Source organism: Marmota flaviventris, chromosome 11 (assembly GCF_047511675.1).
Source record: "Marmota flaviventris isolate mMarFla1 chromosome 11, mMarFla1.hap1, whole genome shotgun sequence".
NCBI lineage: Eukaryota > Metazoa > Chordata > Mammalia > Rodentia > Sciuridae > Marmota > Marmota flaviventris.
In genome coordinates this window covers 117,649,278-117,757,320 of record NC_092508.1, presented here as the reverse complement: position 1 = coordinate 117,757,320, position 108,043 = coordinate 117,649,278, and the positions used below count along the sequence as shown (strand labels likewise).

Sequence of the window (108,043 nt, the reverse complement as noted above, 5' to 3'; positions counted from 1 at the left end):
AAAATGTTTTTAATTTTTTATTAGTTCTAATTAGTTATACATTCTTTTCAATTCATTGCACACATATGGAGCAGAATTTTTCTCTGGTGTTACATGAAGTAGAGTGACACTATTTGTGCAATCATACATGTACCTAGGGTAATGATGTCTGTTTCATTCCACTGTCTTTTCTACTTCCTTACCCCTCCCTGCTTTGCCCCATCCAAAGTTCCTCTACTCATATCACACACACATTCCCATTATTGATTAACATCCACTTATCAGAGAAAACATTCATCCCTTGGTTTTTTCAGGATTGGCTTATTTCACTTAGCAAGATGTTCTCCAGCTCCATCCATTTACCTGTAAATGCTGTAATTTTATTCTCCTAAAGTTGCTTTATTTAAATTGGCATCTATTAGAGTTTTAAAAGATAAACTGCAATTTTAAAATATGGCCATTTTTCTTCAAGGTAGGATGTAATTAATATCATCTAATATAAATCTCGACACACTTGTACTGGGTGCTCCTCTTCTGAGAGTGTATTTATCACTTTACTGATCTAATTCTTCTAATTTTAATTTTCACTGCTTTAAAGTAGATCCTCACCATGTTGGGATAGGGATTAGGAGATTATTAGTAGTTAAATTGCTAAAGGTTAAATGTTTCCATATGTAGTCATGATAAAATGTATTTTTGCTTTCTGACTCTAGAAGTATTCACAGAATCTGAAGAATTACTTATTCTCTAGTGGGTCTTTTCTGATTCAACACAGAAAAGGAGATAGAAAACTGTTAAGATTAAGTGATAGCTATCTTTATCAAAGGTTGTCCCTTAAATGCCTTTGAAGGGAGTTTACTACTATTATTAAGTTAAGAATTTGTTCTTCTATCATCATTGGTCTGGAAAAAATCCTCTTTATGACATTATTTGCAATGTAAATTCAGATGAAAAACGCTATTTGTTGAGAAAATTATCTGTACTTCTAGTGTGATGGCCAGGAAAATGGCTTCATTTTTTTTATATTATTTCTGGAAATGCATTTTTTTCATATATATGCTAGGGGGGAAATTTTACATGTTCAGGAATTTAAAAAGGATACCTCATTGGTCATTAAAAACTACTTCTTCAAAAATGCATAATATTTGACTTTTCTAGATGGATTCCCCTGTGCTTCAAAGACCATACTATAGTTTATGGGGTCTTTTTATTATTAGAAAACTGAAGTTTGAAGGAGTTCAGGACAAAGGTAAGGAGTAGGTACACAGTCGTGCAAATGTGGGTAGAAACTGATGTTAGTTGCCTCTCCAATTACATTTTAATAACAATTATGATAAAATCATAGATGTATTGCCGCAGTCTGGCTGCAGCAAAATAGCCGGGGGGTGATGAACAACTTGTGTAGATTGATACAGCAGGAATGGGATCCGTTTATTGTAGGACAACAGAGGTATTTATACATTCCACACAGCTTATCTAATTAACATAAACTAGATACAGCAGTCAACCAATAAGGAATCTCCACACTTAATGGCTTGCTGGCGTTACTTCACAAACCACTCCCTCTGGCATTTTGCCAGGCGCCATCCAGACTTGTTTACAGACTCTAACATTTGCCAGGCACCATCCTGACTTGTTTACAGACTCTAACAATGTATCCCTACCTGTGTAATAGAAAGTAGATATTTGTACCTTTGTAAGAATTTTTCAATGGAGTTAGTTTGACTTAACACTACTTTATAAGGAACAGTATTTTATAGGGAATGTAATTAATTATATATCGTCTACTTCTCTAATAGCTTTAAAAAGGGATCTCTAAATGTGAATCAGATATTGACACTTCCTTCCCCTAGCTTCTCTTTTGTTTTCCAGCTATTTCTGTAATGACACTTGACATTTTCTCAGGTGTCTCCCATAATGCAAAAGACAATAAAGAAGCTGGACCTGGTGGTACATGTCAGTAATCCCAGCTGCCAGGAAGGCTGAAGCAGGAAGAACACAAATACAAGGCCATGGGACAACTTAATGAGACCCTGTCTCAAAAAAATTAAAAAGTAAAAAGGACTGGGGATGTAGTTCAGTGGTAGAAAATCCCTGGGTACAATCCCCAGTACTCAAAAACCAAACCAAAACAAACACCACACAATTAAGAATGGCTGGGAGCCAGGTCTATTGGTGCAAGCCTATAGTTCCATCTATTGGGAGCCTGAGATAGAGGATTGCTTGAGCCCAGGAGTTAAAGACCAACTTTGACAACGGGAGACCCTGTCACCAAAAAAAAAAAAAAAAAAAAATTAACTAAGAGTGGCTGAAGCCAACTTTTTCTATGAATTTTTCATTTCCTCCAAACCTGTTACCATTTGAACCCTTGTAAAATCAAATCTCTCAATTTGACTCCAGCTATTTTGAAATTTGTCTTGGATCAGAAAGTAAATTTGAGCCTATATTGCCATCTTTCCTAAGTCATAGCAGTGATATCTCCCTGAGAGGTCTCAGAATCTCTTCAAATATGGTCCTCCTGAGAAAACAAGGTGATTTTCAGTAAGATTCATTGACTCAAGTTGGTTTCTCCTTTTCTCTTTTGAAGCAACAATTGAGATATTTGTGGTAGGGAAGACTTAACATTGCAATTTTAATTTTGCTTCATATTGAAAAATTTTGACACAACTACTTACCTAAACGATTTGTTTTACTAAATACAAATAAAACTTTCTGCCTAATGCAGTAACCCTGCTAATTGACTAGAACAGAAGAGCAATGCCATTGTTACTTTTTGAAAAATGGAATAATAATTTTTTCAGTGACATTTGGAAGAAATACAGGATAGTTGCATAAATTTCTAAAAACCCTCTTTTTACAACAATACTGCTTGTGCATTCAATACAACACTTTTTTGGGTTTGGGGGGATTTTTTTTTTTTTTTTTGTTTAACTTAGAATGTGAATGATCTTTGTCTTACTTTTTGTCTCGGATTTCTTCCTTGAAAATAAACTGGCAATGCTTGATTTCTTTTGTGCTTGGTCTGGTACACCTGTGTCCATCTTTTTCATGTTAAACTTTGATGGCTCTCTTTGTTATGGATGTCTCATTTAAATGGCTTAGGTTGGCTTTTGCTTGGTGACATGGGGTGGTTTTCTTGATGAGTGGGTTAATTCCATCTTATATTTACTATCATGTTAGATGAGTTGATCTCAGATCTATCTTGATTTTTTTCTCTGGATAGTTTTTTAAAAAGTCTCCTCCAACCCAAAACAAAGAATGTGAAAGAAGGGATGAGGCAAAAAATTGAAACTCCCTTAAGATTAATTGCATATTTGGTTATTAGATTTGTATTTGGTGTGTGTGTGTGTGTGTGTGTGTGTGGTGTTTTCCCTTTGGTTCTTAATCCATATCCCTTGGAAAAGCACAAATAGAATCATTAAGTTCCAATAAATTTTCTTGTATTAATTTCTACATTATGTAAATACTTTGACCATTTAATTTTTTATTTGCATAATGTTCTTATATAATGACAAATTATTCTTGATATTTCATAAACTTTAGAGATTCAACTGGAATAAGTCTTCTGATGTGATTGTTAACTATATAAATGTAGAAACTGAGGTATAAGAGTAATATTTTACCAAAGAAAACCCTGTTTTTCCAGTGAGTTAATTCAGTCATCCCAGGAAGGAGAATTATAATTCAAAGAAATAACACTATTGTAAGAATTCATTATATTTTCATATGGTTTTGATTCATACTTAATCAAAAGTCTGATTTCTAGATTACTCTATCAAACCAGTGAATAGGCATCTATAATACACACTCATATTAGATATTTAAAGCACCAGGACTTTAAACACATATTGATTTAATAATATCTGAGGCTTTTTAAAGAAGTAAAGTAGTAGCTCCTTGATTTGTATTTCTAGAGCTTTAACTGCCTTAGCCTTTTTTGTTTTTAATGGTGAGTACAAAATTCCAAAGCATCATGAACATTTAGGGTCAGTTAACAAGTTTATAAACTGAAATTAAGGTCTTTGAGTAAGATTTGTTAATACAAAAGTAGGCTACTTTTGGAAATCCTTGAGTAAGGAAAAGTCTGTTATGGTCTCTGGATAAAGTGCTTACTGTAAAGTTTTTATTCACATTTAAATGCAAATAAAAATTCTATAAAAGTTATTTTCAGAAAAGTATCAGTTAAATTTACCTTTCACTATAATTCAACTTCAGGTTTGGTTTTAATATACTACCATTAGTTTGAACATTGCCTATGATAGGGTCATACAGTAGGTACTCAATAAATATATCACAGAGCAAAGTAATTTAAAGAATCTCCCAATTCACATTATCATAGTATATAAAATAGCTCAAAAATAATTGGGAATTCCTGTAGAATTATCAGTGTGAGTCTGGGACAGTACCAATATGAACAGCTATTAAATAGTTGTTTCTAAGGTGGAGATCAAGTTTAAAAATATGGACAGATATGCATTTCTTGCGAATTATCAAAATTAATGGTGATAATTTGGAATGTAAATATAACAACTTTCAATGAATTTACTCACTAAAAAATGCTGAGGAAAATATTTAGTAGTTCATAATATTTACTATATTTAGCAGTCTAAATAAAATAAAGTAACATTCAGTCTCTTAAGATATTTTGAAATATTTGCATCACAAATCAAAACCAAGACAGATTACATAGTTCTTAAGAGAAAGGTATGCCTATGTGAGAAGGGGAAATAGTTAAAATTCAAGACAGTTTGTTTCATCCTGTGAGTGTAATAGTTTCAAAAGGCAGTGATGATTTACCTGACTATCACTTTTATACTTAGCCTCAAGCTAGTTACTACTCTCAGCTTCATTGAGTTTTTTTTTCCAATTTTTTTTTAAAATATCTTTTTTAATTGTAGGTGGACACAATGCCTTTATTTTATTTTATTTATTTTTATGTGGTGCTGAGGATTGAACCCAGTGCTGAGCTTCATTGAAGATTCAGGAGAAGCCAAGTGTAGTGTCATTTAAGAATATGCACGCAATCCCCCATCCTCTTAGCCAAAAAAAAAGTATTGATTACACATAGAAAAGATTATTTTCTTTTCTATTTAATGCAGTGAATATGTAGTCAACATTATCATTGAACTAAACATCTGAAACTTGATACAATGAAACAAAATTAGTCATGTTAATGGTTACGATTCACTAAATACATCTGAGGTTGTAGAATATCAGGCTTATAGACATCTGAGAAGACATTGTCAGCACAGACATAAATCTCACACAAGGTATAATCAAGTTATTTTAAACAAATTATCAGACTCTCGGTAGTAACATCAACTTCATGAATTAATGTTTTAGCAACAAACAGTGATGGTATGCAGAGGTAAAGCATGTCATTTTAAACATGATGCACTAAATAGAGCATAATGAGGTCAAAGCCTTTCTGTAGAAAGATAATTTAATTGACGTTCTTTCAAGCATAGTGTATAAACAGATCAAAATAGTTCTATTATAAGAAATAGTATTCAACAACATATCTCTAAATAAAAATACTTTTAAAAATCAGCTTTGATGAGATTGTTTATTATTTAAAGAATCTTCCTTTAGCGTGAAATATATATTTTCTGCTTTTCTACATCTTCCAACATAATCCCCACCAGTCTATTATTCCCTATCCCAGTCTATTATTAAGAAAGTAGTGCAAAACATTGTCTGCAGCAGTTTCAACTGAGCTAAAGTTGCCTACCAAGTTAGAGAAGTAAGATTCTCGCTGCCCAAATGGTTTCTTTCTCTAGAGGTATGTTCCCTCGATATACCAGGGAGATAGGTATAAAAGCCACTGTAAGAGTCTTGGGAATGCAGTTTTTAAGTATAGATTCTATGGTAAGTAGTGAAACATTTTTAAAGGCAACCCCCCAAGCAGTTTATTTTACAAAACAGGTTCTCATGCATTCATATTATCAAGAATTATTTTTTCATAAATGAATGTAATGAAACACTGGCATATCACTTAGCACACTGCATTCTCCTCTACATTTAAATTCACACTAACAAAATCATAGTATGCATTAAAGCATTTCAGGAATTTAATGAAAAATCAAATATTTTTTTTCTGTGAGAACACTTGAGTATTAAATGTTTTTAGATGCACAAATACATAATTTGATACCAAAAGCAATATGGATTTCTTTTGCTCAGTATTTTTGACAATTGAATTGGGTTGCTAATTTACTAACTTTGGTAGATATAAAAATTCAGATAGGCAATCATTTATAAACCTGGCAGTATTTATGTTATATAGTCCTGGAGAGATTTTAAGTTCTTAGATGGAATGATAGAAGGTTTATAACTTTTCTTTACAGAATCTCAGATTCTCTTGAGGGGTTGAATGTGCCTGCACTCATTAGTTTAAAATCAGCCTAGTCATACCTAAGTAATTTGCACAGGAGTGAATGTCAGGATCTAAAGACAGGATTTACATTAGATTGAAGTGTGTCCTTTTCAATTCAGACTTTGGGATTTGCCCTTTCTTGAAATGTATAAAACATAGAAAAATGTAATGGATTACCTTTCAGATAAAAAATAGTCACATTTAAGAAAAACTTTAAATCTACATAAAATTTAAATGTTAATTTGATTTTAATCAGAGTTAAGCATTTTATCTAATATTCTGGTTCTTCTACTTGTAATTAGAGAAGTGTGTGTCTTCCAGTGTTATCACCCTTACATTTGTTCTTTCGGTATATTATATTATTATCCATAGCTAATAAGACTTTCACACAGTAGTAGTTAAACTGTTATCAAGTTGAGTCTGTACAATGGAAGTATATTTCCAAAGACATATGCCTTTGTACAATATTTACAAATTCTATCATGATAAAAAGGCAAAATAAATAAAAAGCAGAAAGAAAGGAAATGCTGCAGAGGCTGAAGGCTTTTTCTTTTATCTTCCCAAACAGATGCTGGTCTCCTCAGTGCTGGGAGCTGGCTAGCCAAGATTGTTTTTCTTCCTTTTATATGGGCTATGAGAAGGATCTGGTTTCAGTTCTTGGTATTGCACCTGTTTAAACAGAGTTCAGACAGTTGCTGCTCAGGTGCTCACAGTTGCGAAGCTAGCACGCCCGCCAGCCCGCCCCTCTTCCCGGCCTCTCCACGCGGAAAGCAGCTGCTGGGGCGCGGCATCGCCCCCGGGCCTGAGAAGACCGCTGCCTGCCTGCAGCGTGCGGGCCCGCCCAGGCCGTTAGAGTCTCGTCGCCAGTTCGCGGGGCCCTGGGCCGCCTCGAAGCCATGAGCTACGGCCGCCCGCCTCCCGATGTGGAGGGCATGACCTCCCTCAAGGTGGACAACCTGACCTACCGCACCTCGCCCGACACGCTGAGGCGCGTCTTCGAGAAGTACGGGCGCGTGGGCGACGTGTACATCCCGCGAGACCGCTACACCAAGGAGTACTGCGGCTTCGCCTTCGTGCGCTTCCACGACAAGCGCGACGCCGAGGACGCCATGGACCCCATGGACGGCGCCGTGCTGGACGGGCGCGAGCTGCGGGTGCAGATGGCGCGCTACGGCCGCCCGCCCGACTCGCACCACAGCCGCCGCGGCCCGCCGCCCCGCAGGTACGGGGGCGGCGGCTACGGCTGGCGGAGCCGCAGCCCTCGCCGCCGCCGCCGATCGCGCTCCCGGAGTCGCAGCCGGTCCCGCTCCCGCAGCCGCTCGCGCTACAGCCGCTCCAAGTCGCGCTCCCGCACGCGCTCCCGCAGCCGCTCCACCTCCAAGTCCCGCTCGGCGCGCAGGTCCAAGTCCAAGTCGTCGTCGGTGTCCCGGTCCCGCTCGCGCTCGCGCTCCCGGTCCCGCTCCCGAAGCCCGCCGCCAGTGTCCAAGAGGGAGTCCAAGTCCCGTTCGCGGTCCAAGAGCCCGCCCAAGTCTCCGGAGGAGGAGGGCGCCGTGTCCTCGTGAGCACATGATGTATCCGAAAGCAGCATAACAGAGGACTTGGGGGAAAAAAGGACTACATACTCAGTCCATCGGTCCATCCAAGAGTCCTTGGAACAAGCAACTGGCTGTTGAAAAGGTTATTTTGTAACATTTGTCTAACTTTTTACTTGTTTTAATCTTTGCCTCAGGTGGCAAACTTCATTTTATGTGCCATTTTGTTGCTGGTATTCAAATTTCTTGTAATTTAGTGAGGTGAAGGACTTCAGATTTCATTATTGGATTGACCAAATTACCAAAAGTGTTATACAGATTTAATGCAATTCCAATCAAAATCGCAATGACTTTCCTTATAAAAATAGAAAAGGCAGTCATGAAATTCATCTGAAAAAAATAAGAGACCCAGAATAGCTAAAGTAATCATTAAGAAGGACAGTGAAGCAGGTGGCATCACTATACCAGACTTTAAACTATACTACAGAGTAATAGTAACAAAAACGGCATCATATTGGCACCAAAATAGACTTGTAGTCCAAGGGTACAGAATAGAGGACACAGAGCCAAATGCACATAAATACAGTTTTCTCATATCATACAAATGTGCCAAAAACATATATTGGAGAAAGGATAGCCTCTTCAATAAATGGTGCTGGGAAAACTGGAAATCCATATGCAACAAAATGAAATTAAGCCCCTATCTCTTGCCATGAAGAAAACTCAAAGTAGATCAAGAACTTAGGAATTAAACCAGAGACCCTGCACCTAATAGAACAAAAAGTAGGCCAAAATCTTCATCATGTGGATTTGGCCCCAATTTCCTTAATAAGACTTCTATAGCACAAGAAATAAAATCAAGAATCAATAAATGGGATGGATTTAAACTAAAAAGCTTCTTCTCAGCAAAAGAAATAATCAGTGAGGTGAATAGAAAGCCTACAGAATGGGAGCAAAGTTTTACCATACATACATCAGATAGAGCACGAATCTCTAGGATATATGAAGAACACAAAAATCTTAACACCAAAAAACCCAAATAACCTAATCAATAAATGGGCCAATGAACTGAACAGACACTTCTCAGAAGAGGATATACTATCAGTCAACAAATATATAAAAAAAAATGTTCAATATCTCTAGTAATTAGAGAAATTCAAATCAAAACTACTCTAAGCTCTCATCTCACTCCAGCCAGAATAACAGCTATTATAAATACAAACAACAATAAGTTCTGGCAAGGATATGGGGAGAAAGACACACTCATACATTCCTAGTGGGACTACAAATTGGTACAACCAATATGGAAAACAGTATGGAGATTCCTTGGAAAACTTGGAATGGAACCACCATTTTACCCAACTATCCTATTCCTCGGTTTATACTCAAAGGACTTAAAAACAGCCACATCAATGTTTATAGCAGCACAATTCACAATAGCTAAATTGTGGAACCAACCTAGGTGCCCTTCAGTAGATGAATGGATAAAGAAACTGTGATATATATATATATATATATATATATATATATATATATATATATATATATATATATATATATATTTTTTTTTTTTTTGCAGGTAAATGGATGGAATTGGAGAATACCATGTTAAGTAAAGTAAGCCAATCCCCCCCCCCAAAAAAATATACCAAATGTTTTCTCTGATATGTGGATGCTGATCCATAATGGGAATGAGGCGGGGAGAGCATGGGCAGAATGGAGAAACTTTAGATAGAGCAAAGGGGTAGGAGGGTGAGGGGGCATGGGGGTAGAAAGGACAGTGGAATGAGATGGACATCATTACCCCAAGTATATGTATGAAGATATGAATGGTGTGACTCTGTGTACAATCAGAGACATAAAAAATTATTCTCTATATGTGTAATACGAATTGAATTGCATTCTGCTGTTATATATAACAAACTAGAATAAATAAATTTTTTAAAGTTTTTTTAAGAGAGAGAGAGAATATTGTTTAATATTTATTTTTCAGTTTTCGGTGGACACAACATCTTTATTTTATTTTATGTGGTACTGAGGATCGAACCCAGCGCCCCACGCATGCCAGGCAAGCGCGTTACCGCTTGAGCTACATCCCCAGCCCTTTTAAAAGTTTTTAAAAAAGGAATGTGAACTTCTAGTTTTTAAATATTCCTCACTTTTGAATTATCTTCTGAATTTAGAATTATAGTTCCATAGTTATGATTCTTTAGTAACAAACATGTCTCACAAACTTCTAAGACTGTTGGTGCTTTTAAAATTATATTGTGTTAAACTAGATATAGTGGGGCACCCCTGAAATACCTGTGGCTTGGGAGCCTGAAGCAGGAGTATCTCAAGTTTAAGACCAACCTCAGCAACTTAAGACCAGCCTCAGCTAAGCAACTCACAAAGACTCTATTTCAAAATGAAAAATTAAAAAAAGGCTGGGGATGTGGCTCAGTGATTAAGTGCCCCTGAGTTCAATCCCTGGTACCAAGGAATAATCAATAAATAAAAATAAAACTATATTGAGTTATTTGCAGGTATTCTCATTCCCCTCCCCATTTGATTCAATATAGGATAATACCTTTGTATTGGTTTTTCTAAAGTTGCAAAAAAATTTATTTTATAGAGAATATTTGGGGCTGGGGTAATGGCTCAGCTGTAGAGTACTTGCCTAGCATGCATAAAGCACTGGGTTCGATCCCCAGCACCATATAAAAATAAACAAATAAAATAAAGATATTGTGTCCATTTACAACTAAATTTTTTTTTAAAAAAGAATATTTTCTACTTTTTCTTGTGATTTGTTCTTTGATTCATAGATTACCTAGAAGTATGCATATAAATATTTTTAAATACTTGCTTTTTTCCTTATTAAGGTAACTGATTTTTTTGGGGGGTGGGGTAGGACCAGGGATTGAATTTAGGGGTGCTCAACCACTGAGCCACCTCCCCAGCCATATTTTACATTTTAAATTTAGAGACAGGGTCTCACTGAGTTGCATAGCACCTCATTTTTGCTGAGGTTGGCTCTGAACTCACGATCCTCCTGCCTCAGCCTCCTGAGCCACTGGGATTATAGGTGTGCACCACCTAGTTCAGAAAGGTAACTGATTTTTAAGTAAAATTTGTTGTGGTTTGAGAACACATGTGTAATTATCTCAATACTTTTAAATGTATTATAAGATGGTTTTATTCTCCCACATATTATCTATAATAATGAACATTTCATGTGCATTTGAAAATAATATTTATTGAGTATATTTGGATACAGTATTCTAAAAGTATCACTTACTTGAAGGTGATTAATGTGTTGTTTAGATTTATGTCTAGTTTGATCAACCAGAAACAGATGCTAAAAAACTGAAATATCTCTTTCTCCTCTTTGGATCAATTAGTTTTTGCATCACATATTTTTAACTTTACTAATATGTGCACATATATTTATAATTATTAGGCTTTATTGAGAAGATGATGCTTTATAATTATATAATTCATATCTTATAATACTCTGTATTGAAATTTATTTGATCCTAAAATAAATACTACAGCCTATTTATGCTATGTTTACATTGTCAATATTTTCCACTAGTTCATTTTAAATGTATTTATGTCTTTATATATATTTGAAGTGTGCCTCTTGAACATACCATAAAGTTATCTCTTGCTTTATTATTCTTTCTGGCACCCTCTGCCTTTCAGTTGGGATCTTTAGTGTTTTACCATTTATTTTAACTATTGTTATATTTGGATTAAGTTAGCACTTTTACTGGCTTTCTGTTTGTTTCCTATATTTCTATTCCTCTATTCCCCGTTGGCTGCCTTCTTTTGCAATATATATTTGTTTTTAAAAAGTGAATTCCATTTTAAATTTTCAGTTGGCTCTTATTGTATCTTTTTATATGACATTTTAACAGCTGTTCTAGAAGTAACAATATATATTCTTTAACCAGAATCCACAGTCTACTTATAGTTAATACTGTATCACTTCACACATTATGAACAAATATTGCAACTATAGTTCATTTACCACAGGCTATCTCTCCTTACTCTACACCTGACATATGTACTGTATCTATAAAACTTGCAGATGCCAATGTTATACTTTGTTTTAATTAGTAATGTATACTTTATTTAAAGGCATTAAAAGGAAAAAGTTGTCTTTTTTTTTTTGCTCACAAATTTCTTATAGGACACATCTGTTGACAATCATTTTTCCCCATTTCTTTACTTAAAAATTTCTTTAGTAAGCATTTTAATATACTAAGTATATTTAGGTCCCCAAATATATCTGTGTCATAATCCCTAGAAACTGTGAATATGCTGTCACATGGTAAAGGGGAATTAATTTTCAGATAGAATTAAATTTGCTATTCAAGTGACCTTCAAATGGGAAAATTGTCCTAGGCATTCATATGGGAATATGGGCACAATTTAATCATAAGACTCATGAATGTAGAACACTGGGGCAGAACAACAGGTCACAGTCATGTTACATGATAAGAGGATCCTATCTACCATTGCTAGCTTTGAAGATGAACATAGGGCCATGAACCAAAGAATGTAGGCAGACTGAAAAAGACAAGAAAATGGATTCTCCTCTGGAGCCTCTAGGAGGAACACAACCCTCCCACTTTGTTTTCCTTTAAGGTTAGGTGCATGGAGTCTGTTCTGACAAAGATCTTTCAGGAGGCCATCAGAGACTGGGGCAGAGTTCACACACAGATATATAGTTCCCTCTTACTCCTGCCTGACTCTCGTTTGTCCCTTGTGGCCATATAGTTATTTAATGCTCTGTTAGTTTATTTTTAGACCAGAAAGATAGGCCTTTCCTCAGAAAATTGACTACTTCTGTTTTCTGAAAGCAAAAAGCCCCCCAAATGGGAAACTCATCTTGTTCTTAACCTTTTCTCACATTTCAACTCCTTTCTCAAATCTGCCAAATTTGGTTCTACCACCAGAGGGTTTTGGCAGATGAATTTGTATTCCATCAGAGTTTGTGGCTGTGGGAGAGTTTTTCTCTTAGATGATCACTCTGCCACATAGGAAGCTTTCATTTATAGAATTACAACTGGTTCCCTTTCATATCTGCCTGTTCTTCTCTTGCGTCTTGCTCTTTCCTTAGAAATTTGGTTTCTTACTTCATCATTTTGAACAAATGTGTATTTCAGATTATGCTTTTAATGAAGATTACTAATGAGTGGTATCCCCCGTTTCTTATATCTGCAAATATTCTTTCATATTTGATAGTTTTGCCTGCATTATAATTTTGATTATATATTTTATATCCCAATTTTTTTCTTTCTACCTTTTCTATCAATTACCAAGGATGGTATTTTGAAATCTCCATGATAACTACAGATTTGACTTTCAGTTCTGTTGCACATATTTTGAGCTCTGTTATTAGTTATATATCTACTTTATGAATTGACCTCTTTATTGTTGTGAAATATCTTTCTGAGTCCCCAGTAAAATTCCTTGTTCTAAATTTACTTTGTCTGATATTATTATAGTTACTTCTTCTTTTTTTGACTAGTATTTGCATGATATATATTTTCACATTTTAATTTTAGCTTTTATTTACATTTCAGGTGGTTTTCTTATAGTCAGGATATAGATGGGTCTTGAGTGTTTTTATTCAACATAATTTCTTATTTTTAATCTAATTATCTTAAGTTATGTTTAATAAAACAACTGACACAATTTGGTTTGAGTCTGCTTTTGTTCTCTGTTTCATCTGCTTTTTTTTCCTTTTGGGTCAAGTTTGGGTTAGTTAGGGATGATTTTTCTTTTTAAATTCCATTTTACCTCCTATACTTCTTATATATACCTCCTATACTTCTTTAATTGTTTTTCTTTGCTGCTGTTGGTGACACTGTAGGATTTACAATATTCCTATTTTGCAATGCATACCTTTAATTCTAGTGTTTACAATATAATATCATACCATTTCACAAGTAGTATAACAAATTATAACAGCAAATCCCCTTTTTTATCTCAATGTCTCTTGTGTTATTACTATACAGTTGAGTTCTATATATGGTGTAGCCCCCAAATAGATTGCTATTCTTATTGCTTTAAACAGTGATATTGTAAGGAACTTTAAAGTGAAAAATATCCTCCTGTCTCTCTCAATTCTGATAACATCAACTGCATTCCATTTGTAGCTAAAATTTCAATTGTGTATTATTATTTTGCCTAAGGCCTTTGTCAGGTCTCCTGGCAATATTTTCTTTCAGCTTTGTTTTTTTTTTTAAATGATGATGTCTAAGTTGGCTTCAATTTTGAACTTTTTTGTTGCTGGTTAAAGTGTTCTTAGTTGATTTCTTTGGGGGGAGTTGCTTGTAGGAGTTACTTATAGAAGTATAGGAGGTATATATAGGTCTTCATTTTTGTCTGACAGGCACAGATTCTGATAAGTAGCTTATGTCACCCTTTTACATGTTTTATGTGTTCTTTTGTACATTTTAAAAAGCTTTTTAAAAGATTTTCAATCTTCAACTGTTTTTCAACAATGTGATTGATGTGCTTTTATTGATGTGATCAATTATTTTATTTTTAGATTGGCATTTGTGGAACTCTTTGTGCCAGTAGGTTTAAAAATTCCATCAATTAGGAACAATTGGGGCAATAATTTTAACAAATACTTTTTCTATCTCCCTTTATTCTTGGACTCCAACACACTTGTGTTAAGAGTACTGTTTTGCAAATAACTGATGCTTCATTTATTTAAGTTACATTTTCTCTCTGTATTTCAGCTCAGGTATATTCAGTTGGTGTGTCTCATATGTACAGTTTCTGATTTTTCTTTCCTTTTAGATAAGCTTTTCATTTCTCTAAGTCCTTTTGAAGACTCCACTATATCATCTGTTTTTTTCTCACCTTGATTATTATTTTCTTTACCATCCTCAGTTTGGGGAACCTGTCTGTAATAGTTGTTTGAATGCATCATTATCTGCTTAAGCTTACTTCTGGGACTTCCAGTTTTGATTGATTTTTCTCCTGAACGGCTAATATTTTCCTGCTTATTTTTGTGAAAAGTGATTTTTTTTTTCTGAAAACCTATCTTAGACTTCAGGATTTTGATTGCTAGGGACTGTTTTAGTATTTAAATATTGTTGATTTTTCTTTCACACATGTAGTTAAGAATTGGAATCAATTAGAGGCTTTTTAGGCTTACTTTTAACTTTGTAGAACAAGTTCAGAGCAATATTTAAAGTAGGGCTACTTAAGCCCAGCAACAAGGTGATATCCTTTGGAGATTCTATTGGATGTTTCAATACTTACAAAGTTTTTTCAACTCTAGTTTGTGGAACTTCTTTTCTTGCCTTGCTTTCAGGGAGTGATAGTGAATTTTTTTTCCACAGTTTTTGAGTTTCCTCTTCTTTATGCAGAGATGGGTGCTTAGTGAAAGGTGTGAGCAATCTCCTCTGCAGATCTCCAAAGATGCCCATTCACCATTAACCTACCTCTCCCCGTAACTTCCTCTTTCCTGGCATAATACCTTGCAATTTCTGGATGCCATGACCTTCCAGAACTCTGATCTTTGTCTGTTCAACTCAGCAAGAATGTAAAGCTATGCTTAGATTTTTCCTTTCCTGGACTGTGGCTTAGATATTGCCTTCAGATGTTGAGCAGGTATGATTTTAGGGCTCACATTGTTATTTTCCTTTTCTTAGAGATCCCAGTCCTTCACTGCCTTTTGTTTAGTTTCTGGGATCCATTATTTCTTAAAATGTGTCCAATTTTCTATTTCTTTAATACAGAAAAAAATACTGTATTATTCCATCTCCTCAGCTGTATTACTTGTCTTATTTTTTATTTCTTTCTTTGTAATTTCCTTTTGTTTGTTAGTCATTTCCTAGATCTTTGAGTAGGAAATTTCATTCTCTTCAAATGTGCTACATGTATCTAGTGGATAGAGGTCAGGAAAGCTGCAAATCCTCCTAGATTACACAGGGCCATTCTCCATAACAGAGAATTTTGCAGCCCCAAATATTGATAATGCTAAGTTTGAGAAAATAACATTAGTACTGATTTTGAAATATTAATCACATTCCATCAGTTATTTTTTGTTCTTCTCCAGAGGCTCTGATTATAATGTACACTGTTTCTTCTGTGCCTGTTTTCTGCTTTGACCATTTCCTGACACATTTAACTAATTCTTTATTTCATTTTCATCCTGTTGGATCCTTTCTTATCTTTCTTCAACTTCTGTTAAGTTTTTTTTTTTAGAGAGAGAGAGAGAATTTTAATATTTATTTTTTAGTTTTCAGTGGACACAACATCTTTGTGAGTGTACTACTGCTTGAGCCACATCCCCAGCCACATGTTAAGTTTTTAATCTAATCGCTTTTCTCTTGTATCATGTAATAATTATTTTCTAAGATGACTTTTTTTCCTTATATTTTTTACCTGACCATTTTATTTTTATTCAATTTTGAGTTTCTCTGTGAAGGCAGACATTTATAGCCTCAAATGTTTATTTGAAAATATGTGATTCAATTTGTAGTATTGTATTATATTCAATGACTAACAATATTAATACTTTTACCCTTGACCCCCAAAATGTGAAGAATCTTTTACACTGAATGTCACTGATCTTTCCCTAAACACATACCAAATTCTCATATTTTAATTCTAGATATGCATGTAATTAAACCCTATAAGGCTTTACTCTTCTTTGAGTAAAGCCTTATAGGGTTTAATTTTTTTTACATTACATTCCTCCCTATGTGTCTGACCAACTGTATCTTTTTTCTGTTGATGGATGAATAGCTCAACATTTTCTTTAGTTTTTGCCTACTTTTGAGTAAACTCTGATTTTATTTATCTAAAGTGTCTCCTTTATAAAAATAATTTGTAAAAGTGTCTTGTTTAATCTTCATTTTTGAAATATATTTCAGTGGGAATAGAATTCCAAATGACAGAATATTAGAGTTCTTTTGGTATGTTACTCCTATATTTTTTTCTAAAAATATTGCTTTATAAAAGTAATAGTATTCTGGAATCCACAATATGAATTATTCTTATTCAAATAAATATCAGTGTTGTATCAACAAAATCATTGCTGTATTTTAATGATTCAAAATAATCACAACTTTCTTACCAGCTTATTTGGAGAGGGGGGTTACCTAATGTATTGAGTCACATGCAGAAATTATTGAAATGCTATGTTTGAAGTATACATGGTAAAATATAAAGTCTGTTTGATTTTGATCCTAATAAAAAATAATCACCCTTTATTAATACAATATTATAATGACTGAATGCTATCCCTGACACAAAGGAAAACATTTATTGCTATTTAGTGATAGTGATTATGACATTGTACCTACTTTATTTTTTTAAATAAATGTTTCTAAAAAAACTATTTGTTAGCCATAAATAGACAAATCATATAAAAAACCTTCATCATAAAAATTAAGATAGTTCACACTTCATTTATAGGAAAACCAGGGTAATTTTTTATACATTGATAATCAATCAATACCAATAGAGAGAGCCTTAATGGCTATTTCATAAAAACAATTTAATACTAAAAGTATTGATGAAATGTTGCTTAATCAGCAAAGGGCAAATATACTCAAACACCAGTAATTATGTATGTTTTCTAAGTTTAAACAAATGCCTAATGACTGTAGCTGTGATATTACCAATATGACATGCAAGGTATCATTTTGCACTATAGTAGCCCATGTATTTTGCTTATGTCCTAAGAGATATTTTACACACTACCCCTTTATTTTGAAATGTAATTTAAGTATAGTCATTTCCAAATTCCCTCGAAATATTTGTGATTTTTTTTCTGAATTTTTCCTGATTAGGTAGATAAATGTTGCAAACATATTAAGCTTTATGTTTTTAAGCAGTATATTTGAAACTAATTTAGTAATTGCTGGCAAAAAAATACCAGCGAAGATACAATCAATGCAAAATATCACTGTTGAGATTATTTTACTCTATAATCTATCCAATTTGTTCTTCTTTATCATGGAGGCAATTACTTCAGAAATTGTGCTTAATTCTTTTCTAGTGGTAGCAGAAATTTATGCATTGTGGGTCATATTCTTTTTTATTATCATGTTGGTATATTATATGATTTACATTATGGTATAATTTTCATTGGGATATGAATTTTTCTAATATACTATCTCTTCAACTTGGAGTCCTATAAGCTTCCATATTTTATGCATCTTCAGTTTTTTTGGAGTGTTTTGGATTCTAGGTCCACAGAATAACAATCTATATAATTTTCTGAAATTATATTCTTTTTTCTAGTATCTATTATCTTGCTTCTATTATTATCCTCTATTTGTTCTTAGAATCTGATGCAATGGAATTCTTTCTTCCAATTGAGATGTTTTTAAGTACTTCTGACAGGACTAATGACATTGAAGCAGAACTATATTTATGCCCTAATAAAATGCTAGTAAAACCTAGTGTAAGATTCTTCAATACCAATAGTATAATGTAAGCCTCAATTTCCTAAATTTCTTCATATTCAACCGAACAAAAGATACTACTGATGTCCAGATTTCAATTAAAGCAATTACTTAAAAAATATGCAAAAAGGCAAACTTTCTGAAATTTTCTATTTCTTTCCATTCTCATGTTCTCCATGACTTGTGTCTGTTTTGAAACTTTTTCTGCCAATACCATTGGTGTTGGTTCTGCCACTGTCACAAATGTTATCATCACTGTTACCTTTGGCTTACTTGTGTGGAACCACACTCTGACCTCAATATACAGCAGAGAATGTGAAAGGGTGCTTCTGAGAGCCCCAGAAATAAATATAGATATAACAACTGTACCTTCACATGCCTCTTTTCCCTATTCTATCTCACTTTTTTTGAGCTTCCCAATAAGCACATCTATTTTTCTCATTCTATTGTTTATGTTTCTGACTTTTACTTCTCTATTTTCTACATTTTTGTATATTGTATTATGACATTGTATATTTTCTTCTGACTTATCTATCAGTTCTCTACTTTTCCTACTATGTTTCATTTATTATTGTACCCATCAACTAAGTTCTTCATTTATTGTGTTTTTCAGTTCTGGGACTATTCTCCCTACCTCCCACTTTGCTAATTTCAGATTTGATAATTTACAGTTTCTTTGTGAAAATTGTGAGCTCAACTTTTTCTCCATGAGTATCATGTGATATTTACATTTTTTTGTAATCAATGTGTTATCCTTTCTGTTTTCTCTAATTTCCATTGATTCTCACTTGTGATGAACTTATCCTTATTTGTTTAGATACTATTAATTGCATGTCAAACATGATATTTTAAAAGTCATTCATAGAAATACTTTGAGATTTATTAAAATATTATCTTCTTCCAAAGAAGAATTTTATTTGCCTCTGCCTAGTTCCTGGGAATAATAAAAATCTGGGATCACCTTCATTTTAGTTCAAGACTTAAGTTTTCTCATTTACCTTGACTTAGCCATGGTACAGTATTCAAGGGATTTATACTATTGATCTTTCCTTATTCTACACCACAGAATTACAAGTAATCAGCCAAAAGTAATGGGTGATCTATATAGATTAGCTTCAACTTATGATCCTATGATATTAACAAAAATTTGAATCAAAATTTCAGTTACTTATTTGGGAACAATATATTCCTGCAAGGCCAAAGTGACCCTAAGTGCCAGGCTTAAATTTTAGAATTTTATGCTCTTGTTGGGAAATTGAAATTTCCCTCCAACAATAACAATTTTATCTCTACCTTACAACCTCTTACTTAAAAAAATTAAGTATTAATCTAATTGTTTTTGTCACTGGAGATTTTGACCCATGTTACTAAATTTCCACTACTGGAATAAAATATCTAGATTCATTTGTCATTAATAAAAACAAATTTACATAAATATTCTAGTAAAGATTCCCATTAGAAGCACTAGTTTAGAATTCTAATCCTAAAATAACTAGACAGGGCTTGGAACTTTGCCATGAATTTGTAGCTTAAATGGAAAAAAAAGGGCACCAATATCTTCACTTTTTTATATTCACTTTTATTTCTCTCATAGAAATTACCTATAGAAGTAATGAATCCTTTGATGAGTTTAAAGATGGAATAAGTGAAACTAACAAATACAAAATTTAATTTTCTTTCCAATCACATTCTGTATTTTTTATGAATTCATAACATCCCCAAACAGGCTGAATTACCCTAATTTCTGATTTCATGATTTTTTTAATAAAAGAAAATTGCACAGGATGAGGAAAAACATAAAGACTTTCCATGGTATCTTGAGTAGAGGAAACATTTATGGCATATACTTTAAATGTCTTTGTTTTCCATTCTCTCACAATACTACCTTATTTAGAAGCATGAATCGAGTCAGGGTTGGTGTTCAAATGATATACTGTGAGAGGGTACAGTCTATCAGATAGTGCTTGTTAGCCTTTTAATAGTCATCACTCACTGCTACTTGGGTTATGTACACTCTCCAGTAGAGGGAGTTTGGGTTGGGAACAACCAGCATCTACTCCCTCATCCCTTCCCTATAATATTGTAGGTATGTCAGAATATAAGCAAAAAAAAAAAAAAAAATGCAAGAACTGAGCAGGTCTAAACAGTGTCAGGCATATAAGAAGTATTTTATAAATAGTAGTCATTTTCTGAGAAATAAAATACCAAGTACACATAATAAAATATACTAATAAGAAATATTGTATTACCCCACATAGTAAAACAATCTTACTGTACATGTTGCATCCTCATGAAATGTGTAGGTGTGATTTGTTGAGCATCCTTCATGAAGAGGTTGTAAAGGAGTAACTTTTAGTGGGCTTGTCCAACCTGAAAACCAAAATTCCTGTACTTTGGTTAAAAGCATAATGAAGAAATTTCTTTTCTAATAACACTACTTCCTATTAGAGACCTAAGTTTTATGGTGATAATTGATTTGTAATGGATTATATAATATCTTTTCTGGATCTCTCAGGAGTGAAGGCAGAATAATTCTGGAACTTGTAAGTTAGTATAATTATAATATTGGAGACTTATTTAGTATTTTTGATTTATTATTGGAAGAGATCTGTTGGGTACCACAAATCTGTACATGTGTATATGTAGACATTCTGGGGATGATTATAACATAAAATGAGTGTGATTACTAAGCACCTAATTTAGCTAATGCTAGATTATCAAAGTCCCAAGAGACTACCAATATAAAATATTTCATCAAAATATAAAATCAGTCTTCAAAAAGTACTTATTGTACCCAAAGTGGAAGGTCATGGATGTATAAAGATGAAAAAAAAAGTTTCTGACTTTGAGGTACCCAAGAGCAAATGAAATATTCAGACATGGTAGTAGAGACTTTCTTGAAGATGACACCTGGTCTTATCTTGAAAATTAAGTAGGACCTAATTTGAAAAATGCATATTATATATTATATAGGCAGGCAAATAACATTTGCAATGATAGGTCTATCCTGTGACAGTATCACAGCATTAAGGAATTACAAAATGCTAGTTATAGGTAGATCATGAAGTGGTATACAGGGAATGGTGGAAGGTAATCAATAGAAATAAGACAGAAATCAGCAGAGGAAAGTTTTGAACTTAACCTGTAGATGAAGTGCCCTTGGAGGTTGTTACAGAGATTGATAACTCTGGGAAATTACTCTGGTTTGCATAGGAGACTATTCTAGGAAAAAATAATGATAGTATTTCTGGTATTTCCATAGCAATTATTTCTCCAACCCCATGGGATAAAAGAGGCTTCTGACTTTGTCCTCTACTTTAGAGCTTTGCTGCATAAATTTGGGAGCTAGGTGGACAGTACAAAGATGGGAAAGAATGGGAGAGAGAAATAGCAAGAGATGGCTGTGACAGCACAGATGCTCAGTGTCCAGTTGTGGATCCCTACTCTGGTGGAGCTCAATAACAGACTAATTGATTGTGGGTCCAAATAATGGATGTTCTTTCTTGCCTACGTGCCAGAGTAGTCTACATGAGTTAACGAAGGAAAATGAAATTCACCTTATAATTGGCATACAGCAAGCAAAATAAATACACATCTCTCAGCTTCCCTTCAGAGGGAAAGAATTGATAAAATTTCTGACCAGGATGATAAGTATAGGTTTTCTTTTTTTAAAGGCCAGTTATTAAGGAACCAAAGAGGTGCCTGCCTTGTCTAATACACAAACAGCTACAAAGAGAGCTAAGGAAAATGAAGAATCAGGCAAGATCCTATAGGTTAGTAACTCTTTTGAGCTTCATTTTCCTCACCTCTAATGACTACCATCAAACATGAAAACTACAATTAAAGAATATAATGGAATGGGCAAAATTTCTAGTTCTTTGGGTATCTCCAGAAAAGTCAAGTGTTGAATCAACTCTTTCTATAATATATGACTCTGGATCATATATCACTTTAATAATAATTATGACCTGGTCAATATTTGACTAGGATATCAAGATAGAATATGCACAGGACATTGGCAAGGAAAATATGGGGAACAAGTGTATGATGATGAATGGTTTGTGGATTTGGAAGGGCCAATAAGAGATTAGAATGTCATAAGGGCCTAATATATCATTTCTGGCTTTGAAGGTACATAAGGAGGATGTGGGTGACCTCCAGAGGCTAAGAGAGTACCCTGGCTGACACTGAACAAGGAAGAAGACCCTTCAGATGCAAGGAACTGTAGGCTAAAACAATCTGAATGATATTGAAAGCAGATTTTAGGTAAGAGTCAAGATAACACCTTGAATGGTTAGATCCTAAACAGAAGACTCAATTGAGGTTACACAAATTTCTGTTCCACAATATTTTCATATAATTAATGGGTATTGTTTTAAGAAGCTAATTTGTTTGCAACAATATGTTAGAGGAAACTAATACAGATGCAGTGGTGAGTGGCCAAGGCAAAGGGAAAAAGGTAGTGATGAATCACATAATCATTTTGATTTTGAGAACCATATGCATAATTCTATCTATAACATATATAGGCAAATGAAACACTCTGCCAAAAGATGCAGGATAGCTCTTTGTCATTCATCTTATTTGGAGTCATTTGAGCAACTGCTTTGAAAAATGCGGAAAGTAGGAAAATAAAACAAAAAATGTAATTTTTGTACAGAGGTGGAGAAGGAAACAGAATGAGGAATTATAGCTACCACTTCAGGATAATCATATTTAGGTCAAAGTCCTTTTCTGATTCTGTCCTTTCTTCCATAGTGATTTAGCATCGACTGCTGAAAAATGAACCACCCAAAACCTACTAGCTTAAAGAAATCATTTATTATCTTCTAGTATAGTGTCATACAAGAGACCCCTTAACTTGTTTTACTCTGGGAAAAAGGAAGTTGGTTCCCATTTCCAGCACTCAAATCTTTTCCAAGGGTGCTCCCCAGAAAACTGACTTCTTTTGCATCAATCTGGGAGTCCTAAAAGAATTGGCACTATGAGAGACCCAGGAGAGTAAAAAAATGGCAGTTTGGGCTAATAAATCCTAGATTCTTTGCTTAATTAGTACAAAGTGAGCAGTGAAAAATCCCCGAGAAGAGAGTCAATTTATCCAGGTGTCCAGTGTTCCACCTTCTTTAGGGTTGTCCAAAGAAATACCATCTATCTTATCATTCTGGAGCTATGTGGTGCTGGCATAGTCTAGACACTTGAAGAATACAGAGACAATGAACTAGGCTGGTAGCTTATCATAGATCTACATCTAGAAGTTGTACCATAGATCCAGAGTCATAAATTATAGAAAGAGTTGATTCAACACTTGACTTCTCTGGAGATACCTAAAGAACCAGAATATCTCTGAAGCTCTAATAGGTTTGGTAAAGTCCAGCTGCCTGTGGGAGAATAAGATGGAATTCTGAGTATTAGAAACCATAGCTCACCCCGTTTGGCATAGAGCAAGCATCATAAATTATTATCTTTCAGTTTCCCTTGAAAGGGAAACAACTGGTAGAAACTCTGATCAGGATGATGAGTGGAGGTCTTTGTTAACAAAGCCAGTTCTCAAAGACTAGAAGAGGTGCCTGCTTTGTCTTAGCTACAAAGAGACTCAAGGAACATGAAGAATCAGGCAAAGATCCTCCACACAAAGTAAGAAGTTAAATCTTCAGAGAATAATACTAACAAAGTGGAGTTATGTGTTTATCTGACAAAAGTTCAAAATAACTATCATAAAGTTTCTCAGCACACCAAAACAGACTGGTAGACCAATAGTGCAGAATAGAGGACACAGAGACTAACCCACAAAATTACAATTATATTAGACAAAGGTGGCAAAAACATACATTGGAGAAAAGAGAGCATCTTCAACAAATGATGCTGGGAAAACTGGAAATCCATATGCAATAAAATGAAATTAAACCCCTATCTCTCACCATGCACAAAACTCAACTAAAAGTGGATCAAGGACCTAGGAATTAAACCAGAGACTGTGCATCTTACAGAAGAAAAAGTAGGCCCTAAACTTCATCGTGTCGGATTAGGCCCCAACTTCCTTAGTAAGACACCTATACTGCAAGAATTAAAATCAAGAATCAAGAAATGGGATGGATTCAAATTAAAAATTTTCTTCTCAGCCAAAAAAAAATCTATGAGGTGAATAGACAGCCTACATTTTGGGAGCAAATTTTTACCCCTCAACATCAAATACAGCACTAATCTCTAGGGTATATAAAAACTCAAAAATATACACACCAAAAAACCAAGTAACTCAATCAATAAATGGGCCAAGGACCTGAACAGACACTTCTCAGAAAAGGATATACAATCAATCAACAAATATATGAAAAAATGTTCATCATCTCTAGCAATTAGAGAAATGCAAATCAAAACTACTATAAGATTTCATCTCACTCCTGCCAGAATGGTAGCTATTAGGAATACAAACAACAATAAATGTTGATGAGGATGTGGAGGAAAAGGTACACTCATACATTGCTGGTGGGACTGAAAATTGGTGCGGCCAATATGGAAAGCAGTATGGAGATTCATTTGAAAACTGGGAATGGAACCACCATTTGATCCAGCTATCTCTCTTCTCTATATCCAAAGGACTTAAAAACAGGATACTATAGGGACACAGCCGCATCAATGTTTATAAGCAGCACAATTCACAATACCTAAACTGTGGAACCAACCTAGATGCCCTTCAGCAGATGAATGGATAAAAAATGTGACATATATACATGATAGAATATTACTTAGCAATAAAAGAGAATAAAATCATGGCATTTGCAGGTAAATGGATGGAGTTGGAGAAGATAATGCTAAGTGAAGTAAGTCAATCCCCCCCAAAACACAAATGCTGAATGTTTTCTCTGATATAAGAAGACTGATTCATAGTGGGTTAGGGAGAGGGAGCATGGGAAGAATAGATGAACTCTAGACAGGGCAGAGGGGTGGGAGGGGAAGGGAGGAGGCAGGGAATTAGAAATGATTGTGGAATGTGATGGACATCATTATCCAAAGTACATGTATTAAGATACAAATTGGTGTGAATATACTTTTTATAGGAGAGATATGAAGAGTTGTGCTCTATATGTGTAATATGAATTATAATACATTCTGCTGTCATTCACACACACACACACACACACACACACACACACAAATAAATAAAGTGCTCAGCAGGATCAAGAGAATCAGAACTAAAAGAAAAATATACAGCATTACAGTACTAGTAGGATATATCAATATACCACTTACAATAATTGATGTAACCTCCAAACAGAAGATCAATAAAGAAGCAGAGGATTTAAGTAACACATAGAACAAATGTGCCTAAGAGACATATAAAAAACATTCCACACAACAGCAGCAGAAAATACACCCTTACTAAAGAAATAAAAATCATTTTCCAGGATATTTCATGTTAGTTCACAAAATCAGTGTTAACACATTTAAGACTTAAATGATGCCAAAATCCTTTACTGACCACAATGGAAATAAACTAGGAATCAATAATAAATAAAATGGGAAAATTCAGAAACATTTGGAAATTATACAATACACTATTAAAAAAGAGTCTTCTTTGGATCAAAGAGGAAATCAGAAAGAAAATCAGGAAATAGATGAAGCCAAATGAAAATGAAAACACAACACATCCAAATTTATGAAATGCAGCTAAATCAGAAGGGGGAAGTTCATAGTAATAAATACCTACATTAATACAGAAGGAAAATCTTTTAAAAGAAACTGAAATTTATACCTCAAAAGGAGTGAGATAAAGAGGAGCAAAATGATCCCATAGAAAAAGAAAATAACAAAAATTAGAGCATGTATTAAAAAATGAAAATGGAAACAACAGAGAAAATCAATGAAACCAAAATTTTGTTCTTTGAAAAAAAAAATCATCAAAGTTGATAAACATTTAGCAAGATTGACAAAGTAAAAATGAAAAGAATCCAAAAACTAAACCCAGAAATGAAGGAGTCATTACAATTGGTTTTACAGAAACAAAAATGATTGTAAAAGAGTTCTGTGAATAATTGTGCACTAACAAACTGGGTTACCTAGATGAAATGGATGAAGGGCCTAGAGACACCCACGACTTACCCAAACTGAATCATGAAGAAACAGAAACTATGAACTATATAAAAGACAGAATCAGTACTAAACAAAAAATAAATAAAAGGAATAGATGGCTTCATTGGTGAATCCTACCACCAATCTATTTAAAGAATTAGCACAAATCTTCCTTGTAACCTTTCAAAGAAATTGAAAAGGAATACATTTTAAATTCATTATGTAAGACCAACATTATATTAATATCAAAATCAGACAAAGACACTACAGGTAAAGACAATTCCAAATATCTTTGATAAATGTTGATGCAAAAATCCTTCATGGAATACTATCAAACAATAGTTAACATCACATTAAAAGGATTATGCACCATTAGTCCATAAATTCAAGGAACTGGAATTGTGCATTTTTAGTGGTTAAAAAAAATAATGCAGCCCAACAGAAAATGGTATGGTAGTTTCTAATAAGTTAAAAATAGAATGCCATATGATTCAGCATTTCTATTTCTGGGTTTTAAAGAGGACTGCCTCCCCCCAACTAAAACCAGGTGTCAAAAAGAAATTTGCAAAATCATAATCATAGCAGTATCATTTATTATAACCAAAAGGTAAAGCATCCCATTTGTACATTGATGGGTGAATTGGTAAATAAAATGTAGTACATACATAAAATAGAATATTATGCAGCTTTGAGAAGGAAGGAATTTTTGACACATGCTACATCATGGATGAAACTTGAGGACATTATACTAAACTAAATAAGTCAGTCACAAAAGATAAATACTGAATGATTTTACTTACACAATGAAACTAAAGTAGTCAAATCAACAATGCCAGAAAATATAATGGTGGCTGCCAGTGTTCATGGGTAGAGGGAATTACACAGTCATTCCTGAATGGATATAGAGTTTCAGTTTTGCAAGATGAAGCATGTTCTTGAGATCGATGGTAGTGACGTTTGCACATTGTGAATATACTTAATACCAATGAACTATATACTTCAAAATGGTAAGATGGTTGTTATGGAGCAATTTTTTGTGTCCCTTCAAATTCACATGTTGAAGTTGTAACCCCCAGGGTGATATTATTTGGAGTTGGAGCCTTTGGGAAGTAATTAGATTAAGATGAGGTAAAGAGGGTCAGACTACCACAATATAATTGGTTTCCTTTTAAGGATTAAAAAACTAGATCTTTCTCTCTGATATCTGAGGACACAGGATAAAGGCAGCCTCTGTAAACCAGGTAGAGGACCTTCACCAAGAACTGAATCTATTTATTCCTTTAACTTTGATATCCCAGTCTCCTGAATTTTGAGAAATAAATGTCTGTTGATTTATCCACCCAATCTTTGGTATTTTGTTATAATATCTTGAGCTAAGATAATGGCTTAAAAAAGAAAAAAGGCACATTTAAAGGTACAAATATTGCTATCAGGAGGCAAATGGTAGGAAAATCAAGGAGGTGATAATAGATCACCTCTATTTTCTCTGTGGTAGGAAAGACTGAGCTATCTGCTACAATGATAGGAAACATCTAAAACAGCCTTTGAATACAATTAGAATAAGTTTAGAACAGTTGATTAGAGTGAATAAGAGTCAAACTAGAACAGAAAGGAAGTACTGAACCCAGTTAAAGGTTTAGACAGGGTTGGCATAGGACAAGAAGTCAGAAATAAAAGTTTTTATGATCTTATTTTGGTATTTGTGAAAGTTAACTGAAAAGCATACTGGTATGTGATGTGATTAATTGTGAGATATTGCTTATCAGAAATTTAAATGTACCATTTAAAATTAATAATTATTTCTAGGATCTACAAAGTCATTTAAACTCTAAAACAAATATTGTAATCAGTCCCCAAGTATTATTCTTTGAAACTGTTTATGGTTAATAATAATAATATTTACTATGGACTAAGTCCTTTACCAGGTTCTAGGAATTTTACTAGGAATTTTAATTGTCCTAATTCATTTAATTCTTACACTTTTATAAGTACTATTATCCTCAATTTTTGTAAGAAGTGAATAAAAATTATACTATCTGACCTTATGTTTCCTTTCTTACTTCAGATATTTTACATGAATTATATCAAATACTTCTTATACTATGAAGTATTATTATGTGAATTTTAATAAGGATATATGGGTATAAAGAGAATTGCAGGTGTAATGAGTAGATAGCCATGATCCTAGAGCCTATTCTCTGAATTCCTATGGTACTGATTCAAACAGTAAAACACACAGACCAGATGAGCCAAAGACTTTTTAACAACACTTCAGTAATTTGGTAGCTTACCAAACTACTTCTTCAATTTAAACTTCTTGGAGTAATGTTTTAAGAGTCCACTCTGAGAAGAACTTACACAAATTGACAATATTGCCTTTAAAATTATACTAAACTGGAGTTTTCAGCTTACAAGGTAAATGCCATTCTTGAATTAAATGAGAAGAATGACTTTAGTTACCTTAGAATAAATATAGTATTATGCATTGAAATGTTTGCAAAGGTTGAGTTCAAGCTCCTTTCTTGATAGACTAGAAAAGAATCTGTAGTTCATAATCGGTGAGAATGTATTAGGTCGGTGAGATGAACTTGAACTATGGGTATTTCCCTCATTGACAATACGTAAACATTTTTAGCACCTAAGACAGTATTTGTCATTTGTAGATATAAGTACATTTGATTCTCAGTAATACAATATTTCCATAGATGGTATTTCCAATGGAATATAGAATGATTCTTAAGATAGGTTGTTGCAATTTTTATACTTTTTATAGAAAAATTCTATAACTCAGAAATTTCTGTGAGTCTAAATGCTAAAACCACAATGAGTATAAATTAAAATCAAAACTCTCATGCTTAAATCTCTTAAAATTCTCCTTCTGGCCTAACAGTCTCTGGATGGTAGGGCTGAGGATTTATCTTGTGGGGATTTTCATTTTGATTACTTTTTCCTTTATTCCTATCCTCTCCTGGTTTCTTGTATGGCCTTTCTCCAGGAAGAAAGGGCAAAAACTACGAATCCCTACCATACTAACACATGGTAGCTTCCAGTCTGGTTGGTGCTGAAACAAAGCCATGGCAAGGTATTGCCATCTTTGACATTGGAGCAATTAAAGCACTTCCTGCTATGTCATTTGGCCTTTTCCTTTTCACATACTCAAAGCTTTTTTTCCCTCCCTGTCTATCAGACATATTTTAATACAGGAAAAAGTCCCTGAGGGTTTCCTTTGGAGCTAATTCTCGCCAAACTTCTGGGCCCAGGCCTGTGGTTATATAGTGGAGCTCTTACAGAGAAACCACGTGGCACATATCAGTAAGAGGTCATGAATCCTGGTTCTGGTCCCGTAAAGCTATTTATGCAGGGGATGCTTTTCTTCATCTCTGTTCTTACTGTACCCCCAAATTAACTTTCACATTTGTTCCCACTTAATTTGAGCTCCTGTGACCTGTTTAACAACCATCAGTAAATTATTGTTTTCAAGTGAGAGACTTATATAACGAGGCTTGCTACACAATTACCAATGTAGTACATAAATTCCTTTGTGGTAAAATAATATCTATATTTCTAAAATAAATGATCGTTATACCTTTTTTCCTGACTTAAACTTAATAAATATTTTTTTTCTTTTTAAATTAAATTTTATTTTGCAAATAGATTTATATTTATCATTCTATAATTAAAAAAAATACATAATTTGGGCTGGATCTGTAGCTCAACAGTAGAGTGCCCACCTCACATGTGTGAGGCACTGGGTTCGATCCTCAGTACCACATAAAAATAAATAAAGATATTGTGTCCAACTACAATTAAAAAAAAAAAAAAAAAAAATATATATATATATATATATATATATATATATATATATATATATATATATATATATAAAACTTAAAACTTAAAAATGCCCTATTCAGGTATCATTTTGTCAATTTGACTGCTAAAATCCTATATCTTATATCCATGTTTTTCTTTCTCACTGGAGTATTTAAGAGTTACAAAGTCCATATTACTTTATTTACCTCCAAGTTTTGCTCTGATGGAAATGTCTGGTACTTGCCTGGAATTCCACCTCCTACTCTGTTGCAGTTCTTCGAACAGAATTGTTTGCCTTTTTATTGTTGTTGGAAATTCAGGGTCTGGTCTAGGAATTCGATGTTGAGGTTTCACATCACTGAAATCTGCCAGGTTTGGTATAGTTCTGCCAATGCCAGGCTTTAAATCAGCATCACCACCAGGACTCACAAATCCTGAACAGGGATCAACTAAGGGCACATCATCTCGAAGTGGAAATAATGGATAATCTGGCCCATAGGTGGAGGATAAGGATAGTGTACATGATAGTTTGGCAGGACAGAAGGGGGGTAAAGATGAAATTTAAGAAAGGCAGGATTACATTTCTTTTCAAATCTGCCATAGTCATGTCTGTCTTCAAATACTTTCACAAAGGGCATATTCATCTGGGAAGCACAACCATACAGAATCTTGAAATGAATATTTTGCAAGGTCTCTCACAAGGTCTTTGCACAGCCCAAAGTCTGATTAGGAAGTGACTTCTAATACAAAAAATAAGGAACCAGAGGAGAACGTAACAGAGTCCGTCCGGTTCGCCTTCCGGTCCACCGCCCGCCAATTTCCGGCGGCGGGTGAGCGCGCGTCGCGTAACGACCTTCTGCGTGGAGTGTAGGCAGGCGGCGGCGGCGTATGGATGGAGACCTCGGCCTCTGGCCGGGCGTGGCGGACCTGGCGGCGGGCCCGGGCCTCTGGCTTCCCGCTCTCCCGAGCAGCCATCCTCCTCTTCTCCGCCTTTCTTGTGCGGGCGCCCCCGTCAGGTGAGGGTCGGCGGCGCTCGGTGGTCTAGCTCTGCTGGGTAACCGTGACTCCACCCTTGATTACGTTTTTCCTGTGTCACGTGCACCTGGTTTATATAAACACTGTACTTAATTAATACCTGACCAAAAAAGTGTATTTTATGTAGAGGTCGTACAAAGTCCCTGTATTTGCAAAGAGGAGCGAATGACTGGGAAATCTTTAATCTTTTGAAGATAGAAGAGCACTCAAACACCTGGAGTTAAAAGTTTGAAATTTAAACTGAATTAATAAACTCCTAAATTAAACCCATGGTTCATTTACTGGCTTTATATTTCTTTGTGAGTTCCGTAATATATTGTCCTGAGCCAATGTATTCCATAGTATGTGTGCTGTGATTTTAAAATATCCGTGATACAGGAGCTCCCTCTATTGGCTGGAGATATAAAATGCAGAATATGCTGAGATTTTTTTTAAGTTTTGACATCTGAAGAGCTGACATGCTTTTCCATATTCTTACAAAATACATTTATGATATTTCAAAATAACATGATAGAAACAAGTGCTGAAAAAAGTTAAGAGTGTAATCGAACTGTTATTTAACTGGAAATATTTGGCTACTTTATTTTTGTTTATATATTCTAGACTTTCTTAAAAATAAAATCCAAGAATTGATGAATGAAAAGCACAAAAGAGGCTTTCTAAAATGCTAACACTTGTTCAAATAAAGGAGAATGAAAAAATAAGGTCTCCAAGAAAAATGTAGAAGGAATGTGGAAGTAAGCATGGGATAGATGAGGTGGAGAAAAGAGTGAGTGAGTGAGTGGAGATTTACAAGATATGCTAAACTCCAGTCATCTGGAATCCAAAAATTGATATATGAGAATATCCAGTGTCCTTTATTTGCAGGATTAAGATACTTTTGAAAGTGGTTCATGGTTTTGTACCTAATATGAAAGGAAGTGTTTTCATTTAAATATCTTCCTTGTCTTTTTTTTTTTTTTTTTTTGACCCACTAATCAGACCAGACCAATGAGGGTATAAGAAGCAGAATAAGGAGTCAATATATTTATATGTGAACCATGAATACTAAAGGCCATGTATTTATATGGCATTTTATAATTTATACAAATTACATTTAGTCCTACAGTAACTCTGTAAGCTGGAATTATTGTCCCAGTTCCAGATGAGAAAAGTTAGGCTCCTAAACTTTAAAGTGGCTTTCTTAAAACCAGTATGTGGTGGGATTTAAACTCAGATCTTCTGGCTTTTAATACCATTTTCTTTTATTTGTGCTTTACTTCTTTGTTGTTAGAGAGTACTTGGGTATAGTGCTTTGTAATACTGTATTTTTATATTGATTTTCTCACTTGTTCTGTTCTCACCATTATCCCTTTCAAACGTGTTCATTCAAAAATGAGGGATATCAATATATTTCACAATTATTTAATAGTTGCCATGTACATGGTATAATGCTTTGTTTTATTTTTTGATAAGTTTATATAAACACTGATACTTCCATCAATTGAATGTATAATAAATAAAATTATATTTGTCCATAAACAACTATAATAAAATGTGGAATGAATGACATAACAGAGGTGGTAGTGATATCCTGACAAATACGAACAAACAGGAGTTTTGAAAGAGGTGGTATTTGTGATTTGGGTCTTGAGGGATAGGAGATTTGGAATTTAGAAACTAAAACATAGTGTTCTAAGTGAATGTGAAAAAAGCCAGAAATGAGATGTAATAGAGAGAAGGCAGTAGGTAGATTAAACTCATTAGGGCACATGAAGGTGAGTAGAGTTGGAAAAGAGATATGAGATACAAGAGGAACTAGATTTATGAGCTTCACCTTTGTGTAAGATCAAGTGTACTTTAAAGTTTTGGAGTTTCCAGTGAGGAAATTTGTTAACCCTTTGCTTTCTTTTTGCCTTTCATAGTTGAATATTTGGTTCGATTTCTAAGAATTTTTGCTTGACCCAAGAGTCAGTGAAAATAGTGGGATCATCAAATTTTCCAGGTATTCATATATAGACTCACAATAATTTTAAAAAGTTAACATTTGTTTACATTTTTTCTTTTTAGTTATACAGGACATTAAGAATTTATTTTTGACATATCATACATACATGGAATATAACTTGCCATTTTTGTGATTTAAATTTTATTAGTGTTTTCCAAATGGCTAATGTTTCCTAGTTCTCCTGTCTTCTAAAGTTCATGTCCTTCTACAGAAATGGATTAAAGTTATTTCCATATAGTTAGATTCTTCAAAGCTTAATTTTTATGCTATAATGACATAATTATGCAAAGGATAATTCTAAAATTTAGCTCAAGTTGCCAATATTGTTTTTGCTTATTGTATAATACTAGGTATAATATTAAATATGGACAATTGAAACATGCTAAAACATTTTAAACGAGATTTTGGATTTACAAAATCTTATGAAAGTCACATGAGACACAGAAGCCACAACTTTGTTTTTGCATTTTTATCAGGGTATAAATTCATTTTCCATAAAATTAGTGTGTTGGCAATGTTAGATAACATCCCCACTATCTTACATCGCATTTTCATCACTCTCAATAAAAACATCATACCCATTAGGTCATCACTTTCCAGCCCCTGGAAACAACAAATTGGCTTCCTGTTTGTGTAGATTTGCCGATTCTAGACATTAGTGGAATTATAATTGTAATTGTAGTAGCCTTTTGTGTCTGGGTTCATTCACTTAGTTTAAGGTCTTTGAGGCTTATCATGTTATACAATATGTAAGTACTTCCTTCCTTTTTGCAGTTGAATAATATTTTATTTCGCGTAAATGTTTGTTTTCCTTTCTCTTAGGCATTTTCCTAGGGGATTTGCTAGAAAACAGATGATCCTATTTTTAACATTTTGAAAAACTGCCAAACTAATTTTCAAAGAGCCTGAACTAGCTTACTTTCACACTAGTAATGTTAGAGGGTTCAAACTTTCCAACATTCTCATCAATACTTGATACTATCCATCTTTTTTTGTTTACAGCTATCCTAATGTGTGTAAAGTGGAATCTTGTGATTTTGATTTGTATTTCTCTAATAGCTAATGATTTTATGTTTATGGCCATGTGAATACCATTTTGCAAAAATGGCTATTTAGATCTTTTTCCTGTTTTTAAAATATTTTTGGTTGTTGTTGAGTTATAGTGTTCTTTATATATTCTGAGTGTTGGACACATACCATACAAATGATTTACAAATATTTTCTCCAATTACATGGATTGTATTTTAACTTTATTAATGTATCTTTTGAAATTCACATTTTAAAGTTTGATAAAGTCTAATTTCTATTTTTTTCTGGTACTTCTGGTGTCATATTTAAGAAATTATCACCTAACCAGTTGTGATCATTAATGGAGCAATAATTTCCTTATATGTTTCTTCATATGAGTTTCATTGTTTTAGCTCTTTTATTTAGGTCTTTGATCCATTTTGAATTAATTTTTATGATGCAAGAGAGAGATCAAATTCCTTCTTTAGCATGTGATTGTTACCTAATTGTTCTAGTACCATTTGTTGAAGATACTATTTTCTCTGTATTTAATTGTCTTGGTACCCTTCTTAAAAAATGGTTAGCCATAGTTTATGAGTTCTATTTATGAGTGCCATTGATGTATATTAATTTTTGTTCTGAATGTTTTGTAGTTTTCAGTGTACAAGTCTTACATTTCTTTTGCTAGCCTTATTTCTAAATATTTTATTATTTTGATGCTGTTATAAATGGAAGAATTTTATTTAGTTCATGGATTGTTCACTACTAGAAATACAATTGATATTTTCATATATATATATATATATATATATATATATATATATATATATATATATATTTCCTCAGGTCAATACCTTGTTGTCTTGGCTATTGTTGCTTTATAATAAATTTTTGAGCTATGAAGAGTAAATCTTTTATAATTTTTTTATTTTATAGAATGTTATGGTTATTCTTGCATTTCCATATCAACTCTTGATTTAGTGTGTCAGTTTCTACAAGAAGTCCCTTGGTCTTAAAGTAGGAATTGCATTGACTCTGCAGATCTATTTTTGTCATCTTAACAATTTTAAGTATTTTCAATCCAGGAATATGGACTATATGTCTATTTAAGTTTTCTTTAATTTCACTTTATGATGTTTTGTAGTGTTCAGTGTGCAAGTTTTAACTTTTCTTTTGTTCAGTTTTTTTTACTAAATATTTTACTACTTTTGATGCTGTTGTAAATAGAAGGATTTTATTTAGTTTGTGGATTATTCATTGACAAATTGTAGAAATACAGATGATATTTTGGTCATATCCTGCCATCTTGCTTTATTCATTATTTAGCTCTATTTTTAGGGTGGTTCATTAAATTTTTTTTGACATCTGCAAATAGAGATAATTCTATTTCCTTCCTTTCCAATCTGAATTCCTTTTATATTTTCATGCCAGCTTCTTAGGTAGAACCTCAGTATTGATGATAACAGATATCTTTGTCTTGCTCCTGATCTTAGGGAAGGAAAAGTTTTCAGTAAGTTGGATGGTAGGTATGAGTTTTTTTTTTTTTTTTTAAATAGATGTCCTTAATTAGGTTGACTAAGTTCACTCTGTTCAGTTTTACTCTGTGTGTGTGTGTGTGCGTGCACGCGAGCGTATGTGTATGTGTGTAAGGGAGGGAGAGAGGGTGTTAGATTTTGTCAAATTTTTCACATCTTTGGAAATGATCATTTGTTTTTTAATCCTTGCTTCTGTTAACATGTTGCATCATATTGACAAATTTTAGTATTCTGAATCAGCATTGAATTCCTGGAATAAATCTTAGTTGACTCTGATATATAGTCCATTTTTTATTAATACTGCCAGATTTGGTTGCCAGTATTTTGATGATTTTTATACCTCTAGATTCATAAGGAAATTTGATCTGTAGTTTTCTTGTGATATCTTCATTTGATTTTGGTTTTAGAATAATATTGGATTTGTAGAACAAGTTGGAATGTTTTCCCTCCTCTTCTATTTTTTGGAAAAAGTTTATGAAGGATTATTGTTAATTGTGCTTTAGTCTTTTGGTAGAATTTACCAGTGAATCCATCTGGTACTAGATTTTTCTTTGTGGAAGTTTTTTGAATACTAATTTAATCACTGTGGTTGCTTTAGGTCTGTTCAGATTTTATGTTTCATTGTCTTCAAATGAGAAATAAGCTAGTAATTGAAGACCACTGGTATGTTGTTAGTTCCTTTCTTTGTTGCTACCAGTATTATATTTTTGTTTATGAACTTAATTATGTACCTGTGTATAAATTTCTTTGGGTTTATTTTAATTAGAGTTCATTGACCTTCTTGGATTTGTAGATTCATACTATTCATCCTTTTGGGGACGTGTTTATCATTATTTCTTTAAATATCTTTTGTGTCTCTCCCCGCTCTTCATGGAACACTCATTATTATGCATGTACTCATGATTTGATGATTTCTCTCATATCTCTAAGTCTTTATTCATTTATCTTTATTTCTTTTTTTCTTCAGACTGGATAACCCCAAATTGTTTATCTTAAAATTCACTGATTCTTCTGCCTGATCAAGCTGTTGATTCCTTTTAGATAATTTTTTTATTTCAATTATTATATTTTTAAAAATATTTATTTTTTTAGTTGTAGCTGGACAATATACCTTTATTTTATTTATTTTTATGTGGTGCTGAGGATCGAACCCAGGGCCTCACACTTGTTAGGCGAGTGCTCTACTGCTGAGCCACAACCCCGGCCCTCAATTATATTTTTTTTTTAAAGAGAGAGAGAGAGAGAGAGAGAGAGAGAGAGAGAACTTTTTTTAATATTTATTTTTTAGTTTTCAGTGGACACAACATCTTTTTTTTTTTATTTTTATGTGGTGCTGAGGATCAAACCCAGCGCCCCGCGCATGCCAGGCAAGCACGCTACCGCTTGAGCCACATCCCAGCCCCAATTATTATATTTTAATTGTTCTTGTATAATTTATCTCTTTGTTGATATTCTCTGTTTAGGGAGATGATCATCTCATACTGTTTTTATTTCTTTAGACATTGTTTTCTTGTACTATATTTAAAATAGCTAATTTTATATGTATTTATGCAGTAAGCCCAATATTCGATCTTAATTTTAGGGTAAGTTTCAATTGGCTGCTCTTTTTCTATGTATGTAATTGAACTTTTTCTCTTTTTTGCATGTTTATGTTTTTAGTTGAAAACTGGAAATATTAATAATATAGCAAAACAACCCTCTAAGATTCTTCTTTCCTCCCAGATTATGATGTTGTTTGCCTATCTTTTTTGTTTGTTTAGTGACTTTTTTGAACTAATTGTGTAAATTATTTATTCTTTACATGCATAATCACTGAACTTTCTGAACAGTTGTCTTTGGCTAATGATTATATAGAACTCTAATTAAACAGCTTAGTCTTTGCTGAGGTCTATGTGTACATACTGTGGATTGTATCTTTAATTTTTAGTATCTTTTATTTTTAGCTATGTATTTGACAGTTCTACCTTAGCATTGACTTTATGCTATGTAGAATCTCAATTTCAGTTAGAGGTGAGAACATGAGGCTTCTTGGTATTTACTGAGATGGCACACGTCCTGGACATACATACAGCCTGGAATATACAGGCTTCTATTTTGTTAGGAATGTGTCAGTTTTCTTACTTCCTGTGGAAATGTTACTCACCAGATTTTTATCTTAAGCTTTTGGTTAACTTACTAGTTTCCTCACCTATCCTCTACTGTATCAGGCAGTCACAAAATCAAGGGAAGATAGCCTTGTGAGTAGGGTCTTTCAAGAGATTGCTAGACAGGTCTAATAATGACAGTTCTCTGGGAAGGAAGTTTTGGAGTTATTTTGATCTTGTTTGCCCCTTCCAGTGGTTGTGAGGCTGATGGTTCTCACTATAATTTAAGACTTTACTTTCATGGATACTACAGAGATTGTGAGGACAGCAAAAGAGCAAGTTAAAATGCTTTAAGAGCACCATTTTTTTCACAAGTATGTTGTTTCGTTAGAGCTTTGATAACAAAATACTACAGACTGAATAGCTTATACAGCAGAAATAATCTCACAGTTTTGGAGGATAGAAGTCCAAAATCAGTTGCTGTAAGGGTTGATTCCTCTGAGTGCTCTGAAAGAAAGATCTGTTCCTTCTTCCTATGTCTCTTCACATTGCCTTTCATCAATACTTATGTGTTCAAATCTTTCCTTTTTTAAGGGCATCATTCATACTAGATTTGGACCCAGCCTAAAGATTTAATTTTGATTTCCTTTGTAGAATTCTATCTACAAATAAATTCACTTTCTCAGGGAGTGGGGATTAAGACTTCAACATATGAATATGGGGGTGATGAGAGGAGAACAGTTCATCCCACAACACTGAAATTCAGTTGTCTTGTGTAAATTTTTCTTACCTTGCTTAAAGTCTTTGATGAATTTCAGAGTTCTGAAAATTCTTATTATTATTTATGAAAAAAATTTGGAACTCCTTACTCTGCCACGTTTGTTGATTTTACTAGCTATAACTTTTAAATCTAGATCATAAATAGTTATTTATATCTGATTTCCTTATTATTTCATGTTATTGAATAATATTAAATTTGTTCTTTAAATGAATTAACATTACAATTCAGCAGATAGTGTGTTTATCAGAAGTAGAGTATTTTTAATTTCTTTTAGACTGACATTTTGCTAGATGTGTATGACTGCCTGCTGTTTTATGCCTGGAGTTTCTTCTGTTGTGCAAGGTTTCAGCATCTATCTCTATTGGCCATTTTTTCTGTTCTGTGGTCCTTTTTTTAACTTGTTCTCATTTTACTTGCTCTATTAATGTCAGTTAGTTTTCTGTTTTTATTCACTCATGTATCCATTTGGTCAGTGAACATTTGTTTACATTTTCACTTAATTTCATTTCTTGGTGCATATGATAACACATACACACACATATGTGTATGTGTGTGTGTGTGTGTATATATATATATTTTACTTGTATAAAAAGTTTCTGGGCCTATTGTATCCAGGAGTAGTTGATAAGTATCATATGACCTTACCATTCTCCATCTCACTAAGATATAGGTCTTCAAAGTGTCTGTACCAGTTCACATCTCCTCCAGAAGGGTTCAAGGGATATTTCCCACATACTCACCAGCATAAAATATTATCCAATTTTTCCATTGTTTGCTAAGCAAAAAAAGTTAAGCTGCCTCTGTTCATTTTTTTTCTGCCTGTTTTCAAAGGAGTTATTTCATATCATTTATATTCCATTATGAATCCATCATTGATTTTCTTTGTTGGAATATCTTCTTCCCAAGTTCAAATCTGTTAAGTTTGTTCATGTTGTATAGGATTGAACAGAAATTGTTAATATTTAATCATCTGAGTTTAGTATTTTTGTGTTTGTACCTTTGCCATGAAAATAGTTTCTCACTATAGAACTCAATAACACGATTAATAACTTAGACTTAATTGACATATATAGAATATATCAACCAACATCAAGCAGATACACTTTTTTTCTCAGCCGCACATGGATCCTTCTCAAAAATAGACCATATAGTATGCCACAGGGCAACTCTTAGCAAATACAAAGGAGTAGAGATACTACCATGCATTTTATCCGATCATAATGGAATGAAATTGGAAATCAATTATAAAATAAGGAAGAAAAATTCCTACATCACATGGAGAATGAACAATATGCTACTGAATGAACAATGGGTTACAGAAGACATCAAGGAGAAATTAAAAAATTCTTAAGAGGTAAATGAAAACATAGACACAACATATAGAAATCTCTGGGACACTATGAAAACAGTACTAAGAGGAAAATTTATTGCATGGAGTTCATTCCTTAAAAGAAGAAAAAGCCAACAAATAAATGACCTCACACTAAATCTCAAAGCCCTAGAAAAAAGAAGAACACATCAGCAGCAAATGCAGTAGAAGGCAAGAAATAAACCGATGTGATTCTGCAACTTGTATTTGGGGTAAAAAATGGGAGTTCATAACCCACTTGAATCAAATGTATGGAAGATGATATGTCATGAGCTTTGTAATGTTATGAACAACCAATAAAAAAAATAAAAAAATAAATAATTAAAATCAGAGCTGAAATCAATTAAATTGAAACAAAATAAACAATTGAAAAAATTGACAAAACTGAAAGTTGGTTCTTTGAAAAAATAAATAAGATTGACAGACCCTTAGCCATGCTAACAAAGAGAAGAAGAGAGAGAACCCAAATTACTAGCATACAGAAAGAAAAAGGCAATATCACAACAGACACTACAGAAATACAGAAGATAGAAATTATTTTGAAACCTTATACTTGAATAAAATAGAAGATAGTGAAGACATCGAGAAATTCCTTAAGTCATATGATCTGCCCAGATTGAGTCAGGAAGATATACACAACTTAAACAGACCAATATCAAGTGAGAAAATAGAAGAAGCCATCAAAAGATTACCAACCAAGAAAAGCCCAGGACCGGACAGATATACAGCCAAGTTTTACAAGACCTTTAAAGAAGAACTAATACCAATTCTCTTCAGTCTATTTCAGGAAACAGAAAAAGAGGGAGTACTTTCAAATTCATTCTACGAGGCCAATATCACCCTGATTCCAAAACCAGACAAAGACACCTCAAAGAAAGAAAACTTCAGACCAATATCTCTAATGAATATAGATGCAAAAATCCTCAATAAAATTCTGGCAAATCGGATCAAAAACATAAAAAAAGATCGTGCACCATGATCAAGTGGGATTCATCCCCGAGATGCAAGGTTGGTTCAACATACGGAAATCAATAAATGTAATACATCACATCAATAGAATAAAGATAAGAACCATATGATCATCTTGATAGAAACAGAAAAAGCATTTGACAAAATACAGCACCCCTTTATGTTCAAAGCACTAGAAAAACTAGGGATAACAGGAACTTACCTCAACATGTAAAAGCTATCTACGCTAATCCTCAGGTCAACACCCTTCTAAACAGAGAAAAACTGAATGCATTCCCTCTAAAATCTGGAACAAGACAGGGATGCCCTCCCTCACCACTTCTATTCAACATAGTTGAAACACTGGCCAGAGAAATTAGACAGATGAAAGAAATTAAAGGGATACACATTAAAAAAAAAGAACTCAAATTGGCATTATTTGCTGATGATATGATTCTGTACCTAGAAGACCCAAAAAACTCTACCAAGAAACTTCTAGAACTAGTAAATGAATTTAGCAAAGTGGTAGGATATAAAATCAACATCCATAAATCAAAGGCATTCCTGTATATTAGTGACAAATCCTCTGAAAAGGAAATGAGGAAAACTACCGCATTCACAATATCCTCAAAAAAAATAAAACCTTGGGAATCAACAAAAGAGGTGAAAGATCTATACAATGAAAACTATATAACCCTAAAGAGAGAAATAGAAGAAGACCTTAGAAGATGGAAAGATCTGCCTTGCTCATGGATAGGCAGAATTAATATTATTAAAATGACCATATTACCAAAAGCACTATACAGGTTCAATGCAATTCTGATCAAAATCCCAATGGCATTCCTCATAGAAATAGAAAAAGCAATTATGCAATTCATCTGGAAAAATAAGAGACCCAGAATAGCTAAAGCAATTCTAAGCAGGAAGAGTGAAACAGGTGGTATCAGTATACCAGACCTTAAACTATACTACAGTGCAATAGTAACAAAAACAGCATGGTACTGGCGCCAAAACAGGCTGGCAGACCAATGGTACAGAATAGAGGACACATAGACTAACCCTTATATTAGACAAAGGTGCCAAAAGTATGCAATGGAGAAAGGATAGCATCTTCAACAAATGGTGCTGGGAAAACTGGAAATCCATATGCAACAAAATGAAATTGAATCCCTATCTCTCACCATGCACAAAAGTTAACTCAAAATGGATCAAAGATCTAGGAATTAAACCAGAGACTCTGCATCTAATAGAAGAAAAAGTAGGCCCTATACTCCATCACGTGGGACTAGGCCCCAACTTCCTTAATAAGATGCCTATAGCATAAGAATTAAAACCAAGAATCAACAAATGGGATGGATTCAAACTAAAAAGTTTTTTTTTCTCAGCAAAAGAAATAATATTTGAGGTGAATAGGTACCCTACATCCTGGGAACAAATTTTTATCCCTCAAACATCAGATTGAGCTCTAATCTCTAGGGTATGTAAAGGGCTCAACAAGATAAGCACCAAAAAAACAAATAATCCAATCAATAAATGGGCCAAGGACCTGAACAGACACTTTCAGAAGAGGATATACAATCAATCAACAAATATATGAAAAAATGCTCATCATCTCTAGCAATCAGAGAAATGCAAATTAAAACTACTCTAAGATACCATCTCACTCTAGTAAGAATGGCAGCCACTATGAAGACAAACAACAAAAAGTGCTGGCGAGGATGCAGGGGAAAAGGTACACTTATAAACTGCTGGTGGGACTGAAAATTGGTGCAGCCAATTTGGAAAGCAGTATGGAGATTCCTTGGAAAGCTGGGAATGGAACCACCATTTGACCCAGCTATTCCTCTTCTTGGACTATACCCAGAGGACCTAAAACAGCATACTACAGGGACACAGCCACATCAATGTTTATAGCAGCACAATTCACAATAGCTAAACAGTGGAGCCAACCTAGATGTCCTTCAATGGATGAATGGATAAAAAATTGTGGCATTTATACACAATGGAATATAACTCAGCACTAAAAAACAATAAGATCATGGCATTTGCAGGGAAATAGATGGCATTAGAGCAGATTATGCTAAGTGAAGTTAGCCAATCCCAAAAAAAACAAATGCCTAATGTCTTTTCTAATATAAAGGGGGTGACTCAAAATGGGGGTAGGGAGGCAGATCATGGGAGGAAGATTACCTCTAGATAGGGAAGAGGGGTGGGAGGGAAAGGGAGGGAGAAGGGGAATTGCATGGATGGTGGAAGGAGACCCTCATCATTATACAAAATACTGTATGAAGATGTGAATTTGGTGTCAACATATCTTATATACACAGATATGGTAAATTGTGGTATAAAGGTGTATTAAGAATTATAATGCAAATAATAATAATAATAATAATAATAATAATAATAATAATAATAATAAAGCTCATGTAAAAAATAAATAAATAAAAATTTTAAAAAATAAAATAAATTAAAGTATGTGTTTATCTACAACTAAAAAAAGAAAGATTGTATTCTACAGTCTTTATAGAATACAATTCTAAAATTGTATTCTATAATTCATTGTCTTAGTAACAAACTTCTGCAATTTACATGATAATAATTCTCAATGGTTATTGGCAGAATAGGTAGGGGTAAGTGCAGGCTCATTACCAATGATGCCTTAAAAGGAAAAGCACAGATGATGATCCAATGCCAAAGAAAGATCTTTGGGGCATACAATATGCTGTTATTTTCATAGTTGAAATATGGATTGTAATTTGGTCATTGAGTAAATCTGACATCTTATTAAAGCATTGCACAATTAAATATTTTAATTTGCTAAAAAAAGAAAATAGTTTCTCTATAATGCAAAGTATTATAATACCTTTATAGGTATTATTTTAACAATCTACTTAAATAATAATTTGTGTTCAGGTTTTTAGTCAATCCAGAGTTTATTTGTATTTGGTATGAGGTATAAATCTAAATTCAACTTTATAAATATGTGTGTGTGTCTGAATTTTTGCCATCATTTATTAACCTGTAGTATTTCCAGTGATGAGATACTTCTATCAGATATCAGTTTTTTATACTTCTTTTTTCCCTTAGAAACACTACTGTTTGTTCTTAAACCATACTATGATTTTATTTAGTGTAACTTCATAATATTTCTTAATAATTTTTATTGTTGGTGTCTCCTCTTCCCTTTTATAGAAGTTTTAGACATTCATAAAGCTTTAATTTTCCAAATACTGTGTTTGTGTGTGTTTTTGTGTGCACACTTGTGCATGTATGGTGTGGATTGAACCCAGATTCTTGAACATGCTCAGGCAGTGCTCTATCACTAAGTTACAACCTCATCTCCAAAATACATCTTAGAGTCAGTATTCAAGAATTGAATTTCTGGAAACTGATTATACAAATAAATAAATATATGTATGTTTATATACATATCCATAACTTGGCAATTAAAAATTATGTGTATTCTCCCATGATTTCTTTGTGAGTAACTTTGTCTTTTTTTAGAGTCTAAAAATCTTCCTTGCAAAGGTCTTATCTGACTACAGAATAATTTCAGTGTATCATTCTCTGTTATCTCCCTTCTTGTAACATGGTTTAATGTATTATTGTTGATTTTCAGCAATATTATTTATTTTTGTATGTTGACATTGCATTGGGAACTTCTTTTGGATTCACCTGTTGTTGTTGTGATTGAAATGTGTACAGGAGTTTTAGTGGAAATTAGTGCCATTACAATAATGGCATGGATACTATCAAAGAGCCAAAGTAAAATTGTGCATATTTGTGTTGATTTTTGAAATATGAGACATTAGGTACTTTCATGAATAAAATCACAAAGGAGTGATAATCAGTACTGCTTTGGCCTGGTTAAGGAATTGAATGTGAAAGGAGGTGTGGTGAGATACATTGAAAAAGATTGGCAAAAATTCATATATATATATATATATATATATATATATATATATATATATGAATCGGAACTTAGATTTATGTTTCATACCAAATACAAATAAATTCTGGGTTGAAAAAATAGGTATTGGAGAAGATAGAAGCCAGTATATGATGTTGAGGAGGGAAAATTTATGGGGTAAGTGCTTATTCAAGAAGTTAGAAAAGAGGAAAAAAAGTTTCAGCTGAGAAATATAGGACAGAAAAAGAAGAACAGAAATTCATGAGACTACAATAAAGTAGTACATTTTAGTGGAATCAAAAACTTTTTTTGGAAATTTTAATAGATACATTTTTGGTAAATTTTTTATGAGAAAATAAAGTACAAAAAAGTGTTGCAAATGAAGATAGTGAAATTAAAAAAAATCATTACAATCTGAAAAAAATTATCGTAATAACTTTAATAACTAGTTTAAATATAAATTTCTAAACTAGCTTCCCGTAAATTACTTAGTAGACTTATAACCAAGTAAATTCAGCCTTGTTAATGCAAAAAAATTTTTCCTATTCTCTTTTTAAAAAAAAATGTACCAGGAAAATAAATTACATATTCCTTCAGAAAAAATTTACAGATAGGAGTCTTCCCAGTTCATTTCATGTGGCCATTATAATCTTAGATCTGATATTCATCTTAATTATAATAAATATTGAAAATGAATATGAAATATATCATAATAAATGCTTAAAATGATAAAAGAACCAAGAGTAGTATAAAGAAATTACACACATTTCCATTTTTGAACATAGTTGCAAGGAGCCTAAGAAAATGTTTGTAAATGATATCTAACAATAATTAAGTAAAATAGCATGACCAATTTCATTTATTTCAGGAAAGTAAACTTTTAATATCAAGGATTCATTTAAATTCGTTCAAGAAGGAACAAGCTATATGATGACCTCAAACATATAGAAAAAGTTTAAAATTCAATACCAATTTATGATAAAAACAAATCACTTAGAATTTTTCAGAACCTGTAAAGGGATATACATATGTGAAAGTACTTTCAAGAAACATCATTTTTTAATTTTTATTTTTTATTTATATATGACAGCAGAATGCATTACAATTTTTATTACATATATAGTGCACAATTTTTCATATCTCTGGTTGTATACATAGTATATTCACACCAATTCGTGTCTTCATATCTGTACTTTGGATAATAATGATCATCACATTCTACCATCATTAATTACCCTATGCCCTCTCCCTTCCCTTCCAACCCTTCTCCCCTATGTAGAGTTCATCTATTCCTCCCATGCTCCCTCTCCCTAAAGAAACATCATGTTTTATGGCAAAACTTTAAAGGCAGTCTCTTTAAAGTTAAGAACAATTTTCATTTTCAGAAACAATTTTAATTTTATTTATTTATTTATTTTAAATTTTATTTAGAGACAGAGTCTTGCTGAGTTGCTTAAAGCCTCGCTAAATGGCTGAAGATGGCTTTGAACTCACAATCCTCCTGCCTCAGCTTCCAGAGCTGCTGGTATTAATAAGCATGCACTACAGTGCCTGGCTAACAATTTTTATTTTAATGAATCACAAAAATCTTTGCATATGGTGAATCAGTGAAGAGTTAGCATTTTCTAAAAGCTTACTTATGAGTGAATGCAAAACAATTGAATCTCTACAGTATTCCTTTTTTATCTTCTGAAGAGTATTATTTTTACTCATCATAATTCTTTAAATTTTAAAGCAGGATGGGACATAGTGCTTAATATTTAAACTTAAAGCATGTTTTTGTTTACTTTTATGGGTTAGAGATAGTGTCTGTGGATTATTTTATCCAGTAGTTTGTGTTATATCATTGTAAATAATGTATTATTCCTCCAATTTAAACTATTTATAACTTCTGCTCGTTTAATGTCTTTATAATACACATCAAGTCTAGATAAAGAATCATATTAATTTTGTGTAATTTAAGTTATACTCTGAGGGATATAGTCAGTATGTGTGAGCTCTGAATAAAAAGTACCAGTGCATTATGTTCACGTTGAGGACATAAGCTTGCGTGATCAAACACAAACATATTCACTAACACACAGATGCTCACACATATACACAAGATACATTGTGTTGTTTTAATGTTAGTTATATAGTTGCAGTGAAATTTAGCTCATATCATCAAGTAATAGAAAAAAATAATCCAAAGAAATATTGCAAGAGATTGTTACCCAGTCTATAAAAATATAAGGCGCATACAGAAAGAAAGAACATAAAATGTTATTGGAACATTTTAATATTTTATTTTCAGTGAAAGTATATGTCATGCTCCATCAAAAGAGTCCACATGTGCTATGTGTAACCCAACGACTGTGAAATTCCGAACTGATAGATCCATCATTCCAATGGCATGGGCCGAAAGGAAAAATTGTTTCAGGTAGGATTTTATTTCAACTATCATAATTAAAAAGATGAATCTGAAATGTACTCAGAGCTAAAAAAAAACAATACTCATATCTCACCTATTTATCTATTTCTTCAATTATTTTTCTTGTAATTTCTTTCTGGATAGGTCTACCATTAGATGGTGTTACTATATTTTACTTTTCTTTATTCCACATAGACATACCAGAAGATTGAGGTATTTGGAGAGTTCTCTAAGCATCTATGTTCCAAAAAACATTGTTTCTTCATATACAAATTAATTTATATATCTGACTTCCTTACCATTTTATCTGTTCACCTTCATATTTTAGTTTAAATGCATATTTTAATTTTATTCTAAATTTCTAATTTGATAAAAGCTTATATATATATATATATATATATATATATATATATATATATAAATTACTTTATATATATATATAAATTATATATATTATAAATTATATATATATTATATATATAAATTATATATATTATATATATATAAATTATAAATTTATATATATAAATTATAAATTATATATATTATATATATATAAATTATAAATTATATATATATTATATATATATATATATAAATTACTTTAGATTTTTTTTAAAAAGAGAGAGAATTTTTAAATATTTATTTATTTAGTTAGTTTTTTCGGTGGACACAACATCTTTATTTTATTTTTATGTGGTGCTAAGGATCGAACTCAGCACGCTGTGCATGCCGGGTGAGCGTACTACCGCTTGAGCCACATCCCCAGCCCTAGATGGTTTTATTTATTATTTTGCTGGTAGTATGGACTAATGAATTTCATACTAAAGATGTGTTTGATGAAGTACCTAATCATTTTTACATATCCTCAGAGGAAAGGTGTTTTTTTTAAATTAGTTTCCTTTTCTTTCCTTTAAAAAACCATTTATAGATTAGAGATAATACCTGTGGATTAAAATCTGCAAGATTATATTACTTATCATAGATGAAGGAAAGTATAATTATTCACAGTCTTCCTAAAGAGGCTTTTGTAGGAAATATTTATTTTGTAACATGTTTTAATTTATATTTTTATTTAATTGAGGGATGTTCATTTTCATAATACTAATGTTCATCCTAAATAGTTCAAACTTTAAAGAATTAATCTCTTTAGGGGAGGTGTTTTTGGTTCTTTGAAAGTGAGTCATCTACTATCCTGTAGTCAGTGACTATGTGGTAGATGCCATTGTGCTGGGTTTTGTGGGAGATAAAAATATCAGAGATAACTTCTGCCTCATTACAGTAACATACAAGGAACAGTTGTACCATGTATTCACGGAATTGGAACAAGTCAGTAAAAGAAATTCTAAGAGTTTTGGTAGCGGTAACTTATTTAAATCAGTGAAATGGTTCAAGTGTAAAACCACTTGATACTGAAAATATAATCACATTTTGTTTTTGTTGTTCCCTAATAGCAGCATATAATATGAAATTATAATTTAAATACATTCTATATTTGGTATTGGAACTGTTAAGTTGAAAAGTAGAAGCATTTAAATGTGAATTTTTCTGTTGTGTTTGTTGGTTCTTTGATTTGGAAATTGAAATTTGAAGCATTTTCTTCTCTAAGTTGGCCAGGTTTTGTTTGCAGTTTATACCACAAAGTATAGTATGTAATTCAATTTATCCTTTAGGAGTAAGCAGTATTTTATTTTACTTTGTGGTTATTTCCAGGTAAGGATAAAATCACATCAATACAGTGTTTTTTATGTATATAAAAACTATTGTCATTGAATTCTTATATTCTAACTTGGTGATTGTGACATCTTATAGTTCATCGTCTACCAGGTTTTAAAGTTTATTAATCATACGGTCACTTTTATTTCAGAAAGAACGGCTAAAGCTTTAATTTTCTTACAGTTTGTAAAGGAGAAAAGCACCTTTGGACTGTAGCTTAAAGTATACTGCACTTTAGTTATTTACTCAATATTCTAAAGATAGTTAGACTAAAATTGAACCAAAGAAATTATATGATTATGTAATTAGTTGTATATTCCTTTGGGAAAAATATTCAATTGTTTAGATATGTTGTGAAATGTGGGGGACGATTCTTAGATTTGGTCAATCTGTCTCTTATTCATGTATTCATTTACAAAATAATGCATATCTTGTGAAAAGTTCTGTACTTCTCACTCTAACCCTGATAGTCCTCTGATGAGTTATCTCTTTTTGATGTGTCAACAGAGTTTGTAGATACAGTCTCAATGAGGAATAAATACGATTATCACCAGTGTATGCATTTTGGTAGTTTGCAAATTTCAAGGAATTTGTCCAGCTTGTTGGATTTTTCAGCTTGTCAATTTTATGTGTACAAAATTGTAGTAAAAAAGTAGTTGTAATATATTCCTATCTTTTAAATATATTCAGGTTCTATGGCAGTGTGGCCCTATTCCTTCATGATTGATTGTTGATTCTGTCCTCTTTGTTTTTGTTCTTTCTGGCTACATGTTCAAAAATGTATCATCTTTTTGAAGGATTGGCTTTGTGTTTCATTGACTTTCTCTTATTTTTCTGTTTTCAAACTATTGATTTGTTTTACCCATATTATTTCGTTTGTGTCTAATTTGCATGTCTTTTTCTTTTGCTGGTGGTAGAATTCTGGATTGGCAGTTTTTTTTTTCTTTCAACATTCTAAAGATGACACTTATTTTTACTAGCATAATTTCTAATGAGAAATCTGCTGTGTTTCTTTGTCTTTCTGTGATTGATGTATCATATTTTTTTCTAATACCATTGGCTTTTCATTTTTGGCAATTTGATTCTATTTTTTTTCTTTGTGGTATTGGTGATTAAACCTAATCATCACTGAGCTACATCCCAGCTCTTTTTATTATTTTATTTTTATTATTATTATTTTCTTTTTGGATGTTTTTCAAACTTTAAGCCTTTATTTAGTAATTCAATGTCAAAATACAAACAACAACAACAACAAAAAAAAAAAACAACGACAACAACAAAAAACACAGAATTCTTTATTTTGGCCGTTTCTAAATTGTCATCTCTTACACTATTGCTTCTGCCATTATTTTTCTCTTCTCCTTCTGAGATTTCACTCATGCCTTTTTTTTAAAAAAATAATTTATTTGTTTTTAGTTATACATGACAGTAGAATGCATTTATGCACTTTGATATATCATATTGTTTTATTTTGAGACAGTGTCTTGTTATGTGGCTTATGGCATTACTGAGTTGTTGTGTGTGGCTGGCCTCAAACTTGAAATCCTCCTTTCTCAGTTTCCTGAGTTACTGGTATTATAGACATGCACCACCATGCCCAGTGATTTGATTCTTTTGTGTATATTTTTGTTTGGTTGTTATATTTTTCTGCATGTGTTTTCTGAGATTTTTGGATCTGTAGTTTGACATCATTAGTTTTTGAAAATTCTCAACTGTTGTGTCTTCAAATACCTTTGGCCCCATTCTGTGCCACCACATCTTCTATAATTCCCTGATATTCTATCACACTTACACAACCCTTTCTAATATAGTACTGTAGATTTCATATTTTCTTTTTTTCTTCTCCTTGTGTTTCAATAAACACTTTGAATAAGTGTATAGTTTTAGTATTTCAATTAATCATTTCTGTACTTTGAATTTCTCTTCTAAAATTACTTAACTGATATTATATATTGTCTCTGTTTTCCAGTATATCTTTTGTCACATTAATTATTTTAAATTAATCATCAATAATTTTTATACCTATGCCATGAATAAGTCTTGTCCTTAGCATTGCTTGTTATCTTGTGAATGTGCCAATTTTTTTGCCTTTTCATATGACAATTTTTATTGAAGTTGGACATTTTGACTAGGAAAGTAGATATTTTTCTGCTTTGAGATAATCATCCTTTAATGTTAGGGATGTGTTAATTTAGTAAAAAGTTTTCAGACTTTGATATTTATTGTTGCCATGACTGTATTCATTTCATTGAAATCTTCAAATACCCTTAAAATTTTTAAGGTATAGTTGGATTCATTAGAATTTTTTTCCAGTGTGTAATCTTTCCTTGGATTTCTTATTTTGGACAGTTGCCCAGAAAGTCCTTCTTGCAGCCCTGCCAGCATTATTCCACTGCTTTCTTTTTTTTAAAAAAAATTAAATGTTTATTAGTGATTGATAATTCAGAAAGAGGGACATTCTCTGAATTGATTCAGTTTTAATCTTTGACAAACATAAGATCTCAATTTCTTGAGAATTTAGCCTTCATGATTGCTCTGGGTCCTCCTCCAGCTGTAATTCTGACCTAGCACTTCTTCCTGACTTTTTGCCAAAGCTGAAACATTTTTTCCTACTTCCTGTTTCTTGAGCTGCAACAAGCTTCTCTAGCACTGTAGGTAACAGTTTTGTTTCTCTCTGTATTTAAAAAGCTTTATTCCATTAGGAGGTGTGGGGAAAAGTGTGTGTGGGTAGAGTTTTGGCAAAACCTACATTCTTCTAGCCAGCTCCTGTGGAAAGCTTGTTTCCTTTGATCTTTCTGTTTGCATGGGAGGAGTTTGTGAATAAAAAACTTATAACATTGCACAATTTTCTAGTGTGTGATCCCTTGAGGGTTCATTTTCTTACATTGGTCTTCACTTGGCTTTTAACAACTTATCAAAAAATTTTGGATGAATCTTCTTACCATGTTAGTCAAATTTCTGTGGCTATGACAAAATGCCTGACACAGACACTTAAAAGGAGGAAGGACTTATTTTGACTCACAGTGTTGGAGGTTTCAATTCATAATCAGTTGGCCTGTTTGTAGGCCTTAGGTGAGGTAGGGCATCATGGCCAGGACATGTGGTGAAACAAAGCTGTACATCTCATGGCAGCTATGAAGCTGAGTGTCACTTTAATAACCAAAGTTAGCCCTTTCACCCCAAAATCCATTAAGCTGTGAATCAAAAATGAATTAATTCACTGAGGTCAAAGTTATAATGATCTAGTCATCTTCCCAAGACCCCATTTCTGAACCCTGCTGCATTGGGGACCAACTCCTCAATGCATGAGCTTTGTGGGGTCATTTTGGATCTAAACCATAACCACAATTTATGTAGCAGCTGAAAAAAAATGCTCAGATCTTTGTTCTGCTTTTAAGCTCTATCTATTCTCAGATATGCCCTACCACCTCAATTTCTTTATAAATCAAGAAAAACTGTTAATTGGCAGCTTTTCCTTGGTCTTTCCTTATTGTAACGATGGGTTTGTACTATTACATTCATTTTCCTTTTCTGAGCTGAAATCAGAAGTATAAACCTATTTCAAAAATAATTAGCTATAATTAAGTTAGCTTAAATTTTGTTAATTTTAGAGCTTTAAGACATGGACTTCTAGAGATCTAGTTCAACTCTGAATTTTTATATATGCTAGAAAGGAAGAATTACTAACTAATGAAACATTAATATTGAATATCTGTTGCTGCATATGTTCTCAAAACTGTCTTATCAATGTCAAGTACATAGCACTTGGGTTCATGAATTTCCATTTAGACTTAGTCACTTAAGGGTCTATGAAATGATCACTAACAAGCAATATTATAGAATGAGTCCTTCTATAGAATATGACATTCTCTGGATATCTTTTGAAAGAGTAATTTTTAATTTTTTTAATAGTCAGATGGCATTTTATTAGTTTTAATGCTACTTAGTTTTCTGTAACTCATAATATTTAACATTTGTAGTAGATATTTAAATAGATATTTTGATACATTTGTTGATACTTTTTGTGTGGCAAACTTTCATTTCAAATTATTGCCAAGAAATATATGACCTCATTGATGATTTCTTTAAAATTTACAGGCACTTTCTGTTGTATTAATGTGAGGTGATTGGTCTGTTGAAATAGATATCAAACACCTGCAAGCTCTGTAATCTATTTTAGGAGAGTTAACATGTTAACATTAATATGTAATTTTTTATTAAAAGATATTCATGAAAAAATGCATTACAATAGAAATGTATTCTAAATTTATATCACGTTTTTCAGCTTCATCCAGAATATAGAAATGGGAGTTCTCAAGGCATATTGCTCTATGTAAATTGCTTGAGGGTGGGTATATCCATCATTTCTCCTTCAATATCTGAAGCAAGGCTTAGCATGTACTAAAAACTCAATCAGTATTTATAAAATTAATTAATAATGAAAATTGCAGCATTAAGAATACTCATCTTTGTCTTAATTTGAAGAATTTTTAACTTAAAATTTACAAGTATTTAATCATTTACTTAAAATAGGAAAAGGTAGACATCCGTTTCCTGAGATAATTCTAATGAATGGAATATTAAATTATTAGGTAAATTTTAATACCTAGAATGTTTCTGATACAAAAGTGTAGTTATAAACTTTCAGAATAAAATATTACTTGAATGATAATGTATAGACTTTGCAGATACCTTCATATTTATTATAATTGTTACATAGAACAATTCTATGTAGACTGTCAAATATCATGATTCTTCATTGTACAAATGAAAGAGTTGTACTTCAGAAAGATTAAGTAGTTAACAAGATTAAGTAGTTAACAATATTAACAAGTAGACTTCAAACCCAGGGCTTAATACCTCAAAGTCACATTTATTTATTTTCCATTTTACAATAATAGCTTTTTTCTTATGTGATACTTCATAAGGTATGTTGAAACAAAATTGGAGTTTATGTCCTATTCTGACTCCCAATACTGCACCTCTGTTGTTCTGTGACCTTGGGCAAGTCAGATGATCTAATATTCTATATGTTTTATTTTTCATCCCTCAAGGTTATAACCCAATTTTTGCTTTACACTCTGTGTAGTGACAGAAATATTTATTAATGATAATATTTTGTTAGCTTTTCTTCTATTGTTTTATCAATTTCATACACAGTTTGTAAGCTTATTGAAGTCAGAAATAATTCATCATTTAAAATATGTAGTATTTTATATAGTATATATAAATATATACTATATAAAATAACATTATGTATTTATTCTGTATATAATATATATAATCCATGTTTATGTATATACATTTAATGTATTTGTGTATCTATATATACTATATTTATGATAGTGCTCTGCTCAATGTAAGGGGTGAATTATGAACTTATTATGTTCATTACATTGTTAGTGTCTTAATCACACAGTTGATGAACTTTGATTAGTGAAAATCTGAAACTAAGAAGGTCAGCCTGGCACCCACTGTACCTGAAACAATGTTTAGCTCTGCTCCCAACTCCTTTTAATGACTGTGTAGATAAATTTTGGTGGTTTGACTCTGCTTAATAACTGTTTTGTATTTTTCCTGTCTTATGTAATTTAAGCAACTGTATCTTATTGCTTTATTAGAAAACAGCACTGCACAAGTAACATCCACAGGAAGCCTTATATTTCAGAACTTCGAGGAGGCTATGAGTGGAGTTTACACATGTTTTCTTGAGTATAAACCTACTGTGGAAGAAATTGTTAAAAATCTTCAACTAAAATATCTTGTATATGGTAAGAAATGAATTTAATTGTATATCATTTATTTATTTTTTCTTTTTGGTACTGAGAGTTGAACCTAGAGTCAGTCTACCATTAAGGTACATTCCAGGCCTTTTATTTATTTATTTTTAATTTTGAGATAAGGTTTCACTAAGTGACTCAGGGCCTCACTGAGTTGCTGAGGCTTACCTGGAATTTGTGATCCTCTTGCCTCAGCCTCCTGAGCTGGTGGATTATAGGCATGCACCACCAACCTGGATTAATATTCCTTAATGTTTTAAAATACTTAAATATTTTAACAGTATTGTTTTAAAGGGAAATTGCTATTTTGGTCTTTTTTAATTAAAATGAATCTGCCATGCTTATTTTACTTTGTGTAGTTTAATGTGGTTGGGGCACAGAATAGTTAATGGGGCTTAGTTGTTTTTTTTTTTTTTTTAAGAGAATGTCATGATGTATATACATTTAAGTTTTTTAATGAAAGTAGGGGCTGTATAAATCATGTTTTCTGATGGTGATTTGATTTATTGTGTACCACTCTTAAATTCTAAGTATCATGATTACTAGTACACTGCCATTTCCTAAATCAGTATTAGGTAGCACATTGTATATTCCTTTCCTAAAAGTTTGATTGTTAATGCACAGAATTAAGAAAGAAGGAATGCATTTGATTTTAGCTTAGAAAGACTCAGTTTGGATGTCTGCTTTATAGAACTATAAGATAATAACTGTGCTATTTAAGCAATTAAATTTGTGGTTATGTGTTATAGTAGTGTTATGTTTTGGATATAAAGTATTCCCCAAAAGCTTATATGTGCAACAATACAAGATGGTTTAGAGGAGAAATGATTGGGCTACGAGAGCCTTAATCTAATCAGTGGATTAATCTCCTGATGGGGATTAACTGATTGGTAAATGAAGGAGGGTAGTGTGTGGCTGGAGGAGGTGGGCAGTGGGGGTGTAGCTTTTGGGTATATATTTTGTACCTGGATAGTGGAGTCTTTTTCCTCTCTCCTTCCTGATCATCATGTGAGCTGCTTCTCTCTGCCACACTCTTCCACTATGATATTGTGCCTCACCTTGAGCCCTGAGAAATGGAGCCAGCTTCTGCCTTTCATGGAGATAATCCTCCAACTGGGAGCTAGGGTCAGAGAGAGCCCTGTGTTCTCCTCTATACCAGTTAGCATGGAATCATCATCTCTTCTGCTGTGCTGAGGGGCAGAAAGGGAATTGTTCTTGGCCCAAATACTTGCTTCATATGATTACTGTTCTGACTTTACATTTTCTTGAATAAATGTTTCTTCACTTTTTCTATGCATATCTTAATACTATAGTATGATGTTCTCTTAAGAAAAACTCCTATGTAATTATAAGAGATACACATCACTTTTTTCATGTAGAACCATTTTTAGTGTAACAACAACAGATATCTTGGTCATCATTGTTAATAGTGATAACAGTTAACTTTTTAAGAATTTTAGAAACCATGTCCCTACCATCATGAGCTTGACAGCTTCCTCATATGTGAAGACAGCTGAGTTTTACTTCTTTTGACTTCGTTTAATGGAATTGGTCAGTATTTGGAAGCTTTGTATATAGTGAACCAATAGTGTTTGAATTGCTTGAACATAATGTTACAAAACCCTGCATGGGCAGAAAATACTCATTCAAAGTACTAGAAATTAATGGATGGATACTTCATTAATATGGTTTCAGATTATACCATCCAACAAATTTTTAAGAAATCCCCCACTTGGTGAGTGTGTGTGATGTCAAAAAAAGAACCTTCATGGTTACCTGAAAAGATTGCTTTCTTTCCAATTATATACCTGTATAAGAAAATATTTTTATGTTCATATATCAACTTGAATGCAGAAATAAATTTAAGAATATAGTGGAATTATATGAAACCAGGCCTTTAAAAATGGCAAAACATAAAACAATACTATTTTCTCTCTGTTTTTGAAAAGATATTGTCCTAAAATGTTTTTATGTTATCTAGTGGATTTATTTTCACTTTTAATGAGTATATATTTTTAAAGTTTCTATTTTAATTTCTAGTACTGTATATATTGGTACATAAAACCCAAATGAAATTTTTTATGTGATCCTCAGTAATTTTTAAAAATGTGAAGAGAACATAAGACAAAAAGTTTTGAAGATACCTGCTATAGATTTTAATCATTGTCATCTATTTTAGATACTGTTTCTTCTAATTATAATATATAATTTATGTATTGATTTTTATGTCATTTTTATCATTTTCATTTCTTCTAGACTTGTTTCTTTTTTTCTAAACTTTCTGATTTTAATTGGAGGATTTTAGTTTACAAGCTGTTGGGGGAGTCTTTGCACATTAGTTGATTCCTTACAATGATGTAAGGGACACAGCATATAGTTGTGTCATAGGTGAGGTGAAAGATAAACAATAGGATCATCAAGGGTAAAGAGGCATAGGAAATCTTTGTAAAAGATCCCTACACTCTCCTTCACTGAGGGGTTGCATGGAGCCTTCTCCTTTCTTCAGTAGTGAAAGTCTAGTAACATGTGCCATGTTTCTGCCCAGAGATGCAGTAGAATCTCAGTAGCCAGTGTTAATTAGGAACTAATCAGGTGCCTAGGCATTCTGTGCCTACCAACTATAAAAAAATCAAGCCTCTGAGAAGACAGATAGGTGTGTTCAGAGCCTCAACTGGGAAACAGTTTTATGATGGTGGTGGGGGGGATCCATCTGTGTAGGGAAATATTTACTAGCCAAAAGCCAACCCTACAAACAGCCTCTACTTTCTTGTTAACTCATATACATGAAATAATCCTGTATTATTGTGTGTGTCTATGTAGACTTCCACTAGGCATTCAGAAGAAAGTACTTTTGAGATAGTTAGAATGTTTTGACAGTATGTTGTTTTATATTCAGACTTCTGCCTGAGGCAATAGCTTGATATGTTGCAAATTTCTGGAAAGCAAAAGTTGCTCTTAAAATCCACAGGTAGAGAGGCACTTGCTTTGTCTCCATGCGTTATCATGAGACTTGCTCTAGTTTACAGCTCTGACTTCATGTGTTCAATTATTTCATGTGACATTTGTATGCATTATATGTAGTTGATATTATAAATCATGATGTATGTTTATGTATATACATGATAAATGTGTGCATTATTTATTTTATGCTATAGTTGAATCAGTGTGTGTGACAGATTTATAAGATTTGTATCTAGGCATTTTCTTTGTTTTCAGTGTTCTTGTTTACTCTTTGGTGAACCTCTTTCTCCTGGTAACATCTTTATTTTTAGTTTATAGGATATTTTTCCTGTTTGTTCCTTTATTACTTCACTGTTTTGTCTCTCCTTCTGGAACTCATTTTGTTTGACATTAGTTATCTTGGATCTCTCTTCCTTATTTTATGTTGCTCTTGTAATTTTGTTTCTTTATTACTATATGCTGTTTGAGACCATTGTGTGGTTCTCATTCCTGGTCATAGATGAAACCAGTGGATATTTCTTTAGCAATTAGAAGCTGTCTAGTGTTTATATAAAAAACAGAAGTAACTAAGAAAGTAGATAGAATCCTAGTTTCAATAGTGTAACTTAAACGAGTAGGTAGGAGCTTGGTGCACATGCCTGTAATCCCAGAGGCTCAGGCTGAGGCAGGAGTATCTTGAGTTCAAAACCAGCCTCAGTAATTTAGCAAGTCCCTGAGCAACTCAGTGAGACCCTTTGTCTAAATAAAATATAAAAAAAAAAAAAACCCTGGGGATGTGCCTCAGTGGTTAAGTGTCCCTGATTTCAATCCCTGGTAACAATAACAACAACAAAAGTCAGATAGTGGAAAAATGGCAGCATTCACTTCATTGTAAGTGGAGAATTCTTCTTCAGCAGTGTAAGCCAGGAGCAGGCAGGGACACCCTCTGGTTGACTGAAGAACATTGGAGCTCTCTATATTTGAGGTGAACTTTCTGATCTTTGGTATTGTTATGGATTACTTGTCATTTTTATATTTCTTGTATCTCTTCAGTGAGACTTGAGGATGGGCTTGAAAAAAAAGTGTTGGCAATTGTATAACTGTAAGATGAAGAAATGTTAAGTCTGAGCATCACGTTATAGTGGTTCAGAGCACAAACTCTGGGGCAAGACTCCCTAGGTTATATTCTTAATGTTTTTATTGGTTCTTGTTAGATATACATGACAGTAGAATGTATTTTGACTTTTTATATGTACATTGAGTATTCTTGTGGTTGTACATGATGTAGAGTTTCAATAATGAACATAGAAATGTTATGTCAAGTTCATTCTACTGTATTTCCTATTCTCATCCTTCCTCCTTTTCCTTCATTCCCATTTGTCTACTCCAATGAATTTCTATCCTCATCCCCCATTGTGAGTTAGTATCTGTATATTAGAACATTTAGCCTTTGTTTTTTTTTGAATTATCTTATTTCCCTGACCATGATATTCTTAAGCTCCATCTATTTGCCGGCAAATGTCATAATTTCATTCTTCCTTAAGGATGAGTTATATTCTTTTGTGTTTATATACCACATTTCTTTATCCATTCATTTGTTGAAGGGCACTTAGGTTGGTTTCACAGTGTAGCTATTGTGAGTTGGACTGCTATAAACACTGATGTGGTTGTGTCCTTTGGATATAAAATGAGGAGTAGAATAGCTAGGTCAAATTGTGGTTCCATTCCATGTTTTCTGAGGAATCTCCATACTGCTTTCCAGAGTGGTTAAACCAATATTCAGTCCCATCAGAATGTCTGAGTGTACCTTTCCACCCATATCCTTGCTGACGTTTATTGTTACTTGTATTCTTGATAATTGCCATTCTTATTGGAGTAAGATGTAATCAGTGTAGTTTTAATTTGCATTTCTCTAATTGCTAGATATGTTGAACATTTTTCATATATTTGTTGACCATTTGTGTTTCTTATTCTGTGAAGTGGTTGTTTAGATCATTTGTCTATTTATTGATTGTTTTATTTGGGTTTTTTTTTTGTATAAGGTTTTTTGAATTGTTTATATATTCTGAAGATTTATGCTCTGTCTGAGGTGCATAACTATTGAAACTATTCTCATCTTTCCTCCTTTCCCTTCATTCAAAGGGAAAGATTTTGGCAAAGATTTTCTCCCATTCTGTAGGCTCTCTCTTCATGTTCTTGATTTTTTTCTTTGCAGTAAAGAAGCTTTTTAGTTTGAATCCATTCCATTTATTGATTCCTGATTTTACTTCCCGCATTGTAGGAGTCTTATTGAGGAAGTTGGTTCCTAAGCCAACATGAGAGAGTTGGTCCTACTTTTTCTTCTAGTAGGCACAGGGTCTCTGGTCTAATGCCTAGGTCCCTGGTCCAATTTGAGTTGAATTTTGTGCAGGGTGAGAGGGGTTCAATTTAATTTTGCTACCTATGGATTTCCAGCTTTACCACCACCATTTATTGAAAAGTTTTTTTTTCTTCCAATGTATCTTTATGGCACTTTTGTCTTATATGAGATAAAATTGTATTTATGTGGGGTTTTCTCTGTTTTCTTTCTTGTACCATTGACCTTCATGTTTGTTTTCATGCTAATACCATGCTTTTTTGTAATTACAGTGCTGTAGTATAATTTAAGGTCTGGTATTGTGATGCCTCCTGCTTCACTTTCTTTTTTTTTTTTTTTTTTTTTTTTGCTGTGGATTACTTTGGCTATTTGGGCCTCTTATTTTTCCAAATGAATTTCATGACTGCTTTTTCTATTTTTGTGAAGAACATCATTGAAATTTTAATAGGAATTGCATTAAATCTGTATAGAACTTTTGATAGTATGACCATTTTGACAATATTAATTCTGCATATTTATAAACATGGGAGATCTTTCCATCTTCAAACATCATCTTCAGTTTCTTCCTTTAGTGCTCTTTAGTATTTGTTGTGGAAGTCTTTCAACTCTTTTGTTAGATTGATTCCAAAATATTTCATTGTTTTTGAGGCTATTGTGTATGGGATAGTTTTCCTAATTTCTCTTTCAGTTGGTTCATCATTGTTGTGAAGGAACATAATTGATTTAATGATGTTAAGTTTATATCCTACTGATTTGCTGGGAGTTTTCTCATGGAATGTTTTTGGTCTTCTGAGTATATGTTATTGGCAACTAGGGATAATTTGAGTTCTTCTTTGTGTATTTGTATCACTTTCTTTCTTTTGTCTAATTGCTTTGGCTAGAGTTTCAAGTAATATATTGAGTAAAAGTGGTGAAAGAGGGCATCTTTGTATTATTCTGGATTTTAGAGAGAATGATTTGCATTTTTCTCTTTTTACAATGATCTTGCCCTTTGTTATAATATATATATATATATATATATATATATATATATATATATATATATCTTTTACAATGTTGAGATATGTTCCTACTATTCCTAATTTTTCTAGTGAATGGATACTGTATTTTGTCAAATATTTTTTTTACTATCTATTGAGATAATCATGTTATTATTGTTTTTAAGACTGTTAATACATTTATTAATATTTGTATGTTGAATCAACCTTGCATCCCTGGAATGAACCCCACTTGAGCATGGTTCACTATCTTTTAAATATGTTTTTGTATGTAATTTCAAAGTATTTTATTAAGAAGTTTTTCATCTATGTTCATCAGGGATATTGGTCTGAAGTTTTCTTTCACTGATGTGCCTTTGTCTGTTTTAGATATCAGGGTGATAATAGCTTCATAGAATGAGTTTGGAAGGGTTCCCGCCTTTTCTATGTCATGGAATAATTTGAGGAAGGTTGGTGTTAATTCTTCTGTGAAGGGCTTGTTGAACTCGGCTGAGACTCTGTATGATCCTGGGCTTTTCTTTGTTGCTAGGCTTTTGATGATGTCCTAAATTTCATTGTTGAAATGTTATCTGTTCAAATTTTCTATGTTCTCCTGATTCAATTTACATACATCATATGTTTCTAGAAATAAATTGATGTCTCAAGGTTTTTCATTTTATTAGAGTATAAATTATCAAACTATTGTCTGATTTTCATCTTCATTTTGGTAGTTTTCATGTTTATATTTCCTTTTTCATCAAGAATTTTAGTCATTTGTTATATCCCTCTTACTCTTGGTTAACATGGGTAAGTGTTTATCAATATTATTTATTTTTTCAAAGAACTAACTTTTTGTTTCTTTGGTACTTTTTAATTGTCATTTGCTGTTGTAGTTGGTTCAGTTTCATTGATTTCAGCTGATTTTATTTATTATCTGTCTTCTATTAATTTTGTTGTGGATTTGTTCTTTGTTCTAGGCCTTTGAGATGTAAAGTTAAATTATTTATCTGGATACTTTCTATTCTTTTAATGAACAAGTTAAATGCAGTGAACATTCCTCTTAGAATTGCCTTAATAGTGTCAATAGATTTTCATATTTTGCTGCTATTCTCATTTCCCTCTAAGTGTTTTGTTAATTTCATTCCTGTTTTCTCTGCTCTCCATTGATCAATGAATAGTGTATTAGTCTTCAGATTTTAGAGTTGTTTCCATTTTGTATATTATTGTTGTTTTCTAATTTCATTCCATTATGATATGATAGAATACAAGGTATTTCTTTATTTTTTTGTATTTTGTAAAAGTTGCATTTTGGTCTAAGATATGGTTTTATTATATATATATATATATATATATATATATATATATATATATATATATATTGCCAGTAAGAGTATCTTTAGTCATTCTATATATTCTCTCTCTCTCTATATATATTATATATCATAATGATAATATATAAGATATATTATAAGATACATATTTTATGTAATATCTATATATGTTATGTGTACATTATTAATTATATTTTTATTTCTATAGCTCCTTTCTTTAGGTTTTGTGTAGTGATGAGAGAGGTGTGTTAAACTTATCAAGTATTCTTGTATCTGGTTTATTTGATTCTTGAACTTGAAAGGATTTGTTTGATGAATGTAGATGTTTCATCATTTGGGGCATAAATATTTACAATTGTTATATCTTGTTGATTTAAAATTCATTTAAGCAGTATGGAATATCCTTCTTTGTCCCTTCTGATTAACTTTGGCTTGAAATCTTCTTTTTCTGATATGAGGATAGAAACCTTTGCTTGTTCTTGAGATCCATGTGAATGATATGCCTTTTTCCCCATCCTTTTACCTTCAGTCTGTGGGTGTCTTTGCCTATGAGGTGAGTCTCTTGGAGACAGAATATTGTTGGGTCTTGCTTTTAAATCCAATATGCCAATCTATGTCATTTGATTGATGAGTTTAGGCCATTTACATTCAGTGGTATTATTGAGAAATAATTTTTATTCCCTGTCATTTTTATTTATTTCTGGCTTTTAATTTGAGTTATTGTCTCCTTTGGCTATGCTTTCAGTATAATTCCCTTCTCTGCTGGTTTTCACTTTTACTTTTCATTTCTTTTTGAAATATTTTATTGAGTATGTTTTTTAGTGCACATTTTCTAGTTGTGAATTCTTAACTTTTACTTATCATGGAAGTTTTTTTATTTCATCATCAGTTCTGAAGCTTAATTTTGTTAGTATAGTAGTCTGGCTGGCATCCATTTTCTTTCAGAGCTTGGTATATATTATTCCAAGACATTCTAGTTTTGGGGTCTGAGTTGAGAAATCAGCTGAGATCCAGATTGGTTTCCCTCTAAATGTGACCTGTCGTTTTTCTCTAGCAACTTTTAAAGTTCTATTCTTATTCTTTATGTTAGGCATTTTCATAGTAATGTGCCTTTGTGTGGGTCTGTTGGAATTTTGTATATTTGGAGTCCTGTAAGCCTCCTGTATTTGATTTCCATTTCATTCTTAAGGTTATGGATTTTCTGATATTTCATTGAAAAGATTGAACATTGCTTTGGTTTGTATTTCAGCCTTCATTTAGCTTGATAAATCTAGAATTTAGTCTTTTCATATAATCCCTTATTTCTTGGATATTCTTTTCATGGTTTCTTAACATCTTTTCTCCATGGCCAACTTTACTTTCAAGATTTTATATTTTGTCTTTATTGCCTAAAACTCTGTCTTCCAAGTGGTCTGGTCTGCTGGTGATAATTTTCATTGAATTTTTTATTTGGTTTATTGACTCCTTCATTTTGAGGATTTCTGTTTGATTTTCCCCCCAAATCTGTATCTCTTTATTTTAGTGATCTTTCACTTTCTGTATTTTCTCTCTGATTTCATTCCTTACATTGTCCTTACCTCACATGTCAGTTTTTAACTCTGAACATTCTAAACTCCTTCTCTGACATATTTTCCACTGTGTTGTCTATGGATTCTGTTACTGAGGTATTTTGGTTTGTTTGGGGTGATTTTTTACTTTGCTTTTTCATGCTGTGTCAACCCATATAAAAGTATGGATCTGAGGCAGTACAGTTTTGATCCTGTGGACTTACAGTGTCCCTGAAGACTACACAGTTTAGGAGCCAATGAATAATAATAATAACCAATTTAAACAATATACAGCATTAAACCAAATAGTTACTGCTATGACCTATACATTGTTGATTGGCACAGTAAACAGAAATGATGTGATCATTTATTGCCCACAGTAAAAACAGAAAGTTTGCAAAAAGGTTTACAATTTCAAATGGTGAACAGGAAGAGAATAGAAGCAATGTAGGATATGTAGATTATGAGTAGGAAGAGAGAAAATTGAAGTTAAAACTTAAAGGGGACTGAAAGAGAGAACAGTAGAGATTGACTGTTAACAGAAGAGAGAAAGAGAAGGGAAACAGATAAGTGTGAGAGAAAAGTATGTAAAATAAAATAAATAAATATAAAAATAGAAGAATACATAACAAAACTGAAGTATACTATTCAGAATCCTTGTCCTCAAAATACTGACCCATGAAAAATAACTTCTTCCCAAAATATTAGAAATGATAAAAAAGAAACAAATATGTATATATTACCATGAATCATTCAGTTCACAAATAAAGAGATAAAAGGAAAAAGGGGGGGAGATGAAAACTTACAGAATTGTTTCATTGGAATTCAGAAAATTCTCAGTTTCCCTTTTCAGCAGTGTTAGGTGGGGTGGGCTGGAGTGTGATGACTCCTTCACCCTCAAGGTGGGGTTGCTGGAATGTGAGAGAGAAGATCCGATTGGTAGAGCTCCTGGAGGTGGGGTTTAAGCTTGGTCAGTTTCCAGGTTCTTCCTTGAATGTCAATTGGTCCAAAGATTTTTAAATCAGCTCAACTCCAGTTCCCAGCAGTTACTTGTTCACACTGGGAGACTCCACCCCAGAAATCTCTCTTGGGTTCCACTTGTGCAGTGTAGGAGTCAGTCCTTAGTTCCCTCTGTCATGCTTGGATTCCAAAATTACTGGTCTCTCAGGTTTAATCTCTAAACTCAATCACTCCCACCCCCATCCTTTTGAATTCCTTGATAGGTGAAGCTCTCCCAGCTGGCCTTTTAAACCACCAGCATCAAGTTGGATGGGTTTCTATGACCTGTATTCTCCTGTGTAAATTTTTTCCACGTTTGATTTTCTCCTCGTCACTTAGCCACTCTCTATGTCATGTGGTATTGGTTTGCCAGTCCTGTAGTTAGGGATTAGCTACCCATGCTGTCAGCTTCTGTACTGCACCTGCAGAATGGCTCCATCCTGTTTTCTGTAGGCAACTTGGAGAGATGTGGCTTCTTTTCTTCACTAGGATATTGTGCAGAGTGCTTTTTTGAGTTAGTGTGTAGTGTCTTTGAACTTTGATATCTCTATACCCAGACACACCAGTGGTCTCCTAAAAATGTGGGTTCCTTTACTTAATTCTCTTATCTTTCCACTTTGCTTGTCTGGGAAGCACTCTGAGTGCACCACCAGTGGCAGCAATGGTGCTGGGGATTACTTGCTTTCTTTTATTTTTTTTAATACTGGGGATTGAACTCAAGGGCACTCAACTACTGAGCCATAACCCCAATCCTATTTTGAATTTTATTTTGAGACAGGGTCTTGCTGATTTGCTAATAAGTCCTTGCTGTTGCTGAGGCTGACTTTGAACTCAGGATCCTCCTGATTTAGCCTCCCCAACTGCTGGGATTATAGGCCTGTGTCACTGCACCTGGCATTTCCTTATTTTATTATAGCCAACCTCCTGAGTTCCCTTTCTGTTTTGAATGTTCAATATTAGTTCCTGGTAAAGTCTATTTTTAAAATTTTTTTACCTACCTTTCTAAGAATCTGCTGAGTTGCTTTCTTGGTTTCATGCCACTGAACAGCCAGGAAAAAAAAAAAAAAAACCTCTCCTGTTCCACCATCTTGAAAATCTTTGCTTTTCTTTCTTTTGATAGCATAGACATTAGTCATGTGACATAATCTCTGTGTACCTCATTTTCTTCATGAAGAGTATTATAACAATGTCAATTTTAAATGATGTTAAGAGATTTAAATGGGTCACTATTTTTAAATTTCCTGTAATGGTATTTGACATTTAATAACTGCTAGGTAAGCATTTGTTAAGTAAAAATGAATGTAGCTACATATATGAATTTACACCAAATTATGATTAGTTGCAGTATGTATTTGAATTATTTAAATAATCAAGATTGTATCTTTCTCTGTTTAATTTTCTACAGCATACTGTGAACCTCATTATTATTATCAGTTCACAGCTCGGTACCATGCAGCTCCCTGCAATAGTATCTATAATATTTCCTTTGAGAAGAAACTTCTTCAGATTTTAAGCAAATTGGTTCTTGACCTTTCATGTGAAATTTCCTTACTTAAATCTGAATGCCATCGTGTTAAAATGCAAAGAGCTGGTTTACAAAATGAATTGTTCTTTACATTTTCAGGTAAGTGTAAAAACTTTCTTAAAAAAATAAATCACATAACCAATTTTGAATACTTTATGAATTACCAGCAATATTTTTGGAATATAAATTGTATAAATTAAGTATATTTTCTATTCTGTGTTTTGATTTTAGGGCTAATAACTCCCAAATAAAGTCCCAATTTAGGTACTCAATGAGAAGTTTGCTCTTTCAAATAACTTAAACCCTCCTTTGATAATTTACTATAGGATGGAATTTAGCATAGGATATATTGTGATATTTAGTTACAATGGTTTAATATGTGAAAACATCTAATTAGGAGGTTGGTTAACATTGTAGACCAGACAACCATTTAGCTTCCTGTACTTTTCTTGATCTAAAGGGAAGCCTAAAGACAAAGAATCAACTTGAGTTGCAAGGATTTTAGATTTATAAATGGTCTGTTTAAGAATGCTCTTTCAGGGATCCTACAGAATGGGAGCAACTTTTTACCACATGTGCATAACATCGAGTGCTAATCTCTAGGAAAGATAAAGAACTCAAAAATCTTACTTCAAAAAAAACAAATAACCCAATCAATAAATGGACCAAAGAACTGAACAGAGACTTCTCAGAAGCTGATGGAAAGTTAATCAACAAATGTATGAAAAAATGTTCATCATCTCTAGTAATTATAGAAATGCAAATCAAAACTACTCTAAAATTTCATCTCCCTCCAGTCATGGCAGCTATTAAAAATACTATGTGTTGGCGATAAGTGTTGGCAAGTATGTGGGGAAAAGGGCACTCTCATATGTTGCTGGTGGGACTACAAATTGGTGCAGCCATATGGAAAGAAGTATGGAAAACTGGGAATGGAACTACAATTTGACCCAGCTATCCCACTCCTGGTTTATATCCAAAGGACTTAAAAACAGGATACTACAGGGACACAGCCACACCAATTTTATAGCAGCACAGTTCACAACAGATAAATTGTGGAATCAACCTAATTGCCCTTCAGTAGATGAATGGATAAAGAAAACGTGGTATATATATACAATGGATTATTACTCAGCGTTAAGAGAATAAAATCATGGCATTTGCAGGTAAATGGATAGAGTTGGAGAATATAATGCTAAGTGAAGTAAGCCAATCTCTAAAAACCAAATGCCAAATGATTTCTCTTACACAAGAATGCTTATTCATAAAGGGGATGCTGGGGGAGCATGGAAGCAATAGACAAACTTTAGATAGGGAAAAGGGGAGGAAGGGGAAGGGAAAGGGTATGAAGGTAAGAAAGACCGTGGTATGAGATGGACGTCATTACCCTAACTACATCTATGAAGACACAAATGGTGTAACTCTACTTTGTGTACTACCAGAGACATGAAAAATTGTGCTCTATATGTGTAATATGAATTGAATAGCATTCTTCTGTCATATATAACAAATTAGAATAAATAAAATTTAAAAAAATAGAAAAAAAGGAATGCTGTCTCGGGAGTAGCCATCTGTGTGTGTGTGTGTGTGTGTGTGTGTGTGTTTTAATTTTGTGTCTTTTAAAAAAAATTTGATGTTTTTCTATAGTGGGGATTGAACCTACATGTATATTACCACTGAACTACATTATTTTTTTTTTATTTTGAGACTTGTTCTTATTAAGTTGTTTCGGGTAGGCCTTGAAATTATGATCCTCCTGCTTTAGCCTCTATGTTACAGGCATGCATCACAGCATTCCACTGAGCTCATTCATGTGTTTTATAGCATGCTTCCCCTCCCATTTCATCTCAAAAGCTATTGCTTGCTATATTCCTTTCTTCTTCCATATTTTCCTTTGATTTCTCTGTAATCAGTGTTTGATGATACTTACCTATTTCCCTAACTTTTTCTTCTCTTTCTTTTCTCTCCCATTCATATTTTGATCATTTAGTATTGAATTTTGAAAGACAATTGTATGACATTTAGATTTAAAGGCAAAGGACATAAGCATTTCAACCTAATTTCCAGTCTTGATCTTCCTTGCCAAGTTTTTCTCAAAAAAAAAAACCAAAAAAACAAAAACCCTGAAATTTGTCTCCAATCCCTAAAACAAATTACCAGAGGCAGACTGTTTGTTTAGTTTTTTAGTTTTTCAAAAATCCAAAGACTTTGTAACTTTTGTAACTTCTCAGTGTTTCTATGACAGCTTGATGTTGATTGCAATTACATAGTTTACTATCTGCTACTCTATTTTTGCCACACACAAAAAAAAGCCATTGGAATTTTGCTAGGGATTCTATTAAAATCTGTATATGGTTTTGGGTATTATTGCCAGCTTAACAGTATTGTATGTTAGTTTACAAACATAGAATATCTATCCATTAATTTAAGAACTTTGCTTCATTTCAGAGTGTTTTATAGTTATCAGTATAGAAAACTTAGTGACAAATTTAGTTCTTATTGATATAATTATACAAAATAATGGATTCATTGTGGCATATTTTATATGTACATAACATAATTTGGTCAGTTTCATTTCTCAGTACCTTTCCTTTCTATCCTCTCCTCCCTCTCTCCAATCTTCAACCTCTGGTGTACTGTCTTCCTTCTCTTTTCAGGACCATCCTCTTTGTGCATTTTCCTTCTAACTCCCACATATAAGAGAAAAATATATGGCCCTTGATATTTCTTAGTCTGTTTTATTTCATTTAACATGATGTTCTATGCTTCCATCCATTTACTTGCAAGTCCTATAATTTTGCTCTTTATGCCTTCATAAAATTCCATTGTGTATATATATCACATTTTGCCTATCCATTAGTTGATGGACACCAGCTGGTTCCATAACTTGGTCATTGTAAATTGTGCTACTATACCATGCATACACATGTATAACCACAGTATGATGCCTTTAGTTCTTCTGGAAAACACTGAGATCATATGTTGGTTCTATTCCTACTCTTTTGAGAAACTCCATACTTAACTTTTTTAATGGTTTCACTAATTCACAACCCTACCAACAGTGTATAAGTGTTCCCCCCATCTTCACCAGCATTTATTATTATTATTTGTATTCTTGATGATTGCTGTTTTAATTGAGTAAGATGTAAGTTCAGTGTTGTTTTGATTTGTACTTTCTTGATTGCTAACACTTTTTTCACATATTTTTGGTCATTTCTATTTTTTCTTTTGAGAAATGTCTGTTTAGATCCTTTGCCCATTTATTAAATTGGTTGGTTTTTTTTTTTTCAGTGCTAAGTTTTTTTCTGTATATTTTAGATATTAATCCTGTGTCTTAAGAGTAACTGACAAAGATTTTCTTATATTATATTTGCTCTCTCTTTATAGTCTTGATTCTTTTGCTCTATAGAAGTTTTTCAATCTAATATCATTCCACTTATTAATTGTTGGTGTTACTTTCTGAACTTTAGGGTCATATTGGGGAAGTTACTGCCTGCTCCTACATGTTAGACCCTGTGTTTTCTTCTAGAAGATGCAAAATTTCTCTTCATTACTAGGTCTTTCATTTTCTTTAAGTTAGCGATTATGAAGGGTGCGAAATTGGGCCCTAGGTTCACTAAGTTTGAGTTTTACATATGGATATCCAGTTTTCTTCAGTGCCATTTGTTTAAAAGGCTGTCCTTTCTCCATTGAATGCTTTTGGCACATGTGTTAAGAATCAGATGACTGTATGTATGTGGGTTTGTTCCTTTGTCTTCTGTACTATTCCATTGATCTTCATGTCTATTTCACTACCACTGCTATACTATGTGGACTTATCTCTGTTTTGTATTCTGCTCTGCTGGTCTGCATGTTTGATTTTGTGTGGTATTGTGCTGTTTTAGTTACTATGGCTCTGTAGTATAATTTTCAATCAGGTATTGTAATGCCTCTAACATTACTCTTTTTAATTAGAATCGCTTTGACTATTCCGGATTTTTTTACCTTTCATAAAATTGTAGGAATATGTTGTGAAGAATGTCATTGACATTTTGATGGGGATCATGTTTTTATTGTTAAGATTGTTCACCTCCTTGGTTAGATTTAGTCTTATTTTTTTATTCTATTGTGAATCAATTTGGTTCATTCATTATTCAGCAGATTCCTTATTGACATATAGAAAAGCTATTATTTTTTGATTTTTGTTTTCTGCTATTTTGCTGAATTTATTTATCAACTTTGAAAGTCTTGTGGTGGGGTTTTTGAATCTTTTAAGTGTAGGATTATATCATTTAGAAACACTGATAATTTGACTTCTTCTTGTAAAACTTGTATCCTTTTATTTCCTTCTCTTGACTAACTGCTCTGGCTAAAATTTCAAGTACTATATTTTGTAGGAGAGGTCAGAATGGAGATTTTAGTCTTGCTCCTAATTTTAGAGAAGATGATTTCAATTTTTCCCTATTCAATATGATGCTGGCTTTGGGATTTTCATATATAGCATTGATGAGGTTCATTGATGAGTTTATTCTGTCCCTAGTTTCTTCAGTGTTTTTATCATAAATGGGTATTGAATTTTGTAAAAGGCTTTTTTTCTGCATCTTTTGAGGTAGTCATATGATTTTCCCTTAATTCTGCATTTGTGATGAATAATATTTTTTGGTTTGCATATGTCCAGTCAACCTTGTATCCTTGGGGTAAAAGCAACTTGATCCTAATGTAAAATCTTCTTAATGCATTTGAATACAAATTGCTAATGTTTTTAAGGATTTTTGTATCTATGTTTATCAGGCACATTGGTCTGTAGTTTTCTTTTCTTGATGTCTTCTTATCTGGTTTTGGTATCAGGATAAGATTGGCTTCATAAAATGAATACAGGTGTTTACAGGTGTTCTTTCCACCTTCAACTTCATGGAATAATTTGACGATCATTGATTATAGTTCTTCTTTAAAGGTCTGGTAAAATGCATCTGGGGAAAGATTTGGTCCTGGGATTTTCATTGTTGGAGAGGTTTACTTTGTTGCTGTTGTTTTGTATTTTTTTAAATTATAGCCTCAGTCTCATTGCTTATTATCAATTTGTTTAGATATTATCTTCTTTTTTTGTTTCAATTTTGTTTGGGTCATACATGTCTAGAAATCTGTCTATTTCTTCTAGATTTTCCAATTTATTGGAATATAAGTTTTTAAAATAGTCACTAATTAATCTCTTGATTTCAGAAATGTCTTTGGCAATATCTTCTTCTTTATCTCTATTTTTATTAATTTGAGTCTTTACTTTGGTTAATTTGTTAAAGGTTTATCAATATTGTTTATCCTTCAAAAGAACCAACTCCTCTTTCATTGATCTTTTGTATTGTTTTTTTATTGTATATTTAATAATTTCATTTGTGATCTTCCCTTCTACTATTTTGGAATTGTTTTATTCTTATTTTTCTAGGACCTTGAGATACATACTAGGTTGTTTATGTGGGATTTTTATGATGTATGCACATAAGCATGCATAGCTATAAACTTTCCTCTTTGAAACCACTTCATAGTGTCCCAGAGATTCTGGTGTGTTGTATTTGCTATTCTCCTTTATTTCTAGGAATTTTCAAATTTATCCCCTGATTTCATCTCTGATCTGTTCATCATTCAAAAGTGTATTGTTCACTGTGTGGTGGCACAGGCTTGAAATCCCAGCTGTTTGGGAGGCTTAAGACAGGAGGATCACGAGTTCAAAGCTAGCCTAAGCAATGGTGAGCAACTCAGTGAGACCCTGTCTCTAAATAAAATACAAAATGGGGCTAGGGATATGGCTCAGTGGTCAAGTGCCCCTGAATTCAATCCCCGGTAACAAAAAAAAAAAAAAAAAAAAAGGTGTATTGTTCAATCTCCATGTATTTATGTAATTTCTATTGTTTGTTTTTCTTGCTAATGATTTCTAATTTCATTTTCTTGTCATCTGTTAAGTGCAAGAAGTTAAATTTATTTTTTAAAAATCTTGTAAGACTTGCTTCATGATCTAAGATGTTGTCTATTTTAAAGAAGGTTCTATGAGAGTCTGAGAAGAGACTGAATTCAGCTGTTGTTACATGAAATATTCTATAGATGTCTTTTAGTTCCATTTCATATGTATTATTTTTTAGGTTTGTCAAAAGAATTTTTATTAGTTTTATATTTGGACAGTCTGTCTCTTCATGAAAGAAGTATATTGAAATCATCTAGTATTATTGTATTGGCATCAGAATCTTTATGTTGAATAGTGTGTATTTTATGTAATTAAATAATTTGGGGCACACGTATTTACTATCATTTTGTTTTCCTTTTGGATTCTTCCCAGTATGAAGTGACCTTCTTTGTCTCTTCTTAATTTTGTCTTGAAGTCTGCCTTATCCAAAATGAGAATAGTTATTCCTTCTTGCTTTAGACCTTCATTTGCATGGAATATCATTTTCCATTCTTTCCCTTCAGCTTATGAATGTCTTTTCCTGTAAGTAAGCAACATATGATTAGGTCTTGTTTTTTAATTCAGTCTGCTAGTTTATGTTTTTTTTTTTTTTAATTTAAATGTGGAGACCATTTATATTGTGTTATTACAGGTATTTATTTCCTCCCATTTTTTATTCATTTCTAATGTTTAATTCAGTCCTAATACTCATTTTCTCAGCTACTTTTCTAATGAAATTCATCGATTCACAAACTCAGGGATTTTTTCTTTCTTCTTCTTCTCTTCTTCTTCAAAACCAAACAAAACTTTTATGTGTAGTATTTCTTTAAGTATTTTTGTAGTGCTGCCTTAGTACTCCTGAATTCTTTTAGTTGTTGTTTTTCTTGGAAGATTTTTATTTCTTCACTGATTCTGAAGGATAGCTTTGCTTTTATTTATTTTCCTTAATGGAAGCTTTGATTATTGAATTTTTATCTTCTCTAATGTGTATTCACTTTGTTATAAATTTCTCTGTAAGCACTCTGTGCCACAAATTTTAATAAGTTGTGTTTTCACATTTATGTAGTTTGAAATATATAATTTTTCTTGACAAATCATAAGTTATATATTAATGTTTTAAATGTCAAGGTTCTTGGGATTTTCCAGGTATTTTCTGTTATGGATTTGTAGTTTGATGCTTTTGTGGACTGAATACATACATTGTATTGTTTATATTTTTTTAAAAAAATGTTAATATCTTTAATATGACCCCAAATGTGATCCTATTAGTGAAGGTTTAATGTGAGCTTGAAAATAATGTTCATTTACTGTTGTTGTATGAAATATTTTCTGAATGTCAGTTTAGTACAATTGAAGGGTGGTATTTCTCAGGTCAACTGTATTCTTTTTCACTTTTTTGCTTTTTAGATTTTTTAGTTACTAATAGAGAGGTATTGATATCTCCACATATAATAGTTGTTTCTTGTATTTTCCTTACAGTTTTAATAATATTTTGCCTCACGTTGCTGTGTTCTCTATTGTTAGGTACATACACATTAGAGATTCTGGTGTCTTTGTGGATAATTGATTTATTCCTGATAATTATGTTTGCTTTCATCTACTTTCTCTGAAATTATGATACTCCAGCTTTTTTATTTTGATTCATATAAGCATGGCAAATGAAAGGAATTCATAAAGATTTTAAAATGGATTGAGCAGTCAGAAAAAAGAATCAATCAACTTGAAGATAGTCATTAAAAGTATTTAGTCAGTGAAGAACATAAAATAATGAAGTTAGGAGACCTGTAGGATAACACCAAATGTATCACATACACATAAAATCGGAGTTAAAATAAGAGAAAAGAAAAACAAAACAGAATGAATATTTAAATAACAAACAGTTAAAATTTCCCAAATTTGAAAAAGGTATAAATTTACATGTATAAGATGATCAGAGAAATCCACATAAATCCCAGGGGAAATGCAAGGAATTCCACATTGTGTCATATTATAATCAAACTGTCAAGTGTGAAAGAGAAAGACAGAATCTTGAAAGCTGCAAGAAAGAAGTAATTTGTCACATATAATGAGTCATGGAGGGTAGTATATATTGTTCATACTGAACCTTTTCTTTATATTTTAAAAAGGTTCAGTATGAACAATATATACTACCCTCCATGGTTTTTAATGAGAAGTCTGATGTTGATCTTATTATAAGACTCATTATATGTGAGCAAAGAGATGGAGAAAAATATGCCATGCTTATATGAATCAAAATAAAAAAGCTGGAGTATCATAATTTCAGAGAAAGTAGATGAAAGCAAACATAATTGTTTTTCAAATTTGGGAAATTTTAACTGTTTGTTATTTAAATATTCATTCTGTTTTCTTTTTCTTTTCTCTTATTTTAACTCCGATTTTATGTGTATGTGATACATTTGGTGTTATCCTACAGGTCTCCTAACTTCATTTTTTTATGTTCTTCACTGACTAAATACTTTTAATGACTATCTTCAAGTTGATTGATTCTTTTTTCTGACTGCTCAATCCATTTTAAAATCTTTATGAATTCCTTTCATTTGTTGTAATTTTGTGTTCTAGAATTTTTATTAGATTTCTTTGTATTATTTAACTTTTTTATATTCTTTATTTGTCAAGACAGGATTTTCCTGATTTTTTTTAGTTTTTTTGTCCATAATTTTCTCCAGCTCCTTGAACATATGGGAGATAGTTGATTCAAAGATTTTATCTAGTAAATACACATTAAAGTTTTTTAGACACTCTGTGGGCTCTAATGTATGGGAGATATTACTAAGGAGATGGATGATTGAGGTCTTCCATAGTAAATTGTTGATTTTTAGAAAGAATTGTATAGAAAACAAACAATATCATGTATACATTTTTGGAGCACTCTATAATAACTAATGAGAGATATGGGTAGGAGTATAGGGAAAATCAAGTTGTTATGATTGCTAATGGCTAAAATATTAGTAGCTTTGTTGGTCTGAAATATTTATGATTTTAATCATATTCACACAAATGTTAAAGAATGGGGGAAATTCACATTATTCAGCCTATTCTTTTATAGAATGTGAAAATCTTGAGAGTAAATAATATGTCTGTTTATCTGTTTATTAGTGATAGATCTAGGACTCAAAATAAGATTTCTTTCTATATATTTTGATGAATAGTTGAGAGAAAATAAAGGTTTTAGAGCTTTAATGAGGCAGTGAGATTGATGCTATGATTCAGAAAGATTATTAATAGAAATCCTTTGTTTCCTATTTCTACTTTCAGTTTTAAGTCTTGGTAGTATAGTAGGAATTTTTTCAGTATTGAATTTGTTTACTTATATATTCCAAATACCTAGAACAATACTATCTGGCGCATAGTTGGCTCCTGGTAGTTATTTGATAAATAATGAGACATAAGTGTATGAATATGTTTTTCATTTCAGTTATGATGGCCACTACCATAATCCAGTCTCATTTTCTTTCCAGTATTATTAGCAGAGTTCATCTTGCATTTATCACTTTATCGGAAAACATTAAGAATTGATTTGAGCTAGTGACACACATTATAATATATGGTCAGAGTTAAATATACGATTGAATGAATGTACACACACTTATGCATACATATGCTATACAAGTTGAAATAAATCTATCATTAAACTTTTATAAAATAAAAATAACCAAGCATTATCAAGAAATTTAATTAAGTTTATTATAGAAGAGAGGTTTTCTTGATTTACATAAAACAAATATTTGGCTTAGGTTCATTCTGAAGAGTTACATAATATTAGAAAAAATTGCTTAAATTTTTAATGGAAGAGGAATATTAGACAAATGATCTTCAAAATCCAATTTAAATATTGTGATGCAGTACATTAGAACCTTGATAAAATATAATATATTTTCTCACTTTCATATCTAGATACTGAAAAAGGACCCAAGCCATGTACAGATCATAATTGTGAATCTTCTAAAAGACTATCTAAGGTATGTTATGTGACCCTGGAAAAGAAAAAAAAAGTTGAATGAACATGCTCAGTGTTTAAGTAAGCTTCTTAGCTATTTATAAAATTATCTGACCCCCACAGTTAGGAATTTCAACAATAAAAATAAAATTTCATTCAGTAATAAAAGTAATATAATTGATATTTTATAGAATATTTTCAAATTTAATATTTTGTAACTGATTATATAAAAAGAATGCTTTTCCATTTATTTGGCCTTCTTTGCCATTGCTAGTCAATACATAATTATTATTTATAATGTCACATCTACTAAGGAGACTCGGTAAGGAGGATCACAAGTTTGAGGTCAGTTGGGGCAACTAAGTGAGACTCTTGTCTCAAAATAAAATTTTAAAGGCTGGGAATGTAGCTCAGTGCTTGCCCAGCATGTGGTAGGCCCTCCTGGGTTCAATCCTCAGTACTGGGGAAAAAAATGGACAAATCATTGTTGCAGTTGTCCCAAATTGTTTCAATTTCCAGTAGATATTTGCATACTAACCTTATATCATGCCACTTTCTAAATTCACTTGTTAGTTCCAGTGTTTTATAGATTAATTAGGATTTTTTTGGTAATACATCATGTAATCTACAATGGACACATTTTTACTACATTCTAATTTTTATGCTTTTTATTTCTTTGTCTGATCTTGTTTGAATGCTAGAATCTACAGAATAACCGTGAATAGATGTGGTGAGCATGGACATCTTTTTTTCTTGTTTCTAGTCCTAGGGGAAAAGCATTTAATCTTTCCCCATCGAGTGTGATGTTCACTCTAGTTTTCATAAGTGCCTTTTATCAGAATGAGGAAATTCTTTTCTATTCCCATTTACTGGTGTATATTATAAACGGATATTAAATTTTATCAATATTTTTTTATGATTTTATTGAAAAATGCCCTCCACATCTGCATTATATTTATCAGTATTTTATTCTAGTTTTGTCCTAATATTCCATTATGGTTTTAATTTGCATTTCTCTAATGGTTTATTATGTTAATCCTCTTTTCATGTGTATTTGCCACCTACAAAATCTTAGGTAAAATGTCTGTTAAATATTTTTGCTCATCTTTTCATTGTATTGTTTTTTAAAATTGATGATTTAGAGGGTTCTTCATATCTTCTTGGTAATGGTCCTCTTTGAAATTTTTTATTTGTAATTTTTTTTTACATTGTAAGCTGTGTAATCCTCATATTCACATGAATTCTTACCAAGAAGTTTTTAATTTTTATGAGATCAGTTTTTATTATTGTTTGCATATATTGAACCAACCTTGTATCCCTGAAATGAAACCTACTTGATCATCTTATTCATAGGTTTTTAAAATGCAGTTTTCTAATATCTTGTTGAGGATTTTTGCATGTATGTTTATCAGGGGCATTGGTGTTTGGTTTCCTAGATGTGTCCTAGATGTGTCTTTGTCTGATTTGGGTAGCAGGGTTATACTAGCTTCTTAGAATTAATTTCAGGGGAAATTTCAATTTTATGGAATAATTTGAGGGAGACTGGTGTGTTAGTTCTTCTTTAATGTCTGATAGAACTCAGTTAAGAATCCATCTGGTCCTGGGCTTTTTGTTGTTGGTAGGCTTTTAATTGCTGTTTCAATTTCATTTCTGGATATTGGTTTGTTTAGGTTTTCTGAATCTTTTTGGTTCAATTGGGGTAGATCATTTGTGTCCAGAAATTTGTCATTGTTTTTAAAAATAAACAGAATTAGAGATAAGAAATGAGTTGTTACCACAGACACTTCTGAAATACAGAAGATCAGGAGAAACCATTTTGAAAATTTATATTCCTATAAACTATTTCCTTTCTAGTTGTGTACTAAGTCTTAATAACAGGTAGTTACTCATTCCACTGTATATGTGTTTTGTCAACACTGTTGTAGTTAGCTATTTCAGGCTCAATACTTCTCTATAATACATTTTGAAAATGGTTGTATTTCCCTGAAAGATATTTTCTGGGATTTCAGTAGGAATTACATTAAACCTATTTTGGCTTATTGCATATGCATATTGATTTTTTTCATCCTACAAACATGATATGACTCTTATGTCTTCTAATACATCTTGTATTAGCATTTTGCATTTTGCATTTTCAGCATACAGATCATGAACATGTTTTAGGAAGTTTGTAGTATGTATTTCCATTTGTGTGATACTGTCTTTGGGTTTGTCATGTGTTGCCTTTATAATGCTGAAATAAGTTCCTTCTATCCCTAGTTTCTCCAGTGTTTTTTTTTTTTTTTTTAACATGAATGGTTGCTGTATTTTATCAAAGGCCTTTCCTGCATCTATTGAGATGATCATATGATTCTTGTTCTTATTTCTGTTTAAGTGATTAATTGCATTGTAGATTTGGGTCTTTTCTCTCTTTCTTTGGTTAGTTTGGCTAAGGATTTATCAATATTACTTGTCTTTTGGAAGAACCAACTTTTTGTTGTGTTGATCTCGTGTTGTTTAAATTCTCAATTTCATTAGTTTTAACTCCGATTTTTATTATTTCCTGGTCTTCCATTGATTTTGGAATTTGTTTGTTCTTCTTTTCTAAGACTTTGAGGTGCAAGATGTTTAATTTTTGGAATCTTATTTTCTTTTAGTGTAGGCACTCAATGCAATCAGTTTTCCTCTTAGTATTTCTTTCACACAGTCCCAGGAATTTTGATATGCTGTATCTCTGTCTTTATTTGTTTCTAAGAATTTCTTGATTTCTTCCCTTATTTTTTCTTTGATTCATTCTTAATTTAAAATATTGTTTAATCCCCATGAATTTGTGTGATTTCTGTTATTTTTCTTGGTGTTGTAGTTTCTTTCCAATGTGATACATGGAATTATATAAGTTTTCTTTTTTGTATTTGCTAAGACTTAACATTGTAACCTAGAATATGGTTTGTTTTAAAGATGCTTCAATAAGCTGCTGAGAACAGAATAAATTCAGCTGTTTTGGGGTGGAATATTTTATAGATATCTCTTTGGTTCATTTGATTTATAGTATTACTTAAGTTGGATTCATTTTTATTGATTTTTATGTCTTGGTGATGTTTGTTGTAATTTCCCACTATTATTGTATTGTGGTCTATCTAGGATTTAATGTCAAGAAGTATTTTTTAATGTAATTAGGTGCATTGACATTTGTTGCATATACCTTGTCATTATTTCTTCTCTTTGTATTCCCTTTACCAGAATAAAATGGCCCTCTTTGTCTTAGCTTTTATGACATCTTATTATGATTAATTTTTGCTTAGATTCAGCTTTTTCAGATAGGAGAATGGATATTCTGGCTTGTTTTGAGATTCTGTTAGTGTGGCTTTTCCCCACCCCCATCCTTATATATTCAGCCTGTGAGTGTCCCTACCTATGAGATCTTGCAAAGAGCATATGATTGGATCTATTCTTTTTAAATCAACTATGGGTTTTTAAAGAAATATATATTTTTGGTTATTCTTTTTAGATACACATGACAGTAGAATGTATTTTGATATATTATACATACATAGAATATAATTTATTCTAATTAGGATCTCATTCTTGTAGTTGTACATGATGTGGAGTTTCCCTGATCATGTATTTATATATGAACATAGGAAAATTATGTCTGATTCATTCTATTGTCTTTTGTATTCCCATCTCCTTCCCTTCCTTTCATTTCCCTTTATCTAATCCAATGAACTTTTGTTTTTCCTTCCTCTGCACCCTCTTATTGCATTAGTGTCTACCTATCAGAGAGAACATTCAGCCTTTGTTTTTTTTTTTTAGATTTGGCTTATTTCACTTAGCAGGATAGTCTCAAGGTCCATCCATTTACCATCAAATGCCATAATTTCATTCTTCTTTAAGGCTGAGTAATATTCCAATGCTGATCCATTATATTAATCTCTGTCTTTTGGTCAATAGGGGGATTGTGGTTGAACTCAGAGGCACTCGACAACTGAGCCATATCCCTAGCCCTATTTTGTATGTTTTAAATTTAGAAACAGGGCCTCACTTAATTGCTCAGCATCTCACTTTTGCTGAGTCTGGCTTTGAACTTGCAATCCTCCTGCCTCAGCCTCCTAAGCCACTAGGATTACAGGTGTGCATCATTGTACCTGCCTAATCTCTGTCTTTTAACTGGGAAATTGATACCATTCATATTCAGTATTATTATGGATGGTGTTTGAGAATTACAGGCTAGCTGCTCTAATTTCACTGTTCAAGCATGAAAATGAGTGACATTAGCACTGTGTGGGCAAGGAACCTGGGAGATTTACTCCAGAAATCCCCAGCAACAAATTTTGTATTTAAAAAGTTCAATTTTATCAGCTTGTGAATGGGCCACTTTCTTCTTTGCATAAGTTTATGCACTGCTGGTCTCAGTCTTTGTTTGCTTATCTGTTGTTCACTTGATTTGTAAATATTTTGATACCAGGTTTTGAGACAATTGCTGTGTAAAATAGGAAGAAACAATTGTAATGGTGCTCTGTGTGAAAAGAACTTGCCGAGTGCCTTCACCAAAGCTGCAGAGCCTGCAGTTGAATTATTCTCACTGGTGAATAACAACAATTTTGCCCTGCAAAGATGTTATGGTAGTTGTCTATGATTATAGTTAAGTGATTCTGCAAACATATCATTGAATTCTAGAATGAATTATGACTCTACTTGGGTTTAATGAAATTTCTGATATTGCTGAAATTTGCATATGTACATGTTTTTCTTTTTCATAGCAAGATCTGCTGGTGAGAGGAAATGATTGTCTGGATTTATTATGGTTTATAAATTAATTAGTGGTATATTTAATTCTGTACATAAATTTATAGCAAGTACATACTTGTCAGATCAAAATACAAAAACAGACTTTCAAGTCTTGATGATTCCTTGTAGACACTGGGTCTTTTGAGGCCATTACTCTTGCCTACTACTGCTTAATCACATTAGTAGCTCTGTTCCCCTCTCACCCTCCTCACTGTTGAGGTTATAGTATTTCACTCCTTCCTGATAAGGTCTGGCCTGTGGCACTAACACTTATCCAATTCCTTCATCTTACAGAAGGAGAAACTGAGGATTAGAAGGCATTATTGAATAGTGTTTGTTAACTATTATGACTTGGTATGGAATTTTTAAGTACCTTATTTTAAGTCATTCATTTTAGAGGAAGTCAGATCCTTATGACAAAGGAGATAAGACAGATAACATTCAAATGAGGAACTACTTAATAGTTTCTGAATTTCGCTAGGTAGCAGTCTACACCATGCCTTAGACCTTTTATTACCTCTGGGACATAACCAGATCTGAATACCTTAAAGTCTTATAACCTAAGCAATCCAGAACATTAATTTATTAAAGACCTGAAAAATTCTTAGGGGGAAAAAGATTTTCTTCCATGTTAGTTCCAAGTAAAGCTTTTGTATTTAGTTCTGTGAGCCATAGACCAGTCAGTGTTTGTGTATGCTGTAAAGAAGGGTTGGGGTTAATTTTTCTCCTGTGAATTTCCGATTCCTTTAGTACCATTAGTTGAAAAATTGTTCTTTTCTCAATGACTTAACCTTCACAACTTTGTCACAATAAACTGAGCATATGTAATATTTCTGGACTGTCTTCTGTTTCTTGACCAATATATCATCTTTGCTCTAGTACTAAACTTTGGATTACTATAGTATTAAACCAAGTTAATCTTTAGCTTGAGGTCCTCCTAGAGGTGCTGGCACAGGAGCTTCATCACTGGTTGCTATGGATTTCTCACCACCCGGTTCTTGTACATCAACCCAGGGGCCTGAGACTGCATGCTCAGAGGGTGCTGGGGTGCTGTATTGCGTCTGCTGGCTCCTTCTGTTGGGTGCAGGAGCACAGGATGCTGGGCTCAGGGCCATCTCTCTGACTGCTATAGAATGCTATGCACTTGTTTTCCTCTATAGTGTTTTCTTTAAAGGAACATAGAGCCTGGTGGCAGTTTGCTAAGCTTGGAACTTGTGATTGTGACCTCTCTGTAGGTGGCCTGTGGTACAGAAGCATCACCTCCTGCCCTGCAGCCAAGGAAGGTTGTTAAGGTACTATTACTGTGACTCTCTTGGTCAGCTGTTCTTTCACTACTTCCTTAACGGACTGTGGAGGGATTGGACGTTCCTGCTTACATCTCCTCTGCCATCTTCAGGCTCCACTTGCTGGCTTCCTTTCTTTCATTTTTTATTATTATTTTTGTACTGGGGATTGAACCCTGGGGTGCTTAACCACTGAGCCTTTCATTTTATTTTTTTATTTAGAGACAAGATCTCAATAAATCATACTTATTGCTCCATGTGGACTGATTTTTACCATTCTATTACATATCATTTACTGTGGTTTTCTGTTCTTTGTGTTAACTATTTTTGTTTGTATGGATCTAAAATAAAATTTTCCCTTATTTTTCTGTGCTTTACAGGTTTTTTTTTTTTCTTTTTTACTCTTTAAATGGTTTGGCTTTGTTTTAACAAATATACTTGACAGTAGTACTGTTAGTTTATTTTATCCTCCTAAAAAATGCAAGGAATTTAAATGCCTTTTTAAACTCGTGATCTGATTTCTTCTTTAATTGTTGTTTTCCAGTATTTTAGTTTTATTTTATTGATTTTTTCTATTTGATATCAAAGTTATTTCAGTAGGTCATTGACTTCTTATATTAAACCACAATTTTATGTGTTTATTTGCTTTTCTTTCCTTCTTGCATTCAGGTCCTTTGTTTTCTAGTCATTATCTTTTAGAATTTATCATGCTTCCTATTTCTGCAGAAAAATTGCTCTCCTCAGTTCAAGAAGAATTTCAGCCAGAGTCCTTTTTAAATTGCCCTTTCACCATGTGCCTTTCTGGAATTTCTAATCATTTTATTTTGAATTGTCTATTGATTTCTCCATCTCTCTTATACTTTTCTATGGTTTTTTTCCTAGTTATTTTTTGCATTCTGAAAAAAATTTTCACATACTTCTTGCATTTTATTATTTTAGCTCATTTGGACCTACTTTTGTTTAGTCTGTCCATTGAATTTTTTGAAGAATTTTCTTCAGGTAAATTTATTATTTTAGAATTTTTATTTTTTATTCATTATTAAGATCATTTTGATGCATTATAATTGTATATATAGTGCCATTTGTTGTTACATATTCATTATTCATGTATATAACATAATTTGTTCAGTTTTATTTCCTAGTACTTCCCTTTTCTTTTCACTTTGCCCTATGATGAAAATAAAAGGGAGATCATTAGAGCTGGAATTACAAGTGTGTACCACTGTACCCAGTTAGTCCATTGAATTTTTAATTTCATTCCATTCACTATTTGTAGTTCAGGCAGGGTTTTTTTTTTTTTGTTGTTGTTGTTGTTGTTCATATATATTTTTTTCTCTTTTATGGTATAATTTCACTTTTTCATGTTTTTATTCCATTTTTATGTCTATATTTAAAACATACTTTACATCATTTTTATAAAACTTATATTTCATTATCTTGTATTAATCTGGCTGTTTGTTGTCTCTGATTATTTCTTCATTTTATCATGTTCTTCATAATTCATTTGGATGAAGTCATGAGTATTAGGCTTTTATTGCTAGATAGCTGGTTTGGTCTAGGCATGTGTATATTTCTGTACAATTTCATCAAGTGTCCATGTTCCTATTTCCCTAGTGCTCCAGGGTTGTTCTCAAGCAAAGGAAATTTTTATGTAAATTTTTTGGCCTAGAATTTCTGTTAGAAAAACTTCAAATCTACTTGAAAGCAGACAATTATGTAGGAATTTACAGAGGTGTTTTTGGTTCCCTTATCCCTCTATTTTTCACCTTTCCCCCACCTCCTCCTTCACCATCCTACACCCCAGCTGACACTGAGAAGCTTTCCTTCCCCCCCCCCAATTTTGTAACTGAAAAAATTTCCATGTCCACTGTTTTACTTAGAGTCTTACTCTTCTTTTTACAGGCTTAAGGCTTTTCTCCGTTTTTCTTTAGGCTGATAAAATTGTAATACCTTGGAATACTGAGATTGACATCAAATGAATTAGGGTCACAGCTACTAATTAGGTTTGTAGTTTTCTTCTCATTTATAGCTCTTAAGTCTTTTTCTTCCTCTTTATCTTGCTTTCTACTTCTTTTTACCTACCTGCCTCCCTTTCTTTTTCCCTTCCTTCCTTCTTATCTTCTATCTTTCCTCTTTCTATTTCTTTGTAGAAATATGTCTACACAAGCTTGTTCTGTTGTGTTCAAATAGGTCATTTTTAGCACAAAGATTTCTCAAAATACATGGTATACCACCTAGTTAGAAATGGAAGTACCCTCCTGTATTTTAAAATATTTTTCTCCATGTTCACTCCTTATCTATTTTGATGAGCAATATATTACTAAAAAATGTTAATACATCAGCTTAGATATCTAATCATTACAAAATATAAATAATAAATTTTCTTTAATTTTTATTCTTAAGTGCCTTTTTTTAAATGCAAGTTTCAGTTCATGTGCAACAACCACCACTTCAGTGGCATCCATTGGTAAAGATTGGATTCTGTTTTTTGCTTCAGGATTTTGTAGTCCCCACATTACAATGTGGAAGTTTTCTTTCCTCAAATCCTGTAGTACTTATTATACTTGATAGGAGTGGATTTTAACTTTCATAAAATTAAAGTTGTTTTATAACCCTTTATTTTCTTCATCAAATCTTTGGTTCGGCTTTTAAACTTACCTCTGTCTCATAGATCTCTGCCTGATCCACTCATAATTGAGCACATTATCCCTGTTCTGATGTTTCTAACATGAAAGAGACAATTTTGAGTTTTTATAATTGTTTTCTGCAGTTCTCCATTGAGACATTTTATATCTGGACATATTACCTCTCATTCATTTCCTGAGAATCAAGGTCATTTATTTTATTTTATGAAAATTTACATGTCTTTTTTATTCTTACAAGACACCTTTAAGCTTCCTCTTCTTTTTACTTTTTAGTATTAATTCTAATCACACTTGGAGATATATAATCATTTTTCCCCAGGAATTCCCAAATACAGGAATTACGCAAAGGTGTCTAAAGGACTCCTATATAGGTTTAATATTTGTAAATCTTGTGTATATTAGTTCTCACTCAGTGGAATTATAACTCAAGTTAGACTCTGATCTTGTATAATGTATAATTTGTTCCCTACCCAGAACTAGGTAGTTGTCTTCTAAGTTGGTTTGACAAAACTAGAGTAAATACTGAAACCTTTCTAGTTAATTTTATTTACTGTCTATACTTGGCATGGCCAGTGGAAGATTATGGTATTTAATATTAGTTGTTCAACTTCTCCATACAAAAGCACATGTTTTAACTACTGCTCACTTTTGAAATAGCAGCAGTTGCTTTTTCAGTCCTGTGATCATTGACCAGTTGTTGTAGAACATATTCTTTTTATATATGTTTCTATAAAGTTTCTTGAGGGTAGCAAGAGGAATAGAGTGGACTAGTAAATCTCTTGTTTATTTAGTCATATTCATTATCACTTAAACAAGATTACTAGTTTATTGAGATTGTTTTTATAATTATGTTCTTAAATCATCCAGATTAGTTTAGTAAGTTTACTTTTACATTTGGAATCCTTATCCAACTCATAGACTTCTTCAGCTGTACTGCTTGCTACCTTAACCCTATGTCCTAATAATTTCAGGTCCTAATTATTAACCCTACTCAATATAAAAATGTTAAGTTAGTGATTCACAAAATTTATGACCTTCTTTTCATTTATATTGGGAGATCTATCCTCCTCTTCCTTTTAGAGGGAAAATAAGGAACAATACTCTTATATTTTTATCTACCAGATGTTCTCAATTCTAAGATCATTGCTTTATTTTGCTTTTGGTACTGGGACTTGAATCTAGGAGTGCTTTATCACTGAACTACATCCCTAGACCTTCTTATTTTAAAATTTTTGGTAGGTCCTTTTTAAGTTTCTGAGGGTCTTGCTAAGTTGCAGAGGCTGGCCTTGAACTTGTGATCTTTCTGCCTCAGCCTCCTGAGTTGCTGTTATACTGGAATTTCAGACTTTCACTACCACACCTAGCTGTTCATTGATGTTTCTTTTTCCTTTATTTTTTTTTTCTTTTTCTTTTTTGTATAGGATTTTAGGAAGCTGAATGATTTATGAATGTGTCTCTATGAAACTTACAAATTGTATTTTCACATTTAAATATAATTAGTTAAATAAGCATTCACATCTATTCTTAAGTATGTATTTAAAGAAAATTTGTGTTTGATCAAGTAAAAATCAATGGATTTCCCCCATATTATCAGAATAACAAAAATAACATTTAAACAGTGAAAAGCTATGAAGTAATAGAAAAGACTTGTATATTTACAATTAGTTTAGTATGTTGAAAATCTATTTGTTATTATAGAAGTTTTCATGGAAGTATGTACTTTACAAAATATTTAAAGAACTCAGAAAAGTTGAAGTGTACCACTAGTGGTTATAGATGAACCTGTTCTCTGTGCTTCTGACTGGACTGTGGGTGAAAGTTAGTGTGGCAGAATGGAGGAGAACTAACTATAGAGGGTTTGAATCATAACCATGCTTCATGTTTTTTTGTACAGATCTTATCACTCATAGAAAAGTATAATCTTGTTTTTGATTTATGAGTTAAGCTAGAATATATTACAAACATAAAGGTAATTATAGAACAGAATGATCTCATAAGTATTTTATAAACTTATTTTTTAGATGCAGACCTAAAGATTGTAATAGGTGTTGTATTTTCTCTTGTTTTTAAACCTAATTTTCTTTTTGAAAAGAGTGAAGGGGGTGCCAGAGAATATGCTTCTTAATGATTCTTAAAATATATTCCTTTATGTTTAATTTCATAGAATACATTCAATTTCAAGCCACTATCTTGATTTTTCTCTGATGTTTTCTATGTGCTACTAAAAATTCAAAGAGAACAAAATGTTTGATTATATATTCAGATGGTCTCTTTGTGTTATTTAAGAAAGTACCTTTGGAAATATTGGAGGCATATAGGTGACATCTTTTTAGTTTTACATGTGTTATTATTGTATTCATATCCTATGAGTGCAAGATAAAATAAACACCCGAGGCTGTTTTATCCTGCCTCTGTCTTCTCTGTTCTAAAATTACATTTATTTTTGACTAATATTTTTTCATATTTTATTTTTATTTTAGGCTAAAAATATCATAGAGGGATTTTTCAATCAACAAGTAGAAGTTCTAGGCAGACGTTCAGATCCATTGCCTGAAATATACTACATTGAAGGTACTCTCCAAATGGTTTGGATCAATCGCTGCTTTCCAGGGTATGGAATGAATACCCTGAAGCATCCAAAATGTCCTGAATGCTGTGGTATGTAATGAACTATGATTTCATGTTGTATATTGATAAAAATTCACTTATTCCATTATGCCTAAGTGAATGTCTATCAGTTTTTTTAATTGTCAGCTGTATATTTTTTTAAATTATTCAAGGTAGTATGTTTGAGGAGGCTGTGTGAATCTAAGATGTAAAGGAAAAAAGCGGCTTAATTTTGACCTTGGTATTACTATGACAGCAAAGGTTCAATGGCTTTAGGCAGTTATCTGGGAAGAAACAAAGATAATAGTTATAAGTTACTTTAGAGTTATTTACCCTAGATATAACCAAATAATATATCTTAGAAACTGTTATCAGTGAGTTTAATTTTGTGTAGTCTAGAGTAGGTAGGGAATTTTGTGGGTTTTTTTTTTCCTTTTAGAAATAAGTATTTGAATTATTTTATTATAATTTTTTTCTGACTTTTGATACTAGCACTAAAGGTTCTTAGTCACTCTCTGACATTCATCTGTCTTCATCTTTATTATAGAGGAATTCTACAAAAGTGGTTGCCTTTGTATTAAAAGAATTTGCATTTTTGTTATCAAGAATTGAATGGGTCAGTTAATTTCTAGTCTTAAAATCTTCCTATTATTAATATTGCTAAGTCAGTACCTTTTTTATCATCTTTTTAAATTTGTTCTCCTGTTTATCCAAGTTAGATTAAAAATCTTTTCATATAATGGAGCACCAAGTGTTCTTTTTACTTTTGTTTGGTTAGATTTTGCTTTATTACTTTTTTCTTCTATTGTTTTTGTTTAACTATATGGAATTTGACAAAATGTATTAAAATTGTTTTAGAAAATACAATACAAATTTAATAAATAAATTACTTCCAGATGGAAACTTTGTAACTATTTTGACAACAGTGGTATTGTGTATCAGTGTAGCACAGATAAGGATAAAGAAAAGGCTAGAAATAACAAGGAATGAAAGTGGAACATAGTAGTTTAGCTCTCTATTTATATGCATTTCTATTTGTTTTCAGTAAAGACTTTAATGCTAAATTAAAATTATTAAAATATTTATATCTCATGAGGAATTTTGATTTTTTAAAATTTTATTTTATTTCTACATTATTTTGTTGGCACATTACAGCTTTACATAATGGTGTGACTTGTTGTTATGTATTGATACATACACACAGTATAATAATATAGTTTGGCCAGTATCACTCCTGAGCACTTTCTCACTTCCTCTTCTCCTCCCTTACCCCCTTTCCTCTATTATACTATCATGTATAACTAAAATTTAAAAATCTATACAATATTAAGAAATTATTAAAACATATGGAAAAAAGATAATCCCAGAGAATGGTGAAAAAAAATCATAATGGATTTGACTCCCCCAAAATTAGTACCCATAACATATTAAGAATATTTTTAAAAACACAAAACCAAAATAAAGGGCAAACAATTTGAATAAGTACTTTACAAAAGACTAATTCCAAATGACCAAAGGATATCTGAAAATAAGAATTTATGTTTAACTTTATTTTAAGCAGGTACAATGGAAGAGGGCAAATAAGGGTGAATAATGGATCATGCTAGGAGTTCAAATGGGGAAAAACCACTCTGGAGAGTAACTAGGTTGAGGTTAGTGCTTCATTAATTAGATTGTCAAGAAAAGCTTCTCTCAAAAATTAAAGGAGCAGGAGATTATGCTGTATTTCCATTTTGTGTCCTATATGTGTGTGGTGTGTGTTTGTGTGTGTGTGTGTGTGTGTGTGTATCTGTGTGTATGTGTTTATACATTTTCATTTAAACTTACCTCAATTAAAATACTATATTTATAGAGGTCTTATATTTTACTTAGCTTTATATTTAGGTACCTGATATTCTCAAACTTTCTATTTTTAAATCATTTTTAAATTAAGAAAAATTGCAAAAGTTGTAAAGAGAATTCCTATATACCCTTCATTACACGTATCTTGATTTTAACACCTTAATAACATTATTATTATTATTATTATTATTATTATTATTATTATTATTATTATTATTACTATTAGGGTATTAACATTAATATAGTACAACTGATTAGACTATAGAAATTATTCATATTTTGCCAGTATTCCTAATAATGTCCTTTGAGGACCAAGATTCAATATAAGATATGATATTTACATTGCTTGCATCTCTATAATCAATTGGAGTTTCTGCTTTTCATGACCTTGACACAAGGAGACTTATTTTGTAAGATGTATCCCAATTTGAATCTAGTTTTCTCATGATTAGGTTCAAATTTATGCATTTTGGGCAATAATACTTCACAAATGATGATATGTCCCTTTCCAAATGTCATTTCAAGAGATATGTGTTATTTAAACATCTTATTACTTATGATGTTCACTTTGATGAGTTAAGGTCATATCTTCCAATTTTTTTTTCATTTTTATCCCTTTTTTAAAATTAATTTCTCATTGGGAAACTCTTTGAGATATAAAAACATATGCATATTCATCACACTTTGTCCACTAATTTTAGCATCCAGTGACATTTCCTTCTTATGATAATTGTTTATGTTTTATTTGCCCTAATGGTAATTATTCGTTCATTTTCCATCACTGTCATAAAATACCTGAGATAATCAACTGATAAAGAGGAAAGGTTTATTCTGGCTCACAGTTTTGGAGGTGTCACTCCATAGTTGGTTGGCTTTAGTGATGTGTAGTACATTGTGTCAAGAGCTCAGGGCAAAAGAGGCCTATTCACTTCATAGATATTACAAAGCCTGAGAGACAGGAAGGGGCCAGTATCCCAATGTATCCCAAAAGGGCATACTTCAAATGACCTAAATATATCCCACTAGCCCTACTTCTCAAAAGTTCCACCATCTCCCAGCAGCACCACAGACTGGGGACCAGTCTTTGAGCACATGAACCTTTGAGAAGTACTGCTGATCCAAGTATAGCAACCATTTTTTATGTTCATCATTACATGTTTATTGAATGTAATTCTCTAAGGGACAGCTATCTTCTCTCTAGTTTATTTTTATTTATCAACATAAGCTTATGAATGTATTCTTTTGTTGTAATCCATTGCTATAATTATTTATTATATTATTCAAATTATCCAAGTTTTGCCACTGCACATTCCCTGAAGTGAGATTGTATATTTACTCAGTGTGCTTTTATTTCTTGATCACTTTCTTATTTTATGACACTGTATGATGTTCCAGGTCTGTATTCTAATTATCCTGCCCAAACCCTTTCCTCAGATGTATCTCAAGGAGTGCTGCTCCTTTTTTACTCTTGGGAAGGAAAACATTTAATATACATTTTTTAGTATGTTTTCTAAATTAGAGCTTTGCAGTTATACATAGAGGTTGAGGTCATACCAACGAAATATACCATTTTAATTAAGTGTAAAATTCAGAGGTATAAAGTACATTCATAAAATTGTGCACCCATCATCACCATCAATTTAAGAATGTTCTCACCTCCCAGAAACAAACTCTGATTGAGTTAAGTAGTAACTAGATTCACTGTTTTCTCACCTACTGCTAATAGTTATTCTACTTTCTGTCTCTTTCAATTTTTTGCTCTAGGTAACTGATAAATGGAATCTTGTAGTCCTATGAATCTGGCTTGTTTCAGTTAAAATACTTTCAGAGTTCATCCATGTGGTAGAATGCATTTGAAATGAATTCCTTTTAAGATTGAACATGTATATGCCACAGTTTGTTTATCCATTCATCTGTTGATGATGGATATTTGAGTCATATCCATCTTTTGGCTCTTGTGAATAATGCTGTGATGAAGTATAGTATACAGTTTTCTGTCCCAGTACCTACTTGTACACATCTTTGCCTTGATATCTAAAAGCAAAGTTACTGGATCCAATGGTAGTTTTAGGAGAAGCCAAATTCTTCACAGTGGCTGCACCATTTTATATTATCATGAGTAATGCACAACAGTTCCATTTTTTCCATCTCCTTACCAACACTTTGTTATTGTTTGTTTTTAAAATTATCCTAATGAATGAGATGTGTTATCCATTGTTATATTTATTTATATTTCCATAATGATTGATAAATACTGAGCAATCTTATATGTTCTTATTTTACATTTCTATATATCTTTTGGAGAAATTTCTATTGAAATCTTTTTTTCTGGTTTTAAATTAAGTGTCTTTACTTTTATTTTGAGTTACATGAGTTTGACATAATGCCCTATCAAATATATCTTTTGCAAATATTTTCTCTCATACTTTGTTTTTTCAACTCTCTTGATTATACCTTAAACACTGAAATTCACTAAGTTGTAAATATTGTTGAAGTCCAATGTATTTTTTTTCTTTTATTTCCTATTCTTTTGGTGTCAGACCCAAGAAGTTAATGTCAAATCTAATGTCATGAAACTTTGTTCTTATGCCAAAAGTTTTAAAGCTTGAGTCTTAAAACTCTAGGTATGTTATTCATTTTGAGTTAATTTGTATGTCTGATATAGGTAAGGGTTCAACATAACTAATTTGCATATGTATATCCAATTTATTGCAGCACCATTTGTTGAAAAGGTTACATTTTACCCATAGCCTCTTTGTTAAAAATCAGTTGAAATTATGTGAATGGTTTGATTTGAGCTCTCTATTCTGTTACAGTGGTTTATATGTCCCCATCTTTACACTGTCTCAATCAATGTAGCATTGTAGTAAATTTTGAAACCAAGATGCAGGGGTCCTCTAACTTGTTCTTTGTTAAGATTATTCTGGCTATTTAGAGTCTCATGAGATTCCAAATGAATTTTTTTAATTGATTTTTTTAAATGCACGACAGCAAATGCATTACAATTCTTATTACACATATACAGCTCAATTTTTCATATCTTTGTATATAGAGTATGTTCATGCCAATTCCTGTCTTTTACCTGTACTTATTTTTGCATTATAATTCTTATTGCACATATATATCACAATTGTTCATATTTCTGTTTGTATATAAACTAAGTTCACACCCAGTTCGTGTATTCATACATGTTCTTTGGATAATGATGTCCATCACCTTTCACCATCCTTACTAATTCCCTGCCCCCTCCCTTTCCCTTCCACCCCTCTTCCCTATCTAGAATTCATCTATTCCTCCATTCCTCTCCCTGCCTACCCCACTATGAGTCAGTCATCTTATATCAGAGAAGACATTCAGCATTTGTTTTTTGGTGATTGGCTAACTTCACTTAGCATTATCTTCTCCAATGCCATCCATTTACCTGCAAATGCCATGATTTTATTCTCTTTTATTGTGGAGTAAAATTGTATATATGTCACATTTTTTATCCATTCTTCCACTGAAGGGCATCTAGGATGGTTCCACAGTTTAGCTATTGTGAATTGTGCTGCTATCAACATTGATGTGGCTGTGTCCCTGTAGTATGCTGTTTTTAAGTCCTTTGGGTATAGTCCGAGGAGAGGATTAGCTGGGTCAAATGATGGTTCCATTCCCAGTTTTCCAAGGAATCTTCATACTGCTTTCCATATTGGCTGCACCAACTTGCAGTCCCACCAGCAATGCATGAGTGTACCTTTTCCCCCACATCCTTGCCAACACTTACTGTTGTTTTGTCTTCATAATAGCTGCCATTCTGACTGGAGTGAGATGATATCTTAGAGTAGTTTTGATTTGCATTTCTCTAATTGCTAGAGATGATGAACATTTTTTCTTATATTCGTTGATTGATTGTATATCCTCTTCTGACAAGTGTCTGTTCAGGTCCTTGGCCCATTTATTGATTGAGTTATTTGTTTTTTTGGTGTTTAGATTTTTGAGTTTTTATATACCCTAGAGATTAGTGCTCTATTTGATGTGTGAGGGGTAAAAATTTGCTCCCAAAATGTAGGCTGTCTATTCATTTCATAGATTTTTTTTTTGGCTGAGAAGAAAATTTTTAGTTTGAGTCCATCCCATTTATTAATTTTTGGTTTTAATTCTTGTGCTGTAGGAGTGTTATTAAGGAACTTGGGACCTAATCCCACGTGATGACGATTAGGGCTTACTTTTTCTTCTAAAACTATAAAGGATAATACTTAAATAGTTTAAATTTAACAAAAACATTTGTATAGGATGCATAAGTATGATCAAGTATAATTAATTATAATAGAGATACATGGAAAATAAAAGTGAGTAATTCTACAAATTACTTAACTGTATCATGATACTATAGTAAAACATTGTAATGTGGACACAAGGTAGCAGACCTATTATATGAGAATAAAAATGAAGAACTAGAAAATTTCTAATTCTTTTGAAAATGAATCTGATAAATTAATTGTAGAATTTGACATTTTTATACTATTAATTCTATTTCTAGGAATATTGCCAGAAGATACAGAAAAAAAAATGTGTGACATTTTATGGATGATCACATGCATTGTAAGTTAAACAGTAGAACACATTGCATTTTCATGTTCTTACAGGTGTGACATTAAATGCCTTACAGCAGAGGATCAAGCTGTAGGTAAATTCTTCTCTGTGACATTATCACCTGTATCTTTAGAAGAACTGCATGAGCATCTCAATAAAGTTTAGAATCAATGCACCATTAATGAAGGCTGACAGTAATTTTTATGTAATTTTTCATCTGCCATCTTTAGAAATGTAATTAATATATCATTTTCCTACAATAAATATAACATTATCATTTCAACTATTTTGCAGAAATATGATTCTTGTCTCATCACAGTGAAAACTTTAATAAACTTTGTATATTCTTAAAACATTTATTATAAATATTATGCTAATTCATTATTAATAAGAAATCAGTCTAGTTTATATTTTTTCCTAAAAATGGCATTTTAAACAAAAATTGCATATTTATACATACTTCCATTTTTTGAAATACATTTAATTATGCAACATAAAGCAATGTTTTTTTTTGTTGTTGTTGTTGTTTGTTTGTTTGTTTTTAAGATTAGAAGTATTTAGGGAGTTCTTTCAGATTTTGTTACACTAAATTCTAAACTAGCCAGCTGAAATGGACATATTTCTCTCAATACAACATAAATTAATAGAAATAAAGGAAACTATGATTTTTAAATTAATTTAACAACGAACTGTTGTTTTTAAAATAGTGAGGTATTAAAATTAAAATTCAAATTCATATATATATTTTTTTTTTCAAATATTTGAGCTCTTTTCATTTTTGAATGAGTCCAAAATAACAATGAAAATACCTAAATCCACATCCTACAATACCAAATTTTCACAATAACTAATTACATACCTATTCTGTCCCGATTCCATGGTAACTCCTGGGAATGACTTAACGTGTTTCTAGTAGTAGTAGTAGTAATAGTAGGTAAATATTAATGTTTTTAAACACCAAAATTATTTTTTCAATTTATAATCTCTTTATGGTTTATTTATTATTTCTGCCCACGTGTGGCTAAGAGTTATGTGATAGAGGAGCCATGAATGGGACTATGTAATTTTCCTGGAAGTTACATAACAAAATACCATAAACTGTGTAGCTAACAACAGACATTTATTTTCTCAAAATTCTAGCAATCAGAATCTGAAATCAAGGTGTGAGCAAGGCTGTGCTCCTTCTGAGACTCTAGATAAAATCCATCCTTTCCTCTTCTAGCTTTCATGATAACCCTTAATCCTCCTCAATTTTTGTCAGCTTTCAGCTGCCTCACTCCAATCTGCTTCTGTTCTCACAGGTCCTTCCCTTCCCATTATCTTGTTATATATAAGTCCTCCAAGCATATTGGTTAAGGGGCAACATTAATTTCCTCATGTTTACTGTGAGTGATAAAAACATAATGATTTTACCATCTTAGCCATTTTTATAGACTGACAGATTAATTTTGTTCAAAGTATAATTTAAAATAAACAACTTACAAGAGTAACAGGCTTATTGAATATTTTATTTTACAGTCCCAAGCACTATTAACTATCCAAATTTGTAATGCCATATGAACATTCTTAAGTTAGATATATACATAGTTGTTTTGTATTAAAATATGCTGGCATTTTAAATCTATAATTTCAGTTAGGAATGAATTAATTTAAATGATACTTAAGAAAAATTAAATAGTAATTCCTTTAAAATAATATCTTAGCCATTTTAAGTGTTTAATAGAGTAATATTAACAATTAACATTGTTGGAACAACCTAGGTGCCCTTCAACAGATGAATCAATAAAGAAAGTATGGTATATATCCACAATGGAATATAACCCAGCCTCAAGAAGAATGAACATATGCCATTTGCTTGTTAATTGATAGAACTGAAGCTGTCATTCTAAGTGATATAAACCAGTCTCAAAAAAAACCAAGGCCAAATGTTCTCTATGAGATGTGGATGCTAACCCATAATGAAGGAGGGGAAATATAGAAGTTAACTGAATTGGACAAAAGGGAATGAAGGGAGGGGTGGGAATAGAAAGACAGTAGAATGAATTGCACATGATTTTTCAATGCACATATGAACATATGACCAGTATACCCGCACAAGAATGGGATAAAAATTGTAATGGTTTTCACTCCATATATGCATAATATGTTAAAATACATCCTAGGGTCATGTGTATGTAGAAAACAAATTTTAAAAAGGAGAAATAATTTTATATGGTTTTGTATTCAAATTAACATATTTTATGCTGTCAGTGATGAGAAATATAATAATGTTTTCTGATAAATAAAGAGAGCCTGTATTTGCATATTTTTTTATTCCCAGAATGATTGTTAGACAAAGGTGACAAAACATGCACCTGAGAAAAGACAGCTTCTTCAACAAATTGTTCTGGGAAAACTGGAAATCTATGTGGAACATAATAAAATTAAACCCCTATCTCTCAACACACACCCAATGTGGATCAAGGACAGAGGAATTAAACCAAAATGGATCAAGGACATAGGAAATAAACCAAAGACTCTTCATTTAATAAAAGAAAAAGTAGGCCCTAATCTTCATCATGTGGGATTAGACTCCAACTTCCTTAATAAGACTCCTGTGGCACAAAAATTAAAATAATGAAAAACTCAAACTAAAAAGTTTCTCCTCAGCAAAAGAAACAATCTATGAGGTAAATAGAGGCCTACATCTTGGGAGCAAATTTTTACCCCTCATATATCATATAGAGCACTAATCTCTAGGATATATAAAGAACTCATAAAGATAAGCACCAAAAACAAACAAACAAACAAAAGCAAATAACCCAATCAATAAATGTCCAAGGACCTGCACAGACACTTCTCAGAAGAGGATATAAAATCAATCAACAAATACATGAAAAATGTTCATTATCTCTAGAAATTAGAGAAATGCAAATAAAAAATACTCAAAGATGTCATCTCACTCCAATCAAAATGGCAACTATTATGAAGACAAAAAACAATAAGTTTGGTGAGGATGTGGGGAAAAAGGTATACTCATACATAGCTGGTGGGACTGCACATTAGTGCAGCTGGTATGAAAAGCAGTGTGAAGATTACTTGGAAAACTGGGAATGGAACCACCATTTGACCCAGCTATCCCTCTTCTTGGTTTATACCCAAAGGACTTACAAAAAACATATTACAGGGAAAAAGCCACACCAGTGTTTATAGCAGCACAATTCACAGTAACTAAACTGTGGAGCCAACCTACATGCCCTTCAGTAGATCAATGGATAAAAAGTGCAATATATACACAGTGGAATATTACTCAGCAATAAAAGAAAATAAAATTATGACATTTTCAGGTAAATGGATGGAGTTGGAGTGGATAATTCTAAGTGAAGTTATCCAATCCCAAAATACAAAACCTATACTTGGGTGTTTACAGGAAGCATGGGAGAAATAGATGAACTCTGCATAGGGCAGAGGGGTAGAAGGCAAAAGAGGGAGCAGGTGGTTATAAATGAGGTGAAATTTGAAGGACATTATTATCCAAAGTACATGTATAAAGACATGAATTGGTGTGAACATACAGAGATATGAAAAATTGTGCTGTATGTGTGTAATAAGAATTGCAATGCATTTCACTGTCAGGTATTTAAAATATAAGTTAATTAAATTAAAAAAAAGAATTGAATGTAGGGACTCAAGATTTTATATGTACACCTGTTCTCATACTAGCATTTTTTAAAATAACCTCTGATGGAAAAACCTCAATGTCCCCAAACACATGAAATTATAAGCAAAAACATGGCATTGGCATACCATGGAATATTATTCAGATTGGAACAACAACAAAAAGTTTTCAGGAGTAATTCACGAGCCTTTCAAACATTATTGCAAGTGACCTGTAGGTCACGAATTATCCAATGCTGTAAGACTTTAATGTAGAAGGTGAAATTGAGGGTAGAAATTCATATAGACAGAAAATAGAATGGCATTTACCATGAGAAAAGGTGTCAGTGGTATTTTGAAAAGAAGAAAAATCAATGGAATGGATGATGAATATTTCACAACAGTAAAAATGTGCTTACTGCTTCTTATCTGCAATCTTAGAAAGCATCTAAAGGTTCAACCAAAAAAAAAAAAAGACCAAAACTTTAGTGGGTGGCAACTTAAATATGTATAATGTTTCAAAATTATATATATATATATATATATATATATATATATATATATATATATATATATATATATATATATATATATACACACACATACACACACACACACACACACACTCACACACACAAGTAAATAAATGATGTTGGTATTTTAAAAAAAGAAAGAAAGAAAGAAAAGGATCAAAATGGTATATTTTCTATTTTGTGCACCTTATCATAACAAGAAGCACACCTTGATCTTTTTTATATCTTAAGTGTAATATGCCTAGAGCAGAAGGACGAAACACCACAAGTTCTCATTTATTTGTAGAAAGCAATAAGTAAATTTAGTAGAACAGGATGGAATAGTGATCACAAGAGACCAGGAAGAGAATAAATAGACAGATTTAAAGAGTTCATTGAGGAGCACAAAGACCAAAATGGAAGAATCACTCCTGATACTTCTATGGCACAGTTGGATAACTATTGCTGAAAATAACCTAAAATGTGTTTCAAAATATAATTTGCACCTGGCAGGTGGCACATGCCTGTAATCCCACTGACTTCACAGACTGAAGCAGGAAGATCTTCAGTTCAAAATCAGCCTCAGTAACCCTGTCTTTAAGTAAAATAACAAAGTGGGCTGGAGTTGTGACTCAGTAGCTAAGTGCAACTGAGTTCTAACCCCAGCACCAATAAATAAATAAATAAACAAACAAATAAATAAATTTGCAATACATAAAGATAATTAACATTTAAAGAGATGAAAATACTTATTACTATAATTACTACCACTTCTATATATGTACTGAATTATCATAATGTACCCCATAAAATGAATATATCAAATATATATTAAACAGTCTCCAGTAACTTTATAAACAGCTCTGAAAAACTTATCTAAAATAAATAGAATTTCATCTGTCATGATTCTAAAGATGTCAACATATAATTTGTATACTTTCTGAAATTTTTAAAACATTTTAGTGGATTGGGTTCAAATCTTTTTTTTCTTTTCTTTACTTTTTTGCCCACAAATTATACCCAGTGGTGATTAACCATTGAGCCACACCGCCAGTCTGTCTTCCTTCCTTCCTTCCTTCCTTCCTTCCTTCCTTTCTTTCTTTCTCTCTTTCTTGAAACAGGGTCTCAGTAAGTTGCTTAGATTCTTCCTAGTTTGTTAGTGAATGGGCTCAAACTTTTGATTCTCCTGCCTCAATCTCCCAAGTAGCTGAGATTACAGGTATGTGCCACATTGCAATGTATTCAAAGAAGTAGGAGGACTTCTTGCTATGGATTCAATTAAACCTCAGTCTATGCTGCTCACTCTTTCAAGGGTATGTTGCCTTATGTAGCAACAGTTTCTTCATTTTCTGGGTTTATGTTTCACAAGAGATCAAAATGTAAAACTCAAATGATAGAGAATTGTATGAAAAATGTCTGGCCTTAATAATTCATGCCATAAAATTATGGATTTGTAGTATTATTTTAATAAAATAAAATATTACCATTGCATTTCTAAAGAGATGTCTGTATTTTTTGTCACTGAAACTATCAAAAGATGTACTGTGGGAAATGTTGAAATATTATATATATATATATATATATATATATATATATATATATATATATATATATATATATAATATTACTGTCTCATAATATTCTTTTTATGTGGTAATTTTGGATTTAAAATTATGATGTAATAAGCAACTGAAAATTGAGAACTGGTTCAAGTAACTTGTAGAAAAGTTGTACAAGTTTATCTTCTAAATATTGAAATAATCAAAATACACAATAATTATTCCTCAATTAATGATTATGTCCAATTAGTTGAAATGGTGGGATGCTGTGCCACAAGAGTTCCAGTGAATGGCAAGTATAGAAGAGAAGAAAACATTAAAAGACCCTTCACAAAATAATCTCTAGAAAGAGCATGAAAACATCTGTAAAGATGCTAAACAGCACCTGTCAAATGGGAAATAATATTAAAATTAATACTAGATTCCTCAAGCCACTAATAAATGGCACACACTCACACAAAACCCAATAGTAACAAATACTGATTGGTTGTGGAGCAGAGGAATTCTTTTTGATTGTTGCTTTGATTCCAACACAGTCTTCTCGGAAAGAAGCACTGTATTTTTTATCCTTAATAAAGTTAATATGTGATGCAGTGATTACACTTCCACATTTTATCCTCATTATTTGTAAACTGATGCCTACAGAAATGGTGTATATGCTATGGAACCTTGATCCTTCTCCCTGATGCCAATTTAATAAGGCGGATATGGTTTTGAGAAAAAGGCAAAGCAGGTGTATTATTGCTTTGCTAGTAAAGAAGTAGCACAGAGGACTCCAGTTTTAGACGCTTTGATTCTGCTCATCCGAGGGAACAGAATCTTTTATTTTTGGGGTGTGTGTGTGTGTGTGTGAAGTGGGGATTGAACTCAGAGGCATTAAACCACAGAGCAACATTCCCAGTTCTATTTTAAATTTTTATTAAGATACAGAGTCTCACTGAATTGCTTAGCACCTTGCTTTTGCTGAGGCTGGCTTTGAACTCAATCCTCCTGACTCACCTTCCTGAGCCACTGGAATTATAGGCATGAGTCCTCATTCCTGGCAGAACAAAGAATATTTTCAAAATAAGCTATTCAAAGACTGCCCTCCAGGTACTCCCTGTAAAGAAGAGTAACTGTTCACTTGTTAATTTGGGAAATATCTATTCCTTATATCTCCTGGGGCCATCTTTGAAGTCTGAATTATTTGGTTCCTCTGGTGGATGTGTTCTCAAAGCTATCTGATTCATGGATGGGAAAAGGTGATCTAGTTCCTAGTTATGAAACAGGAGAGAGAGAGAGAGAGAGAGAGAGAGAGAGAGAGAGAGAGAGAGAGAGAGAGAGAGAGAGATCCTTTTTCTCCTTTCTTTTTTTAAAAGCCTCAGTGGTAGAGTGACAAGGGTTATATTCCAAGCATGGGGCAAGCCACTTTTACATATGCAAATATTCACAGCAGATTTATTCGACAACAATTTAAATTGGAGGATATATAGCAAATTAATGCTAAATGTAACATTAGTATATGGAATATATGGAAATATAGCAAATTTGCTAAAAAATCTTTAGCAATTAATGAAGAAGTATATGTATTTTCAAAACAAAAATTCATTCAACAAGAAAAGAGTAGCCTATTAATTAGCTCAACAACCAAAATTAAATTTAAATGCATTTTCCTAAGTAAAAGAAGCCAGTGTAGTAGAATAAGACAAGGTCAGACACAAGAGGAGTAACAGAAATTAGATTTATTTGGCTGCAGCCAGGTTCAGAGAGAAAACTTTTTACTCTACTCAATCAATTGGCCTAAAGACCATTTTCAGGATGTTTTAGGACTTCAATCCCAGTGTATAGGGGAGGTACTCAGAGGATCAAAATCTACAGAAGTTCCCATAATAACAGAATATTTTCACTGTTCTGGGTAAATTAACACCTCAAAAACATTTTTTTTCAAGAATCAGTACCTGAGAATGAAAGAGCTTCTTTTAAACCTCTTTCCCCCCCTAACCTTTTGAAATATTACAATGGAGCCCAATTAGTCTTTGAAATATAAATATCCCTGAGAATACAAAACACACTTTTTCAAATACACTTCCCACTTGAAAAAATTTCACAAAGTATATTATATCATTGCAATAATAGATTGCTCAAAAACCTTGTGAAAAACTAGTAAAGAGGTGTTCAGCATCTGATACATTGATCTCTTTCAGGCTCATTGCAAAGTAAGATAGAACAACAGGAAATAGGATGCTTAACTACATTGAACTCTTTTGTATTTTCTTTTGCTCATAGTCATAAAACAATTATGGTAAATATTTGTAGAGAAGTTTAATTAAGATTTTCTGTGTAAAAGGGGATTTCAATAGAATAAGATGCAATGGGTATTACTTTTTTTCAATTAATATGACATTTCTGAGAAAGAGACAACATGGAGTAAACTAAGGCTACTGATTTTCATAGTTGGACAATAGTACAGCCTCTGATACAAAGTGGATGTTTTTTTTTTCTCTTCCTGAATCACAGTTCCTGATATTTCTTTCAATAAAATTATATTAGAGAAATATTGATGCTTTTCTTTCTTTGTTGTCTATTAATATGTGCATGCTCATATCAAAACTACTCAGGAGTCTGCAGGAGTATTGCAAGTCTGTGGGAACCTTGGGTAACTTAGTGAGACTTTGTGAACAAAAGAGGCAGGAGTTGTATCTCATTGGTGGACCACCTTAAGGTTCTCTTCCCTTTACAAAATCTACTACAACAACAACCTGAACAACAGAAATCCAACAAATAATATGAAAGAGGACTTTATGAACAAGAGAATGCCTTTATTATGTTAAAAATAAAAGTGTTGGGCACCATGTGAAACAATTGGAAGCTACCCACATTTCTGTTAAGTATATAAAATGGTATAGTAGGTATAGGAATAAAATTGATGATTGCTAAAATTTTAAACATAGAATTACTAAATGACTTACCAATTTCATTCCTAGCTATATTTCCAAATGAACTGAAACACAGATATTCAAACACTTGAACATGAATATCAATGGCATCACCATGTCCACTAGGAAATATATGAAAAATCAAATTTCCATCAAGAATGATAAACAAATGAGTTTATGTATTTATATGTATCCATGTCTGAGTAAGAACATATATGTATAGATATATTGATTTAAATATATACATGTGTATATATATATATATATATATATATATATATATATATATATATATATATAATGTTTCAATATTACTCTGCCATAAAAATGAAGTACTGATACAGGTGACCATGTAGACAAATCTCAAAAATATTAAGAAAAGTAAACAAAATCAACCATGAAATTTCACCTGTGTTATAAATACATTTACATTAAATATCCAAAAATTGGAAATCATAGAGTTAGAAAGGAGAGAGTTGGTTACCAGGGCTTGGAAGGTATGTAAGTGAGTGGTTGATTAACAGATTACATGGTTTATTTTGAGTGATTAAAATGCTTAAAACAAGGTAATTTTGGTAATTATATCACAACATTGTAAATGTAACTACTTAAATTATTATTTTTTTATTTTTTTATTATTAGTTGTTCAAAATATTACAAAGCTCTTGACATATCATATTTTGTACATTTGATTGAAGCAGATTATGAACTCCCATTTTTACCCCATATACATATTGCAGATTCACATCAGTTCCACATCCACTTTTTCGTTTTATTTATTTATTTATTGTTAGTTGTTCAAAACACTACAAAGCTCTTGACATATCATATTTCATACATTTGATTCAAGCAGATTATGAACTCCTATTTTTACCCCGTATACATATTGCAGATTCACATCTGTTCCACATTCACGTTTTTACATACTGCCATACTAGTGTCTGTTGTATTCTGCTGCCCTTCCTATCCTCTACTATCCCCCCTCCCCTCCCCTCCCCTCTCCTCCCATCTTCTTTTTCTACCCCATCTACTGTAATTCATTTCTCTCTCTTGTTTTTCCCCTTTCCCCTCACTTCCTCTTATATAAAATTTTGTATAACAATGAGGGTCTCCTTCCTTTACCACCCAAATTCCCTTCTCTCTCTCTCTCTCTCCCTACCCACCCTCGACCCTGTTTAATGGTGATCTACTTCACATGCTCTTCCTCCATATTCTGTTCTTAGTTGCTCTCCTTATATTAAAGAAGACATTTGGCATTTGTTTTTTAAAGATTGTCTAGCTTCACTTAGCGTAATCTGCTCTAGTGCCATCCATTTCCCTGCAAATTCCATGATTTTGTCATTTTTTAGTGCAGAATAATACTCCATTGTGTATAAATGCCACAATTTTTATCCATTCATCTATTAAGGGGCACATAGGTTGGTTCCACAGTCTAGCTATTGTGAATTGTGCTGCTATAAACATCGATGTAGCAGTATCCCTATAGTATGCTCTTTTAAGGTCTTCAGGGAATAGTCCGAGAAGGGCAATAGCTGGGTCAAATGGTGGTTCCATTCCCAGCTTTCCAAGGAATCTGCATACTGCTTTCCAAATTGGCCACACCAATTTGCAGTCCCACCAGCAATGTACAAGTGTACCCTTTTCCCCACATCCTTACCAGCACTTGTTGTTGTTTGACTTCATAATGGCTGCTAATCTTTCTGGAGTGAGATGGTAATTTAGGGTAGTTTTGATTTGCATTTTTCTGACTGCTAGAGATGGTGAGCATTTTTTCATGTACTTGTTGATTGATTGTATGTCCTCCTCTGAGAAGTGTCTGTTCAGGTCCTTGGCCCATTTCTTGATTGGGTTGTTTTCTTATTGTTTAATTTTTTTGAGTTCTTTGTATACTCTGGATATTAGAGCTCTATCTGAAGTGTGAGGAGTAAAAATTTGTTCCCAGGATGTAGGCTCCCTATTTACCTCTCTTATTGTTTCTCTTGCTGAGAAAAAAAAAAAAACAAAACTTTTTAGTTTAAGTAAGTCCCATTTGTTCATTCTTGTTATTAACTCTTGTGCTATGGGTGTCGTATTAAGGAATTTGGAGCCCGACCCCACAATATGTAGATCGGAGTCAACTTTTTCTTCTATCAGATGCAGAGTCTCTGATTTTATTTCAAGCTCCTTGATCCATTTTGAGTTAACTTTTGTGCATGGCGAGAGAAAGGGATTCAGTTTCATTTTGTTGCATATGGATTTCCAGTTTTCCCAGCACCATTTGTTGAAGATGCTATCCTTCCTCCATTGCATACTTTTAGCCACTTTATCAAATATAAGATAGTTGTAACTTTGTGGATTAGTCTCTGTGTCCTCTATTCTGTACCATTGGTCCACCCACCTGTTTTGGTACCAATACCATGCTGTTTTTGTTACTATTGCTCTGTAGTATATTTTGAAATCTTGTATCACTAGGCTGCCTGATTCACACTTCCTGCTTAGAATTGCTTTTGCTATTCTGGGTCTTTTATTTTTCCATATGAATTCCATGATTGCTTTATCTATTTCTGCAAGAAATGCCTTGGGATTTTGATTGGCATTACATTAAACCTATAGAGAACTTTTGCTAATACCGCCATTTTGATGATGTTAATTCTGCCTTTCCATGAACAGTGTATATTTTTCCATCTTCTAAGATCTTCTTCTCTTTCTCTCTTTAGGGTTTTTTAGTTTTCATTTTATAAATCTTTCACCTCTTTTGTTAGGTTGATTCCCAAGTATTTTTTTTTTTGAGGATATTGTGAATGAGGTGTTTTTCCTCATTTCCATTTCAGAAGTTGTGTCACTGATATACAGAAATGCCTTTGATTTATGCGTGTTGATTTTATATCCTGCCACTTTGCTGAATTCACTTATTAATTCTAGTAGTTTCTTTGTAGACCCTTTTGGGTCTTCTAGGTATAGAATCATGTCACCTGCAAATAGTGATAATTTAAGTTCTTCTTTTCCTATTTTGATGCCTTTAATTTCTTTTGTCTGTCTAATTCCTCTGGCCAGTGTTTTGAGAACTATATTGAATAGAAGTGGTGATAGAGGGCATCCCTGTCTTGTTCCAGATTTTAGAGGGAATGCCTTCAATTTTTCTCCATTCAGAATGATGCTAGCCTGAGGCTTAGCATAGATAGCTTTTACAATGTTGAGGTAAGTTCCTGTTATACCTAGTTTTTCTAATGTTTTGAACATAAAGGGATGCTGTACTTTATCGAATTTTTTTCTGTGTCTATTGAGATGATCATATGGTTCTTATCTTTTAGTCTACTGATGTGGTGAATAACATTTATTGATTTCCATATATTGAACCATCCTTGCATCCCAGGGATGAATCCTACTTGATCATGGTGCACAATTTTTTTGATGTGTTTTTGTATCCGATTCGCCAGAATGTTATTGATGATTTTTGCATCTAGGTTCATTAGAGATATTGGTCTGTTGTTTTCTTTCTTTGAGGTGTCTTTGTCTGGTTTTGGAATCAGGGTGATGTTGGCCTCATAGAATGAATTTGGAAAAGCTCCCTCATTTTCTATTTCCTGAAATAACTTGAAAAGTATTAATTCTTCTTTAAAGGTTTTGTAAAACTATGCTGTATACCCATCCTGTCCTGGCCTTTTCTTGGTTGGTAGTCTTTTGATAGTTTCTTCTATTTCATCCATTGATATTGGTCTGTTCAAATTGTGTGTATCCTCCTGACTCAGTCTGGACAAGTCATATGACTTAAGAAATTTATTAATATCTTCACTATCTTCTATTTTATTGGAATATAGGGTTTCAAAATAATTTCTAATTGTCTTCTGTATTTCTGTAGCATCTGTTGTGATATTGCCTTTTGCATCCCGTATGTTAGTAATTTGAGTTCTCTCTCTTCTTCTCTTCATTAGCATGGCTAAGGGTCTGTTTACCTTATTTATTTTTTTGAAGAACCAACTTTTAGTTTTGTCAATTTTTTCTATAGCTTCTTTTGTTTCAATTTCATTGATTTCTTGCCTTCTGCTACATTTGCTGTTGTTTTGCTCTTCCTTTTCTAGGGCTTTGAGATGAAATGTGAGCTCATTTATTTGTTTTTTTTTTTTTTTTTCTTTTTTTGAGGAATGACCTCCAGGCGATGAATTTCCCTGTCAAAACTGCTTTCATTGTGTCCCATAGATTCCGATATGTTGTGTCTCTATTTTCCTTTATCTCTAAGAATTTTTTGATTCCCTCTTTTATGTCTTCAGTAATCCATTGATCATTCAGTAACATATTGTTCATTTTCCATGTGATGTAGGATTTTTCCTTCTTTTATCATTGATTTTCAGTTTCATTCCATTATGATCAAATAAAATGCATGGTATTATCTCCACCCATTTATATTTATTGAGGGTTGCCCTATGGCATAATATATGGTCTATTTTTGAGAAGGATCCATGTGCTACTGAGAAAAAAGTATATCCACTTGATGATGGTTGATATATTCTATATATGTCAGTTAAGTCTAGGTTATTGATTGTGATATTGAGTTCTGTAGTTTCTTTATTCAACTTTTGTTTGGAGGATCTGTCCAATGGTGAGAGAGGTGTGTTGAAGTCACCCATAATGATTGTGTTGTGGTCTATTTGATTCTTGAACTTGAGGAGAGTTTGTTTTATGAATGTTGCAGCACCCTTATTTGGTGCATAAATATTGATAATTGTTATGTCTTGTTGGTGAGTGGTTCCTTTTAACAGTATATAATGTCCTTCCTTATCCCTTTTGATTAACTTAGTCTTTAAGTCAATTTTATTCGATATGAGGATGGCCACCACTGCTTGCTTACGAGGTCCGTGTGCATGGTATATTTTTTCCCAAACTTTCACCTTCAGCCTGTGTATGTGTTTTCCAACCAGATGTGTCTCCTGGAGGCAGCATATTGTTGGATTTGTTTTTTAAATCCATGTTACCAGCCTATGTCACTTTATTGTTGAGTTTAAGCCATTAACGTTTAGAGTTACTATTGATATATGGTTTGTACTTCCAGCCATGTTTAATTATTTATCTTTTTTTTTTTTTTTTTAAATTTGGTTTGTTTCTCCATGATTAGCTTTCCCCCTGCCCTCTGGCTTTACTGAGGTACTTCCCACTGTTGGTTTTGGTTATTGTTTTTCATTTCTTCCTCGTGTAGTGTTTTGCTCAAGATGCTTTGCAATGTTGATTTTCTGGCTGCAAATTCTTTTAACTTTTGTTTATCATGAAAGATTTTTTTTTCATTTTCATACCTGAAGCTTAATTTTGCTGGGTACAAAATTCTTGGTTGGCATCCATTGTCTTAATTTTTTGAAATATCTTGTTCCAGGATCTTCTCGCTTTCAGCGTCTGTGATGAAAAATCCATTGTTAAACTTATTGGTTTACCC

At 32.5% G+C, this 108,043-nt stretch overlaps 2 pseudogenes; both read left to right on the top strand.

Annotated features, from left to right (window-relative positions):
- Positions 1-7,238: 7,238 nt before the first annotated feature.
- On the top strand, positions 7,239-8,114 carry LOC114083663 (serine/arginine-rich splicing factor 2 pseudogene; annotated as a pseudogene).
- Positions 8,115-31,083: 22,969 nt separating this feature from the next.
- LOC139707725 (zona pellucida-binding protein 1-like) lies at positions 31,084-87,771 on the top strand (annotated as a pseudogene).
- Positions 87,772-108,043: the final 20,272 nt, after the last annotated feature.